The sequence below is a fragment of the Oryctolagus cuniculus genome, chromosome 9, assembly GCF_051225735.1.
Source record: "Oryctolagus cuniculus isolate XC-2025 breed Fujian yellow rabbit chromosome 9, ASM5122573v1, whole genome shotgun sequence".
Taxonomy (NCBI): Eukaryota; Metazoa; Chordata; class Mammalia; order Lagomorpha; family Leporidae; genus Oryctolagus; species Oryctolagus cuniculus.
In genome coordinates this window covers 101096638-101240816 of record NC_142875.1, presented here as the reverse complement: position 1 = coordinate 101240816, position 144179 = coordinate 101096638, and the positions used below count along the sequence as shown (strand labels likewise).

At 38.9% G+C, this 144179-nt stretch overlaps 2 protein-coding genes and 1 non-coding gene across 5 annotated transcripts in view; 2 read left to right on the top strand and 1 right to left on the bottom strand.

Moving 5' to 3' along the window:
- The window catches only part of LOC100352842 (pregnancy zone protein), a 65528-nt gene extending 9257 nt beyond the window's left edge, over positions 1-56271 (top strand). Inside the window, exons 8-36 of the mRNA XM_051850129.3 lie at positions 8114-8237; positions 9722-9836; positions 12971-13080; positions 16085-16246; positions 16743-16967; positions 19465-19528; positions 28128-28270; positions 29631-29780; positions 31610-31774; positions 33359-33458; positions 38144-38345; positions 38798-39026; positions 39493-39619; positions 39845-39966; positions 40175-40226; positions 44002-44085; positions 44956-45132; positions 45578-45665; positions 46297-46453; positions 47170-47244; positions 47513-47690; positions 48107-48333; positions 49368-49586; positions 49752-49882; positions 50204-50294; positions 53365-53433; positions 54446-54548; positions 55389-55430; positions 56048-56271. Of these exons, the coding sequence (XP_051706089.3) occupies positions 8114-8237; positions 9722-9836; positions 12971-13080; positions 16085-16246; positions 16743-16967; positions 19465-19528; positions 28128-28270; positions 29631-29780; positions 31610-31774; positions 33359-33458; positions 38144-38345; positions 38798-39026; positions 39493-39619; positions 39845-39966; positions 40175-40226; positions 44002-44085; positions 44956-45132; positions 45578-45665; positions 46297-46453; positions 47170-47244; positions 47513-47690; positions 48107-48333; positions 49368-49586; positions 49752-49882; positions 50204-50294; positions 53365-53433; positions 54446-54548; positions 55389-55430; positions 56048-56070 (3754 nt within the window). The 3' untranslated portion in view covers positions 56071-56271. The remainder of the gene's footprint in view (positions 1-8113; positions 8238-9721; positions 9837-12970; positions 13081-16084; positions 16247-16742; positions 16968-19464; positions 19529-28127; positions 28271-29630; positions 29781-31609; positions 31775-33358; positions 33459-38143; positions 38346-38797; positions 39027-39492; positions 39620-39844; positions 39967-40174; positions 40227-44001; positions 44086-44955; positions 45133-45577; positions 45666-46296; positions 46454-47169; positions 47245-47512; positions 47691-48106; positions 48334-49367; positions 49587-49751; positions 49883-50203; positions 50295-53364; positions 53434-54445; positions 54549-55388; positions 55431-56047) is intronic.
- Positions 56272-82807: 26536 nt separating this feature from the next.
- Positions 82808-143923, top strand: A2M (alpha-2-macroglobulin). Of its 3 annotated transcripts, XM_070049280.2 has the most exons (37): positions 82946-83085; positions 85971-86064; positions 86558-86741; positions 88166-88325; positions 88488-88540; positions 90005-90025; positions 90305-90473; positions 91252-91336; positions 92743-92863; positions 93504-93618; positions 93757-93866; positions 96540-96701; positions 111438-111665; positions 111907-111970; positions 113920-114062; positions 114657-114806; positions 117564-117728; positions 118187-118283; positions 119876-119999; positions 124440-124668; positions 125742-125868; positions 126208-126329; positions 126825-126876; positions 130628-130711; positions 130975-131151; positions 131456-131540; positions 132305-132461; positions 132732-132806; positions 133252-133432; positions 135725-135933; positions 138493-138711; positions 138871-138998; positions 140118-140208; positions 141666-141734; positions 142620-142722; positions 143183-143224; positions 143562-143923. In XM_070049280.2, the coding sequence occupies exons 3-37, from the start codon at positions 86565-86567 to the stop codon at positions 143576-143578; spliced, it is 4311 nt and encodes a 1436-aa protein (XP_069905381.1). In that variant the 5' UTR covers positions 82946-83085; positions 85971-86064; positions 86558-86564; the 3' UTR covers positions 143579-143923. The 3 variants fall into 3 exon arrangements, with proteins under 3 accessions (XP_008258028.1, XP_069905381.1, XP_069905382.1); XM_008259806.5 differs by lacking the exon at positions 85971-86064 and having other exon boundaries at positions 82808-83085; XM_070049281.2 differs by lacking the exons at positions 85971-86064; positions 86558-86741 and having other exon boundaries at positions 82959-83085.
- Positions 136332-136399, bottom strand: LOC127492230 (small nucleolar RNA SNORD2). Its single transcript, XR_007921389.1, has one exon. It is a non-coding gene; the product is annotated as a small nucleolar RNA SNORD2 (small nucleolar RNA).
- Positions 143924-144179: the final 256 nt, after the last annotated feature.

The window sequence follows — 144179 nt, the reverse complement described above, 5'->3', positions numbered from 1 at the left end:
TCTTGATTCTCTTTCTGTGAGTTCATTTTTGTATGTTTGCTTTTTTTATCTGCTACTTTAGCGAATTGGTTTATCATTTCTAAGAGTTTTTTGGTGGAGTGTTTAGACTTTTCCATATACAACATTGTGTCATCTGCAAACATGGATAATTTGACTTTTTCTTTTCCAATTTTGATGCTCTTTATTCCCTTCTCCTTCTAATTGGTCTGGCTAAAACTTCCAATACTATATTGAATTAGAGTGGTGAAAGTGGACACCCTTGTCTTGTTCCAGAACTGAGGGGGAAATGTCTTCAGCTTTCCCTGCTGGGTTATTAAATACAGCCTTTATAATTCTGAGGAATGTTCCTTCTATGTTTGATTTGTGGATGGTTTTTATCATGAAGGGATGCTGAATCTTATCAAATGCCTTCTCTCCATCTATGGAGATGATCATATATTTTTTGTTCTTCATTCTATTGATGTGATTTATGACATTTATTGATCTATGAATATTGAACCACTGTTGCAGTTCTGGGATAAATCCCACTTGACCGTGGTGTGTGTTCTTTTTGATGTGGTTTTGGATTAAATTTGCTAGTATTTTGTTGAGAATCTTTGCATCTGTGTTCATTAAGGAAATAGCTCTGTAGTTTGTTTTTGTGTCATGTCTTTGGTTTTAGCATCAAAGGAATGCTCACTGTATAAAAAAAGTTTGGCAGAGTTCCATCCTATTCAACATTTTGGAATAGTTTGAAGAATACTGGAGTTACTTCCTCTTTGAATATTTTGTAGAATTCAGTAGTAAAGCCATCAAGTTTGGACTTTTCCTTGATAGAAGCCTTTTGATTACTACTTCAATCCCATTGCTTGTTATGAGTCTGTTTAGGTTGTCTATATCTTCTTGAGTTAATATTGGTAGGATAGCTAAATCCAGGAATTTATTCATTTCTTTGAGGTTTTCCAGTTAGCATATAGTTCCTCATGGCAGTTTCTTATGATTCTTGTGTTTCAGTGGTATCAGTTGTAATGTCTCCTTTTTCTCTGTAATTTTATTTATTTGGGTATTTTTTTGTTAGTCTGGCTAGAGGTTTATCTATTTTGTTTGTCTTCTCAAAAAAAACCAACATTTTAGTTTGTTGATCTTTTGTATTTTTTTAATTTCAATTTTACTTATTTCTGCTCTGATTCTTTTTTTTTTTTTTTTTTTTTTTTTTTTTTTTTTTTTTTTTTTGACAGGCAGAGTGGACAGTGAGAGAGAGAGACAGAGAGAGAAAGGTCTTCCTTTGCCGCTGGTTCACCCTCCAATGGCCGCCGCTGCAGCCGGCGCACCGCGCTGATCCTGGCAGGAGCCAGGAGCCAGGTGCTTTTCCTGGTCTCCCATGGGGTGCAGGGCCCAAGCACCTGGGCCATCCTCCACTGCACTCCCTGGCCATAGCAGAGAGCTGGCCTGGAAGAGGGGCAACCGGGACAGAATCCGGCGCCCCAACCGGGACTAGAACCCGGTGTGCCGGCGCCGCAAGGTGGAGGATTAGCCTATTGAACCACGGCGCCGGCAATCTGCTCTGATTCTTATTATTTTTCTCCTCATGCTGAGTTTGGGTTTTATTTGTTCTTGTTTTTCTAACTCTTCAAGATGAATAATTAGATCTTTGAGACATTTCTTTTTTATTCGTGTAAACATTAACAGCTATAAATTTCCCTCTTAAAATGTATTGCTTTTGCTGTATCCGACAGGTTTTGATATGTTATGTTTTCATTTTCATTGATTTCAAGAAAGTTTTTGATTTTCTTTTTAATTTCTTCTACGACCCATTGATCATTCAGTAGCATGTTGTTTAATTTCCAAATATTTATGAGTGCTCTATTGTACTTCTAGTTGATTTTTATTTTTATCATTTTATGGTCTGAGAAGATACACGATATGGTTTTTTTTTTTTTTTTTTTACTAAGAGGGATAATGTATTAAGTTGTTCATTAACAGTCAGGGCTATGCTGATCAAGTCACCATTTCTCATAGTGTCCATTTCACTTCAGGAGGTTTCCTTTTTGGTGTTCAGTCAGTTGTCACCGATCCTTTTTTTTTTTTTTTTTTTTTGGTATGATTTCAATCTTCTTAAATTTGCTTACTTGATTTGTGACCTAATATGTAATCTATCCTAGAAAATGTTCCATGTATCAATGAGAAGAATGTGTTTTCTGTATCTGGTGGGTAAAGTGTACTGAAAATGTCTTTAGGTTCATTTACTTGATAGTATGTTTCAACTCCAATATAACCTATTGATTTTTTATCTGGATGATCTCTCTATTGATGAGAGTGGGGTGCTGAAGTTACCCACTATTGTTGTATTGGAGTCTATATCTCCCTTTGTGTCTACTAGTATTTTCTGTATATATCTGGGTGGTCTTGTGTTGAGTGCATACATTTATGATTGCTATGTCTTCTTGCTAAATTGAACCTTTTATCAAAACGTAATGTCTTTCTTTAACTCTTTTTACAGTTTTTGATTTAAAGTCCCTTTTATCTGATATCAGGACAGCTATGCCTGCTTGCTTTTGGTCTCCATTTGCTTGGTATATCTTTTCCCAACTCTTCACTTTCAGACTGTGAGTATCTTTGTGAAGTGAGTTACTTGTAGGCAGCATATAATAAGGGCTGTTTTTTACCCATTCAGCCAACCTAAGCCTTTTGGTTGGTGAATTTAATCCATTTGCATTCAAGGTTAGAATTAATAGATAAGAATTAAAACCCATTACTTTGTTGAGTGGATAATTCTACCTGCTCCATTATCCACTAGTGAATTTGGTGGTATCATTTTTTTTTAAAAGGGTTATCTTATTTATTTGAAAGACAGTTACAGAGAGAGATAGAGACAGAGAGAGAGAAAAGTCTTCCATCCACTGATTCACTCACCAGATGGCCATACAATGGCCAAAGCTGAGGCATTCTGAAGCAAGGAACCAGAAGCCAGTCTCCCAGGTGAGTGAAGGGGCCCAAGGACTTGGGCCATCTTCTCTTGCTTTCCCAGGTGCAGAATTTCTTGTAGGGCTGTCTAGTGGTAAATTCTCTCAGTTTTTGCTTTTCTTGAAAATACTTTATTTCTTCTTAACTTTTAAAGGATAGCTTCACTGGATATAGTATTCTTGGATATAGTATTTTTTCTATTAAGATCTTGAATATATAATCCCACTCTCTTTTGGCCTTCAGGATTTCCACTGAGATGTTTGATGCTAATCTAATTGGTTTTCCTTTATATGTAGATTGATGCTTTTCTTTTACTGTCATTAGGATTTTTTCTTGTCTTTTATTTATTTATTTATTTATTTTTTGACAGGCAGAGTGGATAGTGAGAGAGAGAGACAGAGAGAAAGGTCTTCCTTTTGCCATTGGTTCACCCTCCAATGGCCGCTGCGGCCAGCGCGCTGCGGCTGGCGCACCGTGCTGATCCAAAGGCAGGAGCCAGGAGCTTCTCCTGGTCTCCCATGGGGTGCAGGGCCCAAGGACTTGGGCCATCCTCCACTGCACTCCCTGGCCACAGCAGAGAGCTGGTCTGGAAGAGGGGCAACGGGGACAGAATGTGGTGCCCCGACTGGGACTAGAACCCGGTGTGCCGGCGCCGCAAGGTGGAGGATTAGCCTATTGAGCCACGGCGCCGGCCCTCTATTTGGTTCTTCTTAATGAGTTTCATCCATTTAGTAATATTTTCATTCATGTCACTCATTGATTTCTTCATTTCTTTAATCTCTATCTGTATTCTCTTGCCTTTCATTGAGTTTCCCTACAATCATTTTTTTGAATTCTTTATCATCATTTTATAGATTTTCTTCAGCTCAAGATCTAGTAATCTAGATGAATAGTGTGTTCTTTTAGAGGGGTCATGTTTTGAGCACGATTCAGGTGTATGTTCATTGGAAGTCATGGGACCACTCTGCTTCCAAAGAGCATATACTGTGAGCCCAACAATAATGTTCTTCCAGCGAAATCACTATGTTACTGCAACTACTCAAAACTTCATCATGCCAAAAAACTGGTTTTTGGCCTGAAGTCACTTCAACGAAAGGAGTCACTTGCTCCAGTGAACAGAAGTTACTGGGAAATTTTGGTAGTGCACTCCCTTTGGATAACACTGCCTGTCTGGTATATTCGTCCCCCTTCTTTATGGAGTAGGTTTTATTAAAAGAGTATATGGTTTAGCTGGGATGCAGGCTATCACTTCGCTTGCTGTTTTGGCTTTGGTTCTAGGTGCGCCCAGGAGTGTAGTCTTTGAGTGATTTCTTTTGTCTTAATCAGCGTCAGCTGTGTCTATAAGTGACAGAGTGGACTAGTCTGCTGTGTTTCATAGAGATGAAGAAGGGTTTCCTCGGGTGTGTATGTTTGGTCCACAGGAAGTTTGGTGTCGTCTCCCTGGCAAATGTGATAGCCAGGGCCTTGTTCTTGGTGCTGAGGTAGATAAGAGTGGATGCCCCCTTGTCCTACTTGCAAGGCTGAGTGATGCTGGGGCTTGTGGCACTGATTGCTGTGGCTCTAGGACTGTGTGATACAGATGGACCCATAGGAGAGCCCAATTTATGCTGTAGCTTATAATACCAACAGTCCTAGTCCCAGGACTAGGGGATGTGAACTGGACCCTGTTCAGTCTTACTGGGTGACTACAAGGTATGCAGGAGAATTTATACTGGAGAGTATGAGTCCAGAGAGTGGGATGCAGGCTCTTCCCTATGTCCTCCGGCTAGATTCCAGTGGCACTGAGAAATTTAGGGTGAATTATTATAGTTCCGGTGCGGCAGGGTATAGTGGGGTCATTACCCAGATCTCCCAGAATGGGAGCAGAGTTTTTTAATGGGCTGCTTCTGGTGTTAGCCTCCTGAAGCTACGATGAATCCCCCTTGCTCACATAGAGTGGGTGAGCGTAGCTCTGGGGTGAATGCCCCAAAACGTCCACGGTGGCAGGTGCAGGGGCCCGTCCTTTGTGCCTCACGTTACTCTGACTCGGACCACGATGCTGGTTAGAGAAGAGAGGCGTGCTGTGCTGCACTCTGTGGCAAAGGGAGAGAGGAAGGAAGGTGGCTTTCTTGCTCCAAGCCCAGCAGTTGCTCAGACCCCAGTCAGCTCACCAGGCTGAAGTAAAGGTCAGAAGGTAACTGAGGAATTCCCGCGCAGCTAGTGGGGGTGGGGGAAGCGGGGCACTCGGCAATTTCTTCCTGCCTTGAGGTGTAAAATGGCAGCTCACAGCTGGCTGCATTGCATGGCTGCAGGGGTGTCTCTGTCCTCTCTCCTCTTGTCCCACCGGGTCGGTCTTCATTGTTTTTGTTTACACTTCTTGGCTGAAAATTTCTGTCAGTGAGAATCCTAGAAACATAGTTGCTCCTTTGTTCTTTTCATATCCCGGATCAGCTTCAATGAGTGTGGCTACACTCTATTCAGCCATTTTGGATTCAGTTTTTTAGCATTTTTAAAATACATACTGTTTTTTGAAAGCAGGGGTGAATGTATTAATACTACATAATGTGGAATTCATGGCAAAGATCATGATATGAAGAAATAAGGATATTTACTATATATTTATAATATAAAGGGTATAATTCAGTAAAGACAACCTGTAAATATCAATGTATCAAACACTATGTCTTCCACCAATTATATATATATACATATACATGTAATAATCATATGTAAGCATTTCCATGTATGAGAGAAAAGATACGGTGTTTTTCTGTATCTAGCTTATTTCATGAAGCATAATTTTTAATTTTTTAAAAAATTTATTTTTTTTCTTTATTTGAAAGCCAGAGTCACACAGAGTGAGAGTGACAGAGTTCTTCCCCATACCCCAAATGGCTGCAATGGCCAGTGGGCCCAACTGAAGCCAGGAGCCAGGGCCTTCTTCCAGGTCTCCCTTTTGGGTGCAGGGGCCCAAGGACTTGAGTCATCTTCTGTTGCTTTCTCAGGCACATTAGCAGGGAGTTGGATTGGAAGTGGGACAGCTGGGTCTCAAATCAGCACCTATATAGGATGTCAGAGTCACAGGCAGAGGTTTAACCCACTATGTCACAATGCTGAATGCAATTTTTAATCTTCTTTTATACCCAAATACATTTCTTTTAATTCTGTTTTTGCAATAACTTTTTGAGGTCCTCTTGTATTGCTTCTGTAATTAAAAAACACAAGGTCTGACTTTTAGAAGCTTTTCTATGTCTGAGACCCTGTGCTAAACTTAATCTAGGCCATCCAGCTGTAGAGCTCATGCTCGCTCATAGCTTTTCTGTCACTCCGTGTCCTATTATTACAGTTTTCTTTATTGCTCTGAAATTCTTCAACTATGAAAAAGCATGGAGGGGCCAGCGGTGTGGCACAGCGGGTTAACAGCTTGGCCTGAAGCACCGGCATCCCATATGGGTGCCGGTTTGAGTCCCTGCTGCTCCTCTTCCCATCCAGCTCTCTGCTACGGCCTGGGATAGCAGTGGAGGATGGCCCAAGTCCTTGGGCCCCTGTACCCACATGAGAGACCTGGAAGGAACTCCTGGCTCCTGGCTTTGGATCGGCGCAGCTCTGGCCATTGTGGCCATCTGGGGAGTGAACCAGCGGATGGAGGACCTCTCTCTCTGTAACTCTTTCTTTCAAATAAATAAAATAAATCTTATAAAAAAAAAGACATGGAAAATCACTGGGAAGAAACCAAGCATGTGCACTGACGTAAGCCTGGATGTATACAGTAGAAAAAAGAATATATACCATAGTTATTTCTTCTCTAATTAATTCACCAGAACATCCTCAACATACCCACAAGAAACTTTCCCTCCTGCTTTTGTTAACTGCATGAACAACATATTTATATCTTCCTGTTCAAACATAATGCTTTAAATTTTTTTCATCAGAGAAGTCTTTTGACAGTTTTTTTTAAATTTTTTTATTTTTATTTATTTTTTTTGACAGGCAGAGTGGACAGTGAGAGAGAGAGACAGAGAGAAAGGTCTTCCCTTGCCGTTGATTCTCCCTCCAATGGCCGCCGCAGCCGGCGCACTGCACTGATCCAATGGCAGGAGCCAGGTACTTATCCTGGTCCATGGGGTGCAGGGCCCAAGCACTTGGGCCATCCTCCACTGCACTCCCTGGCCACAGCAGAGAGCTGGCCTGGAAGAGGGGCAACCGGGACAGAATCTGGTGCCCCTACCGGGACTAGAACCCAGGGTGCCGGCGCCGCAAGGTGGAGGATTAGCCTATTGAGCCGCAGCACCGGCCTTGACTTAGGTTTAAAGATAAGATTGAATAAATAATTGAAATTTACTAAATGATTTATTAGTACTTATAAAAGCTCAGGGGAAAAAGAATAAAAGGTGAGGAATTGGAGTCCCAACTCTAAAGCTCACGTGTTTCACAATCGGGCTGATGCAATAGGTTTTTAACTTCAGAGTGCATCAAGCTATACAGGAAGTGCTTAGTTAAAATGTATATTCCCTGGCCTTACCTGCAGAGATTATAATCATAAATATGGGAAAATATTCAGGAGTCTGCAGCTCATCACTTATTGGGTAATTTCCATGCAGGTGGTTCATAAGGCACAATTTAGGAAACTATACATTGCAGTATTCCATCATATTGTCTCATCATGTTTGGCAGAATGAAACCAAGTCATTATGATCCTAGTTATACATAATACTTTTCTTTTATAGCTAGTACTTTCCCTTCTGACTTTTCATTTATCCTTTTAGAATTATTATGAATTAGGCAGCACTTAGAAATATACTCTCTTCATAACCTTAATTTTTTACTCTAGGATGACTCAAGCTCTGTCAGAGCTAGAATTACATCTTGATAATTTGCAGCAGAAAAAGAGGAAAAAAAGATAGTGTGACAGTAAAAAGTCAAGAGAGGGAGGAAGAATCTGAGAAAAATTAAACTGGTAATTTTGTATTTGAATGCATTTCAAAAGATTCATTAAGTAGTTTTTCTTAGAGTTACAGGTGTGTTAGTACTTAGATAAATAAGACACAGTCCCAGAATAAATGGTTCCAAAGTAAAAATGCTCTTGAATATAATACAATTGCTTTAGTTGTATAAAATGATATGTGAATGGGTACAATCAGAATTATATTAAATACCTTTCTCTGTGACACTATATTTTTATATTTTATAGATATACATATGGAAAGCCTGTCCCTGGTCTGGTGACAATTAACATATGCAGAAAATATTTACAGTATGGCTCCATGTGTCATAACAAATATCCACAAAGCATTTGTGAAGAATTCAGTCAACAGGTATGTGGAAACCAATTTCCTCGGGACTCTAATACCAGATCTTGTTTTCTCAATTACTTACAATAGTAAATACAGTACAATAGAAAATAGCTTTTGAAATAGTCATCAAGCATAACAGTAGAGTAAGGGAAATACTAGCGATTGGTTGGAAGCGTTAGGGGACTTCTTGAGGGCTGAACTCATAAATTGATATTGATAATTAATTTTGGCTGTTTTGTAATATCCAACAGCAATCAACATGTCAGATGTAAGGGTAAGAAAGGGTATGGAAGCATCCAGAATTGACTTTTATCATACAGATAGCAGAAGAATGTGTTAAGAATTTGCCTAGCTGGAAGATAAAATAACCAGCCATGGAATCTTACCTGCCTAGGAAAGACTAATAACTGAGCACTGGATTGTCAAGAGGCAAACCTCTTGGAGACCCCAGTTACATCAAAGAAGAGGTGTAATAAGGATACTTAGGGGAAGCAACTGAAAGTAGAATATGCTATATTCTAAAAAGTGGACTCTATAAATTACTGATTTCAGAGAAAAATAATGTAAAAACCCAGTGTGTGGCAGTATCAGCAGGCACTGTAACAGTATGGAAAAGAAAGTTATTGAAGCTACAGAAATCAAACAAATGAGAGACCACAGTGGTGAATACTTCAAAATTTTGAAGAAATATGGAATTAAAAGATAATGCTTATTTCTATCTTCTTTTTGATGCCCCTCATATTATGATGAGCATCAAGATAAATATTAATAAACTGATAAACATGAGCAGACTCTAGCCACAAGAATCATTAATCTGTCAAGCACACCAGGATTAATTCTTGCTTTCAAATGACTCATGACTTCTATACAAAAATAAATAGGGTTAAATTCCAGATGTGGTGAATATTTCCATATAAAGAAGTTCAAAATGAAAATAAGTATTAAAACATGGATCCTAATATTTAATTTGAAAATTTTATCACTACTAGGCTTCATCTCCTCAACTAATATTCTAGACATTAGGAAAGCATAGCATAGTTAGGAACATAATATCCTATATGTAATCCTCACTCTATATATATAATTCCACCTATTTGTAATCCTCAGTCTATATTTAGGTGGAAGTGAGTAGAGAAGGCTTTTTCGAAGATGTTAGATCTCACTTGTGTTTTGAAGAGTAGTGACTGTTGGCCAAGGTAAGATTGAGAGCAAGAAAGTTATTTGAGAAATAACATACTCAAAGAGATAGAACTAGAAAACACCATGGTATATCTGGAATCTCCAGGAAGTTTACTACAGCAGAAATGGGATCCATTTCCAGAAATTAGAAAAGACAGCAAATAAAGAACTCCTGTCATTTTTGGACTTGTGAGAGCATAATGCAAAAAGATGGTCAGAACATTTAAAAATTTATCCCAAAGGCCAATGCAAGTTTTCATACACTGATAATTGACCTTGTTGGTAGTAAATGAGAAGACCCAGGAATCCCCTTCCTTTCTTTTCAGGCAGACAATAAAGGATGTTTCACAAAAGTCGTAAAGACTAAAATATTTCAGCTGAGACAAAACCGGTATGACATGAACATACAAGTGGAAGCCAAGGTCAGAGAGGAGGGAACAGGTTTGTATTGCTTTTAAATATTCATTAATTCAATGCTTGTTTATCAAGCTTCCATTCCATACAAAACAATTTGTACTCTCTGGGATTATGAAAACGATGGTCACCGTCCTTGAGAAATAAAGCATCTCAAAACAGAAATTTTTTGTGTGTATATTCATAATAAAATTATCACTGGAAATAAAAAGCTAAGGGCCAAATGAATATGAAGAGAGGTAATTAATTTTAATACAGAGCTAGAAGAAATCTTTGTAAAGACAATGTGACAATCAAACTGATTCATATAAGATGAGTAATAGAAAAATTAGTGAGGGACAGAGAAATATGATAAGCATATGAATACATTCAGTCTCAGAAGAATCTGAAAGTGTAGGCTAATGCTAAGCTATGGAGGGAAGTAAACCATATACGAAATAACTTACTTTATTCAGAAGAGCATTGGATCTATATCCAATTTATTCTTTTTTAAAAAAGATTTATTTATTTGAAAGAGTTACAGAGAGAGGCAGAGACAGAGAAAGAGGTCTTCCACCCGCTGGTTCACTCCCCAGATGGCTGCAATGGCCGGAGCTGCGCCCATCTGAAGCCAGGAGCCAGGAGCTTCTTCCAGGTCTCCCATGTGGCTGCAAGGGCCCAAGGACTTGGGCCATCTTCTACTGTTCTCCAGGCCATAGCAGAAAGCTGGATGGGAAGAGGAGCAGCTGGGACTAGAACCGGCGCCCATATGGGATGCTGGTCCTTCAGACCAGGGCTTTAACTCACTGCACCACAGCGCCGGCCCCCCAATGTATTCTTTAGATGCATTTGAAAATTTATATGTTTTTAAAAAGATTTTATTTATTTATTTGAAAGGCAGAGTTAACAAGCTGTGAGGGAGAGAGAGATAGAGAGAAAGGTCTTCCCTCCATTGTTTCACTCCCCAAATGGCTCTACGGCCGGATCTATGCCAATCGGAAGTCAGGAGCCAGGTGCCTCCTCCTGGTCTCCCACGTGGGTGCAGGGGCCCAAGGACCTGGGCCATCCTCCACTGCTTTCCCAGGTCATAGCAGAGAGCTGGACTGGTAGAGGAGCAACCGGGACTAGAACTGGTGCTCATATAGGATGCTGGCGCCATAGGTGGAGGATCAACCTAGTTAGCCACGGCGCCGACCCCAGAAAATTTATATTTTTTAAAGATCATTCTGTCACCAGAGGAAAGGCTGTGGAAGCTGTGGGGTCCTTGTCTTCACGCAAGAAAGAATTTAGGTGTGAGACAGAGAGCAGAGTGATAAGGCTTTATTGGGGATAGGGCATCTATCAGAACAGAAGGGACAGAGAGAGCGCCCAGTCGCTGGGACTGGGGGAGAGTGAGGTTACATGGTTGAGTGGAGAGAATACAGCTGGGCAGGCCAGGTGGGCAGCTTAGCAGAGAGGCAGAGGGCTGAGCCTGAAGTCTGTTTGGACTCCCTAGGTTTTTAAGAGAGTCTGTTTACCCATGTCCACCTCTTCAGGACAAAGGATGGGGAGTCCTGGCGCAAGGGTTTTTTGGGTGAAAACTAGCAAATTCCTCCCCAGATCTGCTGGTGCCCAGGCAGAGTAGAGGGGCTTCCCTTAGGGCGTGTCTGAGTAGGTTTTATTGCCCCATGCTATCAGGTCAGGTAAACCATTTGGTCCTGAGGAGAGAATTCTCCTGGGAGCTTTCCTTAGAGGAGAGGCTGGGACCACCTGGGAGGTCATCAGGGTCTGGGCAGGACTTTGAAGTGCAAGATGCTGGGCTTCTAGAGCTTCCGCAGTAGATTTTGGTCTTCAGGCTTGTCTCACAAACACACATAGGCTAAATCTGACTTCCTACTTAACAATTCTAGGAGATGTCAAGAGGATGGACAAAATGAAAAATATGTCGCAATATGATATATCAGAATTTTATTTAGACGTGAAGTATAAATTTGGGGCTTGGGTAATGGAAATACCATTAATCAAAATAAGAAGTAGCTGAAAAAGAACTATTGTGATGAGAATGTGTCAAAGGAAATCAATTATAATTTCGGGTGTCAGAGCAAGGGGATTCATTTAGCTGATAATTTTAAAAAAGAATGAATGCACAGAACATTCACAGCACAGTTCCTCCTGTCATAGCAAACATTCACAAGGTGTCTGTGACGAATTCGGACCACAGGTGTGTTGTGTGGAAACCACTCCTCCCAGGACAATAATGTCAGATTTGCTTTCTTGTGGATTATGATAATGGATACAGCTCAATAGAAAATAGTGTTTGAACCAGTCTGCAGGCAAGATGGCAGAGCACGGGAAAGCGTAAGGCCCAGCCATGTAAATCTGAAGCTGTTCTTGTTGAGTCCCTGTGCTGTAAGTGCACACAACTGGCAAGGCTACATTTGGTGCAGAGACAGGACAAAGAGGATTCCGACAACAGAGACAACTCCATTTAGGATACAAACAGGAGCAAATAAGTCAGCCCAGTGAGATTAGAAGTCATAGAGATGGCGAGAAATAAGAGTGAAATTTCCTAGCAGCTGCTGAAAGGATTTCAGTGGTTCTTACATTTGAAGAATCCTTGAGAGAACGCGTATGGGTGATGGGTGAGACATGAATGCCATAGGTGGCAGGATGGGACCTTTCAGCCATAGGTAGCATAGTGTGTTAGATGATGAGAACAACATACAGACAACACTTCACCGAATGAAAAAGCACCAGCTGTTGGCTATCCCTTGGATTGTCAATGCCGGGAAAAGAAAGATTTTGTTGGGGAAGTAGCTTGGGATAGAAATTTAAGCATATTTTTAGGCTAGTATGAATGTGAAGAATTTGACTGTAGGCTGAAAGTTGCAGGGGGAAAGCACGTATGTGAGAGAGACAAAACCAAAGATGGGACAAGAACACAAGATCAGAGCTTAAGAACAGGTGGGTGGAACAAGTAAGACACCAGGAGTTAGGGGTTATGGAAAATGTAATATTTTGTATGAACATGAAGCTAATGTCAAAATTCTTGCCAAATAACTTTTATATTCTAAATGTAAGGGGTTCTGTAAAGAATAAGAAAAGAAAAATATGGATGGTATTTTGTTATGATGGAGTGAAGCTAAAATAGAGGTAAAAATAGAATACATAGAACAATTCAACTTCACTTGCTTCTTTTTCAGGGTTGGAATTGACTGGCTATGGATCAAGTGAAATCACAAATAACTTAAGCAAACTGAAATTTACTAAAGTAAAATCACATTATAGACATGGAATACCTTTTTTGGGGCAGGTAAAATATCTTTTTTAACATAATCAAATTTGGAGATATAAGCTTAGATAATGAATTTTAAAATCAAAATTTATTACAAAAAGAATGTTTAGTATAAGAAAATAACTGGGCACTGGTGTTGTGGTGCAAAGGGTTAAACCACTGCCTGCTATGCTGGTATCCCTTATGGGTGAGTTCCAGCCGCTCCATTTCTGATCCAGCTCCCTGTTAATGTACCTGGGAAAGCAAGGGAAGCTGGCCCAAGTCCTTGGGATCCTGCAGTCAGGTGGGTAATGCTCCAGACATTGCAGCCATTTTGAGAGTGAAATAGGAGTGGAAGAACTCTCTCTCTCTCTCTCTCTCTCTTTCTCCCTGCTCCCCCTAACCCCCCCCATGTAAGTAACTCTGCCTTTCAAATAAATCATAAAAATAAATTAAATGATGGAAAATTATAAATTTAAAAAGCAAATATAATCACAAAATCCAGAAAAACTAAGCATATTTTTATTAATTTTTTAATATGTTTCTGTGTTTTCCTGTGTGGTTTTGCTGACCCTCTTTGAGTACCTCTTGATGGTTTCTTTTTAAAATTTTTTTTTACTTACATAACTTTTTAGAGGTAAAGAGAGAGACAGAGATAGAGAGAGACAGATAGAAAACTTGGGAAAATGACACCACAGTTACACTTTAGGAGATGAGATAAAAGGCAAGCAAGCAAAAAGAGGGAGCTCCCATTGCTGTTTCACTCCCCAAACACCTGCAGCAGTCAGGGCTTAACTAGGAGAAAGCCAAGAGTCACAACTACTTGACCCATCATCTGCTGCCTTCCAGGGTTTGAAGGAATCCAGAATCAGGACTGGAGCTGAGGCTTGAATCTAGGTGTTGCGATACAAGTTGTTGGCTTTCTAACTGGCACCTTAACTGCTTAGGCCCCAAACCAGCCCTGAATGCCTCTTTACATAAACAATAATTTTATAAAATATTTTTTCATAAAAGCTGTAAAAGATGATATTTATCCAGGTGGTTGAATTTTTAAATACTGAGTTTTAGAAGTTATTTTTAGCTTAAAAGCTCAATATTGATAGCATCAGTATTGGCATATTTCAAGACAATAATCCAATTAAGCAAACTAGCAGTTTTCTTTCATATAGTAGATGTAGAATTTTCAGGTATGTTAAATTTTCTTCAAAGTAACCAACCTTTGAATTGTCAATTTATGGTCAATTTTCTCATTTTAAGTTTTAAACTTTATGTTTTCTTCAATCATTTCAGTATCATATATCAAATTGGCAAGAAGTTAATTCACATATAGATAGAGTTTGGCAAGGTCATTTCAGGTAGGAAGAAGATCATGAGAAAACTGCTTACCTGGAGATTAGTGTGAGAGAACCAGAGATTGAAGATAGAAGGAGAATGGCCAAGGCCCAAGGTGTGCAACAGCTTTCCAAGGGCAAAGATCTAAAAGGCAGCCCGTGACTGTTACTAAGAAAACAGGTATAGTTGAATGTGCTTACTTGCTGTAGGTAGGCCAGACAGACCCTGAAGGAGTTTCAGGTTATGATAAGACTTTTGCATTGAGAAGTGACAGGGGTTTGAGCGGTGCATTGTAATCATATTATCTCAGGCTGTGGTGAGAAGGGCCACAGTCATGCAAGAGGGAAGATAGCAGAAAATCAAACAGGAAGCTATTGGAAACCTAAAGAAAAAAATGCTGTGGTTTTATCTTATTGTTTTTTTTTAAGATTTTTTTTTTTATTTATTTGAGAGGTAGAATTACAGATAGTGAGAGGGAGAGACAGAGAGAAAGGTCTTTTGTCCACTGGTTCACTCCCCAAATGGCCGTAATGGCAGGAGCTGTGCTGATCTGAAACCAGGAGCCAGGAGCTTCCTCAGAGTCTCCCACGTGGGTGCAGGGGCCCAAGGGCTTAGGCCATCTTCTACTGCTTTCCCAGGCCATAGCAGAGAGCTGGATTGGAAGAGGAGCGGCTGGAACTAGAACCGGCGCTCATATGGGATGCCGGTTCCGCAGATGGAGGATTAACCTACTGGATCACAGTGCCGGCCCCAGTGCCATGGTTTTAATGAGAAAATGGCTTACAGAAGGACTTTAGTGTTCTTGAATAAAATATTAAATAGACAGAAGAACCATAGAGTGAAATGGAGATGAAAAAACTGGGGAAGGTAACATTATGATCCCACTTTTGTGTATTTGCAATGTGAGTGCCCATGGGATATTAAAACAGAAATCTTAAAAATCTTGAGGGGAACACATTTAGCCTAGAAATTAAGATTCCAGTTAGGACATCTGCAACCCACATGGAAAGACGTGGGTTTGATACCTGTCTCTGGCTCCTGTCTCCCGCTTCTTGATAGGGCAGATCCGGGGAGGCAGCAGGGTGGGTCCCTGCTACCCCTGTGGAAGACCTGGATTGAGTTCCCAGCTCACAGCTTCAGCCCAGCTCTGTCCCAGCCACTGCTGGCATTTGTACCGGCATTTGGGGAGTGAACCAGTGAATGGAAGCTTCTCTCTCTCTCTCTCTCTCTCTCTCTCTCTCTCTCTCTCTGTCTCAAATTAAATAAAAAGGAAGAAAAGATTTTGAATAGAAATGACCAATGATAATGTATTATATATTTCAAAATAACTTACACAGTAAATACTAAATACCTCACCAGGATAGATGATAAGCAAGTAAGGTGATAGGTGCATTAATTAGCTAATTTAATCATTCTATATTACACATTTTATATATCTATATATCACATTGGATCTCAGAAATCTTAAAATTGTGATTTTTCAGTTCAAACTATAGCCAAAAATACTATTCAGCTTTCAAAATCATTTTTAAAATATCATAAGGATAAAAATCATAGTTTAGAGCTCAGGAAACGAATCTTGTTTTCAGATTCTAAGATCCTCACTAAATGGCAGAAAGTGACAGCGATGTAATGAGGTGAACATTGCAAAAAGTAGAAGATGTCATCGATCTGTGACGCCTGTCACCAGCTGTCACTTTCATATTTCTAGGTTCTTCTGGTTGATGAAAAGGAGAAACCAATTCCCAATAAAACTGTATTTGTCAGTGTGGACGCACATGCACACCAGCTCAGTTTCACTACTAATGAGCGTGGTTTGGCAGACATTTCCATTGATACCACCAGCTTCACAACTTCTACCATTTCTGTTACGGTGAGTCAAAGGGGTGCATAAGAAACAGGTAAACCACATGGAAAAAAGATGAGAAAAAATAAGACATAAATTAAGCAATGTGGAAACCTAAATCACAAGAGAAAAAACACTCAGTTGATAGCTTTCACTTTTAGATATTCTGCCTACAACAGTCTAGTTTCAGAAAACATGGAATAAATCATCTTAGTATGCCGTTGAAATGTTTAATAGGCTTATAATTCCAATACAAGCTAGATTTGGTTTGCTTCTTTTAGCATTCTACTATTTTTGTTTTATGTGGAATATCCAGTCACAGGATGTTAAGAAAAAATAATTGAGTTTGATTGCAAATGAATATTTATTGAATCAGTATAGCATAAGTCTAAGTGAACTTATGGGGAAGCTCTTTATGGATTATGCTGTATTTGAGAAATACAGCATTTTGACAGTTCTATTACATTTATAACGCATAATTAATATATAATACACATGTAACGCCTATTTATTCTTCCACTAGGTCACCTACAAATGGAATAGCTACTGTTTTGATAGCTGGTGGCTTGAGGAGCTTCATACACCAGCACAGCATGTTGCAGCTCCTGTTTTTTCCCCCAGCAACAGTTATGTTCAACTTGACCTTGTTGGTACTGTGGCCTGTGGACAAACCCAGGAGATTCGGGCACACTACATCTTGAATGGACAGATTCTGAAGGATGAAAAAGAGTTAACTTTCTATTATTTGGTAAGGATAAGAGCCACTGTAACTGTGTAGATTGTATAGACTCAAAAATTGTTAGGTTGTTATCAAAGTAATGCCTTTTATAATATATAAATATTAATAACTTCTGTTTTTATGCTTGAAGAGAAGTTACTTTCTAGGAAAGTATTAACACTTTAAATTTTAAATTGTGCTGTGGTCACCACTTAAACTTTGATGCTCTTTTTCTTGCTGAATTTCATTGTCATATTATTGAGTGGGAGAAGAAAGAGCTGAAGACAAAAACTTGACTCAAAAGGAAATAAATGTTATAAACAGTCTCCTAGAAAACCATTCACTTCTGAATAAGTTACAAAGCTCATGACGGGTGTAGTTGCAAAGTACATTAACTATAAGTTGGCCTGATAGTTTTGAGGCCAACACACCTATGTATGTCCTCATTGTAAAAATGTCCAAAGCTGGTATTTACTCAAAATGAATCTTTTTAAGAAGAAAAAGTTAGGGCCGGCGCCGCGGCTCAATAGGCTAATCCTCCGCCTAGCGGCGCCGGCACACCGGGTTCTAGTCCCGGTCGGGGCGCCGGATTCTGTCCCGGTTGCCCCTCTTCCAGGCCAGCCCTCTGCTGTGGCCCGGGAGTGCAGTGGAGGATGGCCCAGGTGCTTGGGCCCTGCACCCCATGGGAGACCAGGAAAAGCACCTGGCTCCTGGCTCCTGCCATCGGATCAGCGCGGTGCGCCGGCCGCAGCGCGCCGGCCGCGGCGGCCATTGGAGGGTGAACCAACGGCAAAGGAAGACCTTTCTCTCTGTCTCTCTCTCTCACTGTCCACTCTGCCTGTCAAAAAATAAAAAATAAAAAAATAAAAAAATAAAAAAAGAAGAAGAAAAAGTTAAATACATGAAAGTCTTTGAAGGACTGTCAACTATAAATAGCATTTTCTTAGTTCCATGAAAATGTAGAAAAAATAATGTTAGAATTCCAGCTTTATTGCTTCCCATTTGTGTGAACTTGGATAATTTAACTATTTAATCTGTAAAGAGAAATGTCGGTCCAAGGTTGTGGCGCCGCAGGTTAAAGCCCCAAGCTGCTGCACTGGTATCCCATATCGGCGCCGGTATAAGTCTCAGCTGCTTCGCTTCTGATCCAGATCCCTGCTAATGTGACTGGGAAAGCAACAGAAGATGACCCAAGTGCTTGGGCCCCTGCACCATGGGAGACCCAGAAGAATATCCTACCTCCTGGCTTCGGATCAGCCCAGCTCCAAGCCTTTGCAGCCATTTGGGGAATGAACCAGTGGATTGAAGATCTCTCCTCTCTCTCTGTCTCTACTTCTCCCTGTAACTCTGTCTTTCAAATAAATTAAATAAATATATTTTTTGTTTTAAAGAGAAATTTCAGGGCCAGTGTGAAGGCACAGAGGGTTAAACTGCTGCCTGCGACAACAGCATTCAAAATCAGAGCATTGGTTTGAGTCTCAGCTGCTCCACATCTGATCCAGGCTAATATGCCTGGGAGAGCAGAGGAGAATGGCCCAGGTGCTTGGGCCCCAGACATCCTTTTGGGAATCTGAATGGAGTTTCAGGCCCTTGGCTTCGGCCTGACTCAGCCCTAACCATTGTGGCCATTTGGGGAGTGAACCAGCAGATGGAAGATCTCTTTTTCTTTCTGTCTCCTTCCCCCACTCCCCATAACTCAGCATTTCAAATAAATAAAATAAATCTTTCCAAAAAAAGAGAGAAGGAATAAACATTGGGGATATTACTTTATGGATTTACTATGCAAATTAAAATTAAATTATTTATTACAGTGGCTGGAATACAAAGAATGTTCAGTAATGTATTTATTAAAGAGGTAGTAATAGAGAATATTTTGTATCTGCTTTTACTATATATTGCTTCTTTAAAAAGCATTTACTTGAAAAGCAGTTACACAGAAAATGAGAGAGAGGGAGAGAGAGGGAGAGAAAGAGATCTTCTATATGCTGGTTCATTCCCCAGGTGGCTGCAATGGCCTGCTGGCTGAAGTCAAGAGCACAGGACTTCATGTGGGTCTCCCACGTGGGTGGCAGGGGTTCAGGTACTTGGGCCATCTTCTGCTACTTTCCTTGCTAGCAGGGAGCTGGATTGGAAGTGGAACAGCCAGGACTCAAACTGATGCATTGATATGGGGTGCTGGAATAGCAAGGGCATCTTAACCTGCTGTGCCAAAATGCTGTCTCCCATTATACATTGCTTTACATACAGGAGGTGCTTAAAATAGTTATTGAAACAAAATGTAAATCTGAAACATAGGTAACAGAAATGCTATTATAAACAAAATAGTTAGACATGGTAAAATTACATATTTGTTATTCAAAGTATATAAATACACATATAGAAAATTATTAGAAGGGAAATTTAGTGATAACTTCTGGATTGTAGTAGTAAGGTTATTGTTTTGTATATATTATGAATACCTTAAAGTAAGGTCAATATGTATGATCAAACAATAACAATGAATGAATATATTTCCTTCTGTCTTCAGATCAAAGCAAGAGGAGTTATCTCTAAATCAGGAATCCATGTGTTGTCTATTACACAAGGCAACAGTAAGTATTTCTGAGATTTCCTTTCTTTTTCCCTAGTCTTGTAAAATCCTGAAAAATAATTAGCAACTTGGAACTTTTTTTACAGTAAAGAAGTGGTCATTAATCTTGTCATCCATAGATGGGGAAGCTGACAAATTGGGTGGCCTATTGGGTTTATTTTAGCCATCCAGGATTTTTCTTCTTTCTATAGCATTTCAATATTTTAAATTCTATGCTTAAAGTAAAACACACCCACTTTATAATTAAATGTTTTTAAAATTCAGAAAACAGTTGAAAATGCAGCAATATAACCAAAGAAAAATTCTACTTAATAAATCAGGGGTCTTGAAAAAGTTCATGGAAAATGTAAGCTATAAAAAAATTACACATGGACATCACATTTTTTGGTACCGAAGTAAACTTGTCTTTCAATCTCTTTATTCCACAAACTTTAAAAGTCTTCTCATATTTGTTAATTAATCTCCTTTAACGCTGTGACAAATTATCACACATTTACTGGCTTAAAACATTACAAATCTATTATAGTTTTCTCAGCCATATTCTCACTGGGCTAAAATCAAGGGGTCAGCAGGTGTACATTCCTCCTGGAGCTCCAGAGCAGCCTCTGGTTTCTTTTTCTTTTTCTAGCATTCTTTTTTTTTTTTTTTTTTTTTTTTTTTTTTTTTTTTGACAGGCAGAGTGGACAGTGAGAGAGAGAGACAGAGAGAAAGGTCCTCCTTCCGTTGGTTCCTCCCCCCCCACCCCCCCATATAGCTGCTACAGCCAGCACGCTATGCTGATCTGAAGCCAGGAGCCAGGTGCTTCTTTCTGGTCTCCCATGGGGTGCAGGACCCAAGCACTTGGGCCATCCTCCACTGCCTTCCCGGGCCACAGCAGAGAGCTGGACTGGAAGAGGAGCAACGGAGGCAGAATCCAGTCCCCAGACAGGGACTAGAACCCAGGGTGCCGGCGCTGCAGGCTGAGGATTAGCCTAGTGAGCTGTGGCGCTGGCTCTTTTTCTAGCATTCTACAGGCTTTCCACGTTCCTTGGTTTATGAGTCCTGCCTCCATCTGCAAAACCAGCAGCATATCATCTTCAAATCTCTCTCATCTTTTTGTCTTCCTGTTAAAATACTTGTAACTACACTGGCCAACCCAAACAATCCAAGATAGTAGTCCTCACATCACAAGGTCGTTAATTTGATCTCATCTGCCTAGGCCCTTTTATCAAACAAAGTAGTCATAGGCTTCTTTTTTTTTTAAAAAAAAAAAAAAACTTTTATTTAATAAATATAAATTTCCAAAGTACAGCTTTTGGATTACTGTGACTTCCCCCCACCAATAACTTCCCTCCCACCGGCAACCCTCCCATCTCCTGTTCCCTCTCCCCTCCCATTCGAATCAAGATTCATTTTCAATTATCTCCCTTTCCAGCCCTGGTGCATAGACTCAGCAGCTGGGGTCCCGAGCTGTGAGTGCCCGTGCCCTCCACGTAGCTCCTCTGTGTCCCACTAGTTCTGGAAGAGTTTCCTCTGCAGTTTTTTCTCTAACTCTTCCCTGAAACTACAGTATCTCCACTTTTATTAAACTATCTTTTCCCGGACTATCAGTGCGCTCCCTCCCCATTCTGCCATCTTGGAGCCTTCCAAGTCATAGGCTTCTGAGAGCAAACATTCAGAGGACATGAATCTGTTACCACATTCTTTCCTCTGTCCACTCCCTCAATACACAAGTATCCCAAATGCAAAATGCATTCACCCTATCCAACATTCTTCAAAGTCTAAATCCATTACAACAATGATTGAAATTACACAAAAAAACTCAAGTACATCTCATTAGCTCAAAAACCCAAAATATTATCAACTCAGTCACCTAAATTGTTTATGAGGTCCTGGGTATCTAACTTGGGGCAAAAACAGTCATTAGTCCCAAGAAGCCATGAAATCCAGGGCAAACAACATTAGATTTCTTTCTTTTCTTTTCTTCTTCTTCTTTTTTTTTTTTACTGGCAGAGTGGACAGTGAGAGAGAGAAAGGTCTTCCTTTGCCGTTGGTTCACCCTCCAATGGCCGCCGTGGCCGGCGCACTGCGGCCAGCGCACCGCGCTGATCCGAAGGCAGGAGCCAGGTGCTTCTCCTGGTCTCCCATGGGGTGCAGGGCCCAAGCACTTGGGCCATCCTCCACTGCACTCCCGGACCACAGCAGAGTTGGCCTGGAAGAGGGGCAACCAGCACAGAATCTGGCGCCCCAACCGGGACTAGAACCTGGTGTGCCGGTGCCGCAAGGCGGAGGATTAGCCTATTGAGCCGCAGCGCCAGCCCATTAGATTTCCATATTTGAGAATAATCCTCTTGGGTTCCAGTCTCAGCCCTCTGGACACAAGACTCCATTCTGAAATTTCATTCCTCCTTTTTCATGAAGGATGGCATGTGCTTGTAGCCAGACAGATTTATTGGCAGTTTCTTGTCTGTCTAATAGAGGTCTGACATTCTTCTTTCATTTGATGGGGTCTTTGTCACTTTTAGTCCAAGGAGTTTCCTTTAGAGTGAATTTCCTTAGAACCAAGTAAGTCTCCCGTGTGTCACAGGATTCATTCATCAAACAAAATACTTCCTCAAAGATCTTTCCAGGATAATTCTGTCTCCCATTTTGGCTTTTGCTGAGATGAATAAAATGATCTGTTAGTCTCACATTTTATCTCTTTAAAGAGAGATATTGAAGGGGAAAATTCGTGACTTAATACTCAGATTTCCTATCTTATAAGCAAATGGTGCTAATTTTTGTGACTGAATACTCTGACATTTTTATGTCTCTGAGATACTAGCAAAAGGTTTTCTAGTCACAGCCTGGCTCAATTTCCTACCAGTAAAAGGTCCTTCTGTTTTTCTTTTTAAAAACTATATTATTTTGAGGGGCTGGTGTTGTGGTGTAGCAGGTGAAGCCTCTACCTGTGAAGCTGGCATCTCAATCTGGGTGCTGGTTCAAGAACTGCCTGTTCCAGTTCCAATCTAGTTCCCTGATACTCTGTCTGGGAAAGCAGAGGAGGATGGCCCAAGTCCTTGGACCCCTATACCCACGTAGGAGACCCAGAAGAAGCTCTGGGCTCCTGGCTTTGGCCTTGCTCAGCCCCGGATGTTGTGGCCATTCGGGGATTGAACTAGTCAATGGAAGATCTCTCTCAACTCTTTCAAAGAAATAAAAAATAAATCTTAGGAAAAAACTGTATTATTTTTACAATCTGGATAAGCTGAGAATTTTCTAAGTTATCAAGTCCTGGTTCCTTCTTGATCAATAATTCTTTCTGCAATTTATCTCTTTCCTCTTGAAGTTTGCGGTAGGCAGCAGGAAGAAGTCAGGCTGCACCTTTCACACTTCTCTTTAAATGCTTGTTGAAATTCACTGTCTAATGGGTGAAATTCAGCTACACTTTCTGCCACTATATAACCACAGTCCTTTTTCCTCCAGTCCTCCCCAGAACTCACTCAGGCAGAATTTTTTTTTTCTTTTTCTTTCTTTCTTTCTTTTTTTTTTTTTTTGGACAGGCAGAGTTAGACAGTGAGAGAGAGACAGAGAGAAAGGTCTGCCTTCCGTTGGTTCACCCCCCAATTGGCCACTATGGCCGGCGCGTTGCGCCAATCCGAAGCCAGGAGCTAGGTGCTTCCTCCTGGTCTCTCATGCAGGTGCAGGGCCCAAGCACTTGGGCCATCCTCCACTGCACTCCCGGGCCACAGCAGAGAGCTGGACTGGAAGAGGAGCAACCGGGACAGAATCTGGCGCCCAAACCGGGACTAGAATTTTTAATGCCCACATTTGTACCAACAACTTGTTTATAACTATTTAGATATTCGCCATTGTAATACATGTCTTATCTACCGGTCTTTCCACTTTATTTTGAGCCCTTCCTATAAATTTGGAATTCATACTTCTGCTAACAGTCTATTCAAGCAATCTAGCCCTTATCTATCAATGCTCCTCAAAATTCTTCAACTAATAGTGAAATAAAATAAATTCATTTTTTCACTCATAAGTAAATTTCTCCTGGCCCCCTTTGAGGCTAATTTTCTGCCTGTATTTTTTAATTTTATTTTTAACAGCTTTATTTTGTATATATCTATAAATGTAATCTTTTTTTTCCTTTTATCATTTGTTAACATGGTAAATTAAATTGATCTAACATTAAACTAACATTGCAGTTTTGGGATTAAAAAACACTTAATATAGTATCATTTTAATTTATCATTGGATTCAATCCATTAAAATTTTCTTTAAACTTTGTATTACTATATTCATAAGTGGTATTAATATACAAGTTTCTTCTTAGCCTAGGTTTGCTATTAACTTAAAACAAGACCGATGAATCAAATGGCAAATATTCCTTCCTCTTTGATTTTCTTGAATATTCATTATTCTTTGCCTTAAATATTTGGTAGCTTTACCAGTAAAGCCATCAGGGAATAGAATTTTCTTTGTTAACAGGATCTAATTGCAAATATATTTTATTAAGTAAAGTACAATTTAAATTTGCTATTACTTCCTCTGTAGTTTTAAAATATCTGTACTATCTACAGATAAAGTAATTCTTTCATTTTGTATACTCATCATTTATATCCTCTCCATAAGGTAAGAAAAAATACTTCTTAAAGATCAGTAGATATCATGGCAAATAAGCAATAAAATAAATACAAAATTGATGAAACATAGAACTATTTGACTGAAACACCAGTATAATTAGTAAGCTTCTAGCCAGACTGAAGAAGAAATAAAGAGAAGACATAAATTGTGAGTACCCAAATGAAAAAAATTGCTATGTCTATGGATAGTACAGATATTTTAAAGTGACAAAAGAATAGATGGGTTATTTTTTGTCAATAAGTCAGATAATTTGGAGAAATGGGCAAAGTCTTAAAAGACATTCACTATCAAAAATCACTCAAGAAGTGATAGAAAATTCAAACTTTGCATTTAATGGCCTCTTTGTCTAGTTTCTTCATGTTGAAGCTGAGGTATTGAGCGAGCTCTTTCTTGTTTTCTGACACACAAGTTGGAATATGATGGTTAAGAATGCCGTCTGTTGTGGTGGATTTCCCAGTGTGCATTCCGCCGCTGCTGACTGCAGTGTTCTCTACATGCCATTCGAGTCAAATTGGATGGTGCCATTTCTATATCTTAGAGCACACTTTCCTTTTGGATTTCTTTAATCATAAGTGTCTATTAGCTTCTATTATCCTGGGAAGAAAGGAGCTTTTCATGAAAAGTCAAGCACAGAAGTATTTTATAAGAATGTAACTACAGTTAGTCTATTTACTAGTCACATTGTTCCCAATGTAAATCTCATAAAAACGTGCTCTGATACATTTCTTTTCCTTGTATTGGTTCATTTGAATGTTTCTGACTACCACTTGACTAACATAGCTCTTATTAATGGAGCACATTTGGAAAGATCAAAACACCCATATACCCAAAGATGGAAAAAATGAAGAATATGTATTTTAATAATTCAAAAATTTTTTTGTCTCTAATACTCCAATTCTTGTATTAATACCTGGCACACAATGGATACGTAATACATAGTTTAATGGTCTAGGAAATATATTTGTTAACAACTTCTGAGAGGGCAAATGTGAAGCAGTTTCCCCATGAGGACTATATCTGAAGAGGGCATAGGCTGTGTCTTGAAACATCTGTGCAATAAGAATTCTGGATGAAAGCAAAATAAAGCATGGCCTCAAGATTTTCGGTCTAGTAGAGACACCAGAAACTGTTTTTCTGTTTTAGCACTTAGAATTCATAATAAATTCCATTTCTTCTTAAACATCCCAGTGGAAAAGCTAAGGAAGAACTTAAGATGCAGTAGTTCAATTTCTTTATCTTGCAAGTGGGAAAACTGATACCTTGGAAAATGTCTCAGCTTGCTCAACTCAATAAAAGCCATGCTGGCCCGCGCTATGCCTCAATAGGCTAATCCTCTGCCTTGCGGCGCCACACACCGGGTTCTAGTCCCGGTTGGGGCGCCAGATTCTGTCCCGGTTGCCCCTCTTCCAGGCCAGCTCTCTGCTGTGGCCAGGGAGTGCAGTGGAGGATGGCCCAAGTGCTTGGGCCCTGCACCCCATGGGAGACCAGGATAAGCACCTGGCTCCTGCCTTCGGATCAGCGCGGTGTGCCGGCCGCAGCGCGCCAGCCGCAGTGGCCATTGAGGGGTGAACCAACAGAAAAAGGAAGAAAACTCTCTCTCTCTCTCTCTCTCACTGTCCACTCTACCCATCAAAAAAATAAACAAATAAAAAATAATAAAAAAAGCCATGCTAAGAAGAATCTCCTGAGTCTATTTTTCCAAGTGACCATTATCGCTTTTTACTCAAATAGATCAACATGGCATCAAACATTACACGTAAGCATTCTGTGACATTTTCCAAATGGAAACTGATTTTTTGAAAAGTTAATTTATTTAATTATTTGAAAGGCAGAGCAATAGACAGAGGAAGAAAAAGAGATCATCCTCTTTCTGGTTCACTCATCAAATGCCTGCAACATCCAGGGTTGTGTCAGGCTGAAGACAGGAGATGAGAACTCTATCCAAATCTCCAATGTGGGTGGCAGGGACTCAAGTGTTGGGGCCATCATCTGCTGCTTTCCAGGGTGTGCATTAGCAGGAAACTGAATCAGCAGTGGAGGTGGGGGAGCCGGTGCTGTGGCATGGTGGGTAAAGCCACTGTCTGCAATGCCGGCATCCCATATGGGCACCAGTTCTAGCCCCGGCTGCTTTTTTTCTGATCCTGGTTTCTGCTATGGCCTGGGAAAGCAGAAGATAGTTCAAGTCCTTGGGTCCCTGCACCCACCTGGGAGACCTGGAAAAAGCTCCTGGCTCCTGTTTTCAAAAAGGCCCAGCTCCAGCTGTTGCTTTCACTTGGGGAGTGAACCAGTGGATGAAAGACTCTTTATCTTTCTCTCTCTCTCTCTCTCTCTCTCCTTCTGCCTCTGCCTCTCTGTAACTCTGACTTTCAAGCAAGTAAATAAATCTAAAAAAAAAAAAAAAAAGAAAAAAAAAAAAAAGAAAAGTGAAGGCGGGATTGGATTCCAGGGACTCCAGTATAGGATACAGTTGTCCCAAGCAGAGATTTAACCAGCTGTGCCACAACATTCGCCGCTGAACACTGACTTCACTGACTTTTAATTAGTCATCTAACTCAACCTGTCTTTGAAACAGTCGTATAAAACTTAATTGCAGCATTTTATTACCAATGAGTTTCAGTTTTAATTAAAAATATTAATGAATTTCTATTTTTCAAAATTTCAGATTTTCCCCTAACTATACTATTGAAAGCATTTCCCCCAAGTTGTTCCCTTTTCCAGCCAGCCTGAAACTACCACATCCACAAGAAAGGTCCAAAAGCTGCCACTCTAAACCCCAGCTTGCCATTAATTTGTCTTAAGTCTAGACCATAAATTCTCAAAGTATTTTCTTACTGTTTATAAAAGCACACAATATAGGGTCATAAATTCTCTAAGCATTTTCTTACTGTTTGTAAAAGCATGAAATATGAATACCTTCATTCAAATATAAAACATTCACTCAAAATTTCCATTTAATCATTGAATTTATGTGATTGGATATTATATTAAATTTTTGAGAGCAGGTAAAGTTTTCCCAATAACATGAAAAACAAACTGCTCAGTGAAGCAGTGTCTTAAAAATTAACTTCTCTAGCAAAGTCTAAATTCTTTGTGAATTGAGTGCCAACGAGTAGGAGATTGGGGAACAAGAGAAAGATACCTCTCGCTATGCAAGAAAAAACTCCATTGCATTTTATTTAATGATTACATGAACAGCTGTTTCTCTGTTTGTCTTTGACTTCTAGGAACCTGAATGCAAATTTAAGTACTCCAGTGTAGCAACCATTTTCTTGCAGCTTCCTAACAAAACTAAATCCTGCCTCTGTTTAATTCTGTCCAGAAATCTACCTTCATATGTTTTTAGCATTATCATTTTCAACTCATTTTGACTGTGCTAATTTTTTGGAGTGTTTTCATGCTTAAGCAGCCCTCAAATCTCTCAAGATTACAGCAAATATACAGTTTATAAAGAATATTTTTTCTACAAACTTAGAACATTTATAAAAAATGTCAAACAGGTATGTTACATAAGTGATATGTAATGCAGTCAGAAAACACTAAGATAAATATGCAGCATTCTTTTTATAAAAATCAAGGGCTCATATGCTTTGTGTGTCATTATTTTTGTCGACTTCTTTTCTCTGCCTGTGGCCTGAAGGGAGAGACTCTGTTTCGGTCTTTGTTTTGCCCTTCAACACACATAAAACTTGTGTGTGTCTAGAAGTTCTCTCCTTTCTTGGTTCTTGACTACTTTTTTTTGTTAATTTAAAAATAGAGACATGTACTGAATGTTTTAAGCCAAGGAAGAGGACAATCAAATATGTATCATTTAGGAAAAACTTCTTTACTTCAGCCGATCTTTACTGAACTCCACTATATGTGCAGTTGTATACATGGAAGTCTTCTCTTCATTACCCTCAAAATGGGATCAGTTAAGTAACCCGAGAAGCTCTTGTGTGTGAAATTGAGAATCCCCTTCCTAAACTGTGTCGAACTTTCTTTCTCCCCAGTGACTGGGGTGTTCTCCTTCTCCTTCCGCGTGGAGCCGGACATTGCGCCCACAGCCCACTTGGTCGTCTATGCTGTTTTACCTGATGGAGAGATTGTCGCAGACACTGAGAAACTGGAGATTGAAGACTGTTTTGCCAACAAGGTGGGTTGCTTTGTTTAAACACGGCCTTTTGTTCTTCTCCCTTTTTGAGGTATAGAAAATAAGGAAATTATGGCCAATAAAAGGCCACCACACAGTGCTCCCCAAACTTTCCCTCAGAGGGTTGAGGCAGAGGGTTGAGGGCTGCACTGTGGCGCAGCAAGTTAAGCTGCCTCCTGCAACACAGGCATTCCATATGGGCACTGGTGCCATCCAGCTCCCTACTAATGGTCTAGGAAAACAGCAGAAGATGGCTAAGTCCTGGCACCTGCACTCATGTGGGAGACTCAGATGAAGTTCCTCCACTGCCTTCCCGGGCCACAGCAGAGAGCTGGACTGGAAGAGGGGCAACCAGGACAGAATCCTGCGCCTCAACCGGGACTAGAACCCAGGGGTGCCGGCATTGCAGGCGGAAGACTAGCCTATTGAGCTGTGGCATTGGCTTCAGATCCTTCTGCCTTTGGCGCCGGCACCCTGGGTTCTAGTCCCGGTCTGAGTGCCCGATTGGATTCTGTCCCGGTTGCTCCTCTTCCAGTGCAGCTCTCTGCTGTGGCCCGGGAGTGCAGTGGAGGATGGCCCAAGTGCTTGGGCCCTGCACCAGCATGGGAGACCAGGAGAAGCACCTGGCTCCTGGCTTTGGATCAGCACAGTGTGCCGGCCGCAGCGGCCATTGAGGGATGAACCAATGGAAAAGGAAGACCTTTCTCTCTGTCTCTCTCTCTCACTGTCCACTCTGCCTGTCCAAAAAAAAAAAAAAAAAAAAAAAAAAAAGGTCTGCATGAAAGGAGGAGCCGATGGATTCATTCACCAATGAATTTCTACTAGCCAAAAAAGAATAATATTTCTGAAAAAAATTTCTCGAATCTTCTATTTTCTTGCTTTAGTTATTTATAGTCACAGTTCTTTGCACTTTCTGAAACAATTGATTTAAAATGCATATTAGTAGTCTAATTTTTATAGGCCAATAAACCCCTAAGCACAGCAGACAGTACCACACTGGTTTAAAAGTTCAGAAGACTAACAATGCCAAGTGGAGTAGAACTCAGGGGTGGAGCAAATTCACCAGGAAAATGCAGCGCAGGGGATCCGCTCCAGCATGGTTCGCACCTGTGTTTTCAATCTCATTCTGGATTCCATTTCAACATGATCAAATCAACTTATATTCCACCAGTTAGATAAGGAGTGGGAAGCCTGGGTTAACTGTAAGGCCATTCCCAGGTTATTCCAGAGATGCTTATTTGGTAGTACCTAGCATGATTAATCTCTTAATCCCAACCTGAGATGGAGAAAGAGAAAGGAAGTCGAATAGGGGTTTGAGATAATAACTGGAAGGGTTGCTGCTCTCGTTCCATCTTCTCTACAGGTGCATTTGAGTTTCCTCTCAGCCCAGAGCCTGCCAGCTTCAGACGCGCACCTGAAGGTCACAGCCTCTCCTCTCTCGCTCTGCGCCCTCCGTGCCGTCGACCAGAGCGTGCTCCTGATGAAGCCGGAAACCGAGCTCTCACCCCGATCCGTGAGTTTCGCTTTCAACTCAGGGCTCACGAGAGGCTCACTTAAGACCACTCTGGAAGCTGCAAGTTCTACCTGCAAAAGACGAGTTCTTCAGAGTGGAGGCATACATAATGTAACTCCACATAAACAGGCAGGCACTGCACAAAGGACTGTCTGAACGCCATCTCATGTTAGGCTCAGCGATGCCTCCGTGAGGGAGCAACGTTGTGACTTTCCCCATGCCTCACATGGGATCACATATACTGGATGTTCAGCACATTCTTAATGAGTGAATTAGTGCGTAATAATTGATTGGGTATGATTGCCTTAATTTTATGAATGAAGAAAGTACAACCAGGATACATTAAATAACAATAGAGAAATAGGTCAAAAATATGTTTCAAAGGTGAAATTTGAATCAAATTTCTCCGCATGTTTTCCCCTATTTTAAAATCCAACCACTTACTGGCTGCCTCTAAGTGAGGAAAAAGAATATACATTCAACTTAGTCCTTAAAGTAGGTTTTTTTTTTTTAAGTTTTTAAGCATTTTATTTAGTGAGAGAAATACATAGGGGACTGAGGGCTTTAAGGCAGAAGGAAAAGTCCGGAAATTAAGTTGGGGTCCATACTGAGCAGAGAGCCGGCCGAGAGCCGCTTGCAGTGAGCGTTTGGTTATGAGCAGCCGCAAGCCGCTTAGCACGAGCAGCGAGGAGAAGGCGAAGAGACCACGGGCGGCCCAAGGCCACACGCCCCGAAGGCCGAAGGCGTGGGACAGCAAGTGGATCCAGGGCAGCAAGGGAGAATAAGGGCTGGGTCCACCGGGTCCCAGGTCTTTTACCCACTTCCAAAGGGGCGTGGTCACGCAGCATCCAGCTGGGGTCAGATAGGGGAACGAGATCACACAGGGGATGTGGTGAAGGTGTGGCCTTCTAGCTCACAATTCTAATTAATTTTATCCTCTCTGCCTGCCTACATCATTCCCCCCTACTTTTCTAAAAATCTAAACTGGTATTTAGGATACCATTTTCAACCCTTTCATGGATATCTACAAAGCAATTCTTCCCTCTCTTAAATTGTCTTTTGACTTTGTTACATCCTTACCTATTACACATTTGTTTGTTTATTTTCTGTCACACAATTCAGCAGACTATAGACTAGAATTGTTTTCCTCTATTGGTCACTACTATTCAGACAACTTTTTTAAAAAGGAATTTATTCATACATTAGATTCTCAGGTTTATAGCAAATGTATGATAAGCACTACTACACAATTGTCATGCTAATGTGATATTAACACAAAGTTCATGGATACAATTCTAGGACTATAATGATGCTTACCTCTCTCCCTCACATCCCCTCCCTCTCTTTCTTTCTATTTACTTTTGAATACGATATATAAATTAGCTTATATTATAGTTAAAGGCTTAAAGATCCGCCAAATAAAGTGTTCAACAAATAAAATATAAAAAAACCATAGTTCAGAAGGAATATAGGTACGGGCCATAAATAATAATCAGATGCAAAGAGGACCCATTCACTCATATACAATAGATATTTGATGTGGGAGACAGAGGCTTGGCTTTATTTTTACCCAACCAAAATGGGCTATGAGAGTTTCAGTCTAATTTCATCTCTGTCTATATTACTATCTTCCATATAACACAAGATTTAAGATCCACGACCTTTAATCTCTCTCCATGATTTCCTGTATTGCTTTTTATACTGCAACCTGCAATGTTGAATATATACCATAGTCTTTTAACCCTGTAGTGAACATTATCACATTTAAAATTTAAAAGAGAGCAAGAGAGAGAGAGAGAGAGTCTTCCTTTGTTCTCTCGATTTTACAGATCTACACATTGCTACCAGTAAAATCTGTGTTCGGTGTTGGATCTGGAGGCTCAGAGGGTGAAGATGGAGAAAGATGTGTCAGTGCAGAAGACATCATTCACAATGGGCTCATTTACATGCCAAAGCAAATCCTCAATGCCGACGATGTTGACAGTATCTTCAAGGTAGTTCTTCCCTCCAAAATTGTCAAAATTAATCTCTAAATCATTGCTATGATGAAGGTCAAAGGCCTTCTAAGTTCTAAGATTTGATCTTCCTTTAACCACAACAAAACAATGAGTAATTGAGAAATATTGGAACTGCACAGGCATAGAGAACTTTGTATACATATAATTATTTAAACATGAATTCTCTGGCACCTTAAACAGCAAATGGTTTACTTTAAACCATTAGCCAAATTGATCCCAAAACTACTAACTACCATCATGTTTCCCACTCACTGATTCTTAGATTCTTTTTTTTTTTTTAAAATTTATTTGTTTGAGAGGCAGAGTTACAAAGAGAAGGAAAAACACACACAGAGAGGTCTTCCACCTGCTGGTTCACTCCCCAAATGGCTGCAACAGCTGGAGTTGAGCCGATCTGAAGCCAGGAGCCAGGAGCTTCTTCCATCTCTCCACGTGGGTGCAGAGGTCCAGGCACTTGGGTCATTTTCTACTGCTTTCTCAAGCTGTTAGCAGAGAGCTGGATCAGAAGAGGAACAGCTAGGACTTGAATTAGTGCCCAAATGGGAAGCCAGCGGCGCAGGTGGAGACTTAACCTATGCCACAGCACTGGCCCTCTTAGAGATTCTAAAATGTGAGGAAAACAAATCAAACTATTTTCCATAGTGTGTTTCACATCTTTGAAAATGTGATTGCTTTAAAAAGCAAGTTATACTCTTAAAAAAAAGTTGGAGAGTGGAAGGAATAAAAAAAGATGCCACTGGGGCCAACCACATACATCCAAGAATGCCTGGGTTTCAGTGCTAGCTCCACTCCCGGTTCCAGCTTCCTACTTCTGTAGACACTGGAAACAGTAGGTGGTGGCTCAGGTCGTTGGGTCCCTGCCACCCAGTGGGAGGCCTGAATTGTGGACCTCTGAATGTGTATTTTGGATGCAGACATTCAAGGTAGTTAAACAAAATTGAAAATGAAAAGAGAAAAAGGACAAATCATGAAAGGGAAGAATTGAGTAAGATATTCAGGGAAGGTCATGTCTTCCAATAAAACATAAACAAAACAAAGTTGACTAACATTGTGAAGAAAAATCTCCAATAAGCAACCCTCCAATTTTATGTGAAAAGAAACAATAATAAAATTACTCTGCAATAAAGCCATAAGGAGATCTAAGTCTGTGTGTGTGTGTGTGTGTGTGTGTATGTGTGTGAACATCCTCAGAGATACAGATATTTACTTTGTAGATAAAAAGAAGGAAGGAAAACATTTAGGAATAGAATATTCAGTTTCCCAGATGCAAAAAAATAACTTAAGAGCCATGAATTTATACAAAGACAGTACCTAAAAACTAGAAATCACATGAAATGGATTTGAATACCAAACCCAACTCACTAGCTGGATGAACTTGACCTTCTGTGACTCCATTTTCATATTTACAAACAGTTCTCCTCCTTACTGTATGAAAATGCATGATGCTGTTATGTAGAAAATAATAGTGAAAGTGAAATTGATATAAACTCCTGAAATGGTTTCAAATTTCAGGTCAGATTGGTACTATATGCTTTAACAAGTTGCATTTTTTTTTCTCAGTCTGTAGGATTAAGTATTTTTACCAACTCAAAAATCCATAAACCAAAGTTTTGCTCAATGCCTCAACCATTTCCAGGAATACCTGGGGCCTACAGTGCAGGTAAGAATGTGGTATATTGTAGAAGAAAAGTGATGCCTTGCTGGGTTGACTTGGGGTGAATAGTATTTTTCTAAGTATTGGATCTTAAGACTCTGAAATGACTTTTTAAAAAAAATTTACTTATTTATTTGAAAGGCAAAGTTACAGAGAGGCAGAGCCAGAGAAAGAGAGAGAGAGAGAGAGAAAGAGAGAGTCAGTCTTCCATCCTCTGTTTCACTCCCCAGATGGCCTCAACAGCTAGACCTGGGCCAATCTGAAGCCAGAATTATGGAGCTTCTTCCAGGTCTCCCACATGGGTACAGGGATCCAAGCACTTGGACCATCTTCCTCTGCTTTCCCAAGCACATTAGCAGGGAGCTGGATTGGAAGTGGAGCAGCTGGGACTTGAACTTGCACCCATATGGGATATCCACACAGCAGGTGGTGGCTTTACTTGCCAAGCCATAGCACTCGCCCCTGAAACTACTTCTTTTAAAAGTGATCATAGAATAACATTCTCCCATTTGATATTTTAAGTAATCATTCTCATCTCCGCCCACATCAAGATCAGCAGCTTTTTTTTTTGTTGTTGTTCTAGCCTTCAGTCATCTTGCTAATTCAGATTCTACTTATTCCCTGGAGATTCAATAGCTGAATTAGTCAGCATAAAATTGATTATACGCAAGGCAGATTATAATCTATACTACTATTTTTTTAGAAAATATTTTTTCATGAAGTTTTTGAAAATGCTTTACATCACAATTTTTTGCACCAAAATAAACTTCTTTGTTAATTCCATTTTCTATGAGTTTTCGGAAGTACCCTCTCATACTGATGTGGCTAAGCATATAACAGTTCAATTTCTGTTCACAAAAATTCCTGCTTATGAGTACAGTATTTCTCTAGGAAGCACCATTGCAAACAGTGAGACAAGCATGTCTGGTCTGCCTTCATCCTCCCACTCCACCATCCCCAGGGTGCCTTCCAGGGTCACAATCACAGGGAAGAAAGAGAAGAGTTGCACCCGACTTCCATGGCCAAGATAGAAATGGCATACCCACTTCTGCCTCCATATATTGCACTGACACAAGGCAAATAAATGGTTAGGATCATATGGATATAAAATAGTCTCTGACAGGTATTTTTATGAAAATGAAGACATATTGAATATAATAATAGACTGCTAGTCTCTAGGTTTTTCAAGTGTATATAGAAATGGGGAAAAGTTTAAAAGATTTTGAGTATTCTTTTCTACTTCTACCAGACTAAAGGAATTTCTCTTTGCATACTGAAATTCAGTGTACTCATCATATTTTCTAATAAGAATTGGAATGGTAGTATACAGTCATTTTGTAAAAAAAGAATAAATATGCATTTATTTATTTATTTTTGACAGGCAGAGTTAGACAGTGAGAGAGTGAGAGAGACAGAGAGAAAGGTCTTCCTTCCATTGGTTCACCCCCTAAATGGCTGCTACGCTGGCACGCTGCACCGATCTGAAGCCAGGAGCCAGGTGCTTCTCCTGGTCTCCCATGCTGGTGCAGGGCCCAAGCACTTGGGCCATCCTCCACTGCACTCCTGGGCCACAGCAGAGAGCTGGACTGGAAGAGGGGCAACCGGGACAGAACCGGCGTCCCAACCGGGACTAGAACCCCTGGGTGCCAGTGCCACAGGCAGAGGATTAGCCTAGTGAGCCTCTGTGCTGGCCATAAATACACATTTTTAATCGAATAGATTATATTCCTTGGAATACAAGGGTAAAGTTCTAGTTGAAAAACAAAGGCCGGCGCCTCTGCTCAATAGGCTAATCCTCCACCTTGCGGCGCCAGCACACCGGGTTCTAGTCCCGGTCAGGGCGCCAGATTCTGTCCCGGTTGCCCCTCTTCCAGGCCAGCTCTCTGCTGTGGCCAGGGAGTGCAGTGGAGGATGGCCCAAGTGCTTGGGCCCTGCACCCCATGGGAGACCAGGAGAAACACCTGGCTCCTGCCTTCGGATCAGCACAGTGCGCCGGCCGTAGCGTGCTGGCCGCGGTGGCCATTGGAGGGTGAACTAATTGCAAAAGGAAGACCTTTCTCTCTGTCTCTACTCTCTCACTGTCCACTCTGCCTGTCAAAAACAAAACAAAACAAAACAAAACAAAAAAACCAAAGGAGTAAATAGGAACATTCCATCAACAGAAAGAAAATCCTGCATAATGAGACAAGAATAACTGCTTTCAGTACAAAAGGACAATTTCTCATTATACCCCACCTGCTATGACCATGACTGGAAATTCAGACCTGCTTAAACTTTAAGTAACTCTTTTTCTTTAAGTCTGAATTCAGAATGATGATCTCAAACTCCCTGAGGTATTTTTTGCATAAACCGAGAACATCTAATATGATTCTGCCTAGTGGCACATATTTTTTTTTTAAATACAGAAAAACACTATTAATCAATTTTCACATCCCTCAATATCAAGTATATGTTTCCTTTCCATTCCTAAGAGAAAACATGTTAATGAGGTAATCCAGCAAGCCTGAAAACTCATCATGACACTATCACAGTCTTAGCTCAAATATCCTTTGTATTACAAATTTTTCCATTGGTATTTTGTTGACAATCACCCTTTATTCATTTTTAGGTATATTCCCTTAGTCTTGTTTCTCATGATTTCATAACTGTGTTATTGAAGACCCACCCTGATTACCTTCCTTGCCTTGAGTTTTTCTCCATTTCAGTCTAACTTACATGCTGTGAAAGGTTAAGTGCCTGTAAGCATTTCTGTTCTCACTTCACTTATTTCCCAGACATAGTAGCTACTTCCAGAATTCATCAAATTATTGTAATTAGGGATTCAAAAAATACCCAAGGGCTTATTTAATATAGATCACATACATCTATAATTTCATAGCTATACATAACTATACCAAGAAAGTGATACCCCAGATTCAGAAAATATATAGATGTAAGATTATAATAAAGATATATAAAGATTATGTATCTTCTGATCTCTAGAATATCACTTTAATTTTTATGAACCCAATAGATTCTTGCCTTAGCAAATCTAATTTGTTGGTCCTACACTTCATGAAGCTTTTTTCTGTACACCTAGTGTTCATTCAGCCACATTAAACATACCCTCAGCATAGACGTCCTATCCCAGGGGAGTACACTTCTCATTACCTTTTGGAAGCACTCTTTCCCATGCGATCATCTATTTGCACAGCCATTTCATTGGAGGGTTCATCCCATTTCCCACTGCTACCTGTTAATGGGCATCTGGAGTTCCACTTTGGCAAGTCTTTTCTGGCTAAACTGAAGTTCATTCTCTTTCCTTTCATAAGTCCCTATTGTCAAGAGCACCTATGTTACTGCACTGTACTGTTTATTGTTTAAATCTCCATATTCTCTTTAATGTTAAAACTAAGAAAATCATCCCTGAGATAGTCTTGTTAATATCTATTCCTCTTTGATGCTGAATGCCGATGAAAGATGTTGGATCACACTGACAAGCTGAATAATCTTCTTAGACAGAGTTACACAATTCCCCTTATTTCTGTAGTAAAATGCATTTAGCTCTAGACTTTATTTGACAAATCAGTTGTATTGGCAACTGGACAAAGAGTGAACAAAGCAACAACCTGGTCATTTAAATTTTTCCAATAATAAGCATTCCTTGGGCGAGTATTGTTATTCCACTTTAGAAATAAGGCAGCTTATAACACCAACCGATAGAATAAATAAAGGGGAGAGTGATCCAACATGGGAAGTGAGATACTCAGCAGACTCATAGAATGGCGGATGTCCTAAATAGCACTCTGGCCTCAGAATCAGCCCTAAAGGCACTCGGATCTGGCTGAAAAGCCCATGAGAGTATTTCAGGCATGGAAAGCCAAGACACTCTGGCAAAAAGATCTCTGTGAGTGAGATCCCAGTGGAAAGAACAGGTCTTCAAAGAGGGAGGTGCCTTTCTCTGAAGGGAGGAGAGAACCTCCACTTTGACTATGACCGTGTCTAAACAAGATAAGAGTCGGAGAACTCAAGGGGCTTCCATAGCCTTGGAAACTCATAACTGGTGCATAGGGAGATTACTGATGCCATAAACAGGAGTGTCAATTTGTAAAGTCAACAACAGGAGTCACTGTGCACTTACTCCTCATGTAGGATCTCTGTCCTTAATGTGCTGTACACTGAGGCTTAATGCTATAACGAGTACTCAAACAGTATATGTCACTTTGTGTTTCTATGGGGGTGCAAACGATTGAAATCTTTACTTAATGTACACTAAACTGATCTTCTGTAAAAAAAAAAAAAAGAAATTATCAATTCCCAACTTGACTCTCACTGGGATTAAACATGACAATAGGTCTGATCTGATTTCATCATCATTTAAAAAAAATCATCTATTATTTTTCACTTTATGTTTCTGTGTGGGAGCAAACTGTTGAAATACTTACTTAAGGTATACTAAGCTGATCTTCTGTATATTAAGATAATCGAAAATGAATCTTGATGTGAATGGAAGGGGAGAGGGAGTGGGAAAGGGGAGGGTTGTGGGTGGGAGGGACGGTATGGGGGGGGGAAGCCATTGTAACACATGAGTCGTACTTTGGAAATTTATATTCATTAAATAAAAGATAAAAAAAAAGAAATAAGGCAGCTTAAAAGAAAAAAATGACCAAGATGAAATTAACCTGAGGCCTGTGGATTGTCTTCCATTCTAGGTCCCCAAGGGTTAGCTGGGTCTATAGGACATAATGCTAGAGGCCCTATTCCCTTGGCAGCACCTCTTGCTGTTGCTTCGGCACCTGGTGCTGCAGGAATGATTTACCCAATGATGAGAGAAAGTCCTCAGACCATGCAAGTGAAAGAGACACTCCGAAAGTATTTCCCTGAGACCTGGATCTGGGACTTGGTGGTACTTGAGTAAGTTGTGCATTGCCTGGAATTTAGGAGAGGGTGTGAATCCTGTTCTGACTCTGGTGTTATCCCTGGTTCTTGATCTTTTCAATTTTGCTCCACTCTTTTCTGATAAATATTTAGGCTCCACAGCTCACTTATCTCATATCTAAACAAGATGCTTGTTCTCCTAACGTGGTCCCAAGAAAGCTAAAAGAATCCACAACAGGAAGCTACTCTCACTCTGAAAAGAAAGAGGGAGGATGGGGGTGGGGGGTGGGGGGAGGAAGCAGGGAAAAAATAAAGGAGGGAAGGAAGTGAGGGACAAAAGGAAGGAGAAAGACAGATATTTCACTAGAAGCTTTAAGCGGTAGATCAAGTTTAGCATTTGCCTCACTAGGTTGAGTTATGCTCTAGGATCAGCTATGGTTTGGGCTAAAAATGAGACGTGTTCACTCTTCTCTTTTTCCTTTCCCCAGTTTGTCAGGAGGAAGTGAGTTGGCAGTGAAGGTCCCCGACACCATCACAGAGTGGAAGGCGAATGCATTGTGCCTGTCTGGAAGCACAGGGCTTGGCCTGTCCCCCATCGTCTCTCTTAACGTCTTCCAGCCCTTCTTCCTAGAGCTCACGCTCCCTTACTCTGTGGTGCGAGGAGAAGCTTTCACGCTCAAAGCCACTGTGTTCAACTACTTGTCCTACTGCATTCGGGTAAGGGTGTTTCTCTGAGAGGGAGCGGAAGTAGAAGAAAGGGCCAAAGTCACCACTGATTACCCAGGTCTCTTAAGCCACCTCCTGGGGAATTAGAACTGACATAAATTATCCTCATTTTAGAGCAGAACAGGTACCTGCCAGGTCCAAGGTGGTAAGGCCATTTTCATTTGAGCCTCTGTATCTGTGTATTTCTAAATTCAGATGCTAGTTCCATCTGATTATTTTATTTTCCAACTTCGGCTAAAGAAAAAATCTCTTCCTTGTGTTGGCCTGAGGTGAAATCCTGATCTCTTGTCAGTTTTTCTATGCAAACTTACAGAAAACAGTTATTTGGTAGGATTTACCTTGTTTGAACAACTCCCCTGAGTTTCTGGCTGGTCTACCTGGCCCCCTCAGCCTCTCTCTCCTCCTATTGACCCCTGCCTGTGTCCTCTCACGAACTTCTGCTTGATGTGGGGGACAGGTCAAGGTGCATCTGGGGGTCTCCTCTGCCTTCCTGGCTGTCCCAACAGAGAAGAATGAGGAGTCCCACTGTGTCTGTGGAAACAAGCAGAAAACCTTGTCCTGGGCTGTGACTCCAAAATCTCTGGGTAAGTGGCAAAACCATCCACAAATTCCACTTTTTATGTTGGGGTGATTGACTCTGTACACGCCAAATTCCACTTTTTATGTTGGGGTGATTGACTCTGTACACTCCAGTACATGACTTTGCTAATCAAGAGGCAGAAAACCACTGGATGCATTGAGAGACTTAAAAAGAAGAAATCCTTCAACATAGAATCAACATTTAACTCTTTAAGAACGTTATTCCCCAGGAAAGGTGAATTTCACAGCTACTGCAGAAGCACTACACCCTCAGGAGCTGTGTGACAATGAGGTGGCAGAAGTCCCTGCACTTGGACAGAAGGATACTGTAGTGAAGACCTTAATAGTTGAGGTATGTCGGTATTCTGAGTCTCAAGGCTCTTACTACATCACATAGCATTATCTAATACATATGTGACAATGCCATTTCATTTCCAAGAATGGAAGGGTCTACAACTCAGTTTTTCACTAGCATTTTGTCCTTTAAAATGATTGATTTTTCTCCTATACATTCAGTGTCACATTACTATTTGATCTTTTTTTTTTCTTGCAATACAAAGCCTGAAGGAATAGAAAAGGAGGAAACTTTCAACACACTGTTGTGTGCATCAGGTAAGTGTAAAAAATAGGTAAAATTCTGATGTTAAGCTGCTTGCTAGAGTATAGAGTTGTGGATCAAATGGCCAATGGGACACACTTTCCCTTTAAAAAAAAACAAACAGAAATAAACACTTACATTCTCCAATGTGCAAATCTAAGGACATTGATGAAAAATAACATTTTTCTGATGAAAAACACTTGGATTAGGTTCAGTTTTCTCAGGGGGAATAAAAAGAACTACTATTGAGGATATTATTACTGCCATGTGTTAAGGATAAAGAAGCAGAGGCACAGGGCAGTTAAAAGCCTTGCCTTAAGGCTCTTAGCGAATAATGAAGACTAAAGCCATTGATTCTAGCACAGTATTCTGTTTCCCAAAATTATTCCTAAACCTTGTTCAAAATATTGAAATATCTGTGTGGTGTAATATTATTGGTTATTAAATTAGTAGTTTAAACATATTCATGTTTATGAATAAGCTATTTATTTTATGAGGGATACTAACATGTCACTCACATGTATAGAGATGTATAGAAAACCTATACTTTACAAAAATCATTAATATAATCATGTAAATGTTACTATTAAAATTTTAAGTTCTGTGCCAGCTAGAATTATCTTGAAGATAAAGCTCAGTCTAAAGATCTCTTTTTCTCCCTCCTTAGATTATAATAGGATTTGGTCCTAATAAATCCATCAAAAATTGAAAATATTATAAGTAGAAAATGTACTGAATATGCCTAATCCCCAAACATCCTCACTTAGCTACACAGAACACTGGAGAGTATTGGCTGTTTCCTCTCCTGATCAAGGGAGGGTTGGGCTCACTGCCACTGCCCACCTTGAGACTAGAGAATATTCTATTCAATGTTGCTAGCTCAGGAAAACATAAAGGTTTTAAATATGAAGTACACTTTCTACTGAAAGTGCATCACATTCACGTTGTACGTTGGGGGCTGTCCTCTGGTTACATAGCTTTCATAATGAACACCTACTATAGGGCCACAAAACTTACATCATTGGCCCATGCCTGTTTTCTGAATTCACACTCACTTATTCAGCTGCCTGGCATCATCTCACTTCTTAGGCTTCTAGGTCTGACGGGCATGTTCAAAACTAAACCTCTGCTCTTCCCACAATTTTCTACATCTCGGATGATAGAATTTCCATTTTTTTCTACTTGTTGGGGATAGAAATTTTGGAGTTCCTCTTTATTTCATTCTTTTTTTTACATTCTACACCAAATCAATTTGCAAATCTAGTGAGCTCTACTTCCAAATTTTATCCAGAACTTTCTCACTTCTCCCCTTGCCCAATTCTACTCTATGGCTGCCTCAGTAATGTCCTAACTAGTCCCCTGATCATCTTGCTTTGTCCTCCTGCGGCAAAAGAGATCCTTTAAAGCTCATGTCTGATTATGTCCTCCCTCTGCTAAAACCCTTCAGGAGCTCCCCATATCCCTAAGTTTTGTTGTCACCTGTAAACTCTCACTACCCCCAGGACTTCATATCCTACAAATCTCTCCTTCACACACCCTGTTCTGGCCACACTGGCCCCCTCCCTCCTCTTGGAAAACATCAACATGTACCAATCTCTGGAATCTTTTTCATTTTTGTTCCCTTTTCCTGGAAACATCCCCCAGTATCTATAAATCTTACTCCCTGGCTTGCTTACAGCTCTACTGACATATCACTTTTGACCAGTGAGTTTCAACATGGAACACACTCCCCACATCCTGCACTTCTTAATTGGTTTTGTGTTACTAACTTTCCACAGAAACACCTACCCTGCTTTAATTTTTCCACAGCCATCACAACATCTATCATGCAAAATAGATCTTTGCTTATTTATGTTGATCCTCCCATGAAAGTGAAAGGTCTGTGAGGTCAGGAAATTGGTTTTGAAAATCACTGCATCATTGCAGCTTAAAATAGAATGTGTGTGTGTGGGGGCGGGGTCTAGTGGTCACTATGCCAGTTAAGATTACTGCAATCCTCATCAGAGTACCTGGGTTAGATACCCAGCTCTGGCTTCTGACACCAGCTTCCTGCCAATGCACACCCTGGGAGGTAGGATTGATGGCTCAAGTAGTCAGGTTCCTGCCACCAATGTAGAAGACCCAGAATGAGTTCATGACTTCTGGATTCAGCCAAGGTCTTCCCAGGCTGTTGTGGGAATTTGGTGAATAAGCAAAAGATAGGATCTTTCTTAGTCTATCTGTTTCTGTCTGTCTGTCTGTCTCTGTCTTTCAAGTGAATGAATAAAAGTTTATTTGATTAATAAAATAGAACCTAGTATAGAGCATATACAATACACGTTTATGGAATTAAGGTGAATATTAGAAATACTGACAATGGTAGGAATTAATTTAAAACATGAAGAGAAGGAAATAAATATACTAGACTGTATATGCTTATAAGGAAAATGAGAATTTAGCACAAATATATATTATTAATATGAGCTTCTTGGAATGACTAATCATGGATTTAGAAGAAACTTGGATTACATCAAAGAAATTATATAATCAAGAATAATAAATGTTTGATCTAGATCATGTGGAAGAAAAAGATTCAAAGAAGAAATCAACAAATGGGACTTCACCAAAGTAAACAACTTTTGCACAGCAGATGAAACCATCCATAGAGTGAAAAGACAACCTGCAGAAAGGGAGAAAATATTTGCAAGCTCTACATCTGGCGAGAAGTTAATATCTAGAATACATAAGGAACATATACAATTCAATAACATAAAAAAAAGAAAATCTCATAACTTAAAAATAAACAATAGATCTAAACAGACATTTCTCAAAGGAAGACACATAAATGGCTGTCAGGCATGTGAGAAAATGCTCAACATCACTAACAATTACGGAAATGCAACTCAAAACTACAATGAGATATCACTCACTCCAGTGTGATTAGCTGTTATCAAAAGATGAAAGATAACAAATGTTAGCAAGGATGTGTAGAAAAGGGAATCCTTGCATACTTTTGGTGGGGATGTAAATTAGTATAGACATTGTGGAAAACAATGTTCCCCAAAAACCCAAAAATAGAGCAACCATATGTTCCAGCATATTGGTGTATATATATATATTCAAGGAATAAAACAATCTCTCAAAGAGACATCCTCCTCCACATTTGCTAAAGCACTATTCACAGAAGCTAACAAATGAAAACGACCTAAGTGTCTATCCACCAATAAATCCATAAAGAAAATGTGGTACATAAATATAGTGGGTAATTATTCATCCATAGAAAAGCATAAAATCTTATCATTTGCAGCAATATGAGTGGAATTGGATATAATTAAGTAAAATAAGCCAAGAACAAAAGACAAATATTACATAATCTCACTCATAAATGAATTCTAAAAAATAGTGTTCCCATAGAAAGTAAAAGTACAATGGTGGGTATTTCTATTACTAATTGGGAAGGGATGAGGAAAGGTTGGTTGACAGGTAGTAGGTTATAGATGGATAGGTATAAGAAGTTCAGGCATTCCATTCCACAGTAGGGTGTCCATAGATAATGTAAGTATACTGCATATTTCTCTATTAAAAAGACTATTAAAAGAACATATAATTTTGGATGTTTTCACTACAAAGAAATATTAAATGTTTGAAATCATAAATATATTTACCCTGACTGGTAAACAAAGCATCACATAGGACCCCATAAGTATGTACAATTTTCATGTTTGTTAATTTCTTAGTTATAAAAAAGTAGAGCATGTATTTCATTGTCCCTCCCTTACATGTATTCCTTTATGTATCTTCTTTCATTAGATGCTGGAGTGACTGAAAAAGTATCTCTGAAAGTTCCTTCAAATGTGGTTGAAGGTTCTGCCAGGGCCACATGTTCAGTTTTGGGTAAGTGTGAGACCAAGAGAATAAGCTGTCCAACTCCATAACTGTAGTGCATGAGACCTCATCATCCATGATTAATGAAGTCCCTGATAACAGATACTGTATTGAGAAAAACAGCTCTAAGTCAAGGAGGGTTGTACCATGTTTTAGTTGGAAGGAGGTTGTATAGATGTTGTGCTATGATGTCTTTTTTTTAAAGATTAATTTAATTTAAAGAGTTACACAAAGAGAGAAGGAGAGGCAGAGAGAGAGAGGTCTTCCATCTGCTGGTTCACTCCTCAATTGGCCATAATGGCTGGAGCTGCACCGATCCAAAGCCAGGAGCCAGGAGCTTCCTCAGGGTCTCCCATGTGGGTGCAAGGGCCCAAGGACTTGGGCTGTCTCCTACTGCTTTCCCAGACCATAGCAGAGAGCTGGATTGGAAGTGGAGCAGCTGGAATACAAACCGGTGCTCATATGGGATGCCGGCGCTACAGATGGTGGCTTTACCTGCTACATCACAGTGCCAGGCCCCTAATGATGTCTTGACATACCCTGAAAGTAAAGAGGGTCACCTCTCACTTCTCTGTTCCTTCATCTTCACTGATTTACTAGATGGTAATGCTTCCTAGTGGATTTTCAAATTATTAATAGTGCAGATTTACTAGACACGTGGTCCTTCAGAAAAGGTGCATCACTATGATTCTGTTTCTTCCCCACTTTCTCCATAATTGAACCACCTGCTTCATTGTTTTCTCACTTTATGCTTTCCTTTCTATTTTTCATTTCTTTACCTTTCTTGTCCTCTCTCACCCCTAAATAATTTGGCCTCTCAGTCAACTATTAATCTAATTCCCTAGACCATTATCCATTGATCTGTTTTTCGTTCCCCAGGTGATATACTAGGCTCTGCAATGCAAAACCTTGAGAATCTTCTCCAGATTCCCTATGGTTGTGGAGAGCAGAATATGGTCCTCTTTGTCCCTAACATCTATGTTCTGAATTATCTGAATGAAACACGGCAACTGACAGAGAAGATTAAGTCCAAAGCCATCAGTCACCTCATCAGTGGTGAGAATTACTTCAAAGGAATCCTTTATTAGATAATGAAAAATGAATCTTAATGAAGAATGGGATGGGAGAAGGAGTAGGAGGTGGGACAGTTTGGGGGTGGGAAGGTGGGTATGGGGGAAGAACCACTACATTCCAAAAGCTGTACCTATGAAATTTACATTTATTAAATAAAAGCTTCCTTTAAAAAAGAATCCTTTATTGATATCTGAAATATCTTTCAGTGAACTCAAATCAGCATCTCTTTGGTTAAGATGTATCAGTCTTTGTTACTGTGGTTTCTGATAAAATGACCATATTGTAACATAAGAAAATTCGATGGTATCATCAAGACTTGGAGACATTTTAAAATAATAGTTGCTCTATGATTCCTCAACAATATTAAGGGAAAAAATTTTTCCAGTGTTACTGCTATTTGATAAATCTATGAAAACTTTCTCTCCAGGGTACCAAAGACAGTTGAACTACAAGCACAGCGATGGTTCATATAGCACGTTTGGGGATCAAAACGGTAGAAGTCAGGGAAACACTTGGTAAGATAATGATTTGGAAGTGTTCTTTGCAGATTCATGACATTTAAGGACCCTAGAAATAGTTACTGTTTAATACCTGCTATTCTTTCTTGGAAAATTGCTAGTCCTTAGAAACCTACCTGTGTTATCCTTACTGGGTATCTCACCATTTAATCTCTAAAAGCTCACATGCTCTGATAGCACAGCAAACAGCAGTCAAATAAATGATCCCCCAAAATGGAAATACAACATAGAAAGCATCATTATATGAAATGACAGTAGAAGATTACACATTTTTGCATTAAAGAAAAAGATGAGGGGGAGGAGAGAAAGAGACTGTGAGGTAGTAAAATCAGAAGTTATTAAGGAAATTCAGCCTTAAAGGTGAAGAAGCTTGGAGGCCCCAACAAATGTTTTATGACTAGGAAAAAAACCAACTCTGGGAAACCAATAAAGTCAAGAGAAAAAAAGAGAGCTTCAGATGTTTGCCAGAGGACAGAATATTTAGCTTTCAAGTATCACTTTGGCACCAAGTCTAGTCCCTGAACAATTTCCTCTGCTGCTTGTGAATATCAGTGGCTGCAGGCAGTGCACACAACAAGTTCTCAAAGTGAGATGGTTCGCATGTCTCAATCCCCTTTTTGCTGGACAGGCTCACTGCGTTTGTGCTCAAGTCCTTTGCTCAAGCCCAGTCACACATCTTCGTGGAGAAGTTGCACATTATGAACGCCCTCGCCTGGCTCTCACGGAAACAAAAGGAAAATGGTTGCTTCCAGCGCTCTGGATCGCTGCTAAACAATGCTATTAAGGTGATGTCATCTCTAATTTTGTTGTAGTCCCTTATGATTGTGGTATGTAGGACAGAATGATATTTCTATTAAATCCTCTAGTCCTGGTGACTCAGCTTTGAGGAAGATTGGTAGATTCTAAAGCTCTTGAAATCTAGCGATAAATAAGTGCTTTTTTATTGAAGGAAATTAGTGTTCAGTGGGCATTTTACCTGGTAGTTAAGACTCCAGTTAAGACACCTGTACTCCGTACCAGAGTGCCTAGATTCAAATCCTGGCTGTGTTCACAATTCCAGCTTCAAGCTAATGTAGACACTTGGAGGCAGCAAATGATTGCTTAAGTTCTTGAGGCCCTGCCACCCATGTGGGAGACCTGGAGGGCATTCCAGGCTCCTGGCTTCAGCCTGGCCCAGCATCAGTTTTGTGGGCATTTGTGGAGAGAACTAGCAAATAAGAGATATCTGTTTGTTTCTCTCTCCTTCTTTCTCACTTCCTCTCCCTCTTCTCTCTCTCCCTCTCCCTCTCCTTTTCTCCCCCTCTCTCTCCCAAATTTTAAAAATAGAGTCTTTTAAACAAAGAATCTTCAAGACCCAATGTATTATTAAAAGTGAGAGAAGGTGACTTGGGACAAACTCAACCATTTTAGGACAAAAGAGGTCACAGGGAAACCAAACCAAAGCTTTCAGACTCTAATGTATGCAGGCATGTTTGAGTATCTCTGCCTCTGACCCTTACAGGGTGGGGTAGACGATGAGGTGACACTCTCTGCCTACATCACCATTGCCCTTCTGGAGATACCCCTGCCTGTGACTGTAAGTACAAGCATATTCCCTGCACCTCCATTTCAAATGTAAGGAGTGAAACCATGGAACTGTGAATCCCTAACTGAAATTAGTGTGGTTTTCATGATGATGAATTTTGGTTTATTTCACTGGAATGTAAAGGAGTAGGTCCTTTTAGAGGCTGCAAGGAAATCAATTCTCCAGTTGGAACTGTGATGTTTTATAGGTACTTTGGGGCTTGTGATCTCAGATTAGCCTGGTTCTGTTATTTTACGAGTGACTTTCATCTTCTTTATAGCACACAATTGTCCGCAATGCTCTGTTCTGCTTGGAAATGGCCTGGGGCCCCATTTCAGAAGGACAAGGGAATCCTGTCTACACCAAGGCTTTATTGGCCTACGCCTTTGCCCTGGCAGGAAACCAGGCCTTGAGAAGTGAGCTGCTCAGATCACTAGACAGAGTGGCTGTGAAAGATGGTAAGAACCATTACTGTAAAGTTTACTTCTATCAGTCACCAGTGGCCAAAATAAGGGAAAGTACCCCTACTGAATTCACATCTATCATGCTACCTTAATTATAAAGACAACAAAGTAGTTGTCATTGATCTAACACTTAAGTTCTCTAGGTAACATAGACCATCTTATCAACTTCATATGCTAGTTTCTCTGTAGCTCAACTTCTAGTATCACACAAGTAATAGATCCAAAGACTCAGTGTGATTCACTGGAGCCTTGATTTACTCTTGGCAAATATTTGCTTGAAAATGACTGTTTAATGCTTTCCCTTCATTTATGTTAATTCGTTGGGTGAGCTCTAGTTATGATCATCATTCACAGCCTAGCTTCTGAAACCATTCTCTGAAGTAAAAGATTCTACTCTTTTCCATTTCAAGAGGATTCAATCCACTGGCAACGTCCTGAGATTCAACTTCAAGAAGATAAGATGCTCTATTATCAACCACGAGCTCCGTCTGCGGAAGTGGAGATGACAAGTTATGTGCTCCTTGCTTATCTAACTGTCCAGCCCACCCCATCTTCAAAGGACCTATCAGTAGCATCACGCATTGTGAAATGGATCATCAAGCAACAAAACCCTCATGGAGGCTTCTCCTCTACCCAAGTACGTGGAACAACTCCAAGAGAAAAATAATGATATTGAATTTAAAAAACATTTGTGCAAAAGTAGAATTAAAAAGTAAGTTCATTTTTGTGCAAAAAAACTTTTTTTGAATTTTCTAGTTTTTTTTCCATAATGGGTATTTTCCATGAAGACTTCTTACATGCATAGATTTCAAAACATTTTGCACAAAAATAAACTTATCTTTTAATTCTACTTTCCAAAACCTTTTTCAACTACCCTCATATGTAGACACAACCATATTATAGTAATAATTGACTAGCTGGTATTTCTAATTCACATTTCCCCATTCCTCCATCACCAAGTGAGTTCCAGCTTTGTTATTTCATGTATGATTGCTGCTGCCTTCTTGACAGTCTTTTCTGTTTCTCTCCTTAGTGGGCTCCCAACAGTACAAGTAGGTCAGTCTTCCCAAAGCAAACTTCTCATGGTATTTCTTCCCTAGGGAAAACAAATTATCCAAAGCCTAAAGTTCTTTCATATATTTACAAAATTTTTTTCTCCTCAGAATGCATGACCACATGAGTCTAATTATCCAGATCCTTTCACTTTTTCTGCAGTTGGCTTACTGACATGTCTTGTCTTAGAACAGTCCTCACCTTGGTATTCCCCAATGCTCTTTTCCATCCATGTGAAGCCCTCTCATTATTCAGAGATAATTTTATTTCACATCTTCTTAAGTTCTCTTTTACTATTCTACCCCAAATTTTCTTCTCCCTTCTCTGAATTTTTATAACAAATACCATTACAGAAATTTCTAAAGTATTGAGTGACCTCTATTTGCATCAAATATATGCACTGAAAACTACTCAAATGAGGAAATTTTTAAAAAATTTCTTTCAAAGTACTTGGAATAGTTTATCATTAATAACCAGATATGAACTGATTTGAAATCTAGTTAAAAGACTATGTTTATAACTAAATAATTTCAAAAGAAAGGAGTGTTGATATGGTTTATATCCAGTGTGATTTTGCTACCTTCTCCCTTGTGATTTCTGTACCCATCTTTCTTTTAGGATACAGTGGTAGCTCTCCAAGCCCTCTCCAAATATGGAGCAGTGACTTTCACTAAAAATGAGAAAGCAGCTGCAGTTACCATCAAATCTTCAAAGACCTTCTCTGAAAAATTCCAAGTACATGATGCCAATCGCCTGCTACTGCAGGAGGTTGTGTTGCCAGAGATACCAGGGAATTACAGCACAACAGTTTCAGGAGCAGGATGTGTATACCTCCAGGTGAGACCACCAGGGTTTGGGGCATGCTGCCAATGAGAGAGAAAGTCTCAAGGGTTAAAACTCAATTTCAAAATTAAAAAAGAGATGTGTACTAAGGGAAACTATTATGATCTAGATTATGCAATTATGTGAGTGCAAAGATAATTTTTTTTCAATTTATTTTAGACATCCTTGAGATACAATATCCTCCCCAAGAAAGAAGGGAATGTGCCCTTCACTTTGCACGTTGCTACTGTCCCCAAGAATTGTGATGGAGCTGATGCTCACAGGACATTCCAGATTCACGTCAACATTAGGTAAAACCTAAATCATGGGCATATCTTCTGTATAAAATGGAGAAATTAGTTTTCTTCAGTGTGAGAACTCAATTGTCTCAAATCACACATAATGAATACAGAATTCTTATGGTATTTATTAACAAGAAAGCTTTTCTTCCCTGTTATTGAAAAGTTTTGCCACTGAGAATATGAGGTAATTACATCTGAGAGTATGAGATAAAAATGATGGATTTTGCAAACAACCATTAGAAAAGCAGAGAAACTGAGGGATGGAAGTCATGGAGGGAGGGAGATTTCTATCTTAAGTGAATTCTAACGTTCTATGCCTTGACTTCATAGTTATACTGGGAAACGACCCACATCTAATATGGTCATTGTTGATGTGAAGATGGTATCAGGCTTCATACCTGTGAAAACATCAGTGAAAAAGGTAAGCCCTGAGTCCCTACAGATAGCAAAATCATGACACATGTTGATTGGCACTTATGGTAGTCAGTTTGGCTTTATTTACTTATCTCTCAAGTGGTTTCTTCTCTCAAACTTGCTTCTTTAAAGTGTGTTTCCATCATTTTAATATTGAGTCTCATGGTAATGAATTATCTTCTAACTACAATTGGAAAGAAGGAAGTCAAAATATTTGCAGATGACATGATTCTATATATAGGGGATCCAAAAGAGTCCACTGAGAAACTATTGGAACTCATGAAATTTTGAGTTTGGTTAAGTGGCAGGATATAAAATTCAACACAGACAAATCAATAGCCTTTGTATACACAGACGATACCATGGATTAGAAAGAACTTTTAAGATCAATGCCATTTAAAATAGCTAGAAAAAGAATTAAACACCTTGGAATAAATTTAACCAAGGCTATCAAAACATTAAAGAAAGAAATAGAAGAATACTTTCTTTTTTATTTTATTATTTTATTTTATTTTTTTGACAGGCAGAGTTAGACAGTGAGAGAGAGAGAGAGAGAGAGAGAGACAGAGAGAAAGGTCTTCCTTCCATTGGTTCATGCCACAAATGGCTGCTACAGCTGGCGCACTGCGCCAGTCTGAAGCCAGGAACTTCTTCCTGGTCTCCCATGCAGGTGAAGGGCCCAACTACTTGGGCCATCCTCCACTGCACTCCTGGGCCACAGCAGAGAGCTGGACTGGAAGAGGAGCAACTGGGACAGAATCTGGTGCTCCAACTGGGACTAGAACCTGGTGTGCCGGCACCGCAGGTGGAGGATTAGCCTAATGAGCCATGGCGCCAGCCAGAAGAATACTTTCAAAAATGGAAAAATCTTCCATGTTCATGGATTGGAAGAATCAACATCATCAAACTGTCCATACTCTCTAAAGCAATTACAGATTCAATGCGATCTCAATCAAAACACCAATGACACTCTTTGCAGATCTAGAAAAAAATGATGCTAAAATTCATATGGAAACACAGGAGACTGTTTGTAGCTAAAGCAATATGATATAACAAAAACAAAGCTAGGGCATCACAATATCTGATTTCAAAACATACTGTAGGATAGCTATAATCAAAACAGTGTGGTACTGGCAGAAAAACAGATGTGTAGACAAATGGAACAGAATAGAAACTCTAGAAATCCACACATCTACTTCCAACTTATCTTTGACAAAGGAATTAAAATCAATCCCTGGAGCAAGGACAGTCTTCAACAAATGGTGCTGGGAAAACTGGATCTCCATGCACAGAAGTATGAATCTAGACCCCTACCTTTCACTTTACACAAAAATCCACTCAAAATGTATAAAAGACCTAAATCTATGACCTACTACTATCAAATTACTAGAGGACTTTGGGGGAAACTCTGCAAGACATTGAAATAGGCAAAGATTTCTTGGAAAAGACTCCAGAAGCACAGGCAATCAAAGTCAAAATGACAAATGGGATTACATCAAGCTGAGAAGCTTCTGCACTGCAAAAAGAACACTCCGCAAAGTGAAAGGGCAACTAACAGAACAGGAGAAAATATTTGTAAACTATGCAATGAATAAAGGGTTAACATCTGGAATCTATAAAGGGATCAATAAACTCAGTAACAACAAAACAAACAATCCAGTTAAGAAATGGGCAAAGGACTTGTACAGGCATTTTTCAAGAGAGGAAATTCAAATGGCCAAGGGACACTTGAAAAAATGTTTAGGATCACTAGCCTTCAGGGAAGTGCAAATCAAAACCATACAGAAATCAACAAACAACAAGTGCTGGCAAGGATGAGGGGAAAAAGGTCCCCTAATCTCTCTGTTGGTGGAATGCTAACTGGTGCAGCCACTGTGGAAGACAGTATGGAGATACCTCAGAAATCTGAATATAAACCTACTGTATGATCCAGCCATCCCACTCCTAGGAATTTACCAAAACCAAAAAAATCAGCATTTTGAAAGAGTTATCTCTACCCTCATGTTCATTGTGGCACAATTCACAATAGCTAAGACATGGAATCAATCCAGATGCCCATCAGCTGTTGACTAGACAAAAAATTATAGTGTGTGTGTGTGTGTATATATATATAAATACACACATACACACAGTATGGAATACTACTCAGCTGTAAATGAAAAATGGAATCCTGTCTTTTTGCAAGAAGATGGACGCAACTGGAAATCATTATACAGAGTGAAATAAGCTAGTCCCAAAAAGACAGGTATCATATGTTTTCCATGATCCAAAGTAACTAACAGAGTACCTAAAATGTAATATACTGGAGTGAAATGGACATTTTGAGATTCAATGATTGTTTAGAGCCCTTGTCTCTTCCTTTGAGGAACAGTGTTTTTTTCCTTAATATTATTTGTTGAAATCTTTTACTTAGAGTAGGGTTAACTTTATGATCATCAAGTAAACTGAAAATAGATCTTTGTAAAAATTAAGAGTGGAAATGGAAGAGGGAATAAGAGGAAGGGGTGGAGCATTGGCAGGAGGGAGGGTAGGGTGGAAGTGTCACTATGTTCCTAAATCTGTATATAAGAAATACATAAAGTTTGTATAACTTAAATAAAATTTTAAAAAATAAAATAAAAAATCTAGTTAAAAAAAGAAAGAAAAAATGGTTTATATAGATAGATAGAAACAAACATGCATACATATCAGAAAGTTCATGAAAAGATGGAATTAACAGTTAAGTTTATTTTGGTGCAAAAATAATTTGAACCCTGCGTAGTTTTTTCATAATAGGTACTTCACATAAGTTTTTTTGAATATTTATTTCTTCTTGTATATTTGTCTGTATGCGCAAGTACATTTATAGCATACATATATGTACCATAACTCATATATGTATCTGCATATACAAACATAGCATATATAAAGAAAAAATTCAATGAATACTGCTATTATCATTATTACTGTTACTCATGAATAAATCAAAATTGGCAGTTGGGATGCACCTGAGAAGTCATTTAGATGATAAATGCCTGGAATTTGCTGGTATAAAATTTCCTCATTCCGTATTTCTGGCTTTTCCCCTCGGTCAATAGCTCCAAGAACAGCCTCATATTCAGAGGACTGAAGTGAGCACCAACCATGTCCTAATTTACTTCGAAGAGGTAAGACTCTGAGATTCTTCTGGATGTTTGAGAACTAGAAGTACTGACCAGTCAATCCAGACTCCAAATAGGGCTTTTCACATGTACATGCCAGGAAGAAAAACAGCCTAAAGAGAGATGAGGCCTGGATTGGTCAACAAGGCTCAATTTCCTACATTTAACTGTACATAGAATTGACTCTTTCTTTTTTTAAGTTTTGACAGGTAGAGTTACAGACAGTGAGAGGGAGAGACAGAGAGAAAGGTCTTCCATCTGATGGTTCACTTCCCAAATGGCTGCAACAGCCGGAGCTGCACCAATCTGAAGCCAGGAGCCAGGAGCTTCTTCCTGGTCTCCCAGTCTCCCATGCGGGTGCAGGGACTCAAGCACTTGGGCCATTCTCCACTGCTTTCCCAGGCCATATCAGAGAGATGGACTGGAAGAGGAGCAGCTGGGACTAGAACCGGCGCCCATATGGGATGCTGGCACCACAGGCCGAGGATTAACCTACTGCACCACAGCACTGGCCTCTAGAATTGACTCTTATCCTTCTTTTATCTGTCATGGGTATGTTATGCAGGTCACGGATGCTCTCATTCTTGCCTACATTTGGTACAGATGGGTAGCATAATAACAAGGTTTGATGATATCTTAAGAACAGAGGATGGTGAGGCAAGTGTTGTAGTATAGTAGATTAAACCCTTGCTTGGAACTTCACATCCCAGACCAGAGTGTCAGTTTCAGTCCCTGTTACTCCCTGCTTCCCATCCAGCTTCCTGCTAATTTACCTTGGAAGCAACAAATGATAGCTCCTGTCACCTACATGGGAGACCTAGATGGAGCTTCTGGCTCCTGGCTGTTGCAGGCATTTAGGGAGAGAACCATTGGACAGAAGATCTTTTTTTCCTCTTTTCTCTCTGTCACTCTCCCTTTCAAATAAATAAGTAAATGCTTTAGAAGAAAAAAGAAGAAAAGGTGATAACTAGTAAATTAGTTAATCTTTGATTCAAATTTAGTTTTTCTTTCTCTCTAGCTAACTAATAAAACCCTGAGTTTCTCCTTCTTGGTGGAACAAGACATCCAAATAGAGAATTTAAAACCAGCTACAGTAAAAGCCTACGATTATTATGAGACAGGTGAGTGGCATTTAGACATGAAGAGCTTTGATAGGGAATAGGGAATTATGACTAACCGAGTACAGAGCTGCCTTAACTAAAACAAAACTCCACAATCTTTCACTGGAAGAAAAAGTGAGCTTATGGTCTCTGAATAACCATGTTCTTGTATTGCCTCTTATGTGACCCTCTAAACAAATCTTAGAGCTATTCTTATAAATTAATCATAAAGTACTAGGCATTGTCTTCTATTTTAATTTCCCTATAAAATTATTTGTGCTGTGCCAAAGTATTCCAAAAAGAGTTTTTGAAATACCAATAACCAAAACAAACACACAAGCAAAAAAAATCCAACAACTATCAGTACTGATTTGTCATGGGAGACTTTGTTCTGTTTTTGACTTATGCTTTGCATAGTTTCACAAAGGTGGAAATTTGTAATATATCAGAAAATTTTTCCATTGCACATGATTGCAAACCAGATTTTTACCAGCAATACAGCATGCTGATAGTGTTGAATTTTACTTCTTTATCAAATTAAAGCAAGATTTGTAAAGGAAGGTACAGAACAAGAATAAAAATCACAGGTGTGAAATGAGACTACTCAGAGGCTTATATTTATACACAAACCATCATCTGTGTGGGCTGTCCTTCAATTCTGTGCCCAAGTCTGATTTTCTTTTGGTCTTCTCCCCCAAACAGCTTAGTGGAGAAGTAAGTCATTGTGTCATTTGTATTGAAATTATGCGGATGAGCCTTGTCCTTTCTTTCTTAGATCATATAATTTATTGACAGTTAACTGATTAGGTGCCTATTTGTGAACAGTTTCATTCTTTCCACCCAACCACTTTTGCATTGCAGATGAATTCACCATTGAAGAATACAGTGCCCCCTGCAGTGCTGGTAAAGTATAAACAACAAAATCTAATGATAATATAAAGAAAATAAGCAAACATTTCCATTCGCTGCACAAGGATGCTTCTTAAGTCAAACGTGTCATTTCCATATTATAAAAACCCTGCAGTTTATGAATTAAGTATATGCAATATTTTGCAGAATTTCTTAAGAGTAAAAATTGCAAGTAAATTATAATTACCGGTGTCTGAGATTACTTATTTTTAAATGAATCTAAGAATTTTCCACACAAATGAACTACACCAGCTAATATTTATTTTATGTTCTGTATCCAGTGATGATATATTTTCACCCATATGTTTCTGGGATATTCCTGAATGTAGTATACTAATTAAGGTCAGGAAATCTGTCATTATGGTTATCCACATAGCACAGCATGAGATATGTTATCTATAAGAAATTTCTTTAGGTTAATTGATAATATGGCATTTGTTATAAGACCTTTGGTTCTCCATTTTAAAATAGGAAAAACTGAAAACAATCCTATCATTAAAAACAATCAAAAGCAATTAAGTTCCAGTATTTACAATGCAAATATTAAAAATTGTTATTTTATTAGGTTGAAGAATTCTCTCAACAGTTGTACTTTTTCTTCTTCTGTTTAGAATCTGAACAAGGGAATGCTTGAAAATGCAAATTTATGGACTTCATCAGTTGAACTTCTCCAGGAAAAAAGAACACTTTGGAAATTTATATTCATTAAATAAAAGTTAAAAAAAAAAAACAACAAAGATCCAAACAACAAAGAGAGAGGATAGAGAGAGAAAGAAGGGAAGAGAATTCATGAAATTTTTATGTTGAATAAATGTGCAGCATTTACAACTCTGTATTTTTGCTTGTTATTTATCAATTTTATAGCCTTTCTAAAATATGTTTTTATTGTTCATAGCACTTTTTAAAAAATATTTATTTATTTATTTGAGAGGCAGAATTAGAGACAGAGAGAGGAAGAGACAGAAAGAAAGGTCTTCCATCTGTTGGTTCACTTCCTAAATGGCCACAACAGTCAGAGCTGAGCCAATTTGAAGCCAGGAGCCAAGAGCTTTTTCTGGGTCTCCCACATGGGTGCACTGGCCCAAGTACTTAGGCCATCCTCCACTTCTATATCAGATGATACCAGAGAGCCAGATAAAAAGAGGCACCACAGTTAGAAGCTTAATCTACTAAGCCATAGCGCTGGCCCTAGTCCTAGCACTTTTATTTTATTTTATGTTTTATTTGACATATAGAGTTAGACAGTGAGAGAGAGAGAGACAGAGAGAAAGGTCTTCCTTCCATTGGTTTACCCCCTAAATGGCCGCTATGGCTGGAGCTATGCCAATCCGAAGCTAGGAGTGAGGTGCTCCTTCCTGGTCTCCCACATGGGTGCAGGCACCCAAGCACTTGGGCCATCCTCCACTGCCTTCCTGGGCCACAGCAGAAAGCTGGACTGGAAGAGGAGCAGCCGGGACTAGAACCGAGTGCCCATATGGGATGCCGGCACCGCAGGCAGAGGATTAACCAAGTGAGCCATGGCGCCAGGCACCGCAGGCAGAGGATTAACCAAGTGAGCCATGGCGCCAGCCCAGTAGCACTTTTAAAATCACTAAAAATGCTATAAAAAGACATACACTCAGAAACACTATAAAAAAAACTATACTATAAATTGGAATTTCAAAAAATGTTCAATCAACCCACAAGAATATGGGGAAAAGGAAAACAGTGCTTCCAAACAATCAGAATGTGCATCGGTAGGGGTTTAACAGCTTATGGTATATCCATACCAGAGACTACCTCGGGACAACACTCATAAGAGGGAACTGTGATGTGCACAGCTTGAGTTGGTCTCAAAGACACTATGCTAAATGAAGAGAAAAACGGCACTCTCAAAAGGTCACATACTGTGTGATTCTTTCTATACAACATTCAGATGAGAAACGGTAGAGGTGAGGGGAGAAACAAGGGGATGGGTGTGACTATGAAGGAGTAGATCTTTATGGTGCTGCTGTCCTATAAAGCTCTGGTTTTCATTTTTTTTAAAATTGTTTTTCATTTGAGGGAGAGAGAGAGAGAGAGAGAGAGGGAGAGAGAATATCATTGGGAGAGAGAGATGCTTGCAAAAGCCTGGGTTGGGCCAGGCTGAAGCTGAGAGCCAGGAATCCAATCCAGGTCTCTCACTTGGGCAGCAAGAACTCAATAACCAGAAGCATTACTGCTGCCTCTCAGGGTGTGCAGTAGCAAGAAGTTGGAGTCCGCCGGTGCCGCAGCTCACTAGGCTAATCCTCCGCCTTGCGGCGCCGGCACACCGGGTTCTAGTCCCAGTTGGGGCACCGGATTCTGTCCCAGTTGCCCTCTTCCAGGACAACTCTCTGTGTGGTCTGGGAGTGCAGTGGAGGATGGCCCAAATGCTTGGGCCCTGCACCCCATGGGAGACCAGGAGAAGCACCTGGCTCCTGCCATCGGATCAGTGCGGTGCACGGGCCGCAGCGCGCCGGCCGTGGTGGCCATTGGAGGGTGAACCAACGGCAAAGGAAGACCTTTCTTTGTCTCTCTCTCTCACTGTCCGCTCTACCTGTCAAAAAAACAAACAAACAAACAAACAAAAAAAAAAAACAAAAAAACGTTGGAGTCAGGATTGCAGCTGGATAACAGACCCACAGACCCTAGTAAGGGACATGGGACACACGTGTTTCAACTAGCATCCGTTTTTTTTTTAATCAAATATTTACTTATTTATTTGAAAGTAAGTGTTACAGAGGGAGAAGGAGGGAGGAAGGGAGGAAGAAGGAGGAGGAGGAGAAAGAGAAGGAGAAGGAAAAGAAGAAAGAGAGAGAAGACAGAGAGAGCGAGCGAGGGAGCGAGCGCAAGCTGGCCAGATCAAATATAGGAACAAAGAGCTTCATCCAGGTCTCCCACATTGGTGGCAGGGGCCCAAGCACTTGGGCCATCCTCCATTGCCTTTCCTGATCCATTAGCAGGGATCTGGATCAAAAATGAAGCAGCCAGGACGCAAACAGGTGCCCACCTGGCATGCAGGAGTACCTGGCAGCAGCTTTACCTGCTGTGCCACAATGCTGGCCACTCGACTACCATCTTAACCACCAGAGAAAACACCTGCACTCTGGCTCAAATTTTTACATGGAAATCTGTCTGAAATTACTGTGCTGTATATTGTTTGGGAAATAGGTATCTAAATGGGCTTTTTTTTTTCCCTTGCAGCTTTCTAATAAGCCCATTATCATTTATTTTCCTAACAATAAAAATTGCTACCTCTATCAAGTATTAAAGTATCATATGTACTAAGGCTTCTTTATATTTTATTCCATTGAGTTGCTGGTCAATTCTTTCATAAATATTAAATTGTTTGAATTATTGTGTTTAATAGAATATTTTAACAACTACTATCATTGATTGCTCCTTCTTTCTGTTTTAATTTTCATTTGCAGTAATACTCATTATTTATTCTACATAAAACTTCAAAATCCTTTTATCAAGTTACTCATCCTCATAGTCCTACTGGCTATTGAGTGGAATTGTATTGACTATATGGTTGAATTTATAATGGTCATGCTTGTCAACTTTCTGTAATAGTTAATATTCCCTATTCAGACACATCTATATTCTAATTCTGACTTAATTTCTGAATTTGGACTGAACTACAAAGTTGAAATTAATGATTATTATTTTCCATAATAGTTGAAATAGTTTACATTCCTCTCAACAGTGTACAGCTCTCCTTTCTGTGCAGTCATACCAGCATTTGCTGTTTTTTTCTTCTTGGCTTTGTCATACTAACTGGGGTAAGATGATATATCATTGTGATTTGATCAGCATTTCCTTAGCAATTAGTGATATTCAACATTTTTGGACATGCCTGTTGGCCTTTTGCATGTGTTCTTTTGAGAAATGTCTATTCAAGTCTTCTGTACACTTTTTAAAAGAATTTATTTATTTATTTGAAAGAGTTACACAGAGAGGAGAGAGAGAGAGATAGAGAGAGAGAGAAAGTCTTCCATCCGATGGTTCACTCCTCAATTGGTGGCAATGCCCAGAGCTGAGCCAATCCGAAGCCAGGATCCAGGAGCCAGGAGCTTCATCCAGACCCCCCCCCCCCACCATGGGTGCAGGGGCCCAAGCTCTTCATCCATCTTCTACTGCTTTCCCACACCATAGCAGAGAGCTGGATCGCAAGTGGAGCAACTGAGACTTGAACTGGCGCCCATATGGGATGTGGGCACCACAGGTGGCGACTTTACCTGTTACACCACAGCCGACCCCACATAGCTCATTATTAAAAAGACTTTTTTTCTCCATCATTTGGTCTTGGCACATTTGTGAAAAATCGGTTGGCTATAATAGTATAGATTTATTTCTGTGTTCCCTATTCTGTCCCATTGATCTATGTATCTGTTTGTATTCTAGGTCATGTTGTTTTCTTTACTGTAACTTTGAAGCATATTTTGAGACCAGGTATTGTGATGCCTCCAAGTTTCTCAAATAGTTTACAATGAAGATGTTAAAAAGTGACAATGAATTTTCTTTTTATTTCTCCTGTGGTCATAAAGAAAATAAAAAGATGACTCATAATGAAGACATAGTCTTGGGTTAATATTTCTGAACCACAACACATGTCTGAATGAAAGGGCTGATTTTTAGCATGGGATCAGTTCTGATCCACCTTTCAGGGAGCACTTGGTTAGTATTCAATTCAAATTGGGAATATGATTGAACACCTTCCTAATTTTTAAAACATAACAGAGTTGCTCTTATTTGGATAGCAACAGTGTGAGAGGTATCTATGTTTTTCACGTCATATTCTCAGCGTTTTTCTTATACAATTTAGAAATGAGAATTCATAGCATTAAAACAAATAGTACTTATGCAAGGAACTAAAGCATAGGTTCTATGTGGATTCAAGTTATGGTTGAACCAAGTTTTGCCTGAGAATGAGGCAGTAATGTGTATTTAAGAAGATATGTGTACTCTCTCTGGCAAGCTGCAGCCCGACAAGTCTAGTACATTGTCTTTGATTACTCAAAGTCTGTTAATATATTAACCACACAAGACTTTCATCATCAGTAAACACGAGCAACAGTTGCCCCAAAATGCTCTCTCCATAGCATGGAGCAGCTGAATGTAAAATTAAATGTTTCCTTCCTCCCAAGCATAAAAAGCAGATTGAAAGAAAACGGGGATGCTTTTGACAGGTTGTACAAAGTGTAAGCATTTTCTCTATAAAATATTTTATTATTTTATATATTATACTATATATAATTATACATTAACTATATTATGTACTAGGACTGATGGATGAATATTAACCATGGCAGTTTTGATAAATTAATCATCAAAGTATAATTTTCAAAAAGATGAAAGACATGATTGATTGGCAAATATAAAAGCACACATGTCAAGTATTTCACTAACCTATTAATTAATGAAGCAACCAGTAAGACATTATTATCAATTTGGAGCATCCTAAAAGAAGATATTTACAGACAATTTAACAACAAAACCTGTTAGGATAAGACTGGTGCATTCAGTGTGAAACAGATTAGAGACAAAGAGGACACAAAATTTTTGGATAGGAATCATTTGCATCAGTACATGAGAATAATCGAGTAACTTCAGTGAGTCTGGGGACTTTTATAATAAATGGTGAGATGAACTAAGTATATTTTCCTGGAATTGACAATCCTTAAGTGACTTTGCCCCAAAATAGTATTGAAATAATCTGCTACCTCATTTTTAGCTTATTTTTGAGTTTCTGATCATTTCTACAAAGGTTCACCAAAGATTATTGATAGGAAAAAAGTAAATAGTCTTCTCATTAGATTTGGATTAATTTTTTTCATAGGGTTAATTAGCCAAGTCATTCTCCTTTAATTTTTCTGCAAATCTTTTTTTTTAAAGCAAAATATTTTTTATTGATCCACAACACTTGTCGGTATTTATGAGGTACCATGTGTTGTTGTTTTGATTCATGTAATATTGGGTCATGATAGAATCATAAATTAGTTATATCCATCACTTTCAACATTTTAGCAACTACAAAGGCTATGAAATTAACTTCTGTCAGTGAGTATTCATATGAAATCTTTATTTGGACTTTTCAGAACATCCGTAACATGTTATTTTTGTTTGTGCTACCCAGAAGATAGAGTAAATGCCCCTTACCTAGATGTTCCCAAAATGTCAAAGGTTTTTATTCTGCCATGAAACAATCTTCTTTATTCTTGTAAGATTGGGACCCTTTAACTCAAGTCCTAAGTCAGTTTCATGGAAGGACTTAGTAGGCATAATTTTTTTTAAATTATGAGCTTTTCATTCCTGGTTAAATGCAAATTATTATCACTCCAGGTATGCCTTGATTTAATTAGATCAATGTGTCTAATTATATCCAGGTAGAAAGCAGAAAAGATTATTATTATTAACGTGATAGCTATACTGCCATGAAAAATAAGAAGGCTCAGTATTTTTCTGAATTCTAAGGTAATCACTAAAAATAATATACCATTTTAGAAATGCTTAATTCTATCCACAGAAGTAGAATCTGCTGAGTTGAGGATTAGAAATAAGGTAAAAAAAGGAAATAGTTTTCCCATATTCATTATTAATACATTTAAAATGATGCCTACAATATTCCAAATAAGTAACTATCATTTTTTGAAACACATTTGGCTGTGCTTATTTCATTAAATCTAAGGTGCTGTCCATCACATAATTTTCTAGTTGTTTTATTAAAATGTGAAAAGTAGCCAATGACAACTGAAATCTCTACGTTGATTTCTGGAAAAAATGTTTATCTTAGAATTAATTGAAATATTCAGTAACAGCATTAACATAATTCTTTCCACTTCAAATCTGCTCAGACTCTGTCCAAGTAATCAAACTCTACAGGATGGGGAGAAGGGAAGACAGGCAACATCGTTTAGGAAAGCTCCCCCATTGATCCCACAATCAGGCACTGTTTTATGACACATGCTCACATTACATTGCAGCTAAAAAGGGAAGACAAAAACTAAAAGGCAGCTTTATAATTTTAGAAAGCAGTTAGCTCTCATCCACATTAACTGTAGGTTTTTGAAAGTGGTGATGGGTACACAGGTAACCAAAGTACAGAGCTTGTCTGGTGAATTTTCATCCTCATTACATTTTCTGGCCAATCTCAACGCTGTACCATATGGCACAGTCCTTGTTCCCTTGGGCAGACACCTTTGTTGAGCCTGGTGTCCATGCACACCTCAGGAGTCCCTTCATGGCAAACTCCCAGATCTCTCTGAGTGTCCAGGGGACATGCTTCTGGAAGGCCCCTCCACGGATGTGTTTGTGAATGCTGAGTGCAGAATGGCCCTTCTGCTCACCACCCTTCCTTGCAGGAGTCCTAGGTTGGAAAGGAAGAGCCAGGATCCACAGTTTCACTGGTTCTTCATGTGATTCAGCCCTAGCAATTCTTCCTAATCTTGTGTCAAGCATTCTTCTTTTGTGAAGTATATTTGCTTCTAAACTACAAAGAGTGTTGAAAATCCTGTCAATCCACCAAGTCAATCTGAAAGCTGTGGAAGAAATTAACAGCTCAGATGGCTGAATTCTAGGACATGTTCTTTGAAGTATCAAAGTTAAGAGTAAATAAAAAAAAAAAAGTTCAGAGTATCTAATCAGTATCTAACCCAGATGCCTCCAGCAAACATAAAACAGACAATGGGTTCGTAGTGAGACTGATTTATTGATTGGTATAGCCAATATACAGACTGGAAAAGGCCAAAATTCTCTGCTGGGATACCACACGTAGCCATTTCAGAAGTGTTTGAACAATGTCAAGGACAGTGAAGACATGGACCAATCTCCAGTGCCTTGGCATAAAGGGTACAATTTCTGAAACATTTATATAACATCTTACCTTTATAAAAGTAACCTGCAGAAAGCTGATGATCTCTTCTGATCTAATCATTCTCATGTAACTCTAAAACATTAATGAGCTTTCTAACAACTATCATGTCAGACATTCCAACTTTTCCTTTTCAACAAATTTATTGAGGCCTAATAGACATACAAAGAACTGCACATATTTAGTAAGTCCATTTGATGAGTTTGGACATGTGCAAACATCCATGATACCACCACCACAATCAAGGAAACAGACATGTCCAACACCTTCTAAATTTTCCTTGTGTATCTTTGTCTTTGATTTGTGAAACAAAACAAGACAAATTTTGAAAATGATAAGCACTGTAGTGTTATCTATATGTACTATGTGATACGGTAGAATTCTAAAATTTATTCATCTAGCATAACTCAAATTTTATACACATTGAATGATTCCTCATTACCTGACTCCTCTGGCAATGGAAACACTGTTATATCATTTGTTTTGTGAGGTTGACTATAATGGCCACATCTTATAGTTGGAATAACATTGTATTTGGTCTGTGGGTTGCTTATTTCATTTAGCACAATTTCTTCCAGGTTCATGATTTTGTTCCCCAAAACAGGATTTTCATATTTTTTTCAGGCTGAATAATAATAATTCATTGTATGTATATATTCCATGTGGTTTGATGGACATTTGAGTTGTTTCTCTGTTTTTGCTATTGTGAATAATGTTTTGATGAATGTCTCAGTGAACATGGAAGTAAGAAATGTCTTTAAGATTCTGATTTCAATTCGTGGGTACACAGCTAGAATTGACAGAGCTGGATCATACAGTAGTTCTATTTTTCATTTTTAAGAGAATCTTCATACTGCTTTTCAAAGCTGCTAAACCATTTTATAATCTTACCAATAGTGTCTAAAGTTTCCAATTTCCCCATATCCTCACAAACATTTATTATCTTTTTATAATTAATAGTCACCTAATAGATGTGAGTTGATACTTGGCTATAGTTTTGGCTTGCATTTCTCTGACAAGTGATGGTTGAACATATTTTCTTGTACCTTTTGACCATGTGTAAATATTTTTTGAGAACTGTTAACTTTTTATCGACATAGAAAATTAATTCTAAAATTCATATGAAATTACAAAAGAGTATAAGTAGTCAACATGATCTTGAAAAAGAAGAACAAAGATGGAGGCCAAGGCGATTTTGATGAAGATCAAAGTTGGAAGTGTCATACTTCCTGATTTGCAAACATAATGCAAAGCTACAATAATCAAAACAGCACAGTAATAGCATAATGACATACATATAAACAAATGAAACAGAATAGAGTAATAAAAAAGAAATAAACCACATATATAGGGTCAACTTATCCTTGACAAGTGCCTCAAGAATATGCAAAAAACGGATGAGTGTTATAGCACAATGGGTTAAGTGTCAGCTTGGGTGGCACACATCCCATCTGAGAATGCTGGTGTGAGTCCCCATTTCTCTAGTTTCCATCCAGCTTCCCGCTAATGCACCTGGGAAGGCAGCAGATAATGGCTCAATACTAGGGTCCCTGCCACCCATCTGAAAGACCCAGATGGAGTTCCAGGTTCCTGGCTTCAGCCTGGCTCAACCTTGTCTGCTATAGGCATTTGGAGTGGTAAACCAGGGGATGGAAAATCTCTCTCTCTATCTGCCTCTCTCCCTCTCTCTGTCACTCTGCCTTTAAAAGAAATAAATGAATAAATACATAAATCTTTAAAAAAGAAAGAATATACAATTAAGAAAGGATAGTCTCTTCAACAAATGATGTTGGGAAAATTGGATATCTACCTGCATGCAAAGAAAAGAAATTGGACTCTGTTTATACCAAACACAAAAATCAACTTAAAATTAGTTAAGTAATTACATATAACAGTTGAAATTATAAAAGTCCTGGAAGAAAACATAGCAGGACATCTTGGTTTAGGTTTGGCAATTATTTCTTTACTGTGACACCAAAGTGCAGCCAACAAAAGTAAAAATAGACAAATGGGATTACATCAAAACGAAAGGGTATTGTATAGAAAAGGAAACAGTAATCAAAAAGAAAAGATAACCTACAAAATGTGAGAAAAAATAACAAACCATATATCTGTTAAGTGATTAATTTCCAAAATATATTTTAAAATCCATTCAATAGGAATACCATTCAGTAGGTTAAAAAAAATAAATGACCTCAGCCGGCGCCGTGGCTCAATAGGCTAATCCTCCACCTTGCGGCGCCGGCACACCGGGTTCTAGTCCCGGTCGGGGCGCCGGATTCTGTCCCGGTTGCCCCTCTTCCAGGCCAGCTCTCTGCTATGGCCAGGGAGTGCAGTGGAGGATGGCCCAGGTGCTTGGGCCCTGCACCCCATGGGAGACCAGGAAAAGCACCTGGATCCTGGCTCCTGCCATCGGATCAGCGCGGTGCGCCGGCTGCAGCGGCGGCCATTGGAGGGTGAACCAACGGCAAAGGAAGACCTTTCTCTCTGTCTCTCTCTCTCACTGTCCACTCTGCCTGTCAAAAAAAAAAAAAAAAAAGACCTGATTTTATGATGGATTTTTCCTGTTTTTTTTGTTATATTTTATTTATTTATTTATTTATTTATATTTATATAAAGGGAAAAATTCATATATGCAGTTTTAAGAGAATATTTATGTGGTGCAGGATGATAATTTGTTACTTATATAAAATTCTAATATTTTAAAATTAAGATCTTATCTTGGGAAAACAAAAGGAAAAGAGTTACCAGTGGTCAACAGAGCATATGTGCTTGAGAAATAATACTTAGCTACACCGACTTAATCAGAGTAAGAAGAATATGCTCCTCAACTAACATAAGAGAAGGTAACATGATTGGAAAGTCAACACAGAACAGAGAGCAAATTCCATGTATTTCACATACACAGTATTAATCATTAAGCATAATGATACTAGCCTCCCTCTCTTCCTTGCTGCCACCCCTCCTCTTCCTTCCCTTTGTATAAATAAAAACTAATAATTCAGAGCTTTATTCACTGCTACCATTTTCTTTCAGTATTCAAAGAATAAACAATGACTCCATTGTATTTACAACAAAAAAGGAAAGAAAACAATATTTTGGTGGAACATCAAGTAAAAGCCATCTGAACATATTTCAAAAGAAGATAAGTAAGCTCTCAACTCTTACTAAGTACTGCAAAACCAATATATCACATAACAAAGAGAATGTAAAGATCTGGATTTACATTAATATACTATTCAGCAGTCAACATTTTGTAAACTTTTTTTAAATAAAGAAAGCAAAATTGGGCCAAGAGTGACATCAGAAAAATAAACAGAGTAAGGAACTCCAAAATACCTCATGTTCAAGAATGTACACTTTGACAATATTACCAAGCTGATCTACAGTTTCAGTGTCAAAACTCCAAATATCTTTCTTGTGGAATGGAATGGATTAATTTTTTATTAGTAAACATCACTTTATTAACATTCATATTTGTAACTTTCGTCTACCAGGGATTTCCTTTTTTGAGATAACATATTTTTTAAAAGGCATCAAAGTGCTAGAATAGCATAAAGAGGAATCCGTTTATTTTATTATTTTTGAAGATTTTACTTATTTATTTGAAAGTCAGAAAGTTACACAGAGAGAAGAGAGGCAGAAAGAGAGAGAGGTCTTCCATCCCATGGTTCACTCCCCAGTTGGCCTCAACAGCCGGAGCTGCACCAATCCGAAGCCTGGAACCAGGAGTTTCTTCCGGGTCTCTCACATGGGTGCAGGGGCCCAAGCACTTGGGCCATCCTCCACTGCTTTCTCAGGCCATAGCAGAGAGCTGGATCAGAAGGGGAGCAGCCGGGACTAGAACTGGCGCCCATATGGGATGCCGGTGCTTCAGGCCAGGGCTTTAACCCGCTGAGCCACAGTGCCGGCTCCGGAGATAACATATTTTTAATTTACATTATAGTCAAAGGCTCCACTAAATAAAGAATTCAACAAATAAAAAATGAAAAGAGCAGCAAGGAAACAAGTACATGCTATATACATATTCAGAGAAAAAGATGTTCATTAGACATCATTTATATAAATGTAAATCTTAAAATAATCATAAAATAGTTAAAACTATAATAGGATATAATTTCCATTATTTTTGACAAATATTTAAAACACAATTTGACAAAACACTGTATAAATTCACTTAGATATGGAACAGGTTAATAATGGACAAAATTATACAGAAAAAAAGAACAAATTTTGAGGATTCACACTTCTGATTTTAAACTTGTCACAAAGCTGCCACAATATAGACAGTGAGGTACTGGCATACATACAGATATATAGACTAACAGAATGGACAAAATAGTCCATAAAAAACCCAGGCATTTTTGGTCAACTGATTTCTATTTAAAGATTAATTTATATTTGAAAGGCAGAGTCACAGACAGAGAGGGAGAGACAGAGGGTGCCAAGCCTAGTAAAAGGAAGCAAGAATACTATTTTCCCTTTTTTTAAATTTAGGCAAACAAATTTCATGTAATTCATATCTACAGATTTAGGTGATATTTCTCACTCTACCCTCCCTCCTGCCCACTCTCCCACACTTTCTTCTCCTTCCTCTCTTTTTCCCCTTTCTTAGCTTTTACTTTATACTCATTAGATTAATTAAAGTTGAGCAAATGGCAACCAAAAGGAAGCAGGGATGACTACATTTATTATAAGACATAGTAACTTTAAGTCAAAGCCTATTATAAAAGACAAACAGGGCCATTTTTTAACAAGAAAAGGATAAATTCACCAGGAGCATTCTCATATAACAATGGCAATTATGTATGCACTCAACAAAGAACACCTATCTAAAGCAAACATTTACAGAACTAAAGAGAGAAATGGTAATATAGTAGTAAAAGATTTCTATACCATTTTCAATAGTGAATAGATCATTGAGACAGAAAATCAACAAGGATTCAGATTGAATCATGCAATAGACCAAAAATCGACCTACATGTATTTTATGAAAAGATTGTGCATATATTCTTAAAAACTTTTGTACAATAAAATTATCATATACTCCTATTTAATATTCCATAAACTTTCTGAAGTCCCCTTGTGTTTGCTCATATACTTTGGTCTATATTTTTCCACAGGAATGTAAACTCCCCAATGACAAGGACTTGTGTCATTTTTGTTAAACACAGAAGAGTGTTTGATGCAAATTATGCAGTCATACACTGTGAACTAAACAATGTCCATTCTCTTTACCTGACTGCTTCCCTTCCACAATATTCCTAGTACCTAATGTAATGCTTGCTTTATTGTAGGCCCTTAAATATTTACTACTGAATGAATAAACGTATAACTCAATCTCTTTACCTTGTGAATTTTATATCCTACTCCATACTGGATAGTTTCACTGTATATCTAAAAACAAATAAGCAAAAGTACTCAAATCCAGTGACTAAGATTCCACTTTCTATTTTCCCTACGTCTGTTATTAGCAAGATCAATCATGTATTTACCCTAGTGAGAAAATTGGAGTCAGCCTCTACTTGGATGGAAAAGAAAACTCTGTAACTCTCACAAAGCTATATGTACCCTAAATGAAATCAACAAGGCCAAGTGCTTATCACAGTTCCTGGCATATAATAACTACAAATATTATCCATAACTATTTTTGCTCGATACTTAGGTGCATATCTTTTCATATCTCTAAAATCAAAATGTGTTTTTCAACAAGTGGTGTATCATAACTTAATTTTTATATTTTCACTTTAATAGTAGATCCAGTAGTGATGTCCTTTATGCTCGGGTGTCCTAGATGAGAAAAAAAGGTAGTAAAATAACTTCAAATTTGAATAGGCCTATTGACATTAAAGTATTAAATCACGTCAAGAACACTTCAGGGGCTGGCGCTGTGGCATGGTGGGTTAAAGCCCCAGCCTACAGCACCAGCATCCCATATGGGCACTGAATCCCAGCTGCTCCACTTCCAATACAGCTCTCTGCTATGGCCTGGGAAAGCCGTAGAAGATGGCCCAAGTCCTTTGGCCCCTGCACCTGCATGGGAGACCTGGAAGAATCTCCTGGCTCCTGGCTTCAGATCAGCTCAGGTCTGGCCATTGCAGTCATCTAGGGCGTGAACCAGTGGGTGGAAGACCTCCCCTTCTCTCTAACTCTTTCAAATAAATAAATCTTTTGAAAAAATACTTCAAATTCATGTTTTTCTCCCTCTCCACTGTTGTAACCTTGCTTTAGACACTCTTGATATTACCTGAACACGGAAATAGTCTCCTGCGGGGTCTCCCTGCCCCCGCCTTGCCCCTCTCTATTGTATGTGCCACATTCCTGCCAGAGTGGTCACATTTCTCCCGTGCCTACCTCACTTTATTACTTACACAATTGCCTAAATAATTAAATCCAGATTCTTACTTATGGCATGCAAGGCTCCCACTCTCTAGTGTTGTTCCTAGGTATCAGACACACAGAGCTCCTTTTTGTACTTGCAGATTACCTAATACTCCACGCTGTTTCACAACTCCATATATTTGATCATACAGACTTATTTACTCAGAATATATTTTGCATGCTGTGTCTCAGCCAGGAATTCCTCTGACAATAAATAACAGAAAGACAAGTACAAGTTGCTTAAACAAATAGGAGAGTCCATAGGTTGATATTCTAGAGTTAAAGCAGTTGCCCAATAATGCAGGTAAGGACCAAAGCCTTTTCTATCTTCTGGACTTGGCTTATCATGCAGATTTTCATCCTTATGCTTCACCATCTCAAGAAAGTCATTGAAATTTCATGCATTGCATCTATGCTTTCCAAGCTAGAGAACAAGGAAGGACACACTGTAGTATGACCCTTAAATTCTCTTTTTTTTAACTTTTATTTAATGAATATAAATTTCCAAAGTACAGCTTATGGATTACAATGGCTTCCCCCCCATAACGTCCCTCCCACCCGCAACCCTCCCCTTTCCCACTCCCTCTCCCCTTCCATTCACATCAAGATTCATTTTCGTTTCTCTTTATATACAGAAGATCAATTTAGCATACATTAAGTAAAGATTTCAACAGTTTGCTCCCACACAGAAACATAAAGTGAAAAATACTGTTCGAGTACTAGTTATAGCATTAAATCTCAATGTACAGCACACTAAGGACAAAGATCCTACATGAGGAATAAGTGCACAGTGACTCCTGTTGTTGACTTAACAAATTGACACTCTTGTTTATGGCATCAGTAATCACCCTAGGCTCTTGTCATGAGCTGCCAAGGCTATGGAAGCCCCCTGAGTTCACTGACTCTGATAATTTTTAGACAAGGCCATGGTCAAAGTGGAAGTTCTCTCCTCCCTTCAGAGAAAGGTACCTCTTTCTTTGATGACCCATTCTTTCCACTGGGATCTCACTCGCGGAGATCTTTCATTTAGTTTTTTTTTTTTTTTTTTTTTTTTTTTTTTCCCAGAGTGTCTTGGCTTTCCATGCCTGAAATAGTCTCATGGGCTTTTCAGCCGGATCCGCATGCCTTGAGGGCTGATTCTGAGGCCAGAGTGCTGTTTAGGACATCTGCCATTCTATGGGTCTGCTGTGTATCTCACTTCCCATGTTGGATCATTCTCTCCCTTTTTTATTCTATCAGCTAGTATTTGCAGACACTATTCTTGTCTATGTGATCCCTTTGGTTCTTAGTCCTATCATTATGAGCAATTGTGAACAGAAATTGATCACTGGGACTAGTGAGATGGCATTGGTACATGCCACCTTGATGCGATTGAATTGGAATCTCCTGGTATGTTTCTAATTCTACCGTTTGAGGTAAGTCAGCTTGAGTATGTCCCGAATTGCACATCTCTTCCCTCTCTTATTCCCACTCTTATATTTAACAGTGATCACTTTTCAGTTAAGTTTCAGCACTTAAGAAGAATTGTGTATTGATTACAGTATTCAACCAAAAGTATTAAGTAGAACAAACAAAAAAAATACTAAGAGGGATAACATATCAAGTTGCTCATCAACAGTCAGGGTGAGGGCTGATCAAGTCACCATTTATTATTAAAAAAGTAAGTTTCGGGGCCGGTGCAGTGGTGCACTAGGTTAATCCTCTACCTGTGGTGCCGGCATCCCATATGGGTGCTGGTTCTAATACTGGTTGCTCCTCTTCCAGTCCAGCTCTCTGCTGTGGCCCGGGAAGGCAGTGGAGGATGGCCCAAATGCTTGGGCCCTGCACCCGCATGGGAGACCAGGAGGAGGCACCTGATTCCTGGCTTAAGATCATCTCAGCTCGGTCCATTGCTGCCATTTGGGGAGTGAACCAATGGAAGGAATACCTTTCTCTCTGTCTCTCACTGTCTGTAATTCTACCTGTCAAATAAATAAAAATAAAAAAAAGTAAGTTTCCGATAAGCCCTACTGCATAGTTTTCCACTTGTATTTTGTTGACTAGACTATGAAATAACCACTCCTAGTTGAAGTTGGCTAGGTAGAAAGTTATTGTGCAGGCAGCTCAGTCAGTGAGCCATGCCGGCCATAGTCTGATGGGAAAATGTCTTCTCCTTTTCTCAAGACTCATCTCAAGAGTTTTATCTTAGAAATTTAAAAATGTAGGTAGAAAATATAGTTTTGATCATGAAGTGAGTACTTATTAATAATCTCATACATAATACAGACCAGTTATGTTCTAGGTACTGGGGGCTCTGCAGTGAACAAAATCCTTTGCCTTGAAGCATTTACTGTTTGAGTGTATATTTCTACAACTTGTAATTTATCTTACAAAATACCTCTTAGGGGCCAGCGCTGTGGCACAATAGGTTAATCTTCTGCCTGAAGTGCTAGCATCCCATATGCACACCAGTTTTAGTCCCGGCTGCCACACTCCCAATCCAGCTCTCTGCTATGGCCTGGTAAAGCAATAGAAGATGACCCAAGTGCTTGGGCTCCTGCACCCTTGTGGGAGACCTAGAAGAAGCTCTTGGCTCCTGTCTTTAGATCTACCCAGTTCCAGCTATTGCGACCATTTGGGAGTAAACCAGTGGATGGAAGACCTTTCTCTCTGCCTCTCCCTCTCACTGTCTGTATCTCTTCCTCTCAAATAAATAATAAATAAAATATTTAAAAAATACTTCTTAAATCAAGGATGATTATTGAAGTAATAATTAGAATTACAAAACACTTATTAAATATCAACATGATTATATATTAATTATTATATACATATACAAACTAATTATAAATATTCTCAATAATATATTTCTCTTAATATTAATATTTACACTGACATAGGAAGTTATTTATAATGCATGTATTTTAATAAAAAATTTTAGAGCAAAATATATAGTAAAGGCTCATCTTTGAAAGAAAAGATAACCAGCCTCTATTTTGCTGTATACCAAGGATCTAATTTGAAACCAGATACTTGCCAGTTCATTATATTTGTGTATAATTAAACACTGATGACAATATTTCATACAAGTATTTTAGTGGTATAGAGACTTGTGTTAACTGCATCAGGATGGGGTCAGAAAGCCTATATGGAACTCCAAATCATTATGCTAAAAGAGATGTATAACCATTCCGTTAATATTTGCAAGAATATCATTCTTTTTATTGTTCAGTTGCTTTGCAAGGAATTCCCACGTGTTCATGGGTGAAACAAAAGCTAAATGTTGTAAATTTTGCTGCCTTCAGCTATTACTAAAAACATTCCAGTAAAACTATTTTTGACTGTATTAGGGAATGTGTAGTAATTTGGGGTATTTTGATTATGAAAATGGGAAATTTAATGAAAACTGTACTATGGCACCATGAAACCAAGATAATAAAATATTGGAGAACATAAAAAAATAAATGAAAGCAAGGTATTGAGGAGCTTTTTCACATCTCTTGTTACAGCACTACTCACAACAGTCAAGAGGTGGGTTGATAGCAGCATGGTTCACAATAACCAAGATACAGAACTAAGCAAGGTATCCATAGCCATCTGGACAGACAAAGAAAGAGTATATGTACACAATAGAATACTATTCAGCCATAATAAAAAATGAAATTCTATCAGTTCCAGCAAAATTGATGCATCTGTAGGACAACATGTTGAATTAAATAAGTCAGAAACAGAAAGACAAATACTGCATATTCTTCCTCATGTGTGGTAGCCAAATTAAAAAAAAAACAATTTGAACACAGAATGTCAATGACCAGAGACTGGGGGTATGGTAGGGGTAAAAGGGGTTTGGATTAAGAAAAGGGGAAGCTGCATATGGTTCACTAATTGTGACAAATATAATAATATGAGATGTTAAAGAGGAGTACTACTTCACAATTTTAGTAGTAAAATGTTAATAAATAAATATATAATAAAAACCTTCAAAATGTTTAGTTAGAAAAAAAGAAAGAAAATCCAAATCCACATCTGTATTTTCTTACATGTTATTATAAACAATAATATACACTGGCAATATTTGGGGCAACTCATAGCTTATTTTCTATTTTATTTATACCTACATATTTTAAAGGTAACAACTGAACTTGAACAACATGAAAAACATTAAAAATTACTTCCTACTTACCACTTCTTTGTCAAGCAGTATTGACCATTGGAGCTTGTATTTGAGCTTGTATTATTATCAATAAAACTTCATAAAGTGAAATAATGAATTTACCATCAACTAGTATTGGTGAATAATGCTCTCAGTAGCAACCTATATTTAGTATCAAATAATAAGTGCCTATGATGTGACAGATTATATAGGTTTTCATAAATCAACATTGTTATTTCTTAAAACTGTGTCTTTTTTAAAAAGATTTTTATTTATTTATTTGAAAGTCAGAGTTACACAGAGGGAGGAGAGGCAGAGAGAGAGGTCTTCCATCCACTGGTTCACTCCCTAATTGGCTGCAACGGCCAGAGCTGTGTAGATTCGAAGCCAGGAGCCAGGAGCTTCTTCCAGGAGCTTCTTCTTACGGGTTCAGGGGCCCAAGGACTTAAGCTATCTTCCACTGCTTTCCCAGGCCATAGCAGAGAGCTGGACCAGAAGTGGAGCAGTCAGGACTCGAACTGGCATCCATATGAGATGCCCACACTGCAGGCAGTTGCTTTACCCGTTATGCACAGCACCAGCCCCTGAAACTGTGTCTTTTTAAAAGGATTTATTTTTATTTATTTGAAAGACAGAGATAGACACACACAAAAACACACAGAGAAAGAGAGGTTTTTTTCCATCTGATGGTTCACTTCCCAAATGGCCACAATGGCCAAAAGTTGATCAGGCTGAAGCCAGGAGCCTGGAATTCCATTGAGGTCTTTGATGTGGGTAACAGAGCCCAACTCCTTGGGCCACCTTCCACTGCCTTCCTTGGTGCACTAATTGGGAACTGGGTCAGAAGTAAAACAGCAGTAGAATAGCAGTGACCCAAACTGGCTCTCCTATATGGGATGCTGGTATTGCAAGTGATAGTTTACCCTACTGTGCCACAAGGCTGGCCTTGAAACCATTTTTTTTTTTTTTGATGAAGGAAGAGAGGAAAAGGAGAAAGAGAATGAAAGAAGTGATGAGCAGTTGATAACCACTAAAAAACAGACTACCTAACGAAGTCCATTAAGCCCAGACAATACAGCCTAAGTCTAATTTTCTAGTGGCCTTTTAGAGCCTAATTATATGAAGAATCTTTCACAAAGTTCAAAGAAAATGGATTTTATATATTAAAAAAACTATGCATGGATTTCAAATAGTTTTTGCACCAAAATAAACATCTTTACATTCCACTTTTCCATGAACTTTTTGAAGCTCCTTTATGTAAACAAGCAAATCAATTTAATATACTTCAGTAGTGTATAACTGCAAAAACACCTCCCAACTCCAAATACCCCACACCTTCTAGAGAAAATTGGAAGGATAACAAGTGGCTCTCAGCTGACAAATTAATTGTATTCTCATCAATAATTGTATAAGAATTTTTGTATTATGAGTAGACTCATCAAGGCCCAGGAACAGGTCCATAAGAGATTAATGATCCCTGGTGAGAAGACCCTAAGAGGGACTATGCTTCAGGCTCCCAAACTCACCTACAGCAGCCCAAGGAATTTATAGTATAGACTTAATTTTCCAGAAGACAGTGCCAAAGTCCATCATTGGGCATCCTTCTGCATCTCATGCCCTGGGAATTATCTATACAGAACAACCTAGACTTTTAAAAATATACTCCTGGGGAGAGGAATGAATCAATTACCAAGAGACATTTAGATCAATGAAATAGAGCAGAGATCACAGAAATTAATCCCCTGATACACAAATTAGCTAAAAACAAAACAAAAAATCAAAAAAAAAAAAAAAAGAGAGAGAGAGAAAGGACAATCTCTTCAACTAATGGTGCTGGGAAAATTGGATCTATGAATGCAGAAATACAAAACAAGATCCCTATCTTAAACCCTATATAAAAATCAACACACTATGGATCAAGTTTCTAAACCTAAGACTTGAAAACATAAAGCACAGGTAATAAAGGCAAAAATAAACAAAAGGTATTACATCAAGCTAAGAAGGTTCTGCATAGCAAAGGAAACACTCAACAAAGTAAAGGCAATCAACAGAATGGGAGGAAATATTTACAAATTATACATCTGATAAAGAATTAATATCCAGGATAAATAAGGACCTCAAGAAACTCAACAATAACAAATCAAGAAATCCAGTTAAGAAATGGGCTAAGGATATGAACAGGCATTTTTCAAAGGATGAAATACAAATGGCCAACAGACACATGAAAAGAAGCCCAGGATCATTAGCCATCAGGCAAATGCAAACAAAAGCCACAATGAGGTTTCACCTAACCCCAGTTAGAATGTCTACCATCCAAAAATAAAAAAATAACAAATTTTGATGAGGATGTGGAGAAGTTAGTGTGGTAGTAGCCATAAAATATTTCATTTTGCTTATTTATTATTATTTTTTAAAATTTATTTGAAATAGTGAAGAGAGAAGGAGAGAAAGACAGAGAAAAATCTTCCATCTGCTGGTTCTCCCTAAATGCTTGCAACAGTGATAATTCAATCCAGGTCTCCCACAAGGGTAGCAGAGATCCATGTCTTTAAAGAATCTCCTGCTGCCTCCAAGGATGCACATCATCAGGAAGCTGGAATCAAACCCACGCTTTTCTATGGGACACAAACATTCCAATTGGCTTCTTAATTGCTATGCCAAACTCACCCCATCAAGAGTTTAAATGTATATTTTCTTTGACCCAGCAAGTTCACAGTATAGATTCATCACACAAAATATATCTACATGGACAAAAGTATGTGTATGTAAGGTGGTTATTGCATTTTATTGTTTGTAGCAAATTGCTTCAGTTAAAGCACCAATTCCACTGAATCATAATGTAGGGTCTGGTAAAATGGATCATTTGTGGCTATCAGTCCCCATTAGAAACTAATGGAGCAAGTGGATTTTAATGGAAAAGATCAGATACTAAACTTTTTGATGAATTCAAGAAACTATGGCAAACACTGTTAGAACAGAAACAGTATGTGAACTTGTTATTCTTTTCATCTTTGTACTTTCCCGTACCTTTTCTCATTAAAAGCTGAGTGACCACTTCATGAGAAACACTCTGAGGACATCTCTGTAGGTACACATTTGCCCCAACCTCAGTTGCCTAAGATACTTGTGCAAATATAAACCCAGTGAACTCTCTCATAGGATGGATGTGGTAATGTCACCCGTGGAGCTTGCTGATTTTGAAGGTGGTTAATATGTAACCATTGAAATGTCCTTCATTACTGCCACTGTTAGGAATTACAAAAAGCTTAAATGTTTTCTTCCTAGAAAAGTCAGATAAATGCACACTGAGGAAAGTTTGAATCAGTCCCTGGCAAGTACTACAGCAATTGGGGAAACTACTTTTCATTTGTTTTTTTCATTGAAGTCCATTGACTTTCCAATCCTAATTTTTCTCAATTCACAAATATCTCTTGTTTGCTCATAATCTCATGTGTTTTCCTGTACTTTGCTTTCCTGCTTCATTTTCCACGAACTGCCTTTTTTTTACCTTTACTTTTCTCTCTTGCCCCTTTACCTCAGCTTTCCAGCAATAATTATTTACAAAATCACTCAGAATTGTGTAGAATTTGTCCAAATTGTGTGCTCTTTTTTCTGTCAAGGACTCACTACTTATGTAACTAAATTTGTTTATTTCTTCCTGTAAATGCAGACAGGAAATAGACCTCTCCTTAGCCATTGTGATTCAAACTGTAAATAATAATTTACAATAGTATAGTAAGGTTTTGCCATTTTAGGGCTCTGCTATACCAGTGTCTTATATAAAATTATCTCTATGGAGCTGACAACCCAGATAATATTAGCTTCACATTTACAGACATGGTGCAGGCATGACTAGGACTCAGGTGTCCTGGCAATAGATTGGTCCATTTTCCTCTCAAGTTTGTTTTCCCTGTCCCTAAGAAGACAAGGCTCTGGCTTGAACAAGGAGATTTTCATAAAACTTTCCTCTTTGCTTGCAAGTAAACTGAGCGTGGTGTCCCTTCTCCTGAGGATAATTCTTTTGCTCATGTTCTTAATACAGAGATCTTTGACAGCATCACAGAAAATACACATTATCTTTCCATTCAAATTTTCTGTGGGGGCTGGCAGGGTGGCAAAGCGGGTAAAGCTGCAGCCTGCAGTGCTGGCATCCCATATGAGTGCTGGTTCAAGTCCCAGCTGCCCTGCTTCCAATCCAGCTTTCTGTTATGGCCTGGGAAAGCAGCAGAGGATGGCCCAAGTGCTTGGGCCCCTTCACCTGTGTGGAAGACCCAGAAGAAGCTCCTGGTTCCTGTCTTCAGACTGGCTCAGCTCTGGCCATTGCAGCCATTTGGGGAGTGAACCAGCAGCTGGAAAACCTCAATCTCTCTCTCTCCCTCTCCCTCTCCCTCTCCCTCTCCCTCTCCCTCTCCCTCTCCCTCTCCCTCTCCCTCTCCCTCTCCCTCTCCCTTTCCCTCTCCCTCCCTCTCCCTTCCCCTCTCCCTCCCTCTCCCTTCCTTTCCCTCTCCCTCCCTCTCCCTTCCTCTCCCTCTCTCTCCCTCTCTCTCCCTCTCACCCTCTCCCTCTCTCCCTCTCCCTCTCCCTCTCCCTCTCCCTCTCCCTCTCCCTCTGCCTCTCTGTAATTATGCCTTTCAAATAAATAAATAAATCTTTTTAAAAAATTCTGGGAATATTTTGTTAAGTTAAATTGCATAGTTTTGTTTATTTGAAATGCAGAGAGACCCAGTAGCAGGACTGAGCCAGGTTGAAACCCGGAGTCAAGAATGCTATTCAGGTCTCTTATGTGGGTAGCAGGAACCCAAGCACTTGAGCCATTACCTGATGCCTCCTGGGGTGTGCATTAGCAGGAAGCTGAACTGAGAGTAGAGTTGGGACTCAGGCACTCGCATATGGACTGTCGGCCTCTCAGTAACATACACCCAATGCCAATTCTTTGAATCCCTGTGTACATCAGAGTCTTCCCACTGGGGTGATCTTTTCCACCCTATGGAAGTTGCAACTCTCCCTTTTCATTTGTTCCTCAGACTCAGGATTTATAGAAGCAACATTTCACTTAAACTCACTCCAGTCTCTCCTCTTAAAGAAACATTCTTCTCACCCTGGCATCTCTGTTGGATGTCACCTTAGCATTTTTTCTCTCCTTCAAAAAGCAAAACTAGCTACAGTTCTTCACATGCCCCTCATTCCTTAAGCTTCAGGCAAGCTTCTGTACAGCAAAGACATAGTTGGATCCCAGTGTTCTTGTCCCTAAATCCAGCAGAAAAATTTTCCATCTATTATTTAATTTCAGAGGCATTTGACATGAATAGCCAAGAATCTGGCAATAACAACCTTATTAGATTATCTTTATAATTTATGATGAGAGATCAAATGAATGCTGTTAACATAAATCCTTTTTATTTTAAGTAATAAATCTTACAAAAAGTGTTTAATAATTTCCAGCTTTTAAAAATGTCAATATTATATTTTGAATCAATACATTATAAAGAACAGACTATCTTTTGTAATAATTTAATTTTGCATGCTATTAAGTTTGAGGCTTGTAATCATTTTGACATGGTAAAAATCTTCTAACTATTCTCTCTCATTAAGATGGTCCCTCTGAGGCGGGCATTTCGCCTAGCAGTTAAGACACAACCTGGGACACCTGTATTATATATCAAGGTGTCTGGATTTGAGCTCTGGCTCCACTCTCAATTCCAGCTTCCTGCTGATACACACGCTGGAGGCAGCTCATGTAGTTGGGTCCTTCTACCTACCTGGGAGACCTGGACTACGTTCCCAGTTCCTAGCTTGGACATGCCCTTAGCTGATGTGGCCATTTGGAGAGTGAACTAGTGGATTGCTCTCCCTCCCTCCTCTCTCTTTCTCCCTCTCTCCATCAGTTAATTAAATAAGGTGATCCTTTTATTGAAATTAAGAGAGCCACACTCTCCTGACTGCATTCTCCCTCTCTAGTTGGTCCTTCTTACTCCACTCGTGACTCTATCTTGGGCTCTTTTCCACAATATATCCTATCTAGGTATTGCCATCCATTGCCTTGGATATCTCAGTAGAGCAATAAATCTTTAGTCTGTGTAAGTAGGCAAGTTCTCAGTAATCTTTTGACATTGAAACTGTTTGAACTCTACAATAAGAAATTCTGTACACTTTTAGTAGGCAGCCCACAACATACCACTGTCATAACATCTTTACAACGTCACTTTTACATTGTGAGCTAGGTCATGCATAGTTAAGGGTAGAGATTATTGAGGTAGAAATAGTAATAAAGAAATAGAATGTTAAGATACATGATTTACTTCTATAACAAATGCACCTCAAAACACAAAGGCTTAATAAAGATAAAATATTTCTATCTCGCATCAAAGTCCAGGCTAGAGCAGCCTTTGGATGACTCGAGGACCCAGGCAGTATTTGACCCATAGTTCTGCCTCCTTGACACCTGGCTTCCATCTGTTGGTCTACAACAGAACCTCTGACTACTGTGATCAGGCTCATGTTCCAGTGAGGGTCAGGCAGAAAGGGGAAGCACAGAACCTTACCCTTCCTTTTTAAGGCATGAACTGAGAATTGTATAAATCACTTCCATTCACAACCCAATCACCAGAACTTTGTCATTTAGCTCACACAGATTTGAAGGAAAAGGTTAGAAAATAAAGTAATAAATAATTCAGTTTGTGCCCCATGAAAACTCAGGAGTTCTATTATTAAAGAAAGAATTGGAGCAGTGGTAATAAGAAACAGCCCACGGCATTTGCTGCAGCCATATGAGAAACAAATGTTTCACAAAATTTTGCTTATTCTGATATATTGTATGATATTCTATATGATTTTTAAAATCCTGATCATGACCATGATATCATAACCCACCATGATTTGAAAAGCATTGTTTGAAGCCTGTTAAGTCCAATCTGGTAACCACTAGCTATGTGGGACTATTGAACATTTGAGATGTGATTAGTCTAAATTCATCTCTGCTGTGACTATAAAATCCACACCAGACTGTAAAGACTAAATATGAAAAAAGAAACAGTAAAGTATCTAATTGTCAATTTTTAGATTGACTGTTAAAATAATATTTAGTATATAATTGATTAAATAAGTTATTAAAATTAATTTAAGCTATTTCTCTTTATTTTTAATGTGTCTATTAGAAAATTGCATAAAAGGTCAATTATATTTCTATTAGATTACATTTCTCTTAGATCTGGATTCAAATTTAAAATTCATATGAATATTAATACTTGAATATCACACAAGCACATCCCCCTACCATGCTTTTATCTTCTCATTCTTCAGTCTTTCTGTCATTCCTTCTTCTCCCACCAATCTGTTTCCAGCTTCCCTCACTCAGATAAAGGCAAGAAAATTCACATGATGACCAATCAGAAAAACTGAAAGTCATATTTCCTCTATCCATTGCACTAATGCATTCATTGCATACTGTAATTTTACCTTTCAAATATGAAATAAATCTGCAAGCTCTTTCCAATCCTTATCTGAATACCCTCAGCTTCTGCCTTTGTTGCACTGATTCCCAGCTAGTGGGTGCCCTACTTCCTGGATTTCTTCCCGCCAGTCACTATGCCAAATTTTAGTAACATAACATTGCCAATAAGCTCCTTTCTGACTTCAAGTCAGTTTCTTGCCCACTCTTCAAAGTGTACAGGCATTTATTTCCTCCACACCAAATACATGCTTCAGAGTCTGACATTTTTCTTTCCCCAAATTTCCTCTCCAAGCCCCCAAGTCTGTTTTGCCTCTTACCAACTCTCAGAGTACCAAACTCCCTTGCTGATAATATTTGGCTACTCTGTTTTTGTTGTTTGATTTTTTTTGCTCTGTGTTCACCCTCACAAGTATGTAAGACCTCTTAGTGCTAATCTGTTTCTACTTATTTTTTTATGTTATTTCTTTGACAGGCAGAGTTAGTGAGAGAGAGAGAGAGACAGAGAGAAAGGTCTTCCTTTTCTGTTGGTTCACCCAACAGAACCCTAATAGGGTTCTAGCCCTAATAGGATCAATAAATACTTTTCAACAACTGAATAGCTGTGCGAATGCATGGGTGGGTGAATGAATAATGAAATTGTTTATGTGAATTAAATATGGGAGAGGAGGATCATGGAAATCTGTTTGAATTGTAGATGTTAAAGACATTGGAACCTTTGTTAGTCACAGTAGGTCAAAGCTTGTTTTTTAAAGTTTTTATTTATTTATTCGACAGGCAAAGTTACAGACAGTATGAGAGAGAGAGTCAGAGAAAGGTCTTCCTTCCATTGGTTCAATTCCCAAAAGGCTGCAACAGGTAGAGCTGTGCTGATCCGAAGCCAAGAGCCAGGAGCTTCCTCCGGGTCTCCCATGTGGGTGCAGGGGCCGAAGCACTTGGGCCATCCTCCACTGCTTTCCCGGGCCACAGCAGAGAGCTGGACTGGAAGAGAAACAACTGGGACTGGAACCGGCGCCCATATGGGATGCTGGCGCCGCAATTAACCTATTGCGCCACGGCACCGGCCCCCAAAGCTTGTTTTTGAGGCCTGTTGCTTCCTCTTTCCTCCTTCACTTTATTAAAACAGGAAATTACTTGTGGTTATTCTTTCAGGGCATAGCTCTTCATCTTCAATCCAGTAATATTCTTAAAAGCCAAAACCTACCAGCAATGTTATTTCTGTGGATTATCAGTGAATTCTGCTACAGCTCCAACATTTAAGGTAGACACATGCAATGGAAAATTTTCAGCCCTGCTGATTTACAATGAAGTAACTCTTTGAGTCTGCCCAGTACTGCTTAACACGTAGCCTCCCGGCCAATTTTTCACACTGGAGATAGGAGAAAAACCGTAAAAGGCACTGTGAGGGGTGGTGAGGAATGTGAGAGAAGAGGTTGAAAAGCTGATTAGCTGCTTTACAGGAAAGCTCAGAGAAAGTAAACACTAACAGGAATGTCAATTTTATCCCCCAATAAATTCGACTTAGCCTGCCAGGAATTAACATTGACTGTAACTAGGCCATCAATGAACCTTTCAGAAAATTTGTCTCAAATTTGTTTAGGGACTTTGTGTGGGTGGAACTTCCTGTTTGCACACAGAGCAACAAAAAGCTGGGAGCACTTTGGTCAGATCAACTGTAGGGAGTGAGGGACAGTCTGGTCCGGTCTCTTCTGGCCCTTTCTCCCTGCAGCATGGGGAAAAATAACCTCCTTCACCCAAGTCTTGTTCTCCTCCTCCTGGTCCTCCTGCCTGCAGGTGCCTCCGCCTCTGGAAAACCGTGAGTTCCACACAGAGCATGAAGCATGAACTTACAGAGTCCGAGCCTGTATTCCAGATGTCTCTTTTATTTCATCCATTTGCCTTTCCATCTCTAAGGTTCCTTTCCACCATGAGATTTTGTAAATCTGCTTCTTTGATTCTTCACAAAGTCATTTTTTTCCTGGATCTCTGCATCTCTGTATTTCCAGATGATACGCAGTCTTTCTAAAAGGCATTAGAAATTGATAATGTTCAAAGGATTCTATTTCCTAATCCTGATGTTGCTATTGACCTGCTTGAGACAATGCTATTTATATTTACTTATCTCCTCTCTCTTAATTTCTTGTCATTTTCTTTCTTTCTTTTTTTCTTTCTTTTTTTATAAAATAAAGACAAATGTCTCCCTCACCTAGATCTTAACCATGGAGCATTGCCCTAGAATATAAATCTCTATGAAGCCAACTAAAGGACTAGTTTGAAATACTGGTGTTGACATTAAGAAAGCAAAGGATTCTGATAACATCATAGAAAAACTTTTCCAGATCAGGTGGTGATGAATTCTTTGAACAAAACGTAGGGAGGAACTAAAAGAAATTCCATCAGATAGCTGATTATAAGCAATTTCTTAAAGATTTCATTTATTTATTTGAGAGTTTGAGAGGTAGAGTTACAGACAGAGGGAGAGACAGAGAAAAAGGTCTTCCTTCTGTTGGTTCACTCCCCAAATGACCACAACGGCTGGAGCTGCGCCCATCCGAACCCAGGAGCCAGGTGCTTCTTCCCAGTCTCCCACACAGGTGCAAGGGCCAAAGGACTTGGGCCATCCTCTACTGCTTTCCCAAGCCACATCAGAGAGCTGGATCGGAAGAGGAGCAGCCACGACTAGAACCGCTGCCCACATGGGATGCCAGCACCGCAGGAAGAGGATTAACCACAGCGCTGGCCACTATAAGCAATTTTTGATACATGTATATTGGGTGATTTAGAATGCAGAAGGAGTTGCAAAAAGTGGTGACAGTGATACTGTTTTACTTGCCAATTTGTTATTTTTATGTGAATGGTACTTCTTAGGACTTGTCAGCACACAAAACAAAAATAATAACATAATGAACGCTATACCTCGGTTAATTCATGCATTAAGGAATATCTACCTATGCATACACACACTCATTGGGGGAACAAACAGCTAATCATTCTCTTTAAAGAAAAGCTTCAGGGAGAAGTTGTGGGGTAGTGGGTAAAGCTGCTGCCTGCAGTACTGGCATCCCATATGGGCGCCAGTTCAAGTCCCAGCTGCTCTACTTCCGATCCAGCTCTCTGCTATGGCCTGGGAAAGCAGTAAAAGGTGGCTCAAGCCTTTGGGTCCCTGCACCCACCTGGGAGACCTAGAAGTAACTCCTGGCTCCTGGTTTCAGATCAGCGCAGTTCTGGATGCTGTGGCCAACTAGGGCGTGAACAAGCAGATGGAAGACCTCTCTCTTTCTCATTCTCTCTCTCTCTCTCTCTGCCTCTCCTCTTTCTGTGTAACTCTTTCAAATAAATAAATAAATCTTTTTCAAAAAATAAATATAAGCTTCAAGAATGTTTACAATTTATATTAAACATGTATGAATCATAATTTGTAATATATTTATTTTGTTTGTAGTTATAACCCAGTACTTTTGAAAATAACTCAATCAGAGAATAGTTAATGTTTACAAATTTATTACCACATTATTTTTAAAATGAAGAAGTAACATGTCATATTACTTACATGTATGTAAGTAGTGCAAGTATTTACATATATATGTACTCACATACTTGTTAATCAAGAAGAGTGCTCAATAAAATATTTCAAAGCATTGAAATAGTAGGATAAGTTTCTTTGTGATAAATGGCATGGAAATTCAAGCTCAAGGACAAAAAATGGGAAAGTTGTTAAATTTCTGACCATTGCAAAAAGAACTTTTTAATGTATTATTTAAGAAGATGGTATTGAGTATCTTATAACTATTATATTTAAGATTCCATGGGAAATTTGCAAAAGTAATATGTTTAACTTGGAACATAAAAAATGATGTAAAATAGCTGTTTACTTGAAAATAAGTAAGCAGTAAAAGGTCTCTAAAATTCATTTTAGGAATTCTGTTAGCAAAAATGTTTGAAAACTACATGGTCACTCTTAAATTATTTATCAGGGCACTGAGAAAGTTTGTGTCCTGCTTATGAGTTACCAAGATCCTAATTCAATCACTAGAGAGGCATCTTTGAATTATTGAGCTTGAGTTGAAAGGCACATATTTAAAATGCAGACACCCAAGGTTATACACTAATGCTACCAGTTTTTTATCATAATTGAAACTTCAGTGACTCACTTTGACTCTCAGATTCCAGATCCATAAAATAGATGCAAATTGTTGTCATACAGTTTCCACAGGGATGTTGAACACAGCGATTGGTACAATAACAGTTAGTTCTTCCCACAACAAGGATTCCTACACTAACCTGTATCTCAAAGATGTCTGTGTATCTGATATTGTGGCATCTGCAGGGTCAATCATCTGTGGATCAAAAATATTTTCTAAGGATTCTGAACATGTAAAGACTTTTATCTTGTCTCTTTCTCTAAACATTATGGCATAACAACCATTTATAGAGTATTTATAGCTTAATTAGGTATTATAATAATCTAGAGATTATTTCAAGTACATGAGAGAAAATGTATGGGTTATATGCAAATAGTTCAGCATTTTGTATAAAGAATTGAGCATTTGCAGATTTTAGTATTGGTAGGGGCTCTTAGAACCAATCCCCTACAGATTCTGAGAGACAACTAAATGTACTTTTTTTAATGAAAAAAATATTTTGTTGTTTGATTGGTTTTTGTGATGTTCACATACCTGAGAAATACTTTTATTTTTACAGACATCCTAAGGTAAAATAGATTTGCATCACAAATGTAACTGGTATTTTATTTGAATCCAGATGTTCACATACCTTAAAGATTCCTTAAAGTGAGGTATGCTTACATGTTTAAGCTCACTGCCATGGCATATGATGCAAAAGGGAAATAATTCTAATGCATGCCACTGGAAAGCAGAGTTTGGGGGTGGGGTGCATTTGACCTAGTGGTTAACGTGCTAATTAAGATGTCCGTGTTCCTGTGGGAGTACCTGATTTCAGTTCCTGGCTTGGAGGCAGTGGTGATGGCTTAAGTAATTGGGTTCCTGCCACCAGTGTGGGAGACCTGGATTGAGTTCCCAGCTCCCAGATTTCCTGTTAGCATTTTGGGAGTAACCAGCGGATGGGAGCAATCTCTCTCTTTCTCTCTCTTTTTCCCCGTGTGTGTGTGTGTGTGTGTGTGTGTGTATCTTCTCCTTCCCTCTCAAATAAATACATAAAAATTAAATAAATTAAAATTGTTAGGATAACAATAATTGTGATGGAAAATAGTGCTGTTGATAGTAAAGTCTCTTTTCCTTCATCCTTTCACTGGACTCTCCCATTCTCAGAAACTACATGGTGCTGGTCCCCTCCCTGATCCACACTGGGACACCTGTGAAGGGCTGCCTACTTCTGAGCCAGCTGAATGAGACAGTGACTGTAACTGCTTCTTTGGAGGCTCTCAGGGAAAACAGGAGCCTCTTCACTGACCTGGTGGTGGAGAAGGATTTATTCCACTGCATCTCCTTCACTGTGAGTGTGGTTGTTTGGCTTAACAGACCTGTTCACTAACTCGGGGTCCAGGGATCCAGTACTCAGTCAACATGAGACTGTGGGAGCAGGCATTTGGCTTAGTGGTTACAGACTTGTTGGGATACCTGCATCCTACACCAGAGTGCCTGGGTGTGATCTCTGCCTCCACGTCCTGACTCTCAGTCCCCACCAGTTCAGACTCTGGGAGGCAGCAGTCTTGGCTCAGGTAGTTGGATTCCTGCCATCCATGTGGGAGACCTGGACTGAGTTCCTGGCTCCTTACTTGGGCCATGATGGACATGGGGAGTGAACCAAAAAACTTTGAGGCCTGTTAAGAACTTCAGATAGTCATTAAAATATATCAGGTAGGTGTAGAAATTAAGAAGCCATACAAAGGCCAGTGCCACGGCTCATTTGGTTAATCCTCCACCTGTGGGGCTGACACTCTGGGTTCTAGTCCCTGTTGGGGTGCAGATTCTGTCCTAGTTACTCCTCTTCCAGTCTAGCTCTCTGCTGTGGCCCGGGAGTGCAGTGGAGGATGGCCAAAGTACTTGGGTCCCTGCACCCATGTGGGAGACCAGGAGGAAGCACCTGGCTCCTGGCTTCGGATCGGCGCAGCGCCAGCCATAGCAGCCATTTAGGGGGTGAACCAACGGAAGGAAGACCTTTCTCTCTGTCTCTCTCTCACTGTCTAACTCTGCCTGTCAAAAAAAAAAAAAAAGAAAAAGAAAAAAAAAGAGAAGCCATACAAAAATTTCCTACGGTGGAAGACAAATATTTATAGGAATATAAAAATTATTTTAATATTCAAAGTAAAATCCTACTAGCCAGAAAAAAAAAGTATATGACAGATCAAGGGAAAACGTGACTTCTCCTTAAAACTGAAGTGGAAAAAAATCTTAATAAAACAAACTAGGTCAATGCTCAACATGAGCCACCCATGGCAGACTAACAGGAACACATCACTCCCCATTTGAAGAACAAAAATTGGAGAAATCAGCCTGAGCCAATTTTTAATGTCTCTTCAGAGTTATCCATATGTGAGATATGCACAACATAATGCTAGTAAAATATGGTGAGCTTCTCTTTATAACCTCAGGACGTGTTTTTCTATGTCCTTTAAGCATATAACATCACCTTGTCAATCTCAGTGTATAATTGAATCAAGACTCTATCATTGGAACCCTAAGATATGACTCTCACTTCCAGCCTGCCTTACTGATTGATTGCCCCCTACCTTGTGTTTCGTTTTCTCATATGTAAAATTGCAGAAGTATTTCCTGTCCATGCCAGCTTTTCTAGATTAGAATGAAGGAGTGAAAATATATACAGAGGGTAAAGTCTCCAAGGGAGAAGTGGAACTGGGAATGGGGGAGGAGACTTGAGAGATTGAATGAGTTCTCAGGACTGCTTCTGAATTTCAGGTCCCTGTGTCTTCATCCATTGAGGAAGTAATGTTCCTCACTGTCCAAGTAAAAGGAGCAACCCAAGAATTCCGGAGACGGACCACAGTGTTGATTAGACCCAAAAACAACCTGGTCTTTGTACAGACAGACAAACCCATCTACAAACCAGGGCAGACAGGTAAAAAGAGGCCTACAGTCATGACATTGAAAAGGAAAGACATATTCTCCCTTCTGTAGTCCCCAGAGTCCATGTAATCCTTGTTTCTCAATCGTTTGTCTCACCAGTGTATAGTCCTAGGAGAAAGGGTTTTAGGTGCTCATAAAAATATTTCTGTTTCAGTGAAATTTCGTGTTGTATCATTGGATGAAAATTTTCGCCCACAGAATGAGTTGGTGAGTCTCCTATTATTAACGTAAAATCACTATCATCTTTATAGACACACTGGGAACCTGAACCTGTTTTGGTATTTAGGGAAGGAGCAGGGAGAATAAGAGCACTGCATCACCAACAGTAACTGTTGACATGACAATAGCACAAGATCCTCATTTAAAACAGTATCCCAGGTCTATTTGTATTGCTGTTGGTCAGTTATCATAACATTAAATTTACTCTTTAATTAGTCTCAATTAGGAAAATTAGAAAGATATATTAAATAACAGACACTGCTAAAAAATGAAAGAACCTCTATTCAAATAACTTCCCTAAACACACTTCTAAAATCTCTGCTACAACAGAAGATGACAGCAATCAATTTGTTCAAGACTAATCCTTGATATCTGTGGTAACAAATAACTTGTTAAATTATCTTATAATGTAAATATCAAACCAAATTATTCCTTTTCCTCTTACAAATATACTTCTTAACCACATTATCTAAAAAAATGGCAATTCTACTCTTATGGTTTCTAAAGCAAAAGATTATGGCATAATCCTTACTTCTCTCTTTCTCTCACTTTAATTTCGTCTACAAAATCACATTGTTTAACATATAGCCATACATGTGCATTTCTCTATCTGCAAAATTGCATAGCAAAAGAACTTTCTTCACCAGGAAACTTCTTTCCACCTGAACTGCTACAACCTGGTCCTGGCCAATATAATCTCTTATTTACAAGATCATTGTGATAACCTTAAAACTATACTCCCAGCTTCAACTTTTACTCTTCTATCTAAAATCAAACATCACATTCATCACTATGTCAGCTTAACCCTGCTTCATTTTTCTTCTTGTGCTTACCACCACTTGAGCTATATGATGGATGGATGAAAAGCTGATAGATATTAATATAATGTATATAAAGTTTCTTTTTCTTATCTGTTCATCCCTGTTACACATTGTTCTCTTGTGTGTTGCTATATTTGTGGTCTCAGCTTCAGAATGATACACAGCACATAAATACACAGTTGCTAAATACTAGGTTTTAAAAATGAATAAGCATTTTTAGGAAGGGAATTATTCTCATTCTTAGAATTATCTAAAAATTATATGATTCATCTTAATATCAGGGTCTGAACATGATTACTTGCAGTTCTATACATGTTTATATCTCAATTTGTAAAATTTCATTGCAAAACAATGTTCTTCACGGAGATGCTATAAGTACTTAAGTAATGTTAGCAGTCCTATTTCTAATGAATGGCCGTGAACATCTATACTTGTTACTGATGGCCTATTAAGTTCTTAACATTGTTTAGTGATTACTTAAAATGGATTAATAATACTGTAAAATTTCACCTGAGATCTTCAGGTGTTTTTCTCTAAAGAGAATTAATCTATACAAATCTGGTTTATTTATAAATGAGAATTGGAGATATTTGATAATATTTATAAGCTTCTTTCTTTTTCTGTCTTACAGATTCCACTACTATACATTCAGGTAAGCATGTAAAACATTCCATAATTAGAAAGAAAGCAATAAGTTTTGGGAAAATGTCCTTATTTGAGAGGTTTTTATAATATGTCAGAAACCTGTCAGTAACGGGTGAGTCTTCAAACTCACATAGGGCTGGGTGGTTATAATTCATCCCTGTCCTCAGCCGTAAACACCACTCCATTTGTTCTCTTTTAGGTAACAGTGGAGTCTCCACAGATTTTTTTTTCTTACTGTCTCCAATGTTCTAGGCATTCATGTAAATTATAATTTATTTATCCATAGGATCCCAAACTTAATCGCATTGCACAATGGCAGAATATCAAGTTAACCAGCGGCCTCAAGCAACTGTCCTTTGCTCTCTCATCAGAGCCCTTTCTGGGCTCCTACAGGATTGTGGTACAGAAGACATCAGGCATAAGGAGAGATCACTCCTTCACTGTGGAGGAATTTGGTATGGGCCACGGAAAATAACTGAATTTTTAAACTTCATGGGTCTAGAATTTGAGCTCATGTGAAGTCCTTCCATTTCCCATGGATGAGACTGGGCTTAGAAGATAACTAATTTCATCTAAGTCCAATATATTGGTGACTTATTAATAGGATTTCATATAACTTGGCTATTTTTGCAGCTGTATTTAGTATTTTGAAACATATAAAATATCCTTATTTTGGTGAATCTTCCATAACTCATCAAGTGTACAGTGACCTGTCATAGTCCCTCCACCAAAGTCTCCATTTAAAAAAATATATGTATTTATTCATTATTTGAAAGGTGGAGTGGCACAAGATAAGGAGAGATATCATCTATTTACTGGTTCACTCTCCAAATGATTATAGTAGCCAGGGTTGTGCCAGGCCAAAGCCAGAGGACTGAAACTCTATTTGGGTCTCCCATGTGGGTTGTAGGGACTTGAGTACTTTGGCCATCATCTGTTGCTTCACAGGCATATGAGCAGGGATCTGGATTGGAAATGTGTAACCAGGTCTTGAGCCAGTGCTCCAATATGGGATACAGGAATCAGAAGACAAAATTTAACTAGCTACACAATATTCCACCACCACCCCCAAACTCTCCATTCAAGAGTAAGGTGGACATGAATATATTGGAGACTAGGGCTGCCTTTTCAAAGTCTTGAAATATCATTAGGGTATTGTCACAGAGAATCTGAAAATACGAATACCCCCCAACTGAAAACTAATCACCACCTGCCTTTATCACCAATCAACAGTGCTTCCCAAGTTTGAAGTGAAAGTGACAATGCCAAAGATAATCACTTTCCTGGAAGAAGAGGTGAATGTTTCAGTGTGTGGCATGTGAGTTCATTTTCTTTTTTTTTAAATAAATAAATAAATTAATTAATTTTTTTTGGACAGGCAGAGAGGACAGGAACTCACCATTTGTGACATTTTGGCTATTTTCTCTAGCAGTAGTGACAACACAAATACTTTTAAGTACTTTGGGTGTGCTTCCATCTCAAAAAGTCCTGTTGCTTTTTATTTTTTCCTTTTTCCTTTCATGTTCTTATTAGTATTACTATAACTGTCATGGGGTGGAGAACTGTTTCTAGAGCATCTTTGCTGGTAGGATTAATTCTGAAAGTCTCAAAGCTGTGCACACACACCAAAAAAAAAAAAAAAAAAAAAAAAGGATAAGGTTGAAGGGTAGTAGCTTTCTGTTAGCCAGAAAGAACCAAAAATATATATTAGGAAAATGATCAACACATGGTTATATAGGAAACGTGGTCATCAAAGGCCATTGACCTGACCTTGCATACATAGTGGAGAAGTATCTTGAGTTCAGAATTTGCAGATAGGCATACAACCAAAATCTCATTTAACTCATCAGTCTACCTATGGCATGCCACAGACCTCTCTGCATGGCCATATTTATTAAGGAGACTGAACATGGTCTCTCTCTATGGTTCCTTCCAACCTTGAAAATTCATACTTCCAAGATCTCATGCTCCTATCACTGGTAGTCTAGCAGTAGCAGTAGGAGAAAGTACAGGCAAAATGAAGACACCAGTCCTACCTAAAGACATACATGTAATGGCCCTACTACTCAGCTTGGCCTCTGTCCCAATGCTGTCTCAGAGTAGTCGCTACTAAGGTTCTGGCCTCTCATAACTGGTGAGCCAATATTCTTGAAAATAGAGATATAAAGGACATTTCAAATAGGACAAGAAACAAGCATCCTGAAAACATAGCAATCATCCATGACTTATATATTTATAAATATATTTGTATATATGTATGTATGTGTGTGTGTGTGTGTATAGAGAGAGTCATACACAGGAGAGGATAATGGAAGAGAGATACCATGATATCAATGATATCAATCATTTGTAATCCCAGGCATGACAGGATGTTCATTTTTTTTCTCTTTCTTTGTTTTATTTTGCTTTTGTTGGTATTGTTTTTTCCTCTTAAGAACAGATTTAGCTTTTGTAATAAAAACATTTTTAAAAAACTTTTTAAGGACAAAAAGAGAAATTTCAAGAGAAAAAAACATGATAAAAGAAGAATGCAGTAAATTTCAGCATATTGCACTAGGGATTTCTCAGAGAAGAGACATTGTGGAATCCATTTGTCCTTGATTTGTGAGTTCTGCAGAGAACAGAGGGAGGTATAGATGGTGAATCGCCATAGCTAAAGGGCAAATAGCAATTGGTAAAAAAATGGGGATGCTCAGGGTTCATTTGGCACTGTTTTCATGATAGATACACCTATGGGAAGGCTGTCCCAGGACATGTGACTATGAAAATCTGCAGGAAGTATAGTAACCCCACCAACTGCTATCATGAAGAGTCCCAGGCATTCTGTGAGAAATTCAGTCACCAGGTAGGTTGAAAACTCTTCCTCCTAGGGACTAACAATAAAGACCTTGTAGACAGGTAGTGAGTTGCAATATGATGAAAAAATACACGTAGTGTTAATCACCGTAACTGAGAAGGCTATCACTTCTGCTCTCTGTGAGCAAGAACTTGTCACATGGCTACATCGATATGCCAGGGAGATGGGACACAGAGTCCCCAAGTGTGCAGTTTCCAGGCACAGCTGCATACTAAGGAAGGAGCAGCCACTCTGGTGAAGAGTTAGCTTCCTGCTGCTGTAAGGCTCCTCAAAAGTTTAAGGCATTTCAGACACAGAGGAATATGCCTGTCAATTATATAAGGATATTTCAAAAAGTAGTGGAAATGGAATTAAAGCATGTTTATTTTGGTTAAAAAAAGGTGAAATTCATTCATAATTTTTCACAATATGCAGTTTCCATGAACTTTTTGAAAACTCTTCAGATATGAAATATTATTCAGAAATGTTAAAAAATAGTTCCTGGAGGATACTGTGTCCTCATGCTCATCATAGGAAATGCCTAGATACTTTGTCCCCCCCCCCTAAAAATTCCACCAGATTAATTGATCACTTATCTTTCCAAGATGATGTGTGATATGTTTTTGTATTTCATTTTCTCCCCTCTTAGCTAAACAGTGATGGCTGCTTCTCTTGGCAAGTGAAAACCAAAGTCTTTCAGCTGAAGAGGCAAGAGTATGAAATGAAACTTCAAGTTGAGGCCAATATCCAGGAAGATGGAACAGGTTTGTGTAGCACATAGGTGTGGGAGAAAACAACAATGGATGGCAATTTATTTCCTTGACTAAATTATGAATTATAATTGCATGAGAAGTTCAGTTTCATTACTCCTCAAAAAATGTCTTTTTCTTCCTCATTTTCAGGAGTGAAATTAACTGGAACAGGGTCCAGCAAAATCACAACAACCATAACTAAACTCTCATTTGTGAAAGTGGATGCTTATTTCAGACCAGGGTTATCCTTCTTTGGGCAGGTGGAGTATTTTACAGTTCAATAGTGAAATCACGCACTGTCATCTAATTAGCACAACACCATGGTCTGTGCTAGAATCATACCTGGTTAATGACATCAATTAATGTAACCAAAGGTTGCTTATTATAAGGGTAAAACACTTAAATATAAATCTAGTAAATTTATATATAAAATCATTCTCAAGCTCTAATGGGGCAGATGTTGGGTGCAGGGGTTAAGACACTGCTAAGGATGATGCCAGCATCCTATCTTGAAGTACCTGGACTTGAATCTGGCAGCAGTCTCCATTCTAGCTTCCTGGTAATGCACACCCTGAGAAGCAGTACTTAAATCCCTGCCTCCCGCATGGGAAATGCAGATTGAGCTCCAGGCTCCTGGTTTTGGCCTGATACAACCTTAGCTATTGTGAGGATTTAAGGAGTGAACCAGCTTCTTTGTCTCTCCCTCTTCCTTTCAAAGGAATAAAGATAAATAAAAATTAGGGCAGAAAAATTGTTTTTTAAAAAAAGTTGTATCAAAATTTGTAGATTTTCTTTTTCATTTTTAGAACATTGCATTATGTCATTCCATCTCCTCTTCAAGATGTATCAGAGAGTCTCATATTTTTATATCATTTTCTCACAAGAATCTCACCATTAATTATGTCCAGTTACATTATGCTTCTAACATTGACATGTAGGAAAATGCGTAGGTAGATGATATTAATTTTTATTTTGAAGTGTTAAAGATTTTACTAAATCTAGTTTTTCTTCCATGGTGTCACCTGAAATAATGTTGGGCTGGTTGGAGAATCAAAGTTGGAGTTCATTCAGAAGTCAAAGTAAAAACTTAAGCTTGGGACAAGGCAGACTGCTGTAAGCTTTTGTTTGGTTAAAAGTAGCATACTTTTTCTTATATCATGGGTATGTACGTTAAGTCATATTTAAACAAAATTATATCACAATTCTCAACCACATTAAAAATTGAAGAAGGATGTCTGGCAATGGTTACACATTTGGCTATTGATTAAAGGGGTACACGAGGTTCCCACACTGCAATGCTACTCCTTTGCAGGGAGAGGCAAACAATGGGATTGTTAAATCATTCAGACATGGAAGGACAGGTCTTTAAGCATCTTTTTCTATAATGGCACCGAGACACAAAGTTTACTCCTTCTTAACAGACTGCAGATGTTTCCTGGGTCAGAGTTTGCTGAAAGACAGGCGGAATCTGAGAAACTCACTGTTGGTGAGTTCTCATTGAATTCAGTCTCTGGGGACAACATTCCACTCTTAAATCCACAATGGATATTGCACTTACATTCACCTTCTGTAATAACCAATATATTTTTGAAAGGCAGTAAACACAGCAGCAAAATGTGATAGCAAGTTCTCAGATTTCAAAATTATGAATTTATCATACATCTACCAAAAATTCTTCTACTATGATTTTTTTGTTGTAAGCAGTCATGCACACTGATCTTTCTGACTCCAGGAGTCTGAGATGACAGAACTCGGTGTGTAATCGCCAGTATTTTTTTTCTCAAATGAAATGCTATAGTATTTCAGCTGTAGAGTGGGAAAAACAGGGAACTAGATTCAACAAAGTGAAGTATTTTCTAGGTTTGGTTATGCTATGATAGCAAAAAATATTCAAAAATTTTGGCTTAAATGAAACTTCCTAAAATGAAAGGGTAGTCTAATTTTAAGTTTCTCAGAGACCTATAGTACTTTTTCAAAGATATATTCATTTATTTGAAAGGCAGGGTGACAGAGAGGGAGAGGCAGAAAGATCTTCCATCTGCTTGTTCACTCCCTAAATGCCCACAACACTCAAGGCTGGGCCAGGCCAACTCCAGAGTCAGGAACTCCATCGAGCTCTCCCATTTGGGTGACAGGGACCCTAGCACCTAGGCCATCATCTGCTTCTTTCCCAGGCAGATTAGCAGGAAGCAGGATCAGAAGCAGAGCAGACAGGATTCCAAGGGGGCATTCTATAATGGCATGTGGGTGTGGCAAGTGGTGGCTTAACCCTCTGTGCCAAAAGCCTGGCCCCAGTATTGTACTTTTCAGTGTTTTCTAGCTACTAAATAACTATGCTATTGGTCACGAACCTCTCTCACTAGAAGAGAAAGGACCAAAATTATGTGCATATTCTTGTCTTTGTACGTGCAGCCCATAATCTCACTAGCAAGTTGAATTATGTAATTCAGTTACAAATACCAAGTCAAGTCATTCTATTGTACTCCCGTTGTCAAAAGTAGTTTACAATGAAAATTAATCCCCATCTTTACAATCTGAACTGGACTACTTATCTGTGGAGTTCAATATCAGCAGTAATGTGGCTTTACAACCTTATTTAATACTATTAGCCTCGTCTCAATTTTAAATTTTCATGTGGGAAATTCATCATTAACTCTGCCTACCTTTGAAGCTACAGATTGAGAAGCAGGCACCATATATAAAACAACTGGAGAAGCACACAGGACAATGTATTAACAATTGCTTACTTCTACACTTAAGATACTTCAGAAAATAAATCTATAAAAATTTAATAACAAAACTAGTGTTTGGGGTTCATGTAAGTGCAAATGGATTAAAATTTTTCAACATATGTCAGGCATTTATATAGGTGATAAAATGAGTATGTATAGTGCCTCCTAACTGATAACTGATTCACAATTTTTAATCTTTAGGTGCTCCTTGTAGATGGGAAAGGCATCCCTATGCCGAATAAAACCATCTCCATCAGAGCAAATGAAGCTAACTATAATTCCGCTGCTACTACTGATGAGCAAGGTCTGGTTCAATTCTCCATCAACACTACTAATGTTATGGGCACCTCCCTCACTGTTCGGGTAAGTTTGAAAAAAAGTTACCGATGATGTGAAGTAACCACAAAAATAAGGTTGCAACATAAAAGTGAGGAAATTTCCAACTTGTGTTTAGTTGTACAGCGAGAACTTTTTAAGTTCAACTTTTTAAAAGCCAATGAAAAGAAGGCAAAGTTGAAAATGTGAGGTCTATTTTAGCAACATTGGTGGGAATGAAGCGATAATGCAGACCCTATGGAAAACAGTACGGTGGCTCCTCAAAAAATTAAAAGTAGAATGAACATAATATCCAGCAATCTTATTTCTAGATGTATATACAGAAAAAAAAAACAGAGTCTAACGATATTTTCCCACCCTTGTTCATAAAAACTATTCACAATAGCCAAGAAATAGAAACAACACAAGTATCTGTCAATGAATGGATAAACAAGATGAGTACATATGGCATTTATATATTTGGGTTCCAGAATCACCAGCTGGTAAACTGGATGAAAATGATGAATCGGGGGTGGGCGTTTGGTGCAACAGTTAAGACACCGCTTGGGATGCTCCCATCCCTTATCAGAATGCCTGGGTTTCAATCCTGGTTCTGCTTCCAATTCCACCTTTCTGTTAATGTGCACTCTTGAAGGTAGCAGATGATGGCTCAAGTACTTGGGTCTATGGCACCCACGTAGGAAAGCATGATTAAGTTCCAGGCTCCTGGCTTCTACCTGACCCATCTCTGGTTGTTGAAGGTGTTTAGGGAGTGAACCCGCAGATGGGAGATTCTGTCTCTCTTCCTTCCTCCCTCTCTGCCTTCCAAACAGAAATAAATAGATAAATAACTTTACACTATCATTCAACCTTGTATTAAAGGCAAGCAAGTAAAGCCTCTATGCTTCATTTCCTCATCTGTAAAAGTGTTACAATATAGGTGGCTAACTCTTGGCGTGGTTATGAAGACTAAATGAAACAATATATGTACACTTAGTAAGCCCCTTTTAACAGCCAAACACTCTGAGTAAAAATGCCAAGTTTAATATTATTACCTTTTTTCTCTTTATTTTGATTGATGTTTATGGGATACAATGTGATGTACCCCATATATACATATATATATACACACACACATATATATATATATTCTGACATAATCAAATTAGAGTAATTAGCATAGCAATCACTTCAAACATCTTTTCTTTGTAGTGAGAACATTAAAATTCCTTTTCTAGGTATTTCCAAGTATATATTATTGTTAAATATAGTCAACCTACTATGCAATAGAACAGCAGAATCTATTCCTTCTAATTATAACACTGTACTTTAAAAATTATTTATTTCTTTGAAAGGCAGAGTTACAAAGAGAGAGGCAGAGACAGACACAGAAAGAGAGAGAGAGAGATTTCTTCCACTAGTTCACTCCCCAGATGGCCACAATGGGCAAGGCTGGGCCAGGCTGAAGCCAGGAGTCAGGATCTTCTGGGTCTCCAGCATGAGTACAAGGGCCCAAGCAGTTCGGTCATCTTCCATTGCACATTAAAAGTGGTCTGGATCAGAAGTGGAATAGTCAGGACTCGAACCAGTGCCCACATGAGATGCCAGCATCACAGACAGTGGCTTAACTCGTAACATAACAATGCTGGCCCCATCACACTGTACTCTTTAAGCTCTTCACATTCCTCCCACCATCTCCCCTCCCTACATTCTGGTAATCATTGTTCTACTCTCAACTTCTATGAAAGCAACTTATTTAGATTCCATGTGATCATGTGAAATTTGCCTTTCTGTGCCTAGTTTATTTCACTTAACACAGTGTCCTCTAGGTTCGTACATGTTTTTTTTCAAATGATAGGATTTCAACCTTTTCTGTGGTTGTACATAATACACAATGTACATAATATACCAATGTGTATGCTACATTTTCTTTATCCATTAACTGCTGATATATACTTAGGTCGTTCTGTATATTTGCTATTGTGAATAGTGCTTCAATAAACACTGAATGCATGTTGAATGCAATTATGGTGTCTATTCACTATAATCTTTTCATTTCCTTTAGACATACTCAGTAGTTAGATTGCTGGATCATAAAGCAGTTTTATTTTTAATGTTTTTAAAGGCTGTTTAATAATTTTATGCCAATAATTTTGGAAACTAATATAAAATTCACATATTTCCTCAAAAATACAAGTTCAGGAAAGTGATACAAAAAGGAAAAGACATGCATTAATACATATGTATTTAAGAAATTAAACTCCTTTTTAAAACATTCCTCAGAGGTAACTAAATACCTCAATAGCTTCACTGATGAATTTCACCCAACATTTAAAGAAGAAATTGTAGCACAATAGTATATTCTTTCAAAAATAAAGAAGGATTAAATGCTATTCCACTCATTTTAAAAGACCACCATAACCTTGATATCAAAACCTAACAAGTACAAGGGGGAAAAGTTACAGAATTATAACCCTAAATAACACAGGTGGGAAGCACTTAACTAACACATAGCATATAAAATCCATAAAAAGGTAAAAATAAAATATGAACTCTTAAATTTTTCTTCTTATAGTGGCTTTTTTCCCCCCATAACCTCCCTCCCACCCGCAACCATCCCATCTCCCACTCCCTCTCCCATCCCATTCACATCAAGATTCATTTTTAATTATCTTTATATACAAAAGATCAATGTAGTATATACTAAGTAAAGATTTCAACGGTTTGCACCCACACAGAAACACAAAGTATAAAGTACTGCTTGGGCACTAATTATACTGTTAATTCACATAGTACAACACATTAAGGACAGAGATCCTACATGAGGAGTAAGTGCACAGTGACTCCTGTTGTGGATTTAACAATTGACACTTTTATTTATGACGTCAGTAATCACCCAAGGCTCTTGTCATGAGCTGCCAAGGCTATGGAAGCCTCTTGAGTTCGCCAACTCCGATCTTATTTAGATAAAGCCATCGTCAAAAGTGGAAGTTCTCTCCTCCCTTCAGAGAAAGGTGCCTCCTTCTTTGATAGCCCATTCTTTCTGCTTGGATCTCACTCACAGAGATCTTTCATTTAGGTCATTTTTTTGTCACAGTGTCTTGGTTTTCCATGCTTGAAATACTCTCATGGGCTTTTTAGCCAGATCTGAATGCCATAAGGGCTGATTCTGAGGCCAGAGCACTGTTTAGGACATCTGCCATTCAATGAGCCTCCTGTGTATCTCGCTTCCCATGTTGGATTGTTTTCTCCTTTTTAATTCTATCCGTTAGTATTGGCAGACACTAGTCTTGTTTATGTTATCCCTTTGACTCTAAATCCTATCATTATGATCAATTATGAACTGAAACTGATCACTTTGACTAGTGAGATGACATTGGAACATACCACCTTGATGGGATTGAATTGGAATCCCTTGGCACGTTTCTAACTCTACCATTAGGGGTAAGTCCAATTGAGCATGTGCTGAACTGTACATCTCCTCCCTCTCTTATTCACACTCTTATTCCCACTTTTAAGTCAAATTTAAACACCAAATAATAATTGTGTGTTAATTAAAGAGTTCAACACAATGGTATTAAGTATAACAAAAAAATACTACAAGGAATAAAGTAGGAAGTTGTTCCTTGACAGGACAAGGGCTGATCAAGTCATTGTTTCTCACAGTGTCCATTTCACTTCAACAGCTTTCCTTTTAGGTGCTCAGTTAGTTGTCACTGATCAGGGAGAACATATGATATTTGTCCCTTTGGGACTGGCTTATTTCACTCAGCATGATGTTTTCCAGATTCCTCCGTTTTGTGGCAAATGACCAGATTTCATTTTTTTACTGCTGCGTAGTATTCTATAGAGTACATGTCCCATAATTTCTTTATCCAGTCTACTGTTGATGGGCATTTGGATTGGTTCCAGGTCTTAGCTATTGTGAATTGACCTGCAATAAGCATTAATGTGCAGACAGCTTGTTTGTTTGCCAATTTCATTTCCTTTGGGTAAATTCCAAGGAGTGGGATGGCTGGGTTGTATGGTAGGGTTATATTCAGGTTTCTGAGGATTCTCCAAACTGACTTTCATAGTGGCTTTGCCAGTTTTCATTCCCACCAATAGTGGATTAGTGTCCCTTTTCCCCACATCCTCACGGGCATCTGTTGTTGGTAGATTTCTGTATTTAATGCATTCTAACTGGGGTGAGAAGAAACATCACTGTGGTTTTTATTTGCATTTCCCTGATGGCAGGTGATCCTGAACATTTTTGCATGTGTCTGTTGGCCATTTGGATTTCGTCTTTTGAAAAATGTCTATTAAGGTCCTTGGCCCATCTCTTAAGTGGGTTGTTTGTTTTGTTGTTGTGGAGTTTCTTGATCTCTTTGTAGATTCTGGTTATTAATCCTTTATTGGTTGCATAGTTTGCAAATATTTTTTCCCATTCTGTCGGTTGCCTCTTCACTTTCCTGACTATTTCTTTTGCAGTACAGAAACTTTTCAATTTGATGTAATCCCAATTGTTAATTTTGGCTTTGACTACCTGTACCTCCAGGATCTTTTCCAAGAAGTCTTTGCCTGTGCCTGTATCTTGTAGGGTTTCTCCGATGTTCTCTAATAACTTGATGGTGTCGGGTTGTAGATTTAGGTCTTTAATCCATTCTGAGTGGATTTTTGTGTAAGGTGAAAGGTAGGGGTCTTGCTTTATGCTTCTGCATGAGGAAATCCAGTGTTCCCAGCACCATTTGTTGAATAGACTGTCCTTGCTCCAGGAATTGGTTTTAGATCCTTGATCAAATAAAAGTTGGCTGTAGATGTTTGGGTTGATTTCTGGTGTTTCTATTCTGTTCCATTGGTCTATCCATCTGTTTCTGTACCAGTACCATGTTGTTTTGGTAACAACTGCCCTGTAGTATGTCCTGAAATCTGGTATTGTGATGCCTCTGGCTTTGTTTTTGTTGTACAAGATTGCTTTAGCTATTAGAGGTCTCCTGTGTCTCCATATGAATTTTAGCATCATTTTTTTCCAGATCTGAGAAGAATGTCTTGGTATTTTGATTGGAATTGCATTGAATCTAGAAATTGCTTTTGGGAATATGTTTTTGGGAAGAATCAATATCATTTTAATATCATTTCAATGATATTGATTCTTCCAATTCATGAGCATGGAAGATTTTTCCATTTTTTGGTATCCTCTTCTATTTCTTTCTTTAAGATTTTTTAATTCTCATCATAGAGATCTTTGACATCCTTGGTTACGTTGATTCCAAAGTATTTAATTGTTTTTGTAGCTATCATGAATGGGATTGATATTATAAGTTCTTTCTCAGCCATGGTATTGGCTGTGTATACAAAGGCTGTTGATTTTTGTGCATTGATTTTATATCCTGCTACTTTGCCAAACTCTTCTATGAGTTCCAATAGTCTCTTAGTAGAGTTCTTTGGATCCCCTAAATAAAGAATCATATCATCTGCAAAGAGGGATAATTTGACTTCTTCCCTCCCAATTTGTATCCTTTTAATTTCTTTTTCTTGCCTAATTGCTCTGGCTAAAACTTCCAGTACTATGTTGAATAGCAGTGGTGAGAGTGGGCATCCCTGTCTGGTACCACATCTCAGTGGAAATGCTTCCAACTTTTCCCCATTCAATAGGATGCTGGCTATTGGTTTTTCATAAATTGCTTTGATTGTGTTGAGGAATGTTCTTTCTATACCCAGTTTGCTTAGAGTTTTCATCATGAACGGGTGTTGTATTTTATCAAATGCTTTCTCTGCATCTATTGAGATAATCATATTGTTTTTCTTCTGCAGTTTGTTAATGTGGTGTATCATGTTGATTGATTTTTGAACATTGAACCATCTCTGCATACCAGGGATAAATTCCACTTGGTCAGGGCGGATGATCTTTCTGATGTGTTGTTGGATTCCGATGATCTTTCTGATGTGTTGTTGCATTATATTGGCCAGAATTTTATTTTTTTTCAACTTTTATTTAATGAATATAAATTTCCAAAGTACAGCTTATGGATTACAATGGCTTCCCCTTCCCCCATAACTTCCCTCCCACCCGCAACCCTCCCCTTTCCCTCTCCCTCCCCCCTTCCATTCACATAAATATTCATTTTCAATTCTCTTTATATACAGAAGATCAGTTTAGTATATATTTTTTTTTAAACTTTTATTTAATGAATATAAATTTCCAAAGTACAGCTTATGGATTACAATGGCTTGCCCCCCATAACGTCCCTCCCACCCGCAACCCTCCCCTTTCCCACTCCCTTTCCCCTTCCATTCACATCAAGATTCATTTTCAATTCTCTTTATATACAGAAGATCAGTTTAGCATACATTAAGTAAAGATTTCAACAGTTTGCTCCTACACAGAAACATAAAGTGAAAAATACTATTTGAGTACTAGTTATAGCATTAAATCTCAATGTACAGCCCACTAAGGACAAAGATCCTACATGAGGAGTAAGTACACAGTGACTCCTGTTGTTGACTTAACAAATTGACACTCTTGTTTATGGCATCAGTAATCACCCTAGGCTCTTGTCATGAGTTTCCAAGGCTATGGAAGCCCCCTGAGTTCACTGACTCTGATAATATTTAGACAAGGCCATGGTCAAAGTGGAAGTTCTCTCCTCCCTTCAGAGAAAGGTACCTCCTTCTTTGATGACCCGTTCTTTCCACTGGGATCTCACTCGTGGAGATCTTTCATTTTTTTTTTCCCCAGAGTGTCTTGGCTTTCCATGCCTGAAATACTCTCATGGGCTTTTCAGCTGGATCCGCATGCCTTAAGGGCTGATTCTGAGGCCAGAGTGCTGTTTAGGACATCTGCCATTCTATGGGTCTGCTGTGTATCTCACTTCCCATGTTGGATCATTCTCTCCCTTTTTGATTCTATCAGCTAGTATTTGCAGACACTATTCTTGTTTATGTGATCCCTTTGGTTCTTAGTCCTATCATTATGATCAATTGTGCACAGAAATTGATCACTGGGACTAGTGAGATGGCATTGGTACATGCCACCTTGATGGGATTGAATTGGAATCCCCTGGTATGTTTCTAACTCTACCGTTTGAGGTAAGTCAGCTTGAGCATGTCCCGAATTGCACATCTCTTCTAATGAAGAACTGGATTAAGGATTCCTCTGGGTTGCCTTTAGAAATCTCTCTTTTTTTTAAATAATAGGTAAAATCCAACAATTTTATGTAGTACAAGCAAGTGGTATTTATCCCACGTAAGCAAGGCTGTCAGCATTTTAAAAAATCAATAAATTGGACATACTACACAAACTGCAAAAATGTTAAATGGTTACATCAACTTTTGTAAAAGATATTTGGCATAAAAAAACTGAGCAAACAAGAAACAGAAGAGAAATTCCTCATCTAGATAAAGAATATCTACCAAAACCAACTTTAATAGTGAAATTGGACAGTTTTCCCTTAAGTTGGGGAAAGGGGGAAGTGTCTTTTTCTCACCACTACTTTTCAATATTATGGTGGAATTACTAGACAGTGCAGTAACACAAAGAAAGGATACAAAATGCATACATATTGGGAAGGAAGACATAAAACTGCTAGCAAATGTCATTATTGCATGTATAGAAAATTCAAAAGTACATCATAAGTACCCCTGGAACAATGTTAGTGTAGCAAAGTGGCGAATTACATGTACAATTTAATTGTTGTTCCATGTATGGGTAAGAGCTAGGATTTGAAATTTAAAAACAAAATTAAGCATCATTTAAAATTGCATCAGGTTAAAAAGCAAATCCCAATCGGTGTCTTTTAACTGGACAGTTCAGGCCATTAACGTTCAATGTGACTAATGAAAAGTGGTAACTTTGCCCTGCCATTTGCCAAAGATAAGTTCTAATATATGCTTTGAATTCCCTGTGATCTTTTGCTGTGAGGTTTCCTTCCTTTATCTTCTTTCATACTGATGACCGTGTTTCTGTGTTTCTGTGTGTAACACATCTTTAAGCATCTGTTGCAGGGCTGGACGAGTGGCGACAAATTCTTTCAATTTCTGTTTGTTATGAAACGTCTTTATTTCACCTTCATTCACAAATGATAGCTTTGCAGGATATAATATTCTGGGCTGGCAGTTGTTCTCTCTTAGTACCTGTGCTATATCTCGCCATTCCCTTCTAGCTTGTAGAGTTTCTGATGAGAAGTCAGCAGTGAGTCTGATTGGCGATCCTCTGAAAGTAATCTGACGTTTCTCTCTTGCACATTTTAGGATCTTTTCTTTATGTTTCACTGTGGAGAGTTTAATTACAACGTGTCGTGGTGAGGATCTCTTTTGGTCGTGTTTATTAGGGGTTCTGTGAGCTTCCTGTACTAGGATTTCTCTGTCCTTCTCCAAACCTGGGAAATTTTCTGCTAATATCTCACTAAAAAGGCCTTCTAATCCTTTCTCCCTCTCCATGCCTTCAGGAACTCCTAGAACCCGAATGTTGGTTTTTTTAATAGTATCCTGAAGATTCCTGACAATATGTTTTAGATTTCTAATTTCCTCTTCTTTTCTTTGATCTGACTGTATCCTTTCCTGTTCTCTCTCTTCTAAGTCCGATATTCTCTCTTCTGCTTCACCCATTCTGTTTGTAAGGCTCTCTATTGTGTTTTTCATTTGATCTATTGAATTCTTCACTTCAGTCACTATCACAGTTTCCTGTTGTACTAATTGTTTCGTTTCATTTTGATTCCTCCTTAATATTTCATTTTCACGAGAGAGATTTTCTATCTTGTCCATTAAGGCTTTATGTAGTTCAAGAATTTGTTTTTGAGAACTTCTTAATGTTCTTATCAATTTTTTGAGATCTGCTTCTTGCATTTCTTCTATGTCATCATCTTCATAATCTTGAATTGGGGTGTCTTTTTCATTTGAGGGCGTCATGGTGACTTCCTTGTTTTTATTACCTCGGTTTTTGCGTTTGTTATTTGGCATATTGGAGATATTTGGTTTCTTCACTGTGGTGCTTTTTCTTGTTATACTATGACTCTAGATTAAGTGGACTATCTGTTTTTGATGGAGCCTTAGGGCTTGAGATGGGTGTGGCCTGGGAGCTCTGTTTGGTGTCCCAAAGGTGACACTCCCAGGTTAGGAGTGGTAAATCTCTCTTTCTCTCTCTTTCTTTTTTTGATTCAAAAGGGAAGTAATTCCGCACAGCTGAACGAAGTTGGAGGTAGTTAGCAGGCAAATGATATACCCACAGGAGCCAGAGATCGGAAGCTCTTTCCCAAGGACCACACAGGGAATCTGTTTGGCCCTCAGAGTGGGTTCAAATTCTCCTTCAGTCTCCCACTGGGTTGCCAAAGTTACGGAATTGTAGCGTCTCTGGAGAGTACTCAGGTGAATTCCGTGAGTTCTCTCCCCCACCGTCTCTTTTTTCACAGTCTCAGTTCAGTAGCACCACAAATTTACTAGGTCCTAATCTCCTGTTAATTCGCCCCGCCCAGAGTCAGGGTTTTCTGCTAGGCTCAGGGCCGGTGCAGACCTGAGGTCGCTCTGCTTATGACGTATGTCCAAGATGGCGCCTGCTCTTTGTCTTGCTCGCCCTTGAGAGGTGAGCAGAGAGAGAGAAACCCGTGTCCGTACCAGTCACCTTTTTTTTTTTTTTCTCTCTCTCTCTCTTCCAGTTAGCCTGGTGAACTTTTCCCCGCCGGGGGTCGTTCCCTCTAGTCTCCTCTCTCTGCTTGCCTGCCGGTGTCTCGGGCTATTGAGGTTCGGCTCACCTTGCGTTCCAGCGCTGGTGTGTTGAGTCTGCCGCTGGTGTCCCGAACTGTGGGCTCCCACGCTCTCCACACAGGTCCACTGTGAATCACTCGTTCCGGAAGAGTTTCTTCTGCTGTTTCCTCCCCTACTCTTCCTTGAACCTGCAGTATCTCCACTTTTATTAAACTATCTCTCCCCGGACTATCAGTGTGCTCCCTTCCTATTCCGCCATCTTGCCTCTCCTCAGTTTAGTATATATTAAGTAAAGATTTCAACAGCTTGCACCCACATAGAAACACAAAGTGAAAAATACTGTTCGAGTACTAGTTATAGCATTAAATCACAATGTACAGCACATTAAGGACAGAGATCCTACATGAGGAGTAAGTGCACAGTGACTCCTGTTTTTGACTTAACAAATTGACACTCTTGTTTATGGCATCAGTCATCACCCTAGGCTCTTGTCATGAGTTGCCAAGGCTATGGAAGCCTTTTGAGTTCACCAACTCTGATCATATTTAGACAAGGTCGTAGTCAAAGTGGAAGTTCTCTCCTCCCTTCAGAGAAAGGTACCTCCTACTTTGATGACCTGTTCCTTTCACTGGGATCTCACTCGTGGAGATCTTTCATTTAGGTTTTGTTTGATTTTTTACATCTATGTTCATCAAGGAAATTGGTCTGTAATTCTCTTTCAATGCTGCATCTTTTCCCGGCTTAGGGATTGAGGTGATGCTGGCTTCACAGAAAGAATTTTGGAGGATTCCTTCTCTTTCGATTGTTCTGAATAATTTAAGAATTGGAGTTAGTTCTTTTTTAAATGTCTGGTAGAATTCAGCAGTGAATCCATCTGGTCCTGGGATTTTCTTTGTTGGGAGGGACTTTATTACTGATTCAATTTCTGTCTCAGTTATGGGTCTGTTTAGGTTTTCTATGTCTTCATGGTTCAACTTAGGTAGGTTGTATGTGTCCAGGAATCAATCCATTTCTGATAGATTTCCCTGTTTGCTGGCATACAACTCTTTGTAGTAATTTCCGATGACTCTTTATTTCTGTGGTGTCTGTTATTACATTCCCTTTTTCATCTCTGATTTTATTGATTTGGGTCTTTTCTTTTTTAGTTAGTTGGGCCAATGGTGTGCCAATTTTGTTTATTTTTTCAAAAAACCAGCTCTTTGGCTGATCTTTTGTAATTTTTTTTTGATTCAATTCTGTTGTTTTCTTCTCTAATTTTAATTATTTCTCTTCTCCTACTGGTTTGGGTCTAGTTTGCTGCAGTTTTTCTCGATCCTTGAGATGTATTGATAGCTCATTTATTTGGTGCCTTTCAAATTTCTTGATATAGACGCCTATTGCTATAAACTTTCCTCTTAACACTGCTTTTGCTGTATCTCATAAATTTTGATATGTTGTTTTGTTATCCTCATTTACTTCAAGAAAGTTTTTGATTTCTCTTTTGATTTTCTACGACCCAGTGTTCATTCAGGAACATATTGTTCAGTCTCCATGTGTTTGCATATACTCTAGGGATTCCTGAGTTGCTAATTTCCAGCTTCATTCCACTGTGGTTTGAGAAGTTGCATGGTATGATTCTAATTCTTTTGAATTTGCTGAGACTTGCTTTATGGCCTAGTATGTGGTCAATCCTAGATTAGGTTTCATGTACTGCTGAGAAGAATGTGTATTCTTCAAGTGTAGGATGAAAAGTTCTGTAGATATCTGTTAGATCCATTTGGTCTATAGTGTTGATTAAATCTGCTGTTTCCTTGTTGATCTTCTGTATGGTTATCTGTCTATTTGTGAAAGTGGAATATTGAAGTCCCCCAATACTATTTTATTGGAGTCTAAGTCCCATGACAGTAGTTATCATCCCCTTTCTTCTGATGTAGGACTCCCTTAAGCATTTCTTGAACGGTCCGCCTGATAGTGATGAACTGCTTCAGTTTTGGCTTGTCATGGAAAGCCTTTATTTACCCTTCATTTCTGGAAGATATCTTTGTGGGTGTAGCATTCTTGGTTGGTGAGTTTTTTTTTTTCTTTCAGGACTTTGAGTATTTCATCTCATTCTGTCCTGTTTTACAAGTCCTGTCATTAATGGGGATTTCCTTATTAGTGACTTGATGCATCCCATTTGCTGTTTTTAGAATTCTTGGTCTCATATTTTTGACAATTTGCCTATAATATGCCTCAGAGAGGACCTGTTTGGTGATCTGTTAGAGGTTCTTTGGCATTCTTGGACCTGGATATTCAAATCTTTCCCAAGACTTTAAAGTTTTTAGCAACTGTTTCATTGAATAGGATTTCTATGATCTTTCCTTTTTCTTCTTTCAAAATAGACATGCAAGCATTTGCTTGCTTAACTGTGTTCCATGAGTCTCAAAGACTTCCTTCATTACTTTTCATTTCTTTTTTCTTTTTTGTCTCATTGAGTTATTTCAAAAGAGGTATCTTCAAGATCAGATATTTCTTCTGTTGTTCAAGTCTTCTGTTGAGGCTCTCAAGCATATTTTTATTTCATTTTTGAGTTCTTTAGATCCAAGATTTCTGATCCATTTTTAAATAGTTTCTGTCTCTTTATAGTCTGTCTCATTCATTTCATGAACTATCTTCCTAGTTTCCTTGAATTATCTATCTGGATTCTCTTATTTATATCTCATTCACTGTTCTTTTAAAATCATTATTTTTTTTAACTTTTATTTAATGAATATAAATTTCCAAAGTATGATTTATGGATTACAATGGCTTCCCCCACATACCGTCCCTCCCACCCACTACCCTCCCCTTTCCCACTCCCTCTCCCCTTCCATTCACATCAAGATTCATTTTCGATTATCTTAATATACAGAAGATCAGCTTAGTATACATTAAGTAAGGATTTCAACAGTTTGCTCCCACACAGAAACATAAAGTGAAAAATAATAGATGATTTTTTTTAAATGATGATGAAATCAGATCAGACCTATTGTCATGTTTAATCCCAGTGAGAGTCAAGTTGGGAGTTGAGAATTTCTTTTCTTTTCTTTTTTTTTTTTTTACAGAGGAACAGTTTAGTATACATTAAGTAAAGATTTCAACAGTTTGCACCCCCATAGAAACACAAAGTGAAATATATTGTTTGAGTACTCGTTATAGCATTAAATCTCAATGCACAGCACATTAAGGACAGAGATCCTACATGAGGAGTAAGTGCACAGTGACTCCTGTTGTTGACTTTACCAATTGACACTCCTGTCTATGGCATCAGTAGTCTCCCTATGCTCCAGTCATGAGTTTCCAAGGCTATGGAAGCCCTCTGAGTTCTCCGATTCTTATTCTTTGTCAGGCAATTCATTGATTTGCATTTCTTTTTGGTCTGTTGCTACCCTGGTGTACCCTTGGAGACCTCATTCAGCTCATTTCCTTCCAGCAACTCTTTCCTTCTTGCCTTCTTAAATGCATCTTTTCTTACTATTGAACTAAAACTGGGAATGATGGCCTCACCACTGCCTTCTTTAGGTTTTATGAAGGTAGTTTGGTGTGTGAATAGCTTATCAAATTGATGTCTCTGTGGAGACAGAATTGTTGGAAAATCTCAGTCACCTTAATCTGCCTTCAACAATTAGCATTTAGATTAAAAATATACATATATATCATAAGTTATGGTCTGGCTTTTTTTCTTGCTATTCTAATTTTCTCCCTTTGTCTGCCCATTCACATATAATTTGTTTTAAATGACGTATAGTCCCTATTCATCACTAGGGATGCACAATGGATATTACAGAATCATGATGAGGAAAAACTTCTGCCTTTCATGAATTTTCATGTTAATATAAAGAAGTAATAAAGAATGCATTTTATTGATTCAGCTTTAAATAGATGAAAGTCTTATACCTCTAATTGCTCCAAAGTGAAGGTTTACCCATTTAACAACCAAGAACTGCCTTGAATGCTTTCTACGCTCTAGGCAGTTATTAGTGTTGACAGCAAAAACAGTATTTTTTAAATTATTATTTATTTATTTATTTTTTGACAGGCAGAGTGGACAGTGAGAGAGAGAGACAGGGAGAAAGGTCTTCCTTTGCCGTTGGTTCACCCTCCAATGGCCAACGTAGCCGATGCGCTGCGGCACCGCACTGATCCGAAGGCAGGAGCCAGGCGCTTCTCCTGGTCTCCCATGGGGTGCAGGGCACAAGCACTTGGGCCATCCTCCACTGCACTCCCTGGCCACAGCAGAGAGCTGTACTGGAAGAGGGGCAACCAGGACAGAATCCGGCGCCCCGACTGGGACTAGAACCCGGTGTGCTGGCACCGCATGGCAGATGATTAGCCTATTGAGCCGTGGCGCCAGCCCAAAAACAGTATTTTTAAATACTCCCTCTTACTGGTGATCACACATGTGTTATCACTAGAACATATATTGAAATATGAACAAAGTGTTTTCTGGCAAAAATATTCACTCCTGCTACTTGGAACCTGAGAGTGAAGGTTGAGGAAGCCCAGAAAGATCTCAAGAACAATTTGTACATGAAAAAAAGTTGGAAATACAAGTTAAGTGGGGCCTCTGAGCCATAAGAATCCACAACTACAGGAAACATTCAAAACAACCCGCCTGAGACCCAGAGAGGTAGACTTCAGTTTGCTCATTCAACCCTAGTGCTTTTTATGAAAGTTTTCTCGATCCCTAAGGTTAAAATATTTCATTTATTCATAATGCCTAATTGAAACCCATAGTAAAAGTGGTAGCTTTTTTCTGAAGCAGAATTCTTGAGTTTCTGCAAAATGAGGTTTCAAAGCTCCAAAATTTATCTCTGTAGAAAGTAGCCAAAAAATATATTGAACAAGGCAAGCAGAACAAATGATCTCTCCTTTTATGCTATTCAGAAATATAAATGACAAGACCAGGAACCGCTGCAGCAGCAAGGCAAAGCCATGTCTGTATTTGATACAGATAGGCAAAATAAGGTCCATCTCTCTCACATTTTACTGTAAAGCAACAAATTTCTAGCTTCTAAATAAGGTAGGATGTAAACTTATGCAGTTTTGTGAGAACATTGGTTTTTTATGACATACGATCTACAAAATAATGTTTTCCTAACTCATTAGGCCAAATACAAGGATCAGAGGCCCTGTCATGACTACAGATGGCTCTCAGAAGATAATCAAGAAGCACATCACACTGCTCAACGTGTATTCTCCCTAAGCAACAGCTTTGTCCACCTGGAGCCTCTGTCACATGAACTTCCCTGTGGTCAAACTCAGATGATTCGAGCACATTATATTTTGAATGAACAGGTTGTACAGGAGCTAACAGAGCTCACCTTTTACTATCTGGTAAGAAGGGAGGTCATTGAATTGACTCATCTCTCAGTAAATACTCTCTGTGGGGCAAGTACTTACAAAGCTCTTTGTACATCACTCTTAGACTTCTGATCCATGTTCCTTCGAAAGTTTGACTTCTCTTGCAGTTAATTATTGACAGCCTGAACCCAATGAAATAAGCAAAGTGCATAGAAGGCAAGGTTAAGATCTTCATAAGGAAAACAAAATTGCTTTCTTTTTCTCTTTTTTGCAGATAATGGCAAAGGGAGGCATTGTTCTAACTGGGACTCATACGCTGCCTGTGGAGCAGGGTAACAGTGAGTATTTTCCATAATCTCCACATTTCTGCTCCTTTATGACACATTCAAACCTTAAACTACAGAAATATCAGAAATTCATTCAAATCAAGACAGGTAATTTCCTTCTAATCACAATAAAGGGAAGTTGAGGGAGGGAATTGAGGGAGGGAATGCAATAATATTTTTTCACCCCATATCAAATACTTGTTTACTTTTTTCAGTACATTCTATTTTAGATTATTTGAAATCTATGCTTATTCCAAATGGCCAAACCATAAATATCTATTGACTCGCTTCTCAAAAAGTTTTGGAGTTCTTTCTGTATACCATGTCTTGCACTGAGTCATTTATATCTCTATACATATCTTACTTATCTTTTGAAAGTAGTTATGATTTATGAAGTGTTAAGTTAGGTATTTCCTACATTGCATTGAACTCTTATCATGAACAAATAAGGAAAACTATAAACATATGAAAGTTTCTTCTATCCTAATGGAGTCTAAAGGATGACTTTTTAGAAAACAATCACTGATAGCTACACTTTGGTTCTGTCTTCATAGCAACACATTAGTAGATTGGGAAAGCTTTACGAAACCTTTAGAGAATCTGCATAGGCTTTAAAACTAACTTCTGAAGAAGCTTAGTAATTGTGGGGAGCAACTCGGACTAGACTAAGTTACTGGAATTAAGACTTATTCTATGCATCTGCTCTCCCACAATATGGTGCTGGGAGAGGAGTAAACAGCTTCTACGCAGCTGCCTCTCGCCAAGTTGAGTGATGACCTGCAGGAGCTGATGCTGCTCCTGATTGCAGGAGAGCAGCGTACTCCGCGTGTGGGTAGCAGAGTTGGGATTGGTGGAAGAGGACTATAAAGGAGGAGAGAGACAACATGCACCATGAACATCTAAGGGGAACACCTGAGGAACATCTGAGCAGCCCCCCGAGAAGCCCCCGAGAGAGCCGGCCGGCGGTGTGCCGCTCCCCCGCGGAAGTGGGGAAAGTGGCAGGGGGAACCGCCCTTCCACGGAGGTGGAAGGGTCGGTAGCCCACCCGGGAAGAACCAGCAGCAAACCCGGGAAGGGCCGAGCAGACAAAAGAACAGTGCAGGGTCCTGTGTCGTTCCTCCACGAAGAGGGGGAGCGACAAGTAATAATTTTATTGTAATAATATTCTATCAAGGACAAAAGAAAAAATATTTGCAATGTAAGGTTAAGGTTTTGTATTTTTTTTTATTTATTTTTTGACAGGCAGAGTGGACAGTGAGCGAGAGAGACAGAGAGAAAGGTCTTCCTTTGCCGTTGGTTCACCCTCCAATGGCTGCCGCGGCCGGCGCGCTGCGGCCAGCGCACCGCGCTGATCCGATGGCAGGAGCCAGGAGCCAGGTGCTTTTCCTGGTCTCCCATGGGGTGCAGGGCCCAAGCACCTGGGCCATCCTCCACTGCACTCCCTGGCCACAGCAGAGGGCTGGCCTGGAAGAGGGGCAACCAGGACAGAATCCGGCGCCCCAACCGGGACTAGAACCCGGTGTGCCGGCGCCGCTAGGCGGAGGGTTAGCCTAGTGAGCCGCGGCGCCGGCCCAATGTAAGGTTAAAGAGGATGTAAGCATAAATACAATTTTAAGTTTCCTTACCTTCTAGAGTGAGATGTAGATGGAATGGTTGCGAAGTACATGTCTTCATACACTTTGATAGCATCAGAATGCCATGCAGATGAGCTAAATCTTAAAATTGGCGATAAACCAATAGGTGACTTAAATACAAAAGACAAGATTTGGTAAAGGTTCTTTTCCTGAAGTTAGGGTTCTTAGAGGTAATCATCTGATATATGTGCTATTTATTAGCTCTACAAACAGTAAGTCATTAACCAGACCAGAACCCTACAATAACTGTGCAAGAGAATAATTTCATTTCAGCTCTTGGAGATGTCCAACCTGTGATCACTTTCTCTCTTTCTTTCTGTGCTGCAGTGAAAGGGCATTTTTCTGTGTCAATCCCTGTGGAGTTAAACATAGCTCCCATTGCACGACTGCTCATCTATACCATTTTACCTGATGGGGAAGTAGTTGGGGATTCTGAAAAATATAAGGTTGAAAACTGTCTGGTCAACAAGGTGAGTGTTTTATATGATAAAATTTAAACTTTAAAGCTGTAAATATTTTATAGTAAGTAGACATATTTATAGTAGAGGTGGGCATTTGGCATGGCAGTAAGATGCCTCTTGGGATGCTTGTACCCCTGTATGAGTAGCTGAGTTACAGTCCTGGCTCTTCTCCTGATTCTAGCCTTCTGCTTATGAGCACCTTAGGAGGCAACAGGTGATGACTCAAGGAACTGAATCCCTGCTACCACATGGGAGCCTCAAATTGAGATTTTGGCTCCAAGTTACTGCAGACATTGGGGAATGAATCAGTGGATAGGAGTGCATGCCTCCTTGTTCTCTCTCTCTCTCCTTTTTTAAATAAATAAAATAAATTGGTAAAACTATTTAAGAAAAGATGAGTTATAATAGTTAAATTCGTTCTTGAAAATCAAAGTTAAATATAAGGATTAAAAAAATGTCAGAATTGACATAATGCCAACCAACAGGAAGTCAAGAGAAGTAGTTACATATTGAACACAAGAAACAACCAGATAATACAGGAGAATCCCGGTAAAATAAAGACATTTATTTTTTCTGAGCTTCCCCTTCCCCCCAATTCCACAGGTGAATCTGGGCTTCAGCCCAGCACAAGGTCTCCCGGCCTCACACGCCCAGCTGCGAGTCGAGGCTTCTCCTCAGTCCCTTTGCGCCCTCCGCGCTGTGGACCAAAGTGTGCTGCTCATGAAGCCTGAGGCCGAGCTGTCCTCATCCGCGGTGAGTTTCCGTCAACCTCTGGGCTCAGGAAGGACCTAGCAAGGGAATCAGAGCAGGAAGAAATGCTTATTTGAATAGGATAAGAGCAATTAAAATTATATTCTATCTGGAACTTAGTAGTTTTGAGCTCTTTCCTGGGTACTTTCTTCAGTGAGAAAGATACATTTAATCTTTTTTTTCCCCATGCTTACACACACAAGTACATATGAGTTTCTAGATGCTCGTTTAAATAAAACTTGAAAACACTTTGTATGGATGTCCATTTTCCCACAAGCATTTTAAAGCATACACACACACACACACACACACATACACTTCAAAACACTCATGGGAAAATGGAATTAAAAGTTTATTTTGTTGCGAAGATTTTTAAAAATATATACATGGCTTTTTTTTTCATAATGTGCATTTTACGTGAACTTTTTGAAGAATCCCATACATACATATATCACACATATACACAAGCCACATTAGTTTTTGCAGATATAAAAAACAAAAAAGAATTCACTGCCTCATATATTGAATCAAATATATTGAAGCATAAAAGGTGATTTAAAGAACTTCTAATTCAGATACATTAAGGTTCTAGCTTAAGGTCACATGGCAATACAAACTCAAACCTAACTCTTAAGCCATCCACAGATGCACTGCTGGAGAGAAAGCAAGGTAGACTGTGTAAAGTGTTGTAAGACAGGTAGAGGTGTGCAAAACAGAAGGAATAATTAACTCTAAGGTATCAAGGAAGTCACTTGAAAACTTTACATAATTTTTACATTATATGTACATATTTACATGATATATATATGTTATATGTACATAGGCCACTCACTCTCCAAAGTCTCTGACATTTCAGAGTTTCATGAATCCAATAACATGAATTTTCAAACCAATTTTATCATTTTGAAAGTCACAATAAAAGTGATACATTTGCCTGCACTAAGACTTCACAGGCTGAATGAAATAGCAAGCTCCCATTTTTACAAAAGTTATATCAGTGGAAATAACTGATGTTTCAAGTTGAATATAGTTTCTGAAGGAAGATAGGTGCTGTCTCTGCTGAATAAAAATTGGGATAAATTAATTGCTAGACATACTTGATATTAGTCTATGAAATAATTTAAAGTCCAGGTTAATAGAAGAAATAGCAAGAGTGTACTGTAGTGGAACAACAAGAAACTACTTAACAACATACTAATAGTAGTTTGCTTATACCTTCATATTTTCAACATGAGTTCATATGGAATAAACTCTTCTGAAGTTTGTTTTATCATCAAAATTGTACAAAGGGAATTTTTTCTTCCACCAAATAGGAACTTATAAGAAAATATGTCTTCCTTTTTAGTCCTTCTAATAAGTTTAATTGAAAATATTAGGGGGCCGGCGCTGTGGCGCACTAGGTTAATCCTCTGCCTGTGACGCCGGCATCTCATATGGATGCAGGTTCTAGTCCCAGTTGCTCCTCTTCCAGTCTAGCTCTCTGCTGTGGCCTGGGAAGGCAGTGGAGGATGGCCCAAGTGCTTGGGCCCCTGCACCTACATGGAGACCAGGAGGAGGCACCTGATTCCTGGCTTCGGATAGGCGCAGCACTGGCCTTAGCAGCCATTTGGGGAGTGAACCAATGGAAGGAAGACCTTTCTCTCTGTTTCTCTCTCTCATTGTCTGTAACTCTACTTGTCAAATAAATAAATAAAAATCTTTAAAAAAAAGAAAGGAAATATTAAAATAATTTGAAAGGAAACATTTCAGTACTGGAAGCCAAAAGATGTTTAGAAAAGTAACAGAAATGTTTTACATTCCTACAACATAATTTTAGAGTTCTCATTTTTTTTTAAAAAGAACAATCTTGGTGGATTGAATAGGCAAATAGTTCTATTTAATTTGTTGATAATAAAGTAGAAGCTTTCAAGTATTTAGTAGTAGGCCTAGGTGACAACACTAGTTCCTTTAATCTTTGGTTTATGTTTTACTAATGAAACAAATTCCTACTAGTAATTAAGTCATTCATTCCACACTTATTTGCTTAATGCATACTGTATTCTAGGCACTACACCAAGTGTGGAGAATCTGATCATGAAATACTAGAACAAAAATCCATTATTATTTCTGAAACTTCCATTTTCAGAAATGAGACAGGCAATAATTATATAACATGTTTTGCAGAAAAACGAAACAGGGTCAGGAAATGGGGCATGTTACTACAAGGAGTCGCCTTTGAGATAGTGTCGAATTTCAACACTCCTGCACACACAATACAGTACATCTGTCAACTTTTTTATGTCTGTCTTATTTCTCCCCTTTAAATGGATTTGAAAGTATCATTTTCAGTATTTTGTAGTTAATGTTCTAAATATTGAGTGAGTATCAGGAGAATTTGTTTCCATGAATAATACCTTAAAAATATCATCCTGCCCTATGTAGCGAATATATACAGTATTTACTCATATGCCTGTTTCAAACATGTATTTATTAACTTTGTTACATACTTGCTAACCACAAAATTGGGACAAAAATACCATTTTATTCTATCATCACAAAACTCTCTATATCTTAAATGTGGCAGACTTCAATACCTGAAGTTTTATTTCATTTTAGTAATAAATCTAATATTTGCATCTGAACTTTGTGACAAAATACTATGATCCTTGAGTATGTAGATCAAAGTGTTTTGGATTATTCTTGCTTTTTTCTCCTTGGATTTAAGCAAATAAATAGACAAGCCACAAATATATCTGCCCTTTGTCCTTTGCATTTGTGTAGGTTTATAACCTGCTACCACTAAAAGACCTCACTGGCTTCCCTGACCGTTTGAATGAGGATGAAGACGACAGCGATTGTATCAGTTACCATACTATCTATAGAAATGGAATCATGTATTCTCCGGTATCAAACACAAATGAAAAAGATATGTATAGCTTTCTACAGGTAAACTGCTTATGTTTTGTATATGGTCAGTTATTCAGATTATTAAAATATTATACATGGAAGAAATTATTTATCTTAGTGCCTTTTATCATGAATGAGGGTAATGGAACATAGGTAAAATGACTTCTCCAAGGGCACTAACAGTAAAAGATGTTCTAAAAATAATAGCACTAGAACTAGTGCTTTTTGGACTATGAATCAAGCTTTCTTTTTGATTGAAATGCATTGCTTTATGATATTTATAAATATCACATATATAAAATAATTACTGTTGAAAGAGCTTAAAGAACAAAATGAGATTACCACTATAATATGTTAACAACTCTTCTACAAATGCGAATATTAAGTTTAAGGTTGTTTGTTGGTTTGATTAGTAAATCTAGTGAAAAGAAGCATATGTATATATATTTTATAATATGTACATATGTATGCTGATTAGATGATAATTTTCTTTGCAGGATATGGGCTTAAAGGTATTAACCAACTCAAGGATTCACAAACCTGAAGTATGTTCAAAAACGGAGGTGTATGAACCGGATGTCTTCCGACATTCAGGTAAAGAATTATAAAAAGAAGTATTGACTAATATGTTAAATCAAATGAAAGGATTTTGAAAGATAAAATGTCACAAAAAGTAAAGCAAAGGGGACAAAAGTATAATTAAGATATATTAAGGCTCATGGCTCAAGTTCAAAAGTCAATACGAACCCAGATCTGACTGTGTTAAGCCACCCACAAATGCACAGCTGGAGAATGTAAGGCAGAGTGTGAAAAGTACAATGATACAGATACACAAAATAAAGGAGAATATCTGCTTCTGATAAATGAGATGGGTTGGGTTGAAAAAAGAAAGTTTCTAAGCACAGGATCAATGTAAACAGAAATAGAAATTGCCGCAAAACAGGGTTACATTCTCATTACTCAAGCAGAGAAGCTCTTCAGCTTTACCAAAACATCAGCCAACATTCACGCTGGAATCACTCACATAATCTGTGATGGGAGCTACTTCTTTCATGAATCAGACAGTAATCAAGCACTTATTGATAGTCTTATATTGTCAAATCACACTTGAAGATAAATTGACTTCAGACAGAAGAATGTAACATATCGGGGCAGGCCTTGGGACATAGCAGTTAAGCTGCTGCTTTGATGCTTGCATCCCCAATCAGAGTGCCTGGTTTCCAATCCAGCTGCCTGCTAATGCACATCTTGGGTGGGAGCAGGTGATGGCCCGAGTACTTGGATCCCTGCCACTTTCATGGGAAACCCAAGTGGAGTCCCAGTCCAGGCTCCAGGCTGCCTGGCTTCCTGGTCCAGTGTGGTTATTGTGGGCATTTGTGGAGTAAGCTGGTAGATGAAGCAACTCTCTCTCTCTCCTCTCTCTCTCTCTTTCTCTCAAATAAAAATAAATTAAAAAAAACCTGTTAAATATTCACTGAGAAACAATTGGTTATGTGTAATTAATTATAAAGATTATTTCACATTTTTATTTATAGCATATACTGTAATGCTTTATCAGTAAGATTTATAGTAAGCTGACGTGTATACAAGCACATGTTTCCCTCCCTAGGAGAAGTAATGGTTAAATATTTCCCATCATACCCCTAACAGAGAGTGAATGATGTGACAGGACCCAGTTCTGATCTTCTGACACCACATGGAGTAAAGAGCCTGTTTGATCTTTGATCCTTTCAGGCCTGTAAGCTGTTGCTCAAAACCGCTGTCATAATAGTATGTCGTGGTTTTTCTTTGCTCCCACAGAGCACGGCAATAGAAGCCAGGGCTCCTGCCTTCCTCCTAACCCCATGGTCACAGCACTTTTTTTCCACTTAGCAGTGTGGGCAGTAGCCACACACGACTCCACAGAGTCTTCTCCACAGACCATCTCATGCTGTTTCTGCCAAGGTCTCTGCTTTCTGTGCTTGGAATTTACTTCCTCTTGCTGAGCTTATTCCAATACTTGAGAATTCAGCTAACCTATCACCTCCCTAGAAAGACTTTCCCAAATCACACAAGCGCCCTCTGCTGACTACTCTCTATTTCAATACCCTACTTAGGTATTTGAAAGCACTTACTACAATCTTTCCTGAGCAGTATCTTTGTATTTATTTATTATTCCTGTCTTCTTTCTCACCCCACCCCCATAGAGCCAGTTGCAATGAGCAGCAGACTGTTAGGCAATGTAAAAGAAACGAGGGTTTCAGAGGCTCACAGAGAAACAGTCCGAAAGTACTTCCCTGAGACGTGGATCTGGGACCTGGTGGTGGTGGAGTAAGTAACTCTCTTTATATGTAAGAAGCAACCAGATATATACATCACAATTTTTAATTCTTGGTGAATTTTAATTTTTATTGCATGTATTTAGGGTGCACAGCATGATATATTGATACACACACACAAAGAAATGGTTAAGTAAAGCAAATTAACATCTCTCCTCACACTTTTTTGCATGTGTGATAAGAGAACCTAAATTCCATTCATTTTTCAAATTTCCAGTTTATGATATGGTACTATTAATTATAGTCTTCATGCTGTACATTAGATCTGAAGATGTATTCAGACTACATAGCTGTAGTTTTGTATGCTTTGACCTGCATCGCCCAATTCACCCCCTCCCGCACACTCCCTGTAATACCATTTCACTCTATGTATTCAACTTCTTTTTAGATTCTATATACAAGTGAGGTCTTGCAGTATTTTTCTCTCTATGTCTGGATTTATTTCACTTGGCATGATGTCCTCTGGGTTCATCAACATTGTCACAAGTGGCAAGATCTCTTTCTTAAGACTGAATAGCATTTCATCATGTGTACCACAATGTCTTTATCCACTCATACATTACAGATATTCTATGTCCATATCTTGGCTACTGTGAATAATAATGCAATGAACATAGGAGTGTGCATATCATATGGCGTGCAGATTTTGATTCTTTTGTTTTTATACCCAGAAAAAGGAGTTGAGTTGTATACTTCTACTTTTTTATTTACCTTTGTCAATGAAGTCCATATTTCTTATGCTCCCATGCTATTTAGGGTTCTTTCATTTCAATTTGACACATTCTCATTAGCATTTCTTGTTCTGCAAGTCTACAGGTGATAAACTTCCTTGACTTCTGATTGTCTGAGAAAAGCTTTATCTCCCCCTTCACTTTTGATCACTTTTGAAGGATGGTCTTGTTGGGTGTAGTATTGTTTAGCAGGAGTTTTTAAAATTCTTTCAGCACTTTGAACATATAAAGTGTCAGCAAAAATTCTGAAAAATGTGTACTATGAAAGATATGTATGAATTTCAAAAAAATTTACACCAAATAAACTTCCTTTAATTCATTTTTTCTACGGTTTTTAGAGAAGCCCTTGTAGAATTCAACCCCTTTATGGACTCCAAAGTTTCTGCTGTAAATTTCTCTAATTGTCTTATGGGTTTTCCCTCGTACATAAAAAAAAAAAAAACCACAAATTTTCTCTTGTTGCCTTTACAATTTTCTCTTCACCTTGACTTTTGTCAATTTTATTATAATTGTCTCCATGTGTATTTCTTTGGATTCATCTTATTTGGTGTTCTTTAAACTTCCTGTATATGGATTTATATTTTATTCCCCAGTTTTGGGGTGTTTTTAGCCATTTTTTAAAATTTAAATAAACTTTCTAGTCCATTCTATTTCTCCTAGATCTTTCAATTTATCCACAGGGAAAAGTTTGGGGTTGGAGATGATCTCCCATTCACTCAACTGAAAGCTACAGTGGCAAATACCTCCACTCTTGTTTAGACCACACATACTTTCAACTAATTTCTTTGTTCATTGTCACCTCCAAGGGCCTAGCAAATGTTTGTTCCTTCTATTCTCAAAGATAGGTAAGTTGGCTGAAGGTGCTCTATTTCTGGAGCAAACTACCGAAAGGAGTTGACGGAACTGAGCCCATATGTCCTCTCTGGCCCCCAGAGATAGTTGAAAGACTACTGATTAGCTGCTCCTTAAGTTCTCAGATGCAGGCTAATTAAGGGCCCAACCCTTAGGCAGCAGCTGGGAAAATTGACACATGAGATATTCAGTAAGATTCCTTCCAGAAAAACAAACAAACAAAAAACAACAACTGGAAGCTGGAAGTTGTTGCCTATTCTATGTCTGCTGATTCCAGGCAGAGAGCCACTGAAAATGCTCACACACATATTGAAAGCCATCTCTTTGATCTCTCTTCTCTTGGAGAATTTGAGAAAGCAGGTCCCATCCTTTCCCAGAACTAGGTGAGTAAGAACCCATCACCAGGAACATATCAGTGTTTTAGAGAAGAGAACTTAAGGACAATCTCAAATTACATACTTTGTTTGTAACTATATTGTCTGTAAAAGATTATACTACATTTATATGTCTATAGATGATTCTGATACAGATTAAAATTGAAAGCAGAGTTGGAACAAAAGGACTTTCATTTTTCCATCTCAAGCATTGATCATACTTTCTGTCATTTTTGCTGATTAAAACATTATAAAGCTTTAAGTATTTGATGGTTGAAAGATTACCAATCTAAGAATTTTTTTTAAAAATTCAGTTAACATGAGTTTAAAGAGAAGGTGACCAGGGTTTGGAGACAAAACAGTTGGTTTCTATGCTGTAAAATGTTTTTTCATTGAATTTATGTATTAGTTAAGTAGGAGAATGTACTATAGTCTTCAAGTCACTTAAATTTATATAGGTTATTAGCATTATCTTTAAATATACAATATAAAGAAAGCTATACATTCATGGCATATTAGCTTTGTTTTCCAAAACAAGAGGCAAATGCTCATCCAAAGACACATAGTCTGCCAAAGCAAAAGGTGCATACGAATGAGATACACACCCTTGTTTCCTCCACTATTGGGTTATTGACAAAATAATAAACAGTGCATTCTATTATTGTCATCTTACTTTTCATTGTTGCCTTCAGTAGCAAGAACTGGCATTTAAGGCCTGACATTAAACAGTTTAGGAACTGTTCACAATTCTCCTAGATGTAAAAACTAGAAATAAAAACTGGAAGATGGTCAAAGAGGTTTAAAAATTAGCAACACCATATAGCACCCATACTTGTGTAAATTTTTTACCTTAAAAAGGCAGCTATTACTCAAATTTGAAAAATTCCACAAAAGCTCTAGCCCCTTTCTGTGAATCAATTTCACTTTAAATAATGTTTTAGCGGAGTCTACAGTGCAAATATAAATTCATTATACCAGCCTTTTGGCAGCACTGAGGATCTAAGACAAGGCAATGCTACTGATCATCTGAAGATAATGGTGAAAGATGTTTGTGTTCTGATTTTTCCAATTCTTAAGAGCTTATCTGAATCAGTAGCATTTTTGTAAGAGCATTACAAAACAGTACTAAAATACTATTCCTGTTTTCAATACATTTTTAAAAACCTTTGCAAATACTACGCCAGTGTAAGTGACTACATATGGCTAGTATCACTGAGGAGTTTCAGCACTTTCTAGCAAAGACAGTCTGTACAATAGAGAATGTGAAAGCTCCCATTTCTAAGTCTTTGGTGCAGTTTTGGTAGGTGAGGGCTTGAATTCTGCCTTGGTGGGAAGAGGGAACTGGAGGATGAGCAAGATTATTGTGATTAGAACTAAGCACATAGCATTAACATGGTACCATTGAAGAGGTAGTTAGGAGCCGTGCTTGGTGAATTTGGACACCTATTAATGTCTCTGAGCCACTCTGGATCTCTGTGAATATGTTCTAGTGGAGGAGACTGAAGATTAAATGGACAGTTCATAAAGTATTCTGGAAGCCAAAGAAGACTGGTGGAAGGCTATCAGGAAGATCTCTTGGCAGTGGTGGAGGTGGGCTATGCAGAGTTCCATCAAATCCACCAGTAGGAACAGGAACTCAGGGTTTTATCCTTGAAGGAGGAGGTTGTCTTGGTGGAATAACATGAAGATCATGATGAGATTTCATATTCCTCTTAGAATTTGATGCATGATGATCAATGTTTATTCAAGGAGGAAGGAAAGGAGGAATCAGTGGCTCTTAGTTTCTGTAAACTACCACATGAACTGAAGAAAGACTGAATGTGGCAAAAGCACTGGAGCAAAGGAACTATTGCTGCCACAGGAACTAAGAAGCAGATACTGGTGGAATACTAGATGGCGTATTTAGAGAGGTTGATGTTGACACTGCTGATTCAAGCTTAATTTCAACAATTCAATCAAAGCTTATTTTATATGGCTCTCTGAGGGAGAACCATGGAGGTGCCTGAGGGAGAGCCATGGGGGCCCGTATTGGGCCTTATTCCAGGAGATTATAAGAAGAAATTTGATTCCCTGGGAAATTTAGGTTCCTATTTAGAGTTTTGGGGTTCAATTTCTAGAGACTTGCTCAATATATAATCTGTAAACTCTTTTTTAGATGAACTTCCTATGGGGTTAAGATTTTCGAAGAACCCCCTCATTTTTTATTCTATCCATAAACAGGAAGGCTGATTCTGATATTGCTGAATTTTTCCTGTAATTTCAGCAGCTTTTCTCCTCTTCCTGAAATTGATTAAATTTTCCCCTTTCTTTTTAAAAGATCATTATTTCTTTCTTTAGTCTTTATTACTCTCTGTTACTGATAATTCTATTGAGTGTATTCAAGTCGTAACAATAGATTCACTTGTAGGTGTTCTTTTCCCAGGAAGGATTTGTTCAACTGCTTACTTTCTGTTCTTCACATTTCATCCTCCCCAGCTCATCAGGTGTGGCTGAAGTAGGAGTCACAGTTCCTGATACCATCACTGAGTGGAAAGCAAGCGCCCTCTGCCTGTCCAATGACACCGGAATTGGTCTGTCTCCCATTGCTTCTCTCCAAGCCTTCCAGCCCTTCTTTGTGGAGCTTACAATGCCCTACTCTGTGATCCGTGGAGAAGCCTTCACACTCAAGGCTACTGTCTTAAACTATCTTCCCAAATGCATCCAGGTAAGGGGCTTTCTTTCCAAAAATGAGCAGAAGGTAGCATCCAGGTAGGCATGTTGACAAAATCCTTTGTATAATATACACACACCAGAAGAAGAATACTGAAAGTATTCTGAGGGAGATATACCCATATGTTATGTAAGTTATACTTACTGAAATACACAAGTAACAAATTGCAAGTTAAAACAAATTTGTAGCCCTTATCTCAACACTTTAAACTTAGGTAGCTTATATAATATAAAGATTGCTCACATAAACAATAAAAATCAGTGCTCTTCATTCTCATGTCCAGTTTTCTCCAAGAGTTCAACTTCTACACTTCAAAGTATTTAAATTTTCACATCTCATTTAATATATTAAATCTTATTTTAAAAGTTGTTTATAGGGGCTGGTGGCACTGTGGCATAGCAGGTTAAGCCACTATCTGCCAGGTCAGCATCCCATATGGGCACCGGTTTAAATCCCACTTGCTCTGCTTCCATTCCATCTCCCTGTTAATGTGCCTGGAAAAGCAGCAGAAGATGGCCCAAGTACTTCAGCCCCTGCACTCACCCAGAGGAAGCTCCTGACCTCTGGTTCCACCTGACCCAGCCATGGCCATTGCAGCCATTTGGGAAGTGAACCAGCTGATTGAAGACCTCTCTCTGCCTCTGCCTCTCCATTTCTGTAACTCCACCTTTCAAATAAATAAATACATTGCTCTAAAAAAGTCATTTACAATAATCTTACCTCTGTTGAAACAACAACTATTTATAAATCTTGTATACTCTGCTGGGAAAGCAGAGTATGAGGGTATGGTCAAAATCTAAGGCTAAAAAAGTAGAGTACACACAAGCAACCTACCATCACTACCTCACTTCTCCTCTGGTCACATCACATGAAATAACAGGTTACCTCAAAACACTAACATTCAGATGTCAGATCCATCTAAACATACTAAAACTAGTTTGTATTTGCCTACATCATCTTTAATATTAGGTAGCCTGGACTCTAACCAATCCATGTGCTTGTTTCCAAATCCAATCTCCCTCTGATCTTTTTCTATCTCTAATTTATTTGTCTCATATTGGTTGCAGGTCAGTGTGCAGCTGGAAGACTCTTCCCAATTCCTAGCTGTCCCAGTGAAGGAGAAACAAGAGTATCATTGTATCTGTGGGAATGGGCGGCAAACTGTGTCCTGGAAAGTAACTCCAAAGTCATTAGGTGGGGACAGACTCTTAGAAACCATTCATTCTTCAAGGATTCTATCAATGACGTCCTTATATCTAGCACTGCTTCCCTCAGGAAAACACCCCCAGGTGGCAGGATGCTATTTCCTCTCATTCTAGGATGTCTGGAAGGACATAACCACTTACCTATCTCCACATAAATCTTGGTTTCTCAGTGTCATTGACCTCTAATTTAGGCTGCTCCCATCCCTGCTCTTGTGTTTTTTAAAACAAAAGATGATGGGGCATTGGACATTTATAAGTACTTAGTTTGGAAGCATAGAAGAAAGGATTTAATGGAACTCATATCTACTGTAACTTTTTATTTTTTAAGGAAGTGTGAATTTCACTGTAAGCGCAGAGGCACTGGAGTCTCAAGAGCTATGTGAGAATGAGGTGGCTGTGGTTCCTGAACATGGGAAGAAAGACACAATCATCAAGCCCCTATTAGTTGAAGTAAGTAAGCCTGCCTACTTGACAAGTGGCTGAGCTATACAAAAACATTGACTTCAAAATATTTTGGAAAAATGGAATGAAAGACACTTTTTGGTATAAAAACTCTTTGAAATTCAGGCATAGTTTTCATGATACATATTTTCATGAAGTTCTCAAGGATCCTTAGTATGTAGTCTATAACAAATCCATAATAACATATATGCATACTATAATATTCCTATATATAACACATGTATGTTTAATAATATTATATTCTATCATCTATTTATCTATCATTTCTGTCTCTTGACTTATTTATTTTCCACTTGCTTTCCAATATATTAAATTATCCATTTCATATTGACTAAACTTACAGAATTATTTATTTGATGCAGTTCAAATTCTTCTCTTTAACAGAAAATGAAATCTGACCACAGAATCTGTGGTCACCCTACCAACACATATGTCCTGAAAATCAATCCATTCTCAATTAACTTTTCTTTCTTTCACCTAAAGCCTGAAGGACTAGAGAAGGAAGAAACATTCAACTCCCTGCTTTGTCCATCAGGTAAGAATCAAGTATCATAATGAAAATAACATTGATTAAAACTTGTCTAACATCTGAGACCCAAAAAGTTTCTCATGTTACTTTTATACCTTCTCTATGAGGTAAGTATGACCTGAAGTACAATTCACACATTTGACAAATCAGAAAACTGGTTCTTGGTAAGACCAAGTAGTTTGACTTGGAGGATATCCTTAGCTCGTACATTCTGAGTCTGTCTCTTGCAGCATCTATGCAAATACCAAGATGTGTTTCTGACCAGTGTATGATATAAGAATAGGTAGAAAGTGAGTAGAATCAAATGCATATTTCCAAAAGACATATTTCTCTGAATAATTAGTAATACAGCAAATGGACAGCTGAATTCATGGCATTCCAACACTGAGTTTTGTATATCAGGATTATCTACTTCCCAAAGAAAGAGATGCTGTGACCTTCATATCTGTTTGATGACAATACTGTACCTAAAATCCTGTCAATCTTTTAAGGAGAGACTTAAGAAACTTATAGTAAAAGATGTAACTTTATATTGACTGCTCTCAGAACTTCTTTCTTTGTCTTTATAGGTTTCCATTTTTTTATTCTCTTCTAACTGGACAGTTTAAAATATTCCATCTTCAAGTTCACTGATTCTTCTGCTAAGTTGAGTCTGCTGTTAAAACTTTCTGGTGACTTTTTATTTCAATCATTGCTTTCATCTGTAAGATTTCTATTTCATTTTCTCTTATTGTTTCTATTTTTTGTCAACCTTCTCCCATGGTTTATGTATTATTCCTCAAATTTGATTCAGTGTTCAATCCATATAGCCCTATAATCCACGGAACTTTTCAAGAGGAGTATTATGAATTCTTTGTCAGTCATTTCATGGATTTCAATTTGTTTACAATCAATTTTTTGAAGTTTGTTAGTTTCTTTTGGAGGTGGCATAACTCTGTTTCTTCATGATTCTGTTTCCTTGCATTGTTGCCTGCACATTTGAGGAGACAGCCAGTTCTCCTGGCTCCCACAGGTATTTTTGGCAGGTATAAACCTTCACTATTTAGTTTAGCCTGTGATTCTGAAGAGATCAGCTGGTGACAATCCCAGACAGGCAGAGCTTGTTGTGGGTTCTCTAGTTAGCTGGGCTGCTGACTTTGCTCTGATGTTAGGTGGGGCTGCTGGCTGGGCTCTGTTGTGTGGCAAGATCACTGGCTGAGCTCTGCTATCAGGGAGAGCTGCTCTCTGGGTACTGTAATGATCTGTGGTCAGGCCAGTTGCCAGGTGTATTTCTGGCTGGGTATTCCAGTGTTTGGAATCTTCAGTTTGCTAGGGCTGTGGACTGGGATGTAAGGTTAGATGGAGTCCCTGCTCAGGATGGACAGGAGTAGATACTTAGAAGTGGATGCTGGAGGACACCTTCCCTGTCTGGGTGGTCACGAGCTGTTTAGCTGCTGTTTGGTCTCCCTGGGTTGAGCAGGTATGACCCTTACCACTTCTCCAAAATGTATGGTGGTAGGCATGTCCATGTGTGCTGGGTGGGGTCACTAAGCAGGCTTTGTGGCTGAGATGGGGTACTCCTTGGATACACAAGACAAGCAGATTTATCCCTTAAATCTCTCTGAAGTATGTAGAAGCACGTACCTCCTTGCCTTGGCAGAGTCATCACAGTGGACTCTAAAGTTAGGGGAAAATACTAACCATTTAGGGACTCATGTCAGGTTGAACTTCCCACTGTGTTCCTGAATGCAACCAGCTCGCTTTGAACATAGGCTATACAGGTGGCTGGCATTTCTGGTTATGCATCAATGCTGGAAGGAACACACAAGTATCACCAAGATGTGCATGCATGCGCTATGAGCTCTGCCTGCCTCCTTTCTTTTTTTCTACTTGAATCTCCATGGCCTAGCTATGCTTTACCCCCAATACTACCTGTAAGGTGAGATCAAAGTGAGCATCCTGGGAATCATCTCAGAATGCCAGGGAAGCTGGATGACCAGTTGTGGTTCCCTTTTCCCTCTCCAGTGTGATAGTAGCAAAATCTCCATCTGGCCATTGTGCCAACTTGGGGAAAGGGAAGGGTGGTATGATCAAAGAGAGACCATCCTTCTTACCCTGCTAATAGATACACAAATGTCACATACTTATTTCCAAGTATTGAGGTTTTCAAAAAGGTTTTGTATTCTGTGGATAACTACTAGTTGAACTTCTTTGAGGGGGGTGATGTAGAGAGAAATTTCTTACTCCACCTCCTAACTCTAGCCTTAGTTTCAGTAGAACTAAAAAAACTCTCTCTTTATTACCTAAATGGATTTATACTTCCATCAGTATACATTTTCACAATGTATGCCTATTGTCATTTGTTACCATCAATGTTTTTAATTTTGCCAAAAATTTATGTAAAAATATTTTGCTATTTAAAAATTTATTTTTCTCTAATTATATATTAAGCTGAACTTATTTTTTTGGTATTCTGAATTACCTTCATATCCTTAATTCTTATCTCTGGATATGTTGCAATTATTTTCTTTCCCTTGGTCATTCATCTTTTAACACTTATGGCATCTGCTTTTTTACAAAAGCTTTAGTATTAATTTTATGAGTAAGAGAAGATGAACAATACATTTCTCTTAGTTTCATTTTCATATATTTTACCAAAGTTAAGATGGTAGTAACATATGCCCATTAGCCCGGCACTGCGCCTCACTTGGCTAATCCTCCGCCTGTGGCGCCGGTACCCCTAGTTCTAGTCCCGATCGGGGCACCAGGTTCATCCTGGTTGCTCCTCTTCCAGTCCAGCTCTCTGCTGTGGCCCGGGAAGGCAGTGGAGGATGGCCCAAGTTCTTGGGCCCTGCACCCGCATGAGAGACCAGGAGGAGGCACCTGGCTCCTGGCTTCGGATCGGCACAGCGCACTGACCGTAGCGGCCATTTGTGGGGTGAACCAATGGAAGAAAGACCTCTGTCTCCCTCTCTCTCTCTCTCTCTCACTGTCTAACTCTGCCTGTCCAAAAAAAAAAAAAAAAAAAAAAAAAAAAAGATATGCCCATTAGTATCAATTATTCTATTTTCAAATATTTTGTTTTCTTTGGTTATTTGTGTTTTAACTTTGACATCTGTTTTCTTACAAAAGTTTTAATGTTAATGTTTTGAGAAAAGGATACCATATGGAAATAAATACACTTCTTTCATGTTCATCTTCATATAATTTATTAGCAAGGTTAAAATGAAAGTAAATGTATGTTTATTAGTAGTAACTTGTATTTCCAAAGAGTCAAAAAACATTCATCTTTATCTGCTTTTCCCTATTTTCTAGGTTATCCATAAATATGCTAACATCATATCTGCTAAAATCTGACAGAAAGGACATGACAATATTGTAGAATTCAGAATCTTGTGGGATTTTCTCTTTGTTTGTTTCATGAGGCCTTTGTTGAAATTGTTGAAATTTTTTCCTTCATGAAACTGTTGAGCAAGAGGTTAGGAATGGGCACTAAATAGATTATCTTGTTATAGCCATCTTGTGTTAGCCACTGGATGACTTCAACATAACCACAGCATCACTGGACTTTTATCAACTTGTCTTTTTTTGAAACTGTTCATAGGGGGAGAAAAGATTGCTGAATAAGAAATTTTGGAAATCTCAGAATCCAACTAGCCATATTTAAAATAATTTTACTTTTCAGAAGTTTAGGCATAGACCTAGTTTCTGGCAGAGCTCCTCAAAAATGTATGTTGCAGAAATAATTTTCATATGACTGATCTGTTTCTTTTTCTAGGTGGTGAGTTATCTTACCAATTATTCCTAGAGCTGCCACTAAATGTGGTAAATGAATCTGCCCGAGCCTCTGTTTCAGTTTTGGGTGAGTGCCTAGCCCTCTCCAGATTTGGGCACTAACATCTTCTACCATATTTCTTTTTCATTAATATTTATTCAAAATCACAACAATAATTTTAAGTTCTTTCTTCTCCCCTTCTTTTGGCTTTTCTATCAATACCAATCATATTTCTGTTCCCAAAAGATTCAACCTTCCTAAAAATCCTCATTTTTACTAGTTTATTTTTAATAATTCTGAGAGATTATAATCTCTGAACTTTATGACTTCCTATCTCTCTCATTTCCCAGGAGACATATTAGGCTCTGCCATGCAAAACACACAGAATCTCCTCCAGATGCCCTATGGTTGTGGAGAACAGAATATGGCTCTCTTTGCTCCTAACATCTATGTTCTGGATTATTTAAATGAAACACAGCAGCTGACTCCAGAGATTAAGTCCAAAGCCATTCACTATCTCAACACTGGTGAGTGATTGAATGAGTGAGTAGCAAAGTGACAGTGTTACTTCAATTGAATTTTCCAGTAGACTTGAGTTACTTATCAATACTATGATATATTAGCTTATCACACTATGAAAACTACAATGATATCAATTTCATGAAAACCATCCACTCTCCTACTTCCAATAAAATGTTTAAGGCTCAGAATCTTTTAATATATTACAGAAAAATTTAGGAAGGGTCACAAGAGATGCCAGGCATTTTAGAAGTTTTTCTAGTCTCATCATGCACGTTAATTTATCATTGTTTTGTTACCCTCCCATTCCAGGTTACCAGAGACAGCTGAATTACAAGCACCATGATGGTTCCTACAGCACCTTTGGGGAGAGATACAGGGGTGAGGGCAATACATGGTAAGGGAAGGACAATTTTTTGAGCTCCTATTATTGTGACAGTTCTTTGATATATATTATCACAGTATTCACAACAACCCAATAATATATGTATCGTTAGACCTATAGTTGGTTATACTAGGTTAATAAAACAAGATTAGAAAAAAAGATGATACTAAAATATATGCTATTATACTTCTTCCCAAAATTCATCCTGTTAATAATATACCAAAGTATTCTCTCTAAAGCAGTTATTCTTTTTAAAACAATTGCCATAACCATGAATATTTAGATGATCTGACCAGGAATATATCAAATAATTTCCAGATAACTGTTAACTTTAGTACATATTATATTTCTTAGAAAATATTCATCTTAATAGAAGTAAAGATCTGAAAAGACAATGATATAAAATGTTTTTAGTATCCCTAAGGTAAAATGATTTAGAAGAGCTTATTGTACTTAAGAGAGCATGTGAGATTCTCTTGCTACAGAATGAAATTTCTAAAGAGAAGAGATACTGAAAGTCTTACTCAAATAGCTAAAAAAAAAAAAAAATTAGAAGTATTTGGACTCCCTGTGGCAAAGAGTAATTGAGTCTGCAAAGAAATACTAGATATAGCACATTAATCAAAGAGAATAAAGAAGTAAGACTTCAAAATTTTCAAGAGTTCCCTGTTAGATGACTCATTGTATAAGAAATGTTATATAAAACCTGTTGCTGTGAAGTAGCCATGAAGCCATGTTAACAACATAAATATCATCACCATGTCCTCACTGCTTAGGCTCACAGCCTTTGTTCTGAAGACTTTTGCACAGGCCCGAGCATATATTTTCATCGATGAAGCGGACATTACCCGAGCCCTCCTGTGGCTCTCCAAGAAGCAGAAGGATAATGGCTGCTTCAAGAAATCTGGGTCACTGTTCAACAATGCCATGAAGGTGAGCTGTTCTGGAGCTGGCTTTGATTTGTTCATTATGGTATCTACCGGGATGGGAAGAGGAAGTAAGAAATGCCTAAGAGAGGGTATCAAGAAGAAAACAAAACAAGGATAATTCTGAGAAAGAGGGAACTTAGCTTGGGTATGACACTTTGCCCCATGGAGATGAATATGGGTAAGGATGAACTTCATGACAGAAGAATTGAAAGAGCTGGTAGGAGCATTCTCAGAAGTTGAATGACTCCATTCTCTCCCTCTGCTGTGTTCATAGGGAGGAGTAGATGATGAAGTGACTCTCTCCGCCTATATCGCCATTGCTCTGCTGGAGATTCGTCTCCCAGTCACGGTAGGCACCATTCTGTTCCCCTGCTAAAAAAACAGGAGTTCTGGATGCAATGCATCCACTGACCTGCTGAATGAAATGCTATCCTACTCAAAACCATTGCCAGCTTTCCTTCTATACAATGTCAGTGCTTCCCAGATCAACAGAAAATCAGGCCAATTCATTAAGAAAGGTCTAAACTTTTCTAGCAATATCTTTGGTCTCTTTCTCCCCTATCTCCCACTTCCCCCTCAGAAAGCCCCTAAATATATGTCTCTATACCTACCTTTTGAAAATGAGAATAACAGATTAAAAAATATTATTCTCTCTAGCCAAAAGAAAGAGGAATAGATGGACAAATTCATTTGAAAAACTTCTTTACCTCCTGTGCTATGATCTGTCTGATTTCCTGGGGTTGCTAGCACCCCTGCTCACAGAGCTCAGTTCTCTTCTTGTTCTCTTTCAATAGCATCCTGTTGTTCGCAATGCCTTGTTCTGCCTGGAGTCAGCCTGGAAGTCCATAAAAGAAGGAGCCCATGGCAGCCACGTCTACACCAAGGCACTGCTGGCCTATGCTTTTGCCCTGGCAGATAACCAGGGAAAGAGGAAAGAAGTACTCAAGTCACTTGATGAGGAAGCTGTGAAGAAAGGTGAAAGTACACCCGAGAACTTTTTCCTATCCCATAACTGCATTGCAAAAATGCCTTACTCCTACTTCCTGTGATCTCTGTCCTTGCTTTTTTTTTTCTTTTTTTGACAGGCAGATGTAGACAGTGAAAGAGAGAGAGAGAGACAGAGACAGAGAGAAAGGTCTTCCTTTCCGTTGGTTCACCCCCCCAAATGGCCGCTATGGCTGGCGTGCTGCGCAGATCTGAAACCAGGAGCCAAGTCCTTCCTCCTGGTCTCCCATGCAAATGCAGGGCCCAAGCACTTGGGCCATCCTCTGCTGCCCTCCCGGGCCACAGCAGAGAGCTGGATAGAACTGGTGCCCCAACCAGGACTAGAACCCGGGGTGCCGGCGCCACAGGCAGAGGATTAGCCAAATGAGCCATGGTGCCAGCCACTCTTCTTTTTTTTAAGCAACATATACTTTGTCCATTTCTTATTTTTCTAAAATATAAGATCTCTTAATTAAATCAGACATCAAAAGATAAAAGTAGGTACAAGATAGCAGTAAGTTTCTCAGCCTTTGGAGAATAGCTCCAAAATGTACTATCTACATGATGTTGGGCAAATCATCAATTTATCTGTGTTTCAGTTTCTTCATTGCTAAAATGTGAATAATAATAGCATTTACTTCATAGTTTTTGTATTCAATCAATTAACATACATAAAGCACTTAGTAGGGACTATGCAACATAGTAAATGCCAAAAGTACAAGATATATTATTAATATACCAGTTGTTGCTATATATACCCACCCTTATCTTCATTTATCTTATACTTTATATCATCTTGAAGATTGATTGATTGACTTGAGAGGGAGAGAGGGAGAGAGGGGGAGAGGGAGAAAGTGAGAGAGGGAGAGAAGGAGAGGGAGAGAGAGAGAGAGAAGTCTTCCAACCACTAGTTCACTCCAAATGGCTGCAATGGCCAGGGGCTGGGCTATGTTGACAAGAACCCCATTGAAGTCTTCCACATGGGTAGCAGGAGCCCACATACTTGGGCCATCATACACTGCTTTCCCAGGTGCATTAGCAGGGAGCTGGGTCAAAAGTGGAATATCCAGGATTCAAACTAGCCCTCAGATATGGGATACCAGCATCATAAGCAGAGGGTTTACCTGCTGTGCCACAATACCAGCCCCACTTCACAACATCTTAAGCATAAGGAAAGATTGATGGAAGGAATCACATGAATAAATTACAGTGTTTTAAACTCATTTAACAAGATTAATCCTGTTTATCAGTCCATTATATTCATACACACACAATACTTGGACATATACCACAGTCTACATGATGGGTCAAAGAAACAAAATAAAATGCAAATGATAGGACATCCAATAAATATATTCTTTCTCCTTTGTCAGTGCCATTAATTATTTTTAAAATGTATTTCAGCTATGCAAAAATGCATAAAGAATAGTTAGCAAACACCTGTGCAACTCCCTCCAAGCTTAACAAAATGTTCCCAGTGCAGGAAAAATCACCTGTGGACCACTTTTACTTCTCAAATTCAACACTTTGCTGATGAGAGTTTTCTAAGTGGGTGCCTGTAGCTCCAGTTCATTAATTTTCACTGCTGTAAAATATATTACATTGTGTAAATATGTCATAATGCATATGGGGTTTCTCCCCGTGGATCATTTCTCATTATTTTTGGTGATTACAAAGCTGTCTCCTTGTGGAGTTCCTCCAAGTTATATTTCAAGATTCATATTAGCAAGCACATATTCCCCTTTGCTGAATATTGCCAAATTGTTCTCCAAAGAGCAACTGGCTTCCTACAGCAGTGTACATTGGTTCCCATCATTTCACACCCATGGCACTCTCAGCTATTTTAAGGATTACTGCATTTCTTTCCAACCAATGTATGTGAAATCTATTATTTCATAGAATCTGTGATCCTTACAAGGAACCTCTCAGGAGAAGTTTACAGGAACTCAACAAACTCCAGACAAGTTCTAGATAACATCAGGAATAGGAATTAGCCACATTAGTGAGAGAACTCACTCTGCCAATTCTTTCTCCCACCAACCCAAGTATAGCAACTATTTAAAAATATAGATGGTCAAGGGTTTCTGAGCCAGCAACACCATCTGCCATAGTTGGGCAGAAACACACCAAGTTCAGATTCACATAGAAGAAAACTAATTTATATAAGGTTCAGGAGTTTATCACTGAAAAGCAACCCTTGTTATAGCTTCAGCTTGGGTACTTTCACCTTAAATTAAATATGACTATGAATTCACATATAAGTGTATGTTTCTCATCCTTAAGATAACTCAGTCCATTGGGAGCGACCTCAGAAACCAACGACACCAAAAACCAAGGCTCCCTCTGCCGAGGTGGAGATGACGTCCTATGTGCTCCTTGCTCACCTCTCAGCCCGGCCTGCCCCAACCTCGGAGGACCTGACTACTGCAACGCTCATTGTACAGTGGATCACAAAGCAGCAGAATGCCCAAGGCGGCTTCTCCTCCACCCAGGTCAGTGACTTTTCAGAGCTGCTCGCTTCACCTTCAGGTAGCAAAAGGTTAGAACAAGGAGGAAAAATGAAAATGGCAATAACCTTAAATGAGGAAAAGGTTATTAAAATTCAGGAATGAAAGTCAAATAGGACTAAAAAGAAAATCCCTAGAATTCTGGCATCACCTCCCTGGGTTATTATCATGTTTTTTTTTTTTTTAATTTTTCAATTTCCAAAAACAACTCTACCTCCCTAAAATAGTAGTGAGGCACCAGCAGAATGAAGGAAAACACTTTCCATTCTTCTGAAAGTTTTAAGAATCTTAGCATGTTCAGAGGAACTCTACTCAAAACCCAACAATCTCTCCTGCATCTCTCTCCATTCTTAGCTCGCTTGCTCTCTCTCTTTCTTTTAATCAAGTGATCAGCAATGAGTATTCTGTCATTTCAGGTCAGTCCTGAAAGATGATTGCCATCATTTCATTTAGCTCTCTTTTAACTGGCATCTTTAAAAAAATTTATTTATTTGAAAGGCAGAGTGACAGGAGGGAGAGAAGGAGAGAAAGAGAGAAAGAGAGAGAGAGAGAAAGAGAAAGAGAGAGAGAGAGACTGCCCATTTCTTGGTTCACTTCCCAAGTGGCCACAAGAGGCAAGAGCCGGGACTGGGCCAGGCAGAAGCCCGGAGACAGGAACTCCATACAGGTCTCCCATGTGGGTGACAGGGGCCCGAGTACTTAGACCATCATCTGCTGCTTTCCCAGACACATTAGCAGGGGACTGGAAAGGAAGCAGAATAGCCAGGAATCAAACCAGTACTCATATGGGATGTTATTATCATAGGCAGTGGCTTAACCCACTGTGCCACTATGTCAGCCCCATAACTGGCTTTTTTATTAAAGCAGACACATTTTGCGCTGCCCTGTCTACCTCTTAATCTACATTTTTTCATCACAGCATAAAGAATTGTCTTTATTCATGTACTCTCCCAAGCCTAACTAAATAATCATATATTTAAATAATTCATCAATATAGACAAGCAAGAAATTTTATCTTCAGAGAATTTATGTGTTAGCATAAAAGAGAAGAGAATGGGGCAAAATGTGTCCAAAAATCTTATCCTTTTCCATTGTGCTTACTATCTTATTTTTCTATATGAATGAGAAAAAGCTAAATGTTTCTATTGAAACACTTGTCATTCATCTCTGTAGGAATCTTTTCTCTAAAAGAAGTCATTGAGGTTCAGTGTTGATGAATACAGGGAAAATTTCATCTCAGAGGGAGTCCAATGGGAACAGGAAATATTCCAATTAGAAAGCGGGGGGCTAAAAAATGTCACCAAATCAAGAAGATGATTAAATATGCATCCTTTATTCCCCTGGGAAAGCCAAAGCATGATCCTGATCATGGCTGCCAGGCATCTCATGTTCCCTCAGAGTACTGACCTCAGCAGCAAGGTTTAATCTGGGGAGAGAGTCGAATGACCCCTGGTTTGGTAGTGGCAGATATGACTGAGTTGCCATGAAAGGCATGTCAGATAAATAACTGATTCCAGTAAATGATCCCCATTCAAATCTACTTTCCATTTTCGATGGCCCGTCTATATTGGAAGAAGGAAATGATCAATTTTCTGATAAATACAATAAATTCTAGGATATGCAGTCCAAAGTAGGTATGTGAATGCCACGGCTGTGCATTCATCTAAAGGCTATAATCACTCTTGAAACTACAGCTCTAACTTTTGTAAAAATATATTTATTTATTTGAAAGGCAAAGAGAGAGAGCAAGAGAAAGAGAGAGAGAGATGTCTTTTTTTTTTTTGACAGGCAGAATTAGACAGTGAGAGAGAGAGAGAGAGACAGAGAGAAAGGTCTTCCTTTTTCCGTTGGTTCACCCCCTAAGTGGTCACTACAGCCGGTGCGTTGTGGCCGGTGCGCTGTGCCGATCTGAAGCCAGGAGCCAGGTGCTTCCTCCTGGTCTCCCATGTGGGTACAGAGCCCAAGGACCTGGGCCATCCTCCACTGCACTCCCGGACCACAGCAGAGAGCTGGACTTGAAGAGGAGCAACCGGGACAGAATCCAGCACCCCAACCGGCACTAGAACCCAGGTGGAGGATTAGCCTAGTGAGCCGTGGCACCAGCAAGAGAGAGAGAGAGAGAGAGAGAGAGAGAGAGAGAGAGAAATGTCTTTTATCTGCTGGTTCACTCCCCAGATGGCCACAACAGCCAGAGCTGCACCCATCTGAAGCCAGGAGCCAGGATCCTTTTCTGGGTCTCCCACGCAGGTGCAGGGCCATGGCCTTAGGCCATCTTCCTCTGCCTTCCCAAGGCCATCGCAGACAGCTGAATCAGAAGTAGAGCAGCCCAGACTCGAACCAGCGCCCATATGGGATGGTGGCACAGCAGGCAGCGGCCTTACCCACTATGCCACAGCTCTAATATTACCCCATGGCTCTAATATTTAAGTAGTGAGGGAAACAGGAAATCAAAGCTCCTTTGTGGCAGCTGACAGGAGTCTTTGCAGCATATGTCAGCCCCCAAGGGGTTTTCATACCTGAGTTGTTTGCACTCATCTCTTCCAGGACACGGTGGTTGCTCTCCATGCTTTGTCCAAATATGGAGCAGCCACTTTTACTAGGACTGAGAAGGCTGCAGAGGTGACCGTCCAGTCTTCAGGGACATTTTCCACAAAATTCCAAGTGAACAACAACAACCGCCTATTACTACAACAGGTCTCATTGCCAAAGTTGCCTGGGGAATACAGCGCAAGTGTGGCGGGAGAAGGATGTGTCTACCTGCAGGTGAGTCTTGGGCTGATGAAGATGGAGGGACTAGGGCAGCTTTGTTCAAGGACAAGTCCTAATGCAATAAACCATGAGAGCAAACCATGAGAGTCAGGGGAGCTGAGAGGCATTCTGGGGATAGGAGAAAAACAGATTTCTGTCTTTAATATCTCATAGACATCCTTGAAATACAATGTTCTCCCAGAAAAGGAAGATTTCCCATTTGCCTTAGGGGTGCAAACTCTGCCCCAAACTTGTGATGGACCCAAGGCCCACAGCACCTTCCAGATCTCAATGAATCTCAGGTAAGGCATCCTAACTGTATCAGCTAATTCTGAGAATAACAACTAATTTCTTACTGAAACTTCTCATTAGTTAGAGTAGTATAAGGATAAAGAATTGGACCACATTTGTTGAGATGCAAGCATGCTTGTAAGTTGATACAACAGAATTTCTCAATGAAGGATTTACATGGTCTGTTTTCTTCCTCTAGAAGTTTTTATTGTTCAGTTTCATTATTTAAAGGTTATTAATTCCCATCAATAATAACTAAGAAATATTACCCCTCTGGCCTGAATTCCTCCTAATGCAGTAAGGTTTTCTCTATGCAGGAAAGATCCAATTCCTAAAAAATTTGAATAGAAGGAAGCCTGACTCTGTAATTAGAATTCCTAATGGAAATAAGTAAATCTCAGATCATATACAATATTATCAACTTGAGAAGGAGGGGCATAGTTATATGCAGTGATATTCAAATCACTTACAAAAATGTATCTTGGCCAGTGCCACGGCTTAATAGGCTAATCCTCCGTCTGTGGCACCGGTACCCCGAGTTCTAGTCCCAGTGGGGGCACCGGATTCTGTTCCGGTTGCCCCTCTTCCAGTCCAGCTCTCTGCTGTGGCCGGGAGTGCAGTGGAGGATGGCCCAAGTCCTTGGGCCCTGCACCCGCATGGGAGACCAGGAGAAGCACCTGGCTCCTGGCTTCGGATTAGTGCAATGCGCCGGCCACGGCGGCCATTGGAGGGTGAACCAACAGAAAAAGGAAGACCTTTCTCTCTGTCTGTCTCTCTCTCTCTCTCTCACTGTCCACTCTGCCTGTCAAAAAAAATGTATCTATCCACAGGAATATGATAATGTAGTTGGAGATACTGTTCAGGAAGAAGGTTAACATCAAGTGCATGTGATAAATAACTGGCAGAGATTACAGGCCTCCGGTCCATACCTCACTCAAAATGCTGATTCTGAGAGTCTACACACTTGAATAGGGCTGGTCTCTGTAGCTTTAACAGTATCTGTAGTAAAAATTATAATATATGACCAGTTTTCTGACCCACTGTGGTGAATATCTGAGAAGACTTGCATAGGAAAAAAGAATATTTAATAACACAGAAAAACCACACTTATTCCTTCTCTTGATATTCAGTTATACTGGGAGCCGTCCTATCTCAAACATGGTCATCGCTGATGTGAAGATGGTATCTGGCTTCATTGCCCTGAAACCAACGGTGAAAATGGTAGGTTTAGTACAAGCCAAAAAACCCTGTTTATATAATGTTTTCTGTATCCTTAGGCCAAGGCAATACTAACATTAAAATATTGTTAAACCAATCCCTGTCAAAACCTTATACTTCCTTCAAACTCAGAAATGTAATTTAGCACATTTGTGTAAGTGCCTAATATTGCACAACACTCTGCTAATAGACATGACTATGGGGGTGGGGGGGAAATGTCAGCAGGTTTCTATTTCACAGAGCTTAGAATCACATTAAGAAGAAAGAACAGGGCCGGCGCCGCGGCTCACTAGGCTAATCCTCCGCCTAGCGGCGCCGGCACACCGGGTTCTAGTCCCGGTCGGGGCGCCGGATTCTGTCCCGGTTGCCCCTCTTCCAGGCAAGCTCTCTGCTGTGGCCAGGGAGTGCAGTGGAGGATGGCCCAGGTGCTTGGGCCCTGCACCCCATGGGAGACCAGGAAAAGCACCTGGCTCCTGGCTCCTGCCATCGGATCAGCGCGGTGCGCCGGCCGCAGCGTGCTGGCCGCGGCGGCCATTGGAGGGTGAACCAACGGCAAAGGAAGACCTTTCTCTCTGTCTCTCTTTCTCACTGTCCACTCTGCCTGTCAAAAAAAAATAAAATAAAATAAAATAAAATAAAATAAAATAAAAAATAAGAAGAAAGAACAGAGGCCAGCATTGTGGCATAGCCAAGAAAGCCGCCACCTGTGACATGGGCATCCTAAAAGGCATATGAGTGCTGGTTCCTGTCCCGGATGCTCCACTTCCCATCCAGCTCCCTATAAATGCACCTGGAAAAGCAGCACCTGCATGGGAAACCTGGAAGAAGCTCTGGGCTCCTGTGGCCTAGTCCCAGCCCTTATAGTCATTTATGGGATGAACAAGTGCATTAAAGAGTCTCTCTCTCTCTCTCTCTCTCTCTCTCTCTCGCGCGCCCAACTCCCCCTCCCTCTCTCTCTCCCCCTCTCTCTGTGTAACTCTGCCTTTCAGATAAATAAACAAATATTTTTTAAAAAAGATAAAACATCGATCATGAACAAGTGAAAAAATATTAAAATGACTAGCTAACATAAACTACTGTATTAGAGAAGTTTTTAAAAAATGAGATTACTCAAGGTTAGAGCAAACAAAAACCCAACTCTCTCATGAAGAAATAGAATGGGAATTGAAACCTTAAAATATGAGTAACTCTCCAGTTTAGGATATTTAATTATTTTTTCTTCAGATAATGGGCTTTATACCTAGGTCATGTGCCATACTAATATTAAACCCTTCAATCAAATTACTCTATTTTTAATTTTACTACATTACCTCTTTGCTTGCAAAAGGTAAGCAAGATAATTTGAAGGAATTATATTCCCAGGAACATTTTGGTAAGAAGAAAATCTATCTATGGATCATCCAGATGTTTAATAAGTGAATGTTATTTATTAACATTTGTGTTGTCTGAATTGTCTTAAGCTTGAAAGATCTGACCATGTGAACCGGACGGAAGTCAGCACCAACCATGTCTTGATTTACCTGGATAAGGTGAGAGCCCTGACAGTGTAGTTGCAAAACCTCTGTGTGAGAATCCCTCTCATGAGTCACCTGGAAGTGAATGAATGCATTGAGGAGACTTCTCCATGCTAGAAACTTGGGATTTCCAATATTAATTCCAATGAATGTTCTCCTCTCATTTTATATATTTACACTATGGGTAAAATGACTTATTATAAGAATGGGATGTAAATATTTCTAAGACCCTTGAGCAAGAAATTCTCCACAAAATGTGCTCATGATATCCACAGTTACTTTGAAGATACTAATCAATGTGGGGAAGTAACCACTGTGACTAGTCAATTATTGTAACTGCAGCCCCCACCAATAATATGAAAGGTGTAATACTGTCAAGCTCACTAAGGATTTGGACCATAAAATACTAAGACCAGTCCACCAATAAACGTATCTGATCTTCTAGATACACATGGTATCATAGTTTATCCAAACATATATTGATTGGAATTATTGTTTGTAAATTTTACAAAACTGAAACAAAGCTGCAATGATCAACCTTTCATATATGTCTTTGAGTCTATGGAAGTATTTCTACAAGCTTCAGAAGTGAAATTGTACCAAATCTCTGGATAGTTAAAAATGAACACAGATAGGCAACCAATCAAAAGTATGTGTCATTAACTCTCTATGAATAGATAGGTATTGGTATTTATAGGGACATATGAGATATGTTAGTTAAGAAGTAAGTTATTTGGGGGAATTTCTTATACACTCTGAGGGCTTTCTGTGTGATTTAAGAACCTCACAGTAGACTATTAGTTGATAAAGTTCTTTTACCCAGACAGGTGAATACTTAAATTTGCTCAAAGAGAGAAGAAAGGTTCCAGGAAGATCATTTAATTCCCTTTTGCTTTCTAGGTATCAAACCAAACACTGAGCTTGTCCTTCACAGTTGTGCAAGATATTCCAGTAATCGATCTGAAGCCAGCCATAGTGAAAGTCTATGATTACTATGAGACAGGTGAGTAAGAGTGAATGTCACATGGCAATTAAATGCTGATCACAGAAATTGAATTTGAGAAGAGCATTGGGATTATTTATTGAATTAAATTCTCTTATCACTTCATTTTATCTCCATTAAGTGTGATTCTCCACTTTTGTCTTCTATATACAATGTAGAAATTACCTACACTGTATTTATCAACTACTGTAGGGCATTCAGTTTTCTTTTCATCAGATAAATTAACTGTAGGGAAACATAAGATTTAAATAAATATTACATCTGAACTATCAATCAAGAATAGGGACAAAATACAGTGTGTTTGAAAGGACAATACAAAGCAGCAATCAGAGCATCAAGTGAAAGATGATAATGTTTCTGATACATTATACTTCTTTCCACAACAAAGATTCCTCCACTGGCCTGTATCCCACAGATGTCTGTTTTCCCTCTTAGATAACAGTGGTTTTTGTCTTTTTAGATGAGTTTGCAATTGCTGAGTACAATGCTCCTTGCAGCAAAGGTAAATGATTCCCATGCCCTCAAAATGCAGTCAGAATTTCTTGGCTTGTCCCCCAACATCTCCTCTTCTCAAAATTTTGGTTAAATATGCTTCACAGACCTCAGGCTATTCATATTACAATTATAGAACAACACATGTATTGGAGAAGACCAGTGATTCTGTCAAAATCTTTGAGGGTTCGGAGAATCTCTTGGGTGACAGTGTATCATAGAGCTCACTTCCCACTAAACTATTGGTATTTCCTGAGTCATACTGCTACCCAGAACAAAGGGGAGGAATAGTCTCTGCTCACAGAAATGCAAGTCTATCTGAATTTTCTTTTCCTTCACCACCACAGATGGAGGAAATGCTTGAAGGCCATATCAATGACAGTTGCTTGACTGGCGTCCCTGTTCTCAAGACATGAGAAAAAAAAAAGACATCAGAAAAAAAAAAAAAAACGATTTTTGTATCTCCAAAGGCTTAGGGTTGGGTTAATTTTATGAGTATAAAAATTAGATGAAAATTTATCTCTGTAAAAAATAAGAATGGGAAATGAGGAGGTAGGAGAAGGAAAGCAGGAGTATGGGTGGGAGGGAGGGTTGGGGGGGAGAATCATCATGTTCCTGAATCTGCATATATTAAATGCATGAAGTTGTATTCTTTAAACAAAATAAAATAGTAATAACAGACTTAACGAATAAACCTTTTTCTGATCAATCTCTATCACTGTTTGTTCAGTAAACCTTTGCTTACATTTCCATATGATTCCCAATAGAATACTGAGATTAAAACACATAGCAACAAAGGCAGAGGGACTTCAGAAGACAAAACCAGGTGTGCTGTTCTGAGTAGGTGTCATGTAGGGGTTTCAGGAAAAGAAGAAAAGTATTGGATTATGTATGACAAGAGAACAAAAGTGGTTTTGGTTATGGAACTACTCAAAGAAGAAGTCAGAGTGGATTTTTAAGAGCAT

Bases quoted from the DNA above. Each gene is read 5' to 3' on its own strand.
- A2M (XM_008259806.5), top strand. From the start codon at position 83,000: ATGGGGAAAAATAACCTCCTTCACCCAAGTCTTGTTCTCCTCCTCCTG. The intron at 114,063-114,656 runs GTGAGTGTTTTA...CCAATTCCACAG, and splicing joins AAAACTGTCTGGTCAACAAG to GTGAATCTGGGCTTCAGCCC. The intron at 142,723-143,182 runs GTGAGTAAGAGT...TTGTCTTTTTAG, and splicing joins CTATGATTACTATGAGACAG to ATGAGTTTGCAATTGCTGAG.